Source organism: Thamnophis sirtalis, unplaced genomic scaffold, assembly GCF_051295495.1.
Source record: "Thamnophis sirtalis isolate CommonGarterSnake01/CBP01778 unplaced genomic scaffold, rThaSir2_p1.2 scaffold_4, whole genome shotgun sequence".
In the NCBI taxonomy this organism is placed as follows: domain Eukaryota; kingdom Metazoa; phylum Chordata; class Lepidosauria; order Squamata; family Natricidae; genus Thamnophis; species Thamnophis sirtalis.
Window position 1 is genome coordinate 81,778,026 of NW_028261384.1, and position 127,989 is coordinate 81,906,014.

The following is a 127,989-nucleotide window of genomic DNA, read 5'->3' on the forward strand; positions in this document are numbered from 1 at the left end:
TTACACCACAACATGTGCTAAAGGGGAGATTCAGTAACATCCTACATTCACAGTCCATCTGTTTATGCTCGGACAAAATCATCTGACACTGCTTGTGATGTTTCTTCTATCACATTTGACATTCTGAGTTAATATCCACACTACGTATTAAATATACAGGAACGCTTGAAATAGAGGTGTGTTTAAAAGTTGAGGAAAGCAATATATTAAAATGTCTACAAAAATTGTTCAGTTCTGCTTAACTCCGTGTGCTGTCAAAAGTTTGTAGGTTTGAAACATGCCTGGGTTTGGGTGGTTTCATTACCTATAGTAAACTAAAATGTTTGTAATTGCTACCATTCACAACTTAATTTCTCACTTTGCTTACTATTTTAAATTATACTGTGTTTTCTTTTAACAATAATTTGATAACCAAATAGAAGAAATAAAGCATGGCTGTGCAATTCCTGCGTAATTACAACCAGCAGAGGAAAATGTATCAATCTGATAAGTGATTCCATTATCAAATTGTTCCTATTAGGGAATATTTCCTGAACAAGAACCTGCCTTTCTACAACTTTAATTGACTTCTTGTCCTACATTCTGTGATATTAGGAACATGTCTTAAACTGCACTAACAGTGAAGGGCCTGATTCACTTAACAACCATATTATTAACTGCAGTGATTCATTTAACTGTGGCAAGAAAGATCATAAAATGGGGCAAAACTCACTTAACAAATGTTTCACTTAGCAACAAAAATTTTAGGCTCAATTATGGTTGTTAGTCAAAGACTACCTGTATTTAACAAAAATACTCTTATCATATTATGCACAAATCTATTTGTCTAGTAATTAAATCAACCCAATATTTGTTCACTATATAAATATTAAAAAACAGGTAGCCCAAAAAGTAAAACTAATCTTCAAATCACTCTGCTAATAGTCTGTGTCCAATACAATGGTAGCTGGATGTTTTGAGAACAGGACACTTAAAGAAGCAATTAACATTCCATTCCCAGGTCTTGGACACCCAAAAGTCTGGATAAAACTGGTCCACACCTTTGCTTCCTATCTGCACTGGTGTCTCCCACCTTTCCCCTTTAATAAGAGGCTCCCTTTCCAGGGGTAGGATTCAAAAACTTTTACTACCAGTTCTGTTGTCGTGGCTTGGTGGGCAGGGCAGGGAAAGGATACCATAAAATCTCCATTCCTTCCTGACTCCAGGGAAGAATACTATAAAACCTCCATTCCTTCCTGATCAGCTGGGTCTCGGGAGGCAGAATTATTTATTGGTTCTCCGAACTACTCAAAATTTTCACTACCAGTTCTCCAGAACTGATCAGAATCTGCTGAATACCACTTCTACCCCTTTCCCCCAGCCCCTTCTTTCAGGATTGTGGCAGACTGCAACAACAGCGATGGGGAAGGCAGCCTGACAGGGACGATGGAGAAAGCTCAGTTCTTCACTCCCACAACTGTAGACAGCAAAATCTGGAGAAGTTAAAGTTTTGTCTCCCTTGGGAGAAGTCTAAAACATGACAGCTCTTGAGATCCTGGTGAGCCAAAGCTTCCCTTTTGTTAGAATTGAGGTAGAGCCAGTTCCTCCCCATCCAGATCTTCACAGCCCCAAGTCTGGCAGGGGGAGGGGGAGGAAGGAGGAGAGCAATGGGGACGTGATTCTCACAGGCAGCGGATGAATCCCCACCATGCTCCAGGGTGGGCTCCAGGAGGCTTTCCAGATTTCTCTCCCTTTGAGGTAGCACTGGGATGGAACAAAACAGTGCCTGACTCTGCACTTGGCTACTGGCACTTCGGGGAGGCAAAGGGCTGGTGGGGCACTAAGTTGTTCCCATGTTGGTTGGGGGGAACGTGTTCCACAGTGACCTGTCTGCACTCACCTGGCCAACTGTTGTGCCCATCTGATCAAGTCATCTGCACTGAGTCATCTGTGCTGACCCAGCCATACCCATTTGGCCACACCCACTCAATGTGTAAACCCACCTACATGCATCCATCCACACTGACCTGGTCAAGGTGAGTCATCCCATTTCACTAGGCAGGTGGTGCAGGTGTTTGATGTTACTCTTGAAGCATTTGTTAAGTCAGATACTTGCTAAAGTATCTGGTGAACATTGGCCACTAAATTCCTCATCTCAATTTCCATGCCATCTTGGCATCAGCTGGAGTACATATGTCTGGCTTGCCTGTTATTGCTGCATCTCTGGAATTTAAAGTCATTGTTTAGGAATTTCATGCTCCAGCAGTCAGTTATACTGAACTTAACTCTTACTAATGGAGATAGCAGTAGTACTTAGATTTATATACCACTCCGCAATGCTTTTCAGCACTATCTGAGCAATTTACAATGTCAGCATATTGGCCCCAACAATCTAGGTTCTCATTTTACTGACTCTGGAAGGATAAAAGGCTGAATCAACCTGAATCAATCAAGCAAATTCCTGACAGTGAGCAGAGTTAACCTGCAATGCTGCATTCTAATCACTGCAAAGTGATAGAGGGGGATTGAAGTTATAGGAGCTTTGGGGAAGATTAACCATGCCATATAATTCATGGTAATCTAGGCAACAAGAGTTGGAAAGGACCATGGAGGCCTTCTAGTCCAACCCCATTATCAAGCAGGAGGCCCTATATCATTCCAGATAAGTGCCTGCCAGTCTCAAAATTGCCAGTGATGGGGCACCTACAACTTCTGAAGGCAAGCCTTTCCACTGATTAATTGTTATCACTGTTAAGAAAATTTCTTAGTCCTAGGTTGCTTCTCTCCTTGATTAGTTTCCATCTTCTCTCCACTATAACTTGGATGGCCCTGCATAGCTTAGCTCACAGTTCTTTGTGTTGTGCAAGTCCACAACATGACTAATCCATGAAGATGATCCACTGTATCCACTCTATCTATCTATCTATCTATCTATCTATCTATCTATCTATCTATCTATCTATCTATCTATCTATTTATTTATCTCCACTGTAGATGAGTTCAAATCATCTGGACCAGAGAGATTATATCCCAGAGTTGACAGAGGTGATCTCAAAACTACTGAACCATATCTTTCAAAGATCCTGGAGCACCTGGGAAAGACCAGAGTACTGGAAAAGAACTGATATGCATTCCATCCTCCAAAAAAATGAAAGGAAGAAAAAGAAGGAAGGAAGGAAGGAAAGAAGGAAGGAAGGTAGGTTGGTGTCCTAGCAATGAGAACAATTAATCAAAGGAATGGCTTGCCTCCAGAAGTTGTGGATGTTCCTTCACTGGAGTATTTAAAGAAGAGATTGGATAGCCATCTGCCCAGAAGGATTTAGGACTTCTACTTGTGCAGCGATTTGGATGAGAAGACTTCCAAGGTTCTTTCCAACTCTGTTATATTGTTCTTGTTACATCTTTTTGCAAAACAAGGATACTGATTGCACATTTTTTGTTTCTAATAAAAACAAGTTTTAAGATAAATCAAAGTAATCAGTTTACTCTATATGAGGCTTAATGAATTGTTGTTGTTGTTATTATTCAGATTTTTTTTCTGAGAAGGAATAACATTTTTTTTAAAAATACATCAAAATATTAAATTCCTGGCATCTCTATTAAGTAGAAGAACAAGGCTATGTTATATTCTTACATTTATTATCCTTGAGCTGATGAAAGGAAAGATGCTTTGGAAAATGATCTGATTAGTATCGACAGAAAGTATTAGTGCTTAAGTGCTGGCAAATGTCCAGTAACCATCACTGAATAATCATTACCTCATCTTTCAACCTCATCCAATGACCTGCAAAACATCCCAATATTCATTGCACATCTGTGCTAGACAGATTATGTATTAGCAATTCAAATCAACTGAAAGCATAGGCAGTTTTTGCAAAAGGTGTCTGTTTGGAAAGAACTGCCCTGTTGTCTGGTCTGGATAATAAGGTGACTCTTTGTAATCTTGGAGAACAATCAATCTATCTTGAGGAGGTGACTGACCACATCCAATCTTAGCCTGACAGCACTAGAACAAAGGCCCCATAATGCATTTGACTCATCTGGTAATAAAATCTACTTTTGATTAGCAGCCCTGGCTTGTGTCAATCACTGTATGATGCACCATTGTTCTTTCATCCTAAACATAGTTTATTTACATGGAAACAAAGCCCTTTTTGGATATGGCTGGAACTCAAAGATAGCAAAATAGATTGTGCTGTCAACCCTACACACTAGACAAAGATTAATGAGTTGTGCAGACAATAAATATGAAGCAATGACCATAAATATGCTAATAGGAATTATCCTTATACACTATAATTGGTACAAAAATTAAAATGTAGTGTAAAGAATATGGGTCATCAGGTGACAGATAATCTTGAATGTGGAAGAGTTGTGCCTCCATTACATTCTTTACAGGTTTATCTTCTCCAATTAAAATTTTCAAATAACTAATTGTTTAAAAGCAGTTTGAATAATCTATTTTTTTAAACAGAGCTTTGTTTGGGGGGGTGACTATTTATTAAAGATTGATTTCAGTAGAAATATTATTAGAGTTGCTTTTTCAAGTTCATAAAAATTAGGTCATAAGGCAACTAATATTTCAGCTGAGCTGTCAGATCTTATCAAGAAATGAAAATCTAGATCAACTAGAATTTTTAAAAGCCAAATACATGTATATGTACTAGATGATTTAAGGATATCCAAAAGTGACAAATTTATAATTGTATTATTAAATTTGAGATATAAAGAAATAGTGACATTTTAACTTATAAATACCGTGTGGGTTGTTGTTGTTGATGTTGTTTTTTGAAGGAATAGGCTAAAAATTAGATGAGTCAAGTGCATTATGGGAACATTGTTCTAGTGCTTTCAGACTAAGATCAGATATGGTCAGTCATCTCCTCAAAATAGAATGATTGTTCTCAAAGATCTTCCAATCTTTTTTGTAAGTTCTTGCCTGAAGAACTTACTTCTTGAACTAATAAACTGAAATCTGAAATGTCAACCTATCTTGCAACTGCTCTCTTATTTACTTATTCAAAAATTATTTCAAGCATTAAAAGTTAATGCTAGGTTTAAAAAGCTTGGTTCAAGTGCAATTGAACTTGTAGATCATGGTGGATGAATGGTGAATGGCGGATGGGTAATCAGTACTTATTTTTTTTTGTTCATAGTGTGTCAAGCTTTTGGACTGGATGAACTCAGATAACATAATGGCCAAGAAACAAACAGGATCTAGAGCAAGCTACTCCATCTTTGACCATGCTTTAATCCTACACCACCACATTTTCAAATCATAGGCTTTGATAATTTCAATTTTTGAACTAATTCCTTAGCCCAGCTTGTGTTGCAAATTGCAAAACTTTTTTTATGATAAAACATCATGAGTTAGACATAGCTTCCAAAGACATTATATTAACAAGGTCCCTGTTAATAGAGAAGTCAAAGAAGGCTATATTTTTGCTGTGTTGTTATTTGACTAGCTATAGCACTAGCACTTAGTCTTATATACTGCTAAACTTAACTACTACATTAAACATATTAGTTGCTGTGATGAATTATCTTTCCCATCACCCAATGACACCAGCAATGAAATATATCTCAATGCTATTATATATGGGCAAATATGTTGCCTCTGTAAACCACTTAGAGAGGGCTGTCAAGCACTATGAAGCAGTATATAAGTCTTATTGCTATTGCTATGGAAGACACATTGTTACTTTCTCAAACTCTGATTGACTTAAGGGCCAATCAAACTTTGCCAACCATTGAGTTTCTGAAGCTCTGGAAATAAACCATAATAAAACCAAGGTGATGAACTTTGTGAAACTGCCCAGCAGATAAATTTGAAATTATTATCCTATTGAGTAGGTTAAATTGTTTAAAGAAGTATGCATAATTTTTCATGCCATGATATCACACAAATGCCCAGACAAAATTCAGAGATTTACATTATTTCTTCAGTAAAGGAACCTTAGTTAGCCTAGCTGTATTCTCAGACCTCAGGAGGTCACTGTGCCTCAGATAGGCCGGTGTGAGTCCCTTTTTGTGAAATGGGGCTTTGGAGTTCAGGTGGGCCTTTTTATTACATACCTTTCTCCCTGCTACATTTTATTGGCCCTGCCGGAGCTATTGAATGTATTAGCCGGATTGGCGGTTGATTTCCCCAGGCTTATGATCCTGGGGGATTTCAATCTGCCTTCCATTGGCAAGACATCCGAGTCAGCTTGGGAGTTCATGGCTTCCATGACGGCTATGGACCTAACTCAGTTAATTCAAGATCCCACCCATAACAGGTGACACACGCTCGACCCAATTTTTGTCTCTGGGCACTGCATGAATGATCTAGATTTAGGGGATATTTCTATCCAACCCTTGTCATGGTCTGATCATTTCCTCATCAGGCTTGACTTCCATACTGCAACCCCTGGCCGCAGGGAGGTGGAACCGATTAGATGGATCCCACCCCAGGCACCTGATAGACCCTGATGGAGCTTGGGACTTTTCCTGAATCCCTTGCTCACAGCTTGACCAAAGCCCTAGTGGAAGCCTGGGATAAGGCAGCCACTGGGGCCTTGGATCGCATTGTGCCTTTGCAACCTCTGACCTGGTGTCAATCCCGGATAGCTCCCTGGTTTACCAAGGAGCTCCGGGAGATGAAACGCCAGAAAAGATGCCTAGAGAGTGGTTGGAGGGCTAGCCGGTCCAAATCTGATCGAACACTAGTAAGAATTCATATCAAATCCTACTTAGTGGCAATAAAAGCAGCAAAACGGCAACATTTTTCCACTCTTATCACATCCACAGATAACTGCCCAGCCACCCTGTTTAGGGTGACCCGCTCCTTACTTAACCAAGGAACTGAGAAAGACCCCTTGCAGGGTAGGGCTGAAGAATTTGTTCAGTATTTGCAGGATAAAATCGCTCAGATCCGGAGAGGCTTGGACTCTGAATGGGTAGATTCGGGCGAGTCGACTGGGATGAATCTTGTGGAGACTATCTGGGATGAGTTTGACCCTGTGACACCCGAGGGCATGGACAGGATTATGGGGTGACTCAGTGCTGCCACTTGTGTGGTGGACCTGTGTCCCTCTTGGTTAGTTTCAGCTTCCTGGGAGGTGATACGAGGCTGGCTCCAGGCGATTACCAACGCTTCATTGAGGGAGGGATTCTTTCCCACTGTCTTGAAGGAGGCAGTGGTGAGGCCCTTCCCTGTACCCAGCTTCTTTAGCCAACTATCGTCCGGTCTCCAACCTTCGCTTTGTAGCGAAGGTTGTCGAGAGTGTGGTAGCACGTCAGCTTCCCCAGTACCTGGATGAAGCTGCCTACCTGGATCCATTTCAGTCGGGTTTCAGGCCCAGTCGCATTGGTCGCATTGGTTGAAGATCTCTGGCAGGTCCGGGACAGGGGCTGCTCCTCTGTCCTGGTCCTATTAGATCTCTTGGCGGCTTTCAATGCCATCGACTGTGGTATCCTACTGCGAGACTTGGGAGGGGGGCACCGTTTTACGGTGGTTCTCCTCCTACCTGTCGGATCGGTCGCAGTTCATGTTGACTGGAGGACAGGGATCGACCCCGAGGCACGTCACTTGTGGGGTGCCCCAGGGGTCGGTTCTCTCACCCCTCCTGTTCAACATATATATGAAACCGCTGGCCAAGATCATCCATGGTTTTGGAGTATGGTATCATCAATATGCTGATGATACCCAACTTTTCATCTCTACCCTAAACCACCCAAACGATGCCCTAGATGTGATGTCCTGATGCCTGGAGGATGTGCAGATCTGGATGGGGAGGAACAGGCTCAAGCTCAATCCCTCCAGGACTGAGTGGCTGTGGTTTCGGTCTCCCCGATTTGTGCATCTTATTCCATCTTTGATGATAGGGGGAGAAATTTTACCCCCCTCAGAGAGGGCCTGCAATCTGGGAGTCCTCCTGGATATGCGGCTTAGTTTAGAAGAACACCTGACAGCCTTGACCGGGGGGGGGGGGCTTTTACCAGGTTCGCCTGGTACGTCAACTGCACCCCTTCCTGGATCAGGAAGCTCTGTGCAGAGTCACTCATGCTCTCGTCCTTTCTCGCCTGGACTACTGCAATGCTCTCTACATGGGGCTGCCTTGAAGAGCACCCGGAGGAATTACGAATAGACCCTAGCACACAGAGCTACTCCCTGCCCCTTTATAGCCAAAAAGGGGTGATATCTATGATCTTATTTAGATATACAGACCAGATCTCTGAGAGGAGCTCGGTTGAGCCCTCCTCGGCAACAGGCTCCGCCCCCCCGGAATTCACAGCCTTTCTCTTTTTTTTTGGCTGTGGACAGAGATTAGATCCAGCGTGAGCGGAGCTTTTATCTCCAGCCAGTTCCTCTTAGCTGCTTTTTTTTTTGCAGCCCTAGACAGGCGATCCCCCCCCCCCCAGGACAAAGCAAAGTTGTTTGAAGCTAGGATTAATACGGGCAGGTCCCACTCCTGTGAGATTTATGCTTTTATTACTATCTTAAATACCAGCACCATTTGTCTTAGAGGCTTCTTTGTTTAAACGGACTTCAAAATGGCGATTTCTCTCCGTTGGTGACTGATAGGGGATGTACGTAGCCGGTTTTACCTTCCTGCAGACCGCTCCTTAACAAAATAATTTTTTTTGTTTTTTTGGAAACAGAGGGGAGCGAAAGCGCTGTTTATTTGTTTACTTATAATGGCACCCAGGTCAAAATCGAAGCGTCTCTCTACAAATGTGCCTAAAGAATCTATGAATGAACTTAAAGAATTTACACTGGAATCGCAGCCCTTGTCTTCTACGCCCTCTACTGGAGAATTCTTAACACAGGAATTTTTTTTTCAAATGTTTAATGATTTTAAACAAGAAATTAAGGAATTTGTATTGGAGCTATATGGTGATTTAAAGTCTAAAATTGACCAAATGAAGGCGAATACGTTTGCAGCCGTGTCTGCCCTGTCAGATTATACCGCTGAAATAGACAATAAATTGGAAAGCTTGGAGGAGGCTAATTCTAATTTGACTACTAATATTCAAATATTACAACAAAAAATTAGAGACACTCAAGAACAGCTTGTTATGATAAACTTTAATAAGAAGGCATTCGCAATAAGAGTCAGAGGATTCCGCGAAAAGGAGCGAGAGAATCTGAAACAGACCTTTGTTGAAGCCCTCAGCCATGCGGTGGGAAGCCCGGGACTTAACTTTGATTGGCAGATTCGGAAAATCTATCGCCAGAATTCGTTGGTAGCGGAACAGCGACAGCTCCCGAGGGACATAATTATATATTTCTCCACAAAAGAATCCAGAAACGCGATCATGCAAAAATTTTACAATAATAGTTTGAGAGTTGATGGCCAGGACTTGATTGTCTTCAAAGAAATACCTTTCCAGATGTTAAAAGCAAGAAGAGGCTATACCTTATTACGGTCACATTTGAGAATCAAAGATTTCGTCTCAATTCTGTTTCGGAGGCTCGAGATTTCTATTACAAGACTTTGAAGGCGGGACTTCCTGATTCACTTGGAAAAGAGGAGAGACAAGCCGAAGGAGAAGGCAAGCAACAGACCACATGGCTGCAAGATGGAGGGGGTAGCTCCCCCTCCCTCAGAGAAGCAGAAAAGCGGAGTTTGAGGATTTAGATATTCTAAAATATTCGCCAAATTTGTGGATTGAATGGGGGTTTGCGACCTCTCTCCGGTAGAAAAAACGGAATTTATTGGTGGGGTGATACTGAATGTATATATGTAAAATGCATGCAGAATGATTTACGCTGTTTAAATCTTGTTAGAAGGGAAAGTTTGAAGAGATTATTTTAAAATAGAAGGTAAACTGATTCTTGTTGAAACTATTATTTGAATATGTGGAATGATCTATGCTATTTAATTTTTATTAGAAGGGAAAGCTTGGTGAAATTATTTTGAGCTAGATTTTAAACTAATGTCTGCATAAATTTGATAGTGGTAAATATCAGAGAAGCAAGGTATGAGGGTAAAATGCATGCGGAATGATTTACGTATATTGGTGGGGTGATACTGAATGTATATATGTAAAATGAATGCAGAATGATTTAGGTTGTTTAAATTCTGTTAGAAGGGAAAGCTGGATGAGATTATTTTAAAACAGAAGGTAAACTGATTCTTGTTGAAAGTATTATTTGAATATGTGGAATGATCTATGCTATTTAATTTTTATTAGAAGGGAAAGCTTGGTGAAATTATTTTGAGCTAAATTTTAAACTAATGTCTGCATAAATTTGATAGTGGTAAATATCAGAGAAGCAAGGGATGAGGGCAAAATGCATGCGAAATGATTTACGTTGTTTAAATCCTATTAGAAGGGAAAGCTGGTCGGGATCATCTTAAGATAGAATGCAAACTGATTTTTGTGTAAAGTAATACTTGATCCACGCTGCTTAAATTTTACTAAGAAGGGAAAGTTTGGTCAGATTATTTTGAATTACTGTTTGAAATTAAGGTTAAGAAAGATTATTTACGCTGTTTAAATCCTATTAGAAGGGAAAGTTTGATTATTCTTCTGTAAAGTAATATTTGAATATGTGGATATACGCTGCTTAAATTTTACTAGAAGGGATTATTTTTGAGCTAGATTGTATATTGATGTTTATACAAATTTGGATAAATGTTTATCTGAATACAAGGTTAAGGAAGAGGAATGGGAGAGTCTACAGGAGGTCGGGGTAAATAACAAAGAAGCAAGAGACGAGAATAAAATATAGATAGAATGATTTATACTATTTAAGCATAGATAAAGATGGGGGGCTGAGCTTAACATAAAGAGTTTCTTTTTTTCTTTTTTCTTTGTTCTTTTCTTTTCTTTTTGTTTTTTTTCCCCCTTAATATATTACTTTTATTTTTAATCCATACGAACATAAGATACTTTAGATAGAAGGCAGTGCCAGGTGTGGGCCCTGGGAAGTCGGGAGGAGTAGGGATGGGGATTTATGGGGGGTGGGTGGGTGTTAACATAGTCTCAATAAGAACAAGAATGCACTTATATACGGTTGTTCTTTTTTTCCCCTTTTTTTTCTCTTTTCTTTCTTTATATTTTTTTTTCCTTGGTTTATTTTACTTATTATCAGATTATAATAAACAACACTTGAATAAAGGAATACACCAAGGAGGGAGGTAGAGGGAAAGAGGAGGGAGGAGTAAGGAAGGAGTAAGGGGAATGTAAGGAGGGCGTGTTGGGAGTAGAAGGAAGGTTTGAGGGGAAAGGGAAGTAGGAGGGGAGCGTTAGAGGGAGGAAAGGAAAGTTGGAGGGGGTAGATGGGGTGTATGGAGGATGGAAGTGTCAGGTGGGGTTGTGAATGATGAGTTGTGTTTTGTTTTTTATTTTTTTTATTTTTTTTTTATTTTTTTTTCTTATAGCAAATACCCTGTATATAAGTGATTGTAAAATGGAATGTGAAAATGAATAAAATATATATATATATTTTTTTTTTAAAAAGAGCACCCGGAGGCTTCAACTGGTCCAGAATGTGGCCGTGCGGGTTATCATGGTGCTCCCATGTTACACTCCTTTTAGGTGACCTGCACTGGTTGCCAGTTGTTTTCTGGGTGCGATTCAAGGTACTAATTATGACCTTTAAAACACTCCATGGCTTAGGCCCAGAGTACCTGCGAGACCACCTACTGCCACCAGTAGCCTCCCACTGTCCAGTGCGATCCCACAGAGTTGGCTTCCTCAGGGTGCTGTCGGCCAGATTGTCGGCTAGCGATCCCCAGGGGGAGAGCCTTCTCTGTGGGAGCGCCTTACCTCTGGAATGAGCTGCCCCCAGAGCTTTGCATAATCCCCAACCTCCGGACCTTTCGATGCGCCCTAAAAAGCCAGCAAGCCAGCCTGGTCTGAACAGAATAAAATAAATGATTAATTTAATTGTTAATCCTAATCTAATTTTTAAAACTTTATTGTTAATATTAATTGGGTTTGTTTTTGGATACTTTATTTAATTTCCTTTTTAACTTTTGTAATATGTAGGGTTTTTTATGTTGTACGCCGCCCTGAGTCCTTTGGGAGAAGGACGGCATATAAATCCAATAAACAAACAAACAAACAGACAGACAAACAAGTTAGAGGACAGCTGTTGATGCCTAGTTATAACATTTTTGCTTCGCTAGAAAGAATTCAGACCAAATTTCACAGGAACATATTTCAGCTCTCTGCTGTGTCTCTTTCCCTCTATTCTTTGTCATAAGGCTGGGAACAGTATGATTAAGACCAATATCTGGTTTTACAATTTCACATTTACGAAACTATATTTGAGGTCCGATTCTCACTGACAATTTTGTTATCCTGACTTAAAGCAAAAGGTTAAAAAAAAATGAGTTCTTTCAATTACCATAACCCAACTCTCAGCACATTTCATTAGCCCAATACTGCACATTTGGGTACAAGCATACTGAGTTTTATCATGTACTGTTTTTGACTGAATATTTGACTTGAAAGCAGAGTCCAATACCAAAAGCAATTAATGGATTTAGAGAATGACAATGTAAACCATTCAGTTCCCTTGTTGCCTTTTTCAGTTAGAAACATCAGGTGGTTTCTGAATGAGGTGTTATGACCGGTTTGACATGGTATAGTGGTATAGAATATTTATGGAGGTTTGATTGAAAAATCCTCATCTTCTTAAACACTTCTAATTAATTTAAATTGTAAATTTAATTTACAACCTAACGGATATATTTAAAATAGAACTGAAGATCTTTTTTTTTTAATTATGAAGAGGAACCTCTCCCCCTCCCCCAGTATTTTAAAGGATTTGAATTTGAAACAAAAACTTTTAACAAAATTGTGATCTAAGTAAGTATTAAATGGACAAAAGGGGGCAGTGGTTTTTAAAAATAGAGGAAATGGTTTTTGTTTTTTTATATAAAATGCCTTTCAAAATAATAAAGCTATTATACTATCAGCCTGGACATTCATAGGCATGTTGATTGTAGTAATTAGTAGATTTTATGAAACAAAAAGGTGCAGATTGAACAAGACATATTACAAAAAATAACTTATGGAAAGGTAAAAATAACAAGGGATTTTTGTGAATAATCTTAATAAAGGCCCAGAAATACCACAATAAGAACTTAGGAGACTATAATTAGGGAGAGCTAATTGGTACTAAAATGCTGTGTTTGTGTGTGTGTGTGTGTGTGTGTGTGTGTGTGTGTGTGTGTGTACATAGAGTATGTAAAGGGGTTGCCTACATTTTATTTTTAACATAGCAATTGTTATACTTTCACTTTCTTATCACAGCAGTCACCAGAAAAGCTGCCAAATTGAGAGAAGGGTGTAGGGGTTCATTAGAACAACTCACCAGAAAAGCTGCCAAATTGAGAGAAGGATGTAGGGGTTCATTAGAACAACTTACAGGTCAAGGATATCCACTAAATCTACTTGAGCTACTGAATAGAGACAAAAGACAAAAGTTCAGAAAATTATAAGAATTAAAGTTAAAAAAACAAATTTATAAGTTAATTACATTTTACAGACTTATCAGCCTGACCTCAATACCAGGAAAGATTCTGAAAAAGATAATCAAGCAACGAATTAGCGAACACCTAGAAGTAAACAAAGTAATAGCCAAAAGCCAACGTGGGTTTTCAAAAGCAGATCATTTGACAAAGTGACAAAATTAGTGGACCAGAGGAATGCCGTTGATATAGTTTACTTGGACTTCAGTAAGGCATTTGATAAGGTAGACCATAACCTACGCATCACCATCTGAGGGCTGACCAACCGCACTCAACGTGTAATCCTCAATGGAACTACATCTGCATGGAGGGAAGTATGCACTGGAGTACCCCAAGGCTCTGTTTTAGGCCCAGTACTCTTCAACATCTTAATCAATGATTGGGATGAGGGAATAAATGGGCAACCCATCAAATTTGCAGATGACACCAAGCTGGCAGGAATAGCCAACACTCCAGAAGACAGGCTTAAGATACAGAAGGATCTTGACAAACTTGAACATTGGGCACTATCTAACAAAATGAAATTCAGTGGTGAAAAGAGTAAGGTTCTATATTTAGGCAAGAAAAATGAAATGTACAGGTACTGTATAGATGGTACCTTGCTCAATAGTAGTAACTGTGAGAGGGATCTTAGAGTCCTAGTGGACAACCATTTAAATATGAGCCAGCAGTGTGCAGCAGCTGCCAAAAAAGCCAACACAGTTCTAGGCTAAATAAACAAAGGGATAGAATCAAGATCATGTGAAGTCTTAATATCACTTAAAATCCCTTGGTAAGGCCACACTTGGAATATTGCATTCAGTTTTGGTCGCCAAGGTGTAGAAAAGATGTGGAGACTCTAGAAAGAGTGACTAGGGGACTAGAAACTAAAACATATGAAGAACGGTTGCAGGAACTGGATGTGTTTAGTTTAATGAAAAGAAGGACTAGGGGAGACATGATAGCAGTGTTCCAATATCTCAGGGGTTGCCACAAAGAAGAGGGAGTCAAACTATTCTCCAAGGCACCTGAGTGTAGAACAAGAAGCAATTGGTGGAAACTAATCAAAGAGAGAAGCAACTTAGAACTGAGGAGAAATTTCCTGACAGTTAGAACAATTAAACAGTGGAACAGCTTGCCTCCAGAAGTTGTGAATGCCCCAACACTGGAAGTCTTTAAGAAGATGTTGGATAGCCATTTGTCTAAAACAGTATAGGGTTTCCTGCCTAGGCAGGGGGTTGGACTAGAAGACCTCCAAGGTCTCTTCCAACTCTGCTATTGTATTATTGTATTTGTGGATGATTTGGTGATAATTTTTAAGATTCACTATGGGAAAATTAAAGGCCTTCATCTGTAAACAGATTTCAGGATTAATAATTGGAAGTCAAGAATATTAACAAAAATATGACATTAGAATATCAAATAGAACTCATGAAGAAAATTGGCTTTAAGATTAAGAAAAAAAGTAACATATTTTGGTATTGCTATGATAAATATGAACTATATATTATTTCAAAATAATTATGTTAATGTGAACTGGAATTAAAACAAATTAACATAAGATAAATTAAAATTGCCACTTTGGGGAGAAATTCTATGATAAAAATGAATATTTTGCCAATATTTTTTTGGTTAGATAATACCTGTTTTAACAGCAGATATTTTAAAGTAGCCATTTTAAAAATGGCAGAAATATATATTTAAATTAATTTTGCAGGACAAAAAGCCCCCACAGGTTAATTATAGTATTCCAAGATTTGAAACTGTACTTCACTGCTTCTAATTTGGTTAATGGTGACTTCAAAAATAATTTTATTAGCCATGCCATATTGAAATTTGGAATAAATATAGGAAATAGGAATCGGTCAAACTGTAAAGTAAAACATCAATAGCAAAATAGTTGTTTGAAGGAATCCATTCATCACTTTCAAATATTCCCTTTGAAAAAGAGGACATTCTGAGGACTGTTTTGCCATAATTTACCTTCTCCACCAACTCTGTTTATAGGGATTTCTGAACTCAGTAGAACATGACTTCAAGCACTAAGGCTAACTCCCGCATATGATCTAGTCAATCAATCAATCAGAATAGAGCTGGAAGGGAACTTGGAAGTCTTCTAGTCCAACCCCCTGCTCAAGCAGGAGATCCTGTACCGTTACACATGGCCAATCTCGTCTTAAAAGTCTACCCACAATTTCTAAGGGCAAGCTATTCCACTGGTTAATTGTCCTCACTGTTAGAAAGTTATTTCTTAATTCCAGCTTGCTTCTCTCCTTGATTAGTTTGTCCTGCCCTTTGGTGCTTTGGAAAATAAGTTGACCCCCTACTTTTTGTGATAGCCTCTCAAATATTGGAATACTGCTATTATGTCATCCCAGTCGTTCTTTTATCTAGACTAGTCAAAGCCAAATTCTGCAACCATTCTTCATGTACTATAAGTAATCCTGAACTTACAACCATAATGGGGCCTGCTCATAATGATAATAATTTGTGGCAGTTGTTAAATGAGGCACCCACATGATTGCCTCACTCAATTACCACTATCTTGGCTCTCCCAGATGTGGTCATTAAGTGACCATGCAGTTCATTAAATGTACAGAGGGGGAAAGTGCCTGCTGAAAGAGATTAGGCAGCTCCTCTCAGTGCATGGAATGGAATTCCTGTACTGAATCAGAGAAATCAAAACTTGGATCCAGAGCTTCTCTGGTTCAGTGCACCAGTTCCCCTCCCCTTTCTAGCCTTTAAAAGTACTACATTTTCTAGCTTTATGGCAAATGCAGCCTTACAGAATGGGGAGAAAGGCTTTTCCAGCCAGCATCTTTGAGAACAATAGCTGTGCTTTACAAAGGAACACCACCCCACATAAGGTGAAATCCCTCTGACAGGCAGCTCTGTCTCAAAAACACTGGCTGGAAAAGTCCAAGGTAAAAGCTGAGCAGAATTTTAGAGTCTTGCTGAAAAATTAATTTTAGTGGGTCTTTTTCAACCAGCACGCAGGTACCAGATAGTGTAGCAGTTTGGAACCTTCCTTGTCAGCTTCGCTGTTGACTTTCTGGCAAAGCTAACAGAGAAAATTGTAAATGGTGATTGCATGATCACAGAGGGCTTGGCAATCCATTGTAAGTGTGACCAGATTGCCAAGGGGCCAGATAGCAATCATGTCATAGCAGAGGTGCAGCAATGGCTATAACTTTGGACACCAGTTATAAGTCTCTTTGTTCAGTGCCATCACAATTTCAAACAGTTGCTAAATAAATGCTCATTAAGTGAGGACTACCTATACAAGCTTAAATAATACAGCTAATTAGTAAAAACACCCTGTCAGACCGGCCCGAATCTGATCTCCTAGGGAAATAAAACTCTTGACTCCCTTTGGTTGAAGTGAAAAGACACTTTTATTAAGAGATGCTGATTGCAGTAAAGTCAAGTGGAATCTAAAGTTCCCATGCACCAATAAAGAACTTAATATATGGTTTCCCCTAGCCCTCCCCACATGGTCTGTCCATGTGTAGTCAATCCAGCACTGCCAAGGTGTTTTGGGAACTGCTGAGGTGTTTGGGCTGGTGAAACTGCCTTGAAGATGCCCGCAGACCAGCATGAACTGGATTCCAAAATGCTCTGTTCTTCCTCAACTGTCAACCCCCACTCCCAATTTCCCATCATAAAAGTATGCAGCTTTATTGCCCATTTGTTCCTTCCCCCCACTTTCCTGATTGATGGCAGAATGCCAGCAAGATGCCAAGCCAAAGGATCTGACATACAATGAAATATTAGCTTTTCTTTAGTGTCATTCTGAATCAAAAAATATTTTTTTTAAATTATACTGGTCTGCCTTGCATTGCAGAGGAATATTCAATAATTAAACTAGGTTGAATGTCTGAATGTCTGTTTTCTTTTTCCAGTTCTCCATGTGCTGTGAAAATGTATAATGTTTTTATCTATCTATAATGTTTGTGAACAGGACAGACTTCAACATATTGACAATTGCTTGTATGTTCACACTAATTGTTTTTCTCTACCTGCAGACACATTCAAGGAATTCCCAGACACATCAAAATCAAATCATTGTCAATCCTGCAAGTAACTAATTGCCAAACTATTTCTAAATTCTTGGTGGGGAAAATTTAGCCAGAGAGCAAATCTGAGTAAGACAGACTTGATGAAAATAAGGAAAGTTTCAACTTCTGTTTTCTGATTACTTCAAAGTTTTCATATATTTTTTAAAAAGAAGCTCTTTTATGTGCTTCCTGGAAGCAATTCAAAGACTATATAATATAATACACAATTCAAAGACTATATAATAATGTATTTTATTCTCCTTATGTACACTGAGAGCATATGCACCAAAGATAAATATCTTGTATGTCCTAATAAAGAATTCTAGTCTAGTCCTACAACAATTATGTGTTTCAGGTTCTAGCCCCTGAATTATCTTTGTTGCACTTCTCTGCATTTTTTCCAGAGCTTCAATATTTTTAAAAAATGTCTCCTTCTGTAATGTTGCACAATTTAAAAATGTATAAAAACAGTAGGCACCTAGGAATCCTAGTGCACAATTGACTTAAGTATGAACCACAAGTCCAGCAAAAATGCCAATATAGTTCTAGGCTTCATCAACAGAGGAGTAGTTTGAACAATCACGTCAAATATTTGTATTTTGGTCATTACTTAAGTCAATTGTCCACTAGGACTCCTAGATGCCTACTGTTTTTATACATTTTTAAATTGTGCAACATTACAGAAGGAGGTATTTTTTAAAAAATATATAGATTAAATTATTACTTACAGTTGCATACCTGAAAATGATTTAAAAGAAAATATAAATATCCCTGTGAAATTTGAAATCACTTCTTTTTGCCTCAGGGGAAGTTTGCCAACAGATCCAGGATGAAGTGAAATTATTTCTGGGTAATGCCATGCGAGACAAAACATGCTATCAATTTTAGGTATTGGTTTTTTAAACTATCCAACTGTGCTTTGTATTTTATTCTTTTAACTGCAAGCCATTGTTGGCAGTCAGGTGAGTTACAAATTATATTAATTAATTGATGGTAGATGTTGCTGGACTGGCATTCACAAAAACTAGTAAAACAGTAGCTACAAAAGCAGTCACCATGAAAATAGGTGAGGGAAATAGCATATGGAAGACAAACAGCACAGAGTATATGTCAACTTTGTAAAGCACATATTTTGGTCTTTTTAAAAAAAAATTCCTTGACTCACATCTAGTAACAATCCATAATTTGACCCTGGATCCATGGCACTAGGGATCTATTGACATTGCATAGTACAAAGCTTTTCAAACTGTGTTGCACTGTACAATATAATGTAGAAGCATGCAGAGCATGCTCCTTACTGATAATAAATATCTCCAAAAGTCTAAAAAAATCCTTAACAAACACAGAATTCCATCCACAGAAAAATATGTGAAATGGGAAAAGCCTGAACTTGGAAAGAAGAGAAGACTTTGTGGGTAACAAAGTTATACTTGAATGCAAAGATTTACTTTGATGAGTTCAACCGAATAATGTGGCTGTTGGCACTCTTTGTTGGAAAGAGAGGAATTGTTCCATTTGTTATGATGAGAAAGAGGAGACAAATCACAGCAATTTACCTCTTTTTTTGTCTTATATCAATTGGAATTTTAGGTCTATAAATTTACTTTTTAATTTTTCAGCATTAACTCATAATTCTTTTTTATTATTAACTATGTATACTTTTTTAAGGAACTAGTGGGTCAGTGGCTAAGATGCTGAGTTTATCAATCCAAAGGTCGGCAATTCAGCAGTTCAAATGTCTAGCGCCATGTAACAGAGTGAGCTCCCATTACTTGTCCCAGCTTCTGCAAACCTAGCAGTTCAAAAGCATATAAAAATGCAAGTAGAAAAATAGAGACCATTTTAATGGAAAGGTAACAACACTCCGTTCGCCTTTAGCGTTTAGTCATGCTGGCCACATGACCATGGAGATGTTTTCGGACAGTGCTGGCACTTTGGCTTAGAAATAGAGAATGAACACTACCCCCTAGAACCAGAAACGACTAGCACACATATGTGAGGGAACCTTTACCTTTACCTTATGCATACTTTTAAGGATTATAATTTGTAAAATGAATTGAATCAATTTGTTTGCAAACATCTTTTTTATCCAACCATAAATGCTGCATACTTATAGGAATTATAATTTTTGAACTTAATTCATATGAACTGAATGATCATTTATTCAAGGCTTTGTTTACAGTATAAGGTTTTGTTTACACTATAGATTTTCTGGCTGTTACAAGGCAAGCCTTCGTTTACATTAACCACAAAGAAGACTTCAAATTGTGAGGATTGAAACAATGATTTATGAGGATTATAGAACTGTTTCTAAACTGTTAATAACACATTGCTAACTTTATTTATCTGCAATTATTACTCTACCTTCTTCTATGGATTACAAACTATAAAAAAATCAAAATGTTTAATACCAAGGAAAATGAAGTCTGTCCACGCTTGCTGATTAATGCTAGAATTTCCCAGAGATGATTCTACTGCAGTTCATAAGAGAAAAGTCAAAAAGTGCAATTTAAATATCAAATAAAGATGGAATTTAGTTGTTTAATCTGATGTTAGAGCTTATCATTTTTCATGCAAAAAGCATTAAAATGTTACATGAAAAACTAATAAATGAATGGAAAGTTATGTTATTGGTATCAATAAAAAGATAAGTGTATAATGATTGGTGTGGCATCATTCTCATTGCTATATCACATTTTGCAGAAAAGTTATGGAGCATAATCAGGCATTCACCTTTCAATTTTGATTTATTTTGATGCAATTTTGACCTGAAGCTGTATGTTGGAAACTGAAGCCAATTAATACTCAGGACCTTATTTTCTTTTATTAGTGACCCAATTCTGGTAAAATTAAGTTACTTCCATTTCCAAGACTTTCTCCTTATAAACCAATGCAATCTATCTAGGGACATATCTTCTCTCCCAGGAACAAAAACAAAAGACATCTTATTAAAATAATCAAGTCCACAATTTATTATCTCTCTTTTCTCTTTCATGTGGGGATGAACGATATGACAATGAATCTGAAAACAATATTAAAAACAATATCAAGAGACTATGAGCAACTTAGCATAAAAGTCAGAGTTAGGAGCACAGGTGTTGTTTTCATCTGTACTTCTTACAAATATCCAATGAGGGAACAATGGATTTTAAAAATAAATGTCTCGCTTAAGGAGAACAAGAGAACTTCAGATTCCTAGACCATGGTCTATATTACTACATGAAGAGCTTCGAGCAGCAGATGCCTGCACCTCACTGACCAGGAAGAATGCATTTGGAAAATGATTGGCTCAGCTTATCCAAAGGCCTTTAAACTAAAACTGAGGGGGAGGGTGACCAACTTTTAGGATCTTTAGGAGTGGCTCAGTTTATCTAATCCCAAGCATGAAACCCAAGGCAACCAAACAAGAAGACAGCAAATGGTGGAAAGAACACAAAATTCTAAAGACTCTAAAACAAAAACAGGAGATGTTAGAAGCAAACCCGGGATCAGTCTTAAAGGACTCAGATGCCTATATATGAATGTTCAAAGTTTGAGGAACAAACGGTGAATTTGAAGCATTAGTTCATGGGAGTAGGTATGATATAGTTGCCATTATTGAAACTTGATGGGATAAAACTCATGTCTGGAATGTACTGATGGAAGGATACAAACTATTTAAAAGAAATAGACGTAACAAAAGAGGAGGTGGAGTTGCATTATATGTTAAAAAAAATCACTATACCTGTTAGATCTGGTAATGGAAAGGCACACAAGGCTAAAGGCAACAACAACTCTTTATTAAAGTACAACAAGTAAGAACAATCCAGCGAGGGTTGAGTCTGACAGCAGCACTTTTATAGGGAGCTGTCAGACCCTTCGACCAATGAGATTAAACCTCTGTTCCCGCCAGAACAGAGGATCTTGGTGGAAACCACTGTAGTTGAAACCAGTATCTAACACCCCTCCCCTCTTGGATAGAATAATCCTACTCATTACATAGTCACGCAGGTAGGCGGGCTTTTGAGTAGCTCTGCCAGACCTCCACAGGTCAGTCGGAGGGTGTTCTTTGGACAGCTCGGATGGACCTGTTTGCTCCGCAGCTCCGCTTGGTGGAAGCTCCTGGAACCTTTAACAGGCCACAGCTGGAGCTTCTAGAGCCAGTTCGCTCGGAGCTCACTGCGGGCCTGCAACATAACCAGATAAGTTTCCTGGTATCCTCGGGCTTGAGCTGCCTGTGGAAGGAGCGAGTCTTTGCTCCGTTTGGGTAGGGCTTTGGCTAACTCGTTCAGGAGTTACCTCTGGTTGTCTAAGTGTGGAGTTGGAGAGGCGGCCAGGGAGTTGGTCAATGTGCCTCCTCCAATTTCGACCGTCCACGAGCTCTACAAGATAAGAGCGAGGCCCAGGGACGCCTATCACTGTGGCAGGAATCGACAAAGTTCTCCCAGTTTAGTTGTGGGCGTATACCGAGTCCTCTATGCTAAAATTCTGAATCCTGCTTGTGGAGTCAGGGGGCGATGTGGCAGAATAGTTTGGGTGTAGCCAGTCTAAGTGGGACTTTAGCCGGTAACCCATGAGAAGCTCGGAGGGCCTTCTCCCTGCAGTGGCACTTGGTGTGATATGTTAAATTAAGAGATAATGGTCAACCCATGTTTGCCAATCTCCCAGGCCCATCCTAGATATGGCCTCTTTTGCAGATCTCACCATTCTCTCCACCTGACCAGATGGAATGGTGTGACCAGGGCATGCCTGATTCCCTGAACTGCTAGGAAGGTCTCAAATTGCATGGCCATGAATTGGGGCCCGTTGTCAGAGACCAGGACGTCAGGCACGCCATGTGTGGAAAAAAGTCTCTGCAGTACCTTGATGACCACTTCTGCCATAGTGAAGGTCATTAGGACTACCTCTAGCCATTTCAAGTAGGCATCCACAACTACGAGGAATGTCTGGCCATGAACTGGGCCAGCAAAGTCAATGTGTACCCTAGAGCTGGTCTGGATTCCTGGTACGGTGTGCAGGTAGCCACCCATTCTTCGATCTCCCTGTCCATGTTAGGCCACCACACGTGACTCCTGCCCAAAGACTTCATCCTGACAATTCCAGGATGTCCTAAGTGTAAAACCTCTAATACTGCAATGCACAGTTTGGGTGGAACAACTACCCGGGGCCCCCACAGTAAACAGCCATTTACAACAGATAATTCATCACGTTTGCTAAAATACATTTTGAAATCAGCCCCTTGGGCCACCCCCTCCACACCCAGTTCAAAATCTGTTTGATGGTGGAATCCTTTGCAGAGTGACAGGCAACGTCACTGGACGAGACAGGACCAGTCTCAAGGCAGTCAATGAGGAGGACTGCCCTCTCAGAGGTTAAAGAAAGAGGCTAAAGGCAACAACCGCTCTTTATTAAAGTACAAGTAAGAACAATCCAGTGAAGGTTGAGTCTGACAGCAGCCCTTTTATACACAGCTGTCAGACCCTTTGACCAATAGGATCAAACCCTTGTTCCTGCCAGAACAGAGGATCTTGGTGGAAATCACTGTAGTTGAAACCAGTATCTAACAATACCCCTCCAGAAAGGCATAAACCAAGGTTGAACAGCATAAAATCAAGCCTCCTTGAATGCATATGGGTTAACATAACTTTACACTTCTGTGAGACATTGATGGAGTTCCATAAGGGAAAAAGAGTAGGTTCACTCAAAGACAGCCATTCTTCTATTTCTAGAACATTGTCTTGTGATTAGGGGCTTGGTGCTTGGGGAATATTTTTTATTAAACATATAGGTTACTGTTGTGACTCAGCAGCAGTCTTCTGTGAGTCTTTTCGGAATGCAAGATTAACGATGCAGCTGGGGCTCAGTGGGGTTTGGGGGATAAAAGGACGGATGGTGCCACGCCCTAGTTGCAGGAGTCAACGTTCCTTGGTTCATTCAACATTGATGGATCATCAATCGTGGTTTATGTAAGATACACTTGGAAAAGTGCTTTGTTTTCTGTAACCCTGATTCAAGAAGATACACTTGGAGAAGTACTTTGATTTCTGTAACCCTGATTCTTAGAGACTTTGGAAGAAGTGCTTTGCTTTCGTTTTGTTCAATTTGTGTTGCCGTAAGAAAGATTTGTTTTTCATTCTGTTATCTCGTTAGAGACTTTATTTATGTTATTTTTGGCTCGCAGCCAGTCTGAGCCGGGAACTGATAAAGAGAGTTCCTTTTAAGTTGTTTGCCTGTCGTCTCTTTAACAAGCGGAGAACAGGTTACATGGGCCAAAAATGTTTTAAAACCCCCCAAAGTAGCATATTGTTCCATTTTTCTATTTATGGTGGTATTGCTATGGGGTAATCTATTAAATTGAATCTATATCAGTATTTTTCAGACTTGGAAATTTTAAGATATATGGATTTCAACTCCCAAAATTCTCCACCAGCATTTTCCAGCAAGATCCATTTTCTCGATCTTCTTCCACATGAAAGTAGATATCACAATATTGGAATAAGATTGAGATAAGGTTTTTAAAAAGAGGTTAAGTAGTACCTGCAGATTTTCCTCTGCTACTTCTTCTTGACTACGGGGAGGGGGATTCATCTCCATTTCATGGCCATCACAGCCAGTGCTGTTTAAAGCAATTTCCATGGCAATGTGGCCAGCATGGTGTTACAGAGCATTATTACTTCCCCACCAAAATAATACCTATTTATGTACCCACATTTACCTGCTTTTGAATTGCTAAATTGGCAGGAACTAGGATGAAGACAAGAACTGATCCTGCCATGTGGCAATTGGGCTGCCTGCTTTCCAGCCTACAAGCCTAGCATTTTAACTGCTGAACTCCACCACCTTCAAGCCAAAATCCTATCATTTCCTTCCATAATTAATGGAATCGTTAGAAATTGATTTGTAGTTTTAAAGGTGGACTAGTATTAATTCTAGAAGCTCAATGTTTTGTAACAGGACTACTATTATTTGTTTAATAACTTGATTAAAAACTTTGGTGTAGTGGTTAGAAAACATGAAATGGTGAGTTCTAGTCCCTCTTTAGGCACAAAGGTAGCCGGGTGATCTTGGGCCAGTAACTCTCAGCCCTAGGAAGCAGGCAAAAGGCAAACTACCTTGAAAGTCTTGCCAAGACAATTGCTGTGACTTGTCCAGGCAATAGCCAGGAGACAAGATTGACACAGCAAACAAACAAATAAGCAGAATCCCCCAGACACAATTAAACATCTTTAAGAATTTTGATAATAACAACTACAGAGTTTTTTATTAATAATTAATAAGTTCTAAACATATCTTATTTGTTTACATTAATTTGAAGATAAATATATTTGGGTAAAACCAGAAAAAGAAAACAGAGGTTGTGATTATGCAGCTCGTAGTCTAAAGCAGCTTTGGCAAAAGGGATTCTCAAAGCCTAATGCTTTATTTTTAGAGAATGTAAACTGTGTTTTAGGTTTTGTTGTTCTGTAGGAAGTTATCTTTCATCAGTTCATATACTTCCTCAAGTTATGATACATATTTTTAAATACATTTAAAACAATTTTAACCTTTCTATCAATTTCTATCAAGAAATAGAGGATGGGAAACTATACAGTTCAAAGCTTTATAGAAAAACATTGAATAAGATCAAATGCATAACACAACTCCTTAGGTTGCCTGTTTCTTAATAAGAGCCATCTCCAGTTAGAATTTGAAACCATTAATTACCTTCTCCTCATTTATATGATAAGTGGTTCATTTTCTTTTATTGAGATTGAATCCTCTGCCAGTGATCAGGAAAAGGAGGAATTGCATAGAATGTTTGATTGAATTTCATTGCTATTGGCCATTTCTTAAACAGGTTACAAGCTGACAAACACAGAAAAAGAAGTCAATATCCATTCTTTGCTTTATTGACGAGCCAATCTTTTTTGTAAACATTTCATCAGCACCTTCCATTTGTACACAGACCTGCTATTCAGGGATTGGGGGGGAACTTTGCTTTATATACGTTGAAAAGACTAATAAATGAAAAGAAGATATTATAGATGGGATAACTCATCAATAAATGTGAAAAACAACTAATACTCAGTTACCTTTAAAATAATATTTAATTATAATTTAAAATGTGACGTCCCAATTTTGCTGCTAAGAATGTGGCACTTTATCTATGAAAAAAATATATGGAGCAGATAACTCAAAAAAGGATTATTTTTTTCAAACTTCATATGAATTATCCTTTTTACATCTCTCCTCCAGTTCCAATGCATATATAACCGTGGTTGCTAAAAAGGTTTATTTACTTCCAAATGGTAACATTTTTGGTGAAATAATTAATCTAAAATGCAATTATATTCCACATAAAGCACCCTATACATAAATTGTTAGATGCAAAAAGTTTGGAATCTAGCAATTAGTTGTAGAATAAATAACCAGAATATCATTCTGCCTCATCCCCTGTTATGTTTGTCATGGGTGGGCAATGATATGCGGATATTCAGAAAAATTAATGAATAAAAAATGGAAGTTCATAAGAGACTAAATTGATGAGGGTAGGGCATGGATGGGAATTAATTTCCCCAAGAGGCCACTTGCGAAACGGGAACAGTTGTGGTGGGCCACCCTTGCTCCCACACTCCCATCATGCATCTCTGCCTGGACAGGGACAGCCAAGGGGCCAGATGTGGCCTCTGGGCCATAAAATGACCAGGTCTAGGGAAGGGAATAAGTATTCTCGATTCAACCTGTAGTAAAGTATGCAGAAATAGATTGTGGGAAGCCACCCCCACTTCTAGAAGAATTAAACATTTTGAGGAACATTTAAAAAAGCAGATTATTTTTTTCCCAAAGGGACAAATGGAGAAACATATTTTTAGAAGCAGAAAACAAGCCCCACTTTCTTAATAACCCCAGGAGATATTTTGTGCCCATTAAGAAAGACTAGGCCAGCCTATCTACAAAACAAGAGACCTTCAGCTCCAGGATGATGGGATTAAGAAGAACAGTACATGATCCTTCAGGACATAATAGGATTAATCCAGTACCATTTAGAAGAAGACACACACAGTCACTACATTGCACAATCTCCTAAGGGTATTTTAGTCATTGCATCATCTCAGAGCAGTCCGAACTTCAACCAAAACTAGGAGCTCAGACAAACACCTAGGATTTCCATTTCCTCTTTGCCTATAGAGCCTATGGTCTTTACATAACCATAAGAATCTGACAACAGCCAATAGAAGACATGTTCTTGAACAGGAACAAGAAACTCAAATACGAAGTTGAGGGAAAGTATAAAAACCTCCCACTCTCAACTCCATGTGATCAGCTGCCCAGAATCACACGTGCTTGATGGTCCTGCTTCATCAATAAATGGACCCTCTTTCCAATCAGCCTCCAGCCTCCATTTTGTCTCCAGTGCCTTTTTCCTGGCTTGGAACTGAACCAGGTGGATATTTCTTTCCACTTTTCTTCTTACCAAGGATCAAAATTTTAGTTTTCATTCATACTTCTTTGAAAGATCTTTGGTTTGTTTTGGGGAGGTACTCTCTTAGGCTACCAATTATAGGCATGAATAAGAAAATCGCTTTTTATTATTCTTCCTCTGATATTTGTTCTCTACCACATTGTTAGATTCATTCATCTGGATTTCTGAATGATCCAGAAAAAGATGTGCAAAGTCTATTTCACAGGGGGGGAAGGCTGAAAAAGCACCAGACCCAGACAGGATAACTTCCTCTTGCTTGAAAGCCTCTGCTAATCAACTGGCCCCCATCTTCATCCGCATCTTTAATAAATCTCTGGAGATGTGCTATATCCCTTCTTGCTTCAAATGCTCTACTACCATCCTGGAGTTGAATGACTGCAGACTGGTTGCTCTGACATGCATAGCTATGAAAACCTTTGAAAGCTTAGTGGTGGCCCACTTGAAAACCATCACTGATGCAGTTAGATGCCTTGCAACTTGTCCATTGTACGAATAGATCAGCAGATAATACTGTCAATATCACACTGCACTATATCTTACATCATCTTGAATCCCAAAGACCTATGCAAGAGTCCTTTTTATAGACTTCAGCTCAGCAATCAACACCATCATTATAGAAATCCTCCTTTTTTAAAATGGCTCAGCTAGCTATGCCTGACCACACTTATAGATAAACTTTCTAACAAATAGGAAGCAGCAGGTGAAGCTATAGAAAAATCACATTGAATACCCATTCAATTAGCACAGGAGCCCCCCAGGGCTATGTGCTCTCTCCATTGCTCTTCTCTCTATATATCAATAACTGCATCTTAAAGGATCCCTCAGTTAAAGTTCTGAAGTTTGCAGATGATACAACAGTCATTGGTCTCATTCAAACAAAAACACAGTGATAAGTGTGCAGAATAGACAAGACATATCTCACCCTGTGGTGTAGCCAATCTGGAGTTGAACGTTCTTAAAACTTTAGAGAGGATAGCATATTGTAGAAGAGGCTCTCCTATTCTACCACCTCTTACAATATTAGACAACACAGTATTAACAGTAGATACCTTCAAGTTTCTGGATTCTTCTACCTCCCAGGACTTGAAATGGATACCTAACATTAGAACCATCATTAAAAAGGCACAACAAATAATGTTCTTCCTGCATCAACTCAGAAAACTCCAATTGCCAATGATGCTTCTGAAACAGTTCTACAGAGCAATTATTGAATCTATCATTTGTATCTCAATAACTGTCTGATTTGGCACAGCAACCAAACAGGATAGGTACAGACTTCAATAGATAGTTAGGAATGCAGGGGGGGGGAATGCAATCAGCCTGCCTTCCATTGAGTATATGTATAGTGCACAAACCAGAAAGAGGACTGAGAAAATATCTACAGACCTCTCATATCCTGACCATAAACTGTTTCAACGTCTCCCCTTAGGATGCTACTATAGGGCTTTTCATGCCAAAATAACTTGACGCAGTGAATGATGTACCATCATTCTGTTGAATACCTAATTCCCACAACACTGTCTTAGACCTAAAGATATTTACCCATACAGTAAACTGTATTTCTATTATGCTTCTCATCTTCTCATTTTTCTCATCTTCTCATTTCTTATCTTTTCTCATCTTATCATCTTTCCTACTATCTTCTCCTATTGGTATCTTGTGATTTATCACTTGCTATTTGTATTTTATGAATAATGATTGTAACTATGATCGATCATGCTATTTGTATGTATAATCAGAGCTTATGCAGAGACAGTTTCCCAGTGTATCTAATCACACTTGGCCAATAAAGAATTCTATTCTAGCTTACTAGCTGTTCTTTTCTTTTCTGTTCTGTTCTGTTTATTCTATTCTATTCTAATCTAATCTAATATTATTTAATGTAATCTAATCTAATCTGACTTGTTTTGATTGCTTCTAACCCTGTGGGTCGCTTTAGCGGCAGTGTGATTAGTCTTGTACTGTAGTAATTGCATAGTTTTCACAATATTATTTCCTAGTGTTACCAGCAGGCCAAATTTAAAGTTCTAAAGGTGTTTTCTATGGTTCACCGACAAAACCGCGAACCCCTTTTCCGCACCGACATAACCACAGAGGGCAAATCCGCGCCATCCGAAGCGCTAAGCAAAATGCTTTTACTAGCATTCAAAAGCTAACCCTAACCCTAAACCTAACCCTAAACATAACCCTAAACATAACGCTAACCCAAAACATAACCCTAAACCTAACCCTAACCCTAACCCTAAACCTAACCCTAAACCTAACCCTAAACTTAACCCTAACCCTAACCCTAAACCTAACCCTAACCCTTACCTTAACTTAAATCAGCTTTCTGTCGCCGCACTGTTGTAAAGCACCCTTCTGTCGCCGCGCTGTTGTCGCCACACTGTTGTTGGCGCGGTGATAATGTCATGGTTTTAGTGGCGCGGTGTTGTCGGCATGCTTTTGTCGGGTCACGGTTTTCTATAGGGGCATAATGGAAATTAATATAAAACTACATTCTAGTCTGAGGAATCATCCCACTACATATCTGATATGCCTGTGAAATTACATTTGTTTCTTTGTAGTTCAAGATCCTCTTCTCACTTTCCCATTCTCTAGCTATTAACATATAGACCATAAAAGCCATTACTTCATAAAAGAGTATTTTTTATTTTTCACTAAGTAATTCACTAGTTCCATTTTCAATGTTCACAAGTTGTTGTGAAAGGTTCCTGTTCAACCCCAACCTATACATAATTCCATTTAAAGGATGTTTTTCCACTCTGAGGTGTACCTCCCTTGGGGAAGTCAAGACAGAGTCTAGAAGAGTTTGGAAAACATTACAATGAATCCACTTTTCCCAAACATTCATTGTATTGTTTTCATTGTTCATTTGTGGGCCTGGTGTCATTCATCATGTTAGGGACTCGTTTATCAATAAGGGCAGGCTTCCAAATGGACGATACCTCCCGCCTGCCAGCCATTTGGAAGCCTGCCCTTATTGATAAATGAGTCCCTAACACCAGGCCCACACCAGGCCCACACTCACAAGAGCCACACAGGATGTCACCACCAAACATCCACAAAGAAAGCAGACAAAAACCCATACTGGTGAGGAGGCACGACCAAGGACCAGAAGCCAGACTGCAAATGTACCATTAGCCTCTTTAAACTGCTCCTATCCCCAACTAATCAAAACACACCTCCACCCAATCAGAACACTGCCAAGCTCCCACCCAATCAGCTCAAACCCCCACTGGCAGTTAAAAGGAAGAAACAGCCGAGATCTCACATTGCTCCTGGAAGCACGAAGCCTGAAGGTGACGAATGAGACTTCGTCGAAACGTCACCAAGACACTTCCAATTTTACGCGGGAGAAAACCCGAATAACCAAAGACCTACATATATATATATATATATATATATATATATATATATATATATATATATATATATATATATATATATATATATATATATATATATATATATATATATATATATATATATATATATATATATATATATATATATATATATATTTAAAGTCACAACCCCTGGTATGCCCAAATATGGGAGGAAGGTCACACTTCCAATATATACCTCTCACCCTGGCTGGCTGATAAGGAGTCGAGCCGTGTAACTCAATGGTTAACACATCTGCCTAAGAGGCAATAGAGCACAGGTTTGATTCCCAACAAGGGTGTGGCTAGCTGATGAGAGCTAAATAGCTTGAAATAGATATATACTAGTCTCCCTTTATTTATTTATCAGCATAAATATAACAAATGTAACAAAAAGGCAACAGTAAAAAATATTGGGTTTCTGTCTGGATGGTCTCTTGTGACGAGCCGAAGACAGAGAGTGGAAGTGTGACCTTCCTCCCATATTTGGGCATACCAGGGGTTGTGACTTTAAATATATACCTCTCACCCTGGCTGGATGATAAGGAGTCAAGCCGTGTAGCTCAATGGTTAACACATCTGCCTAAGAGGCAATAGAGCACAGGTTCGATTCCCAACAAGGGTGTGGCTAGCTGATGAGAGCTAAATAGCTTGAAATAGATCTATACTAGTCTCCCTTTATTATATATATAATTAAGGCTATATTAAGGCAAAAAAAATTAGAAACCCCCTGATTTCACATGCTTTGGCCAAACAGGATGTTTTTAGTACTTTGAATGAATTCCCTATCCTTTGCCAGCAGTTCATCACTCAGCCAACTCCAACTATGGCTTCATAAACCAAATTTCACCTGCAGAATTACAATTCCATTTATTTTATAGAGAAAGGAAATTGCATTCAGGGCATTCACATATTGCATTTAAGATTATTATATCTATACCTGCGTATCAAAGACATATCTTCATCCTGTGTCTTTTATGTACGAGGAGGCGCTGAGGTAAATAACTGAACCTTTTATTAATAGCAGTAACACGAACAGCAAGTTCAGAACACGCGCGCTGGACAGCGCCGCCTGACAGCTATTTATTTATTTATTTATTTATTTATTTATTTATTTATTTATTTATTTATTTATTTATTTATTTATTTATTTATTTATTTATTTATTTTCCTTTGTGCCCAGGAAAGAAACAACTGCTACTGAGGATTGAACTCTCAAACTTCTGGGTGGGGGGCGAGAGTCTTCACCACTGCTGCTCTGAATGTACAATACATTATGTTGAATGAAACAAATTATTCAAGATGTGTGACATTTTTCTTGGACACTTTAATATCATCAATCAAGAAGATTTGGGGAATAAAAATATCCATTGCTTTTGCAGATCTAGTTGCTTGTTCTTATCTGATAATTATGAATATTTTGAGCAAAAAATTCTCTGGATGCTCTGAGGAAATTTTGCATGTCTGCAAGATATAATATCTTTGTCCTTTTTTAAAAATCTCAGAAACACTCATTAATCTAAGTATGAAAGGAGTTCCTCTTACAAAACATAAATTTATTTGCACTCTGATTATCATATACAGTAGACATGAAGAAGAAAGGTTACTCTGGGATTTGAGATATCACACACATCCATCACTGTGCTTTTAAGCTTCAAGGTTTGAGGGGATACAATTTAAGCACTATAATCACTGTAATCATTGTGCTGATAAAGTATTGCAGAGAAAAATGCAGTCAGATATTTGGAACATATTGATTCAAGTACAAGAGCTAAATGGTCAGTTTTAGTTCAATAATTTTCAGAAAAATTCTCAATAAAGAGGAAAATATTAGAGACATCAAAGCTACTAGATCTACAACTAGAAATCGATCTAAACTCACTAGTTGTTGAAAGTGTTAATTTCATAACCCTTAGCCATTCAACATAGTAAGAACAAGATGAGTCACCCTCTGGGTTAAACAAATACCAGGAAAATTAAATTTAGGATCATTAGAACAACTATCATGATTGATGCAAGTCTCAGGTTTATAGATGAGAAGAAAACAAAGTACTGTAATCAGACACTGGTCTAGCATTGAAAGCCCATATTAAAATTAGATAAGCTGTAGGGTACTGAGATTCCAGTTTTAACAATATATTGTTCTTAATTTAGTGTGCAGAAACTCAAACTTGCTGGGTTGATCTGATTGCACAGAGTAAGCTACTAGAAGCAGGAAAGAAGGTAAAAGTTTTTGTCTCCTTTGTTCTTTTATTTTGATAGCATTCAAAATATTAACAATATAACCACCCAAATCAAATGTTGCAAAACAACAAGGAAAACAACCTTTCTTCAGAAAAAGTTACCACATGATTTTATATAATCCTCAAATCTACTGTCCCTTATCCAACAACATTACAAACACATTTAAGTCCAGTAATAGTTAATTGATTTGCCCTTTATGGATCTTACTATGATGTCAAGTAAATGCTAAAATTGTGGTTTTCTGATTATTTATTAATAATTTTACTTGCAATCAGTCTTTGTCATTGAAATGGTGGTTAGACCTAGCATTGTAGCTTTTCAGGGCTTCAAATTTAAAGGCAAAAATGTGCTTTGGAATACATAGCACAGTTATGTGACATCTGCTTGCAATTCCTTAAGGTTAACCCTTTATTTTACAGATATTAAAGCTTTGTCTGTATGTGCAGCTTTGTATCTAATCTCCTATACATTTTGTGTAGCGGCCAATTTCTCAGGCTAGTGGGAAATTATCTAAAGACTTCAACAGTCTCGGTTTTTTTCTTTCAACACTTTGGAAGAAGCAGACTATCAGGAGGTCCAACATGCTTTGCCAGTCAGCTTCTCCTCACTTATTCCTGCCAATCAGCTTAGCCCTTATTAGCTTCCTGTTCCCGCCTCAGAAGAACTACAGTATAAAAGTGTAAAAGTGTTTTCCTAGCACCAGAACAGAGTGTATACCTAGGTGAACAAAACAAATTATGGTAGACAGTTTTCCACTGATGCTTTCTGTCACAAGTCTGGTGCAATTTTCCTAACATTGTGTCCATAAAATTATTTATAAAATGATCTCCGCATTGTCCTGCAGAAAAAATAAACTGTTTATGAAATATTTTAAGATACTAAAAAGTGCAAGTGAAATAAGAATACTGTTGAAAATATTTTAATTAATGGTTTAAAATAAGATATCATAAATTGAGAAAGCAAAGGAACGGTAAGAATTTCTTTAATCTTCATAATACACATGCTTGCCATTTCTTTAAAATAATTTGAGCAATATTTTATTGCTTCTCACACAGTCCACCCATACATAACACCAATCCATATTAGTTATAACTAACTAATATTATAACTAACATATTAGTTATGTTATGTACATACATCATTTATGAGCAGTGAAAATCAGAATGATTTACTGTATGATTAAGTAGTGCATTGGGCTATCATTCTCATATATAACATTTAGTTTTGGCACCAACATCATCTCAATATACTTCTGATTCTCTTTGGGTTTTTATATGGAAAATAATGGTAAAATTGATAACATAATGAATTAGTTGGGGAGGAGGAATTTTGGTAATGTTCATAGTTTTTTGGTAGATAAAAGATGAGTAGATGGAGTAGATGGAATTGTTGCATAAGGAAAAGTCCCTTTGGAGAAAATATTTCTATCTGGATTTGTAAAAGATATAATATGTGAACTTCTGTTTATTTTTTTAATGAAAGAGCTGCAATAACTGTAGGAAGATTCCTTTTTGAGGAAGGGGGCAGACTGCAGAGTCCCCTTTCATGAATGGTTCCTGAGTTTCTTTTTTCTCCTATTGATGATCTCTGAGGTGGGTAAAATGAGGAGCCAGCATATTGTTGGGGGCAATATGCTGGCTTTGTGAACTCCTTAGAGAGGGCTGTAAAGCCTGTAAATTTAAGTCTAAGTGCTATTGCTATTGCTATCTAATTATTTCATTGCTAAAGCTAGTTCTAATTGGCAATGCTGCTCCCTTATTTTGAATGGGACCAGGTAGGAGTGATCCAAGATGACTTTTGGACTGAATCTTGAAGATTCCAGTTCCACTATCAAAAAGTCATTGGGCATAGCCATCTTCCTGTCAATCAGTTTCGCTCTCTAAGCATGCCAGAATTTTAACTTTCACTTTTGGATTTCATTATTTAATTTTGCTTATTATTTTAAAAGTTGATTGATTGAGCCAAGGTGGCGCAGTGGTTAAATGCAGCACTGCAGGCTACTGCTAGATCAGCAGGTCAGCGGTTCAAATCTCACCGGCTCAGGGTTGACTCAGCCTTCCATCCTTCCGAGGTGGGTAAAATGAGGACCCAGATTGTTGGGGGCAATATGCTGACTCTCTGTAAACCGCTTAGAGAGACCTGAAAGGCCTATGAAGCGGTATATAAGTCTACTGCTATTGCTATTGCTATATTAATGGTTGAATGTTGATTTATTTCAACTTCTTGCTGGACTCTAATTGTTTTTTCTCTCTCTTTTTTCTTTCAATATACGTTGTTCTGGATAATCTCTCTCTCTCTCTCTCTCTCTCTCTCTCTCTCTCCCTCCCTCCCTCCCTCCCTCCCTCCCTCCCTCCCTCCCTCCCTTCTTCTTCTTCTTCTTCTTCTTCTTCTTCTTCTTCTTCTTCTTCTTCTTCTTCTTCTTCTTCTTCTTCTGTATGAAAAGCACGGTTCATGTTCAGGGTGGTGGTGAAGAGTTCTCAGGTTCCCACCACTGGATTTTATATTTTTTAATTTGCAAAACCTGGAGTTTATTTCCATTGAACTTTTCTTATAATCTTGGATTAAAATATGGAATCAAACTTACTTTTTGGTTCTTTGTTCCATGGCTGAATTTCACAGATTAACATGGTTTAGCAGTCTCTGAAGCCTAAGGAAGGAGGGTGGGAAGATGTGCAACTCCTAGCTGGATTCCTCTCTCAAAAGCTTGATCAAACTTTAATGATTCTTAAAATAATGTTAAAATCTGAATCTTTGGATGTGGATGAAGATACACAAAAGGACTTGGATCCACTTCCAGATCGAACAGATAATCTCACAGCTGGCAAACTAGCAAAGTGGATTTCATCTGCTGTTACAATTTCACCTGCTGTTCTGAAGTTCAAGTCTGGACATTGTTTTCAATCATAATATGCTTTTGACTGTAAGGGAAAAAGACAGATTCCAGACCTCTACAAAGTCTGAGAGAGACTGGATGGATTTATTGCATTTAATTGACAATTACTTTTGTTTGCAATTTGATCAAAAGATAGATCTACTTTGGAGACTGAATTTACTATATTTAATTAAATGACAATTGACTAGAAATGATATTGAGAAACAGACATGGATATTTGACTCAGGATGATTTCTTTATAACTTTTGGGATGATTTTGGATAGGTAAGATGCCATGATAAATTTTCTACATGTGGATTACAACAATAGTCTGTTAATAGAGAGTTTTCAAATTTTAATTTTGTTTTATTTCAGTAATACTGTTTTTCCTGTTAACCACTTGTTCATTAATATAACATACAGAAAGCAGGTGAACAAGTGGCAAATAGATGTACTAATTTAAAAATATTTGGAAGGTTTGTTTCACAAAGGTTGGGAGCTAATATAATAATATATTAATCAGTATTCATCTAGAGGAGTAATATCTGTATAATGTCCTTTTATGATGCATCTTTTTAATGCTTTGGTTGTCCTGTATTTTGCCGTGTTTTTTTCTTTTTTCTTTTCCTTTTTGGTTTTTTTTAAGTTTTGGATTTTGTATTTTAACTTTGGAATAAAATAAAAACATGTAAAGAAAGAAAGAGAGAGAGAGAGAGAGAGAGAGAGAGAGAGAGAGAGAGAGAGAGAGAGAGAGAGAGAGAGAGAGAGATTACAGAACTGGAAAATAAAATTGTCTAGTATGATGCATTATAATATCATAGCTTCTTCAGTAACTACTGCATATTTTCCAACCACTTCTCTAATTATATTATGACATGAAAAATAATTTTCTCTATGAATTATATAGAAATACAATTGAGAATTTTGTGATCTGTTTTAACACTATTAAACTTTTTTCTGTAGCATTGATTCCTGACAAAATTTAAAATTCAATTATAATTTAAAATTACAGCTACAATCATCTTTATATAACACTCTGCAATGATAAAATTAAGAAGATAGAATGGATGCAACCATCCTACAACTAACCCTGAAACAAAGAATTAATTTCCTGACAGTGAAAGCAATTAACCAATGAAATAGCAGATTTGTGGGTGCTCCATTGCTGAAAGTTTTTTTTAAAAAAAAGATTGAAATAGCTCCATAAAATACCTCCTATGATTCTATATTTTTATAAGTAACTTGCAAGGGCACCATCCTATGTGTATTTATCTGGAAATGAGTCAACTGTATTAAATAATTATATGTTTTATTTTTGAAAAGCACAAATATGTTTTGCTCAAGCCCTTCTTGAATAAAAAGTAGCAGCAAGAAATTGAAGTTATAGTAATAATTCAGCAAACCCTATATTGCTTGGGTTTTATCTTCAGTTAGATGTGACCATGGAATAAATATATTAGAAACCTTGATACCAGCTAGTCCATAAGAAATGACAGATTTTTACATTATATCTGGAATGGGTTAAATATTTCTTCATAAAAATAGAATAGCAATAATAGATATATATACCAGTACTTCAGACATATATATAGTACTTCATAGTACTTTACAGCCATCTCTAAGCAATTTACAGAGTCAGGATATTGCCCCCCAACAATCTGGGCCCACATTTTACCCATCTTGGAAGGATGAATCAATCTTGAGCTGGCTAGGATTGAATTCATGGTCGTGGGATTGCAGAATTAGCCTGCAATATTTCACCACCATGGCTAGAAAGCATTGACATCTAAATATAATAAAGTATTTGTTTTGTAACTTTTTTTTTTAATTAGCAAAGAGGGCACCAAACTGTGTAACAGTTGTGGCTCATCTCTTTCTGGCTGAAGAGCAACACTGCCATCTATTGGAGAATTGTAAATTCTAGCTTTAATAAGGATAATTTTATTATATATTCTGCAGAATAGATTTCCCATACGTGTATGATTTGCATTACTAAGGTTTTTAGGAATATTAAAAACAACATTGAAGAAAGACAGGATACTTGAAGAAAAGAAAAAGCTACCCACTTTATGGCAGATTCCAGTCTTTTTTCTCTTTTACAATTGCAGTAGGCATTTCAACTGTCACCACCCACCTATCACTCCCTCCCCCTCTTCCTTTTTGGTCACCCTGCACTCAGCCACCATTTTCTACACCTGCTGCTTACTATCAACCATCATTTTCTTCCTCCTGATAATAATAAGGAAGCATCCTTCGGAGGCAGCTGCTAGCTTTTCACAACACTTTGCAATGCCCATGAGACCTTCACTAAGCTTCCCTAATGTCTTTTCGAGAACTTCTGATTAAGGCTTTAATGTATGTCGTGTACGAGATTCAGTTATGCCAAGAACCACTTTCAACATGACATTCTTAATATTTTTGATTTATAAACAAGGAGAATATTCAACTGTCCTAAAGCATGGAGACTCTCTCACTAAAGAACAAATATTTTACAAAAAAAGGGGGGGGGAATTAAATGCCTTTTTAACTAAAATGATACATTCTAAAGAGACAGGTATAAAACATAGAATAATAGAGTTGGAAGGGACCTCAAAAGTCATCTAGCCAATCCACTGCTCGAGCAGGAGATCCTATACCATTTCAGACAAATGGTTATCTAGTCCCTTTTTATTTTTTATTTTATTTAGTTTGTCAAACCTGTACAACATGGACATTAACAAGGGAAATGAGTACAAATAAATGGGGACAGTAGGACAGGCACGCTGGCACACCCCCTTTACGGACATCTTAGGAATCGGGTGAGGTTCACGGTAGACAGTTTAAGGTTGAAGCTGTGGGGGTTTGAGGATGTAACAAAGGAGTCAGGTAGAGTATTCCAGGCATTGACCACTCTGTTGCTGAAGTCATATTTTGTCCAATCAAGTTTGGAGTGGTTTACCTTGAGTTTGTATCTATTGTTTGCCTGAGTATTATTGAAGCATTATTGAGTATTATTTTGAAAGCCTCCAGTGATGGAGCAAACACAACTCCTGAAGGCAAGCTATTCCATTGATTAATTGCTCTTACATTAGGAAATGTCTTCTTACTTCTGGTTGTATCTCTCCTTGGTTAGTTTCTAACCATTGTTTCTTGTCTTGCCTTTTGGTGCTTTGGAAAATAGTTTGACGGCCTCGACTTTGTAGGAATCCTTCAGATATTGGATCACTGTTATCATGTCATCTCTAATCCTTATTTTCATTAGACTAGACATACCCAGTTCCTGTAACTGTTTTTTATATGCTTTATCCACCAGCTCCTAATCATTTTTGTTGCTCTTCTCTGCACTCTTTCCAGAATCTTGATATATATTTTTATATTGGGTGACCAGAACTGGATGCAGTATAGGTAAGGTGACCAGATGTCCCGGTTTCAGTGGGACAGTCACGCTTTATAACAATTTGTCTCGTGTCCCGGGCCATTTTTAAAAAGTCCGATTTTCTGGCTTCATGTTGAAAGCCCAGTGGATTTGCTTAAGAAATCCTAACCGGGGCAAGACAAAAGACACCCTGTCTAACCTCTCTCTCTCTCTGTCTCAGTACTTTCATTGAAGATATTAAAATGTTAAAGCAAGAAAACGAACCCCCCCTGTGTGCCCCTTTTACTTCATTTTATAAGAAAAAATGATCAAGTACCATAGAGCTCCAGGAAATGCTTGGCTAGAGAAGCCGCGAGTGTTACTTCCTGGATTTTCTGGAGGGGAGGGGCACAGAGGTTGGAGGTCAGAAAAAATGGTGGCAAAGTTTCTTTGAAAAATATTTCCCTGACTAATGTCACCATTTTAAGTTGCTCAGTTCTTTGTATTAACATCTACATCATTCTGGATTGACTTGGAGTACTCACTTGTGCCTGCTGGTAAGTGAACTGGGTTTTTTTCTTTTATTTTTTAATGTATTTTAAAATAATATTTTATTTATTGTGCATAGGATTTTTTTAAATATTTTTATTCTGTGTGAATTCTTTTTTTAAATTGTCTTAGACTATTTAAAAAAAGATTCTATCCAAAATAAATTCTATGCACAAAACTTTGAAATGTTTTACTTCAATTTATTCTGTGTGGATTCTTTTTTTAAATTGTCTTAGACTATTTAAAAAAAGATTCTATCCAAAATACAAAATACCAGCTGCAGTTATTCACTTAAGAACTGTGGCAAGAAAGGTGGTATAGTGACCAAAGTTACAATGGCATTGAAAAAAGTGACTGATGACCATTTTCACACTTAGCGACCATTTTCACACTTAGCGACCATTGCAGCATCCTCATGGTCACGCGATCAAAATTTTGATGTTTGGCAACAGATTCGTATTTATGATGGTTTCAGTGTCCTGGGGTCATATAATCACCTTTTGACAAAGTCAAATGGGGAAACCAGATTCACTTATGCTACTAACTTATCAGCTGCAGTTATTCACTTAAGAACTGTGGCTAAAAAGGTGGTATAATGGGCTTAGTGACCAAAGTTACAATGGCATTGAAAAAAGTGACTGATGACCATTTTTCACACTTAGTGACCGTTTTCACACTTAGCGACCGTTGCAGCATCCTCATGGTCACGTGATCAAAATTTTGATGTTTGGCAACAGTTACAATTTATATTTGTAAATTGTAGTTATGTTGAAATAAAAAAAATATTACAATACTATTTTTGCATTGTATGAAAATTTTTGTTGCTCCGTATAAAATTTTTAATCACCCCCCCCCCCCCGGTCAAAGGTGTCCCTCTTTACCAATCTGAAAATCTGGTCACCTTAAGTATAGGTAGTCCTTGACTTATCACCAAAATTGAGCCCAAAATTTTGGTTGTTAAGTAAGGTTAATTTGTTAAGGCATTTGTCTCATTTTACGGTCTTTCTTGCCTCCGTTGTTAAGTGAATCACTGCATTGATAAGTTAGTAACTTAGCTCTTAAGTGAAATAGGCTTTCCCATTGACTTTGCTTATCAGAAGGTCACAAAACGGGATCACATGACTCTGGGACACAGCAACTGTCATAAATATGAACCAACCAAGCATCTGAATTTTGATCACATGATCATGGGGATGTTGCAAACGTCATAAGAGTGAAAAATATCATGTCACATTTTCAGTACCATTGTAACTTTGAACAGTAATTAAACAAATTGTTGTAAATCGAAGATTACCTGTATTCCAAGTGTGGTCTTACTAAGGCTTTGTAAAGCAGTACTAGAACATCATGGGATATTGATTCTAACCCTATATTAATGCAGCCTAGGTTTGCATTGGCTTTTTTGGCTATTGTTTAACAGCACACTTTAAGTTATTGTCCATTAGGACTTCAAGAACCCCCTCACAGTTCCTTGAATTAAGACAAGTTTTATCTAATCTATACCCATAGAGTTGGTTTTTCTTGCCTGTGTAAAACCATATTTTTCTCTATATTGAATTCATTTTGTTAGATAGGGCCCAGTATCCAAGTTAGTCAAGATTTTTTTGCATCTTAAGTTTGTATTGGCTATTCCTGCGAGCTTAGTGTCATTTGCAAATTTGATTAGTTCCCTTTCAATTCCCTTGTCTATATATCATTTATAAAGATATTGGAAATTACTGGTCCTAAAGTGGAACCCTGGAGTACCCCACTGCTTACTTCCCTCCAGGTAGAGATAGTTCCATTGAGACCTATACGATGAATATGATTTGTCAGCCAGGTACAAACCCACCTAATGATGGTGCTGACAATCCTACATTTTACTAGCTTGCTAAGAAGTAGGTTGTTATTATTTTCGACATGTTTCGACATGTATTAGAAACATTCGTTTATACTGAGCATTAGCTTTCCTGATTTCATTTTACAGATTCAGGCTATATTTGCTGGTGTTCTGCCTTAGTTATGTGTCCCTCCTTCCATTTTTATACTTGTCATTTTGTTTTTCAGTTCACGATCCATAATAATACCAATAAAAGGGATTGCAAGGAAGACTATAAGAAGGATAAATAATAATACTAGTCATACTACATGGGTTAATAGACATTAGGCAACACTGAATTAGGTGTTCAGCAGTGGCAGTGAGGGCACCGGGGGTGGGGGTGGGGGACTGTCAATGTCTAGTTGTTTTGGCATAAAATGCTCTATAGCACTGCTTCAAGGAAAGGAGTTGAAACTATTTATGTCCAAGATGTGAGGAATCTGCAGATATCTCTCAGCTCTTCTTCTGACCTGTGCAATGAACATTGCATAATGTATCATGATTGTGTCTGAATTTATTTAATTCCAATATGACAGGGTCAATTCTCCACCAAAGTTCCCACAATTTCAACCCCCTATATCCATGATGGCGAATCTATGGCATACATGCCACAGGTGGCACGCGGAGCCATTTCTGAGGCACACAAAGTGTTCCCCTGTCATCTCCAGTGCACTGGCCAGCTGATTTTCGACCTTGATTTTCGGCCAATTTTTGCCCTCTGGAAGCTTTCCTGAGGCCTCCAGAGGGTGAAAAAACGCCAAATGGGCAATCCAGAAGTCCATTCCCAAACTTCCGGTTTTGCCTATTGGGCCATTTTTTGCCCTCCCCAGGTTCTTATAAAACTTCTGGAGCCTGGGGATGGCAAAGAATGGATCTACCGGGCCCACCAGAAGTCGGAAAACAGGCCATTTCTGGCCTCTAGAGGGCCTCCAGGGCAACGGGGTGGTGGTCATGTGCGCATGTGCAAGGGACACAGCGTGGGGAGGGCATTAAATTATGGGGTTGGGCACGCTAGCGATAGCGATAGCGCAAACATGCATGCTTTTGGCACCTGAGGCAAAAATAGTTTGCCATCGCTACCCTATATCATTTCATCTTTTGTTTTTAATTTTTTGGTTGACAAAGTTGTCAATTAGGCTTGCCAGGAACATGATTGATCTCCCACTTGATACAGAGTTTGTTTCCCTGTTGATGTCAGGGTAGTTGAGGTCCTCTATTACTATTGTGGTGTGTTTCCTGCAAAGGTTAAATAAGTGATTGGCAAAATGTTCACATATTTTTTCCTGCTTGTTTGGGTGGCCTGTAAAATACACTATGGCAATGTCATTCTTTTTTTCTTTTATATTAAATCATATATATTCAAGGAGTCTTTCATCCTTAGTTTTATTCATTTCTGTAAAAGTTTGGTAATTTCTTACATGTAATGGAATTCCACCACCTATTTGTTTGATCTGTTTCTTTTGAACAGTTTGTATTCTTTCAGCATTACATTCCAGCTGTGAGTTTCATCCCATCAAGTTTGGTAATTACCATTATATCATATCTATCCTCGTGTATTAATACTTCAAGTTCACCTTGTTTGGCAAGGAGATGCCAGTGTCTCAATGATACGCACCTGAACTTCGGGGCTCCGGAGGAGTGGCGATATCTTACCACTCTGGGGGGCTTGTTTGAGCCTGGAACTGTCTTGGAGGGACAGTGAGGAATGAGAGCATGGGCAGATGTGAAGGGGGATGCCACAAACCCCCTGGAATGTCTGCAATAGCCCTCGACCCTGGTGGCAAGGAAGACAGCCATTGCAAGCTGTCAAGAGTTGAGACGGCTTCACAAAAAGAGAGAAGGAAGTAGCTTGGAATGTCTGGGTGAAATTGTGATAATACCCTTTTGTATTCAAAAGTTTTTTCCCCCTGATTGACTGACTGAGAACAAAGAGAGAAGGCACAAGGGGAGGGGGGGGGTTTACCCCTCCAGGAAGCAGTGGTGGAGAAGCGAATGCCAATATAAATAAAAGATTTCATCAAATAGTTTTGGGAGGATGGTTTGGAGAAAAAGAGAGCAGTCTGGATAGAGTTGATTGCCCGTGAAATTTTTAAATTTTGATAATTGATATTGAAGAAATTGAACTCTGAGATTGCTCTTGGAATTTTTTTTCTTTCCTAACTACTCTTTTCACTAAAAAACAATGCCATCTAGTGACAACAAAGAGAATATATTTTAAAAAATGGCCTTGAACAAATGCATAGTGATTTGATAAACAGAGTGGTGATAAAAACTGCCACATAAGACAAAATACTAGCTGTAGATTCATCTTTGGTGCTTTTGTTTTCCACTTTCCTGATTATAGCTTTGGAACTCTGGAATTGTTTTGGAACTGTTTGGAACCGTGGAGCTTTTGCTTATATTAAGAATGGAAGTTATTTTCTTTAGGTGGATCTGTACCTGGTTCCTTTTTTAAAATAAACTTCTTTCTTGATTTTTCCTTGTAATTTTCCACTTAGAGGGTACTTATTGGATTTTTCCTTTATATTTATATTTTTTTCTCTCCTACTGTTGGAGTTGGAGGGAATAAGGGGGATTAAAGATATGTTTTTATTTTACAATTGTGGTCAATTTTTTTTACTATTTTTTCTCTTTTTGCTCTTTGTTGGAATTTGGGGTTTATTTTGTTGTTTTTGTTTCTGTTTTTGTCTTTCTACCTTCCACTGCAATTGGATTAAGGTAACAAGAATCTGAAGCTTGGAGGAAATAAGGGGGACCAAAGACATATTTTTATTTTACAATTGTGGTCAATTTTTTACTATTTTTTGTTGTTGTCCTTTTTGTTGGAATTTGGTCTTTTTTTCTGTTTACTTTACTACTACAATTGGATTAAGGTAACAAGAACCTGAAGCTTGGACCACCAGACTTGGAGAGGCGACCTTCAAAGTTTGGGGGTTTTCTTCTTCTTTTCTCTTTTCTCTTTTTTGATATTTGGATTATAAAAATAAATCAACAAGATGAAGAAGATAACAGCATATTCCTCATCAACAGCAACAACCTCCAGCCATACAGCACAAAAATAATCAAATACAACTACACAACAAGGTAAAGCTAGTATGGAGTTAAAGAGTATGTTACAGGCTGCGCATGAAGACCTCAAAGAAAGAATAGACCAAGTGGATGAAGACCTGAAAGAAGATAAAGAGATAATGGGAAAAAATGAGCAGAGACTGCAAAAAGAAGAAGAAAAGATGGAACTAACAGAGAAGAAAATGAAGAAGATGGATTATAGACTGACAACAGATAAAAAGCAAGGAAAATAAATATTTTGTGGGAAATGGACAAGGCTGATTTCTATTTAAGATTCCAAAATATCAAAGAGGAAAAGGAAGAGAATCTAGCAGAAAAAAATTGCTGACATATTGGTGGACGGACTGGAATAACCCAAGGGAAAGATGCTAAACGGGACTGATGAATATATTACAAGAATATTATTTTTATTCCAAACAATACCAATAAAACTGGGGAAAAAGTACTTTGAAAAATTAAATTAAATAATAGGAAAATATATTTGGCAAGGAAAGAAAGCGAGAATATAAGAACGTTACAAGATTCAAGGACAAGAGGTGGATTTAGTGAACCAAATTGGGAATTATACTATCAAGCAGCAACTCTAACATGGATAAAAAAATGGCTATTACTAAGAAATGCAAGGTTACTATCCTTGGAGGGACACAATATGCAACTGGGTTGGCACACATTTTTGTGGTATGGGGAAAATAGAATACATGGTTATTTTCAGAGTCACAATGTAATACGCAGTATGGGAAAAAGTAAAAGAAAAGCACTATATGGAAGTACCAATGTGGCTTTCAATGGTGGAAGCTTTGACACATCCAAATATTAGTAGTATGAAAAAGGTTATTAGGTACAAAGATATATTAACAGCGTAGGAAGAACTAAAACAGAAGAAAAAAATAGAAGAACAAGGGATTGATATAGGATGGTTTAAATAAATGCAAATACAAACAAGATATGAGAAAGATGTTAAAGAGTATGGTTTTAATATGGAAAACTCAGAATTAGATAGGATACTCATGGGAACGGATGAAACAATGATTTAAAAAATGTGCAGTTATCTACTAAGAATAAATTTAGAAGAGGTTAAAGAAACAATGAAGATGGGCAAAAAACTTTGGATGTACAATGGAACTAGAAAAATGGCAACAACTATGGGACAGGAATTATAAATTGAAAATGGCGACAACATATAAAGAGAATTTATATAAAATGTTTTATAGATGGCACATAACACCTGAAAGATTAGCAAAAATGTTTAAGGATAAATCAGCTAAATGTTGGAAATGTCACCAATTGCCAGGAACGTATTATCATATGTGGTGGATGTGTAGGGATGCAAAAAGCTATTGTGTTAAAATACAAACATGATTAGAGAAAATGATACATCAACCCATAGAGTTTAAGCCAGAGATATTTTTATTGAGTATTCGACCAGAGAAATATAGTAAAGAAGATTCATATTTGATTGTACAAGTAATAACAGCAGCTGGAATTGTATTTGCACAAAATTAGAAAGCAGACAAAATCCCATCAAAAGAGGAGGTAATAAAGAAGCTATTAGACTACAGAAATGAATATGTTGACATTAAGAATAAAGGACAAAGAGGAATCAATGTACTACAGGACATGGGGGTGATTTTATGAGTGGCTTGAAAAAAGATATATGAGGTGACTATTTAGAATACTTTGTTGAAAAATGAAGGAATAACATCTTTGTTTGAATGTATGATGTACAAGGACAATAATGAACATAAGCATACTCAATAGTTGACTTGTGGAATTATACATAATTGAAAACAGTGATATACAAATATAAATGGTTGGTAAATCTTTCATATTGGGATCCGTGATTATATAAAGGTATACTGTTATTAAATAGACAATCAAGAATGTAAGAGAATTAGGTTTATTGGGGGGAAAAATATTAATTGTAATTGAATAAACTTTGTACAATGAACGTTAGGTATTTAGTTATACTAGATGAAAAATCCGCAATTGTAAATGTATTTGAGAATATGGATGCAAAAACACTTGTAACCAAACAACATGCTCTATGTAATGGATGAGATCATTTTTTTAATATTGTTTTTTTATTTTTATGTTTAAAAATATAAAAATAGATTGAAAAAAAAGAAATTAAAACAGGATGGTTACATGTTGGAATGATACTCATGAGTAATCTTTCTGACTAGGGTCTAGGTTTTAGCTTTAACATTCAGCTGCAGTTAACCACCAAAATGTTTGTTCTTTTTCCTTTTATTCTGGACTTTTAGTTTTTTAAATAAATGAACAGCTGGAGGGGAAAAAAATAAAGGACAAAGAGGAATCAATGTACTACAGGACATGGGGGTGATTTTATGAGTGGCTTGAAAAAAGATATAAATAGAAAGAAAAAGGAACGAAAAATGAAATAGATATAGATAGGGTCACGCCACCCCCCTCAGTTTTGGATACGCTTACCCAGTTTTCTAAATACATTCTTCCTGGTTCTTGTGATTTATGGCCTATCACCTGCCAGAAGCACTTCATGTAGGTAATGTAGACCAGTGAATCTGAAGTTCTCTCAATGGCACCATCCCTTAAGCCAGTGTTTTATTTCTAAAATTCCCTGTTCCCTCACTGATATTGACCTTTTGTTGCAATTACTGATGAAAACACTATCTGTGCTCCTAACACTTTGGCAATCATATATAATCTCTTTATATTATTTTTAGCTTCATTATCATATCATATGTCCCCACTTGGAAGAGAAGAAAGGGATAGAAATCTGTGAGCTTGATTATTTTTATTTTATTTAGTTTGTCAAATATGTACAAGATAACAGGTATAAGTATAAACATGGATGTGAACAAAGGAAATGAGTACAAATAAATGGAGGCAGTAGGACTGGGTCAGAAGGCACGTTGGTGTGCTTATGCATGCCCCCTTTATGGACCTCTTAGGAATCAGGTGAGGTCTACACTAGACAGTTTAAGGTTGAAGCTGTAGGGAGGAAGCTTTACGAAGGCTCTCAGTCACATCTTGGATTTTTGCTCCTGCGAGACAAAATAGGGTACCACCCTAGATAAATTGTCCATTCTACTACAAACTGCTGATTCTGTTCCTCTTATAACTTTTTTTTGGGGGGGGGTTTCCAGGCTACTTTTTCTGTTGTCACTGGATTACTTGATGATGTCTCTTCTCATCTAAAATTAAATGTTTCATTTTCAAAAATTCCAAAAAAAAAAAAAAATTATTTTGCAAAAAAAATAAATTAAAAATTTATATTCTTAAATGTTAGTTGTTTAGTTCTGCTTGTAGCTAATGTTGAAGTAGAATTTAAATGCATTAAACTTAAATCCTCCAGATATAGTTTGTAATCCACAGATGTATAAAAAACTGTCAGATAAATAAAACAATGAAAAGGGGGAGAACTCAGCTAAAAAGGGGGGGAAAGGAAATATCAGCTTGTAGTAATGTAAACTGTTATTTAAAAATAGTAGTTTGTAATAATACTGAAGAGGTTCTTTCCTTTTAAAATGTTGCAGTCCTTATAGTTTTATCATCCACAGGGTAGAATCATAATTGTAGAGAAATAGAAACTGGGTGTCCTTATTGCTAGGTTAGAGTAATAATTGCAGAGAAATAGAAATTGTGGTAGCTTATGGCCAGCTTAAAGCAAATTCTACAATCTTCATAAATCACCATTTTACTATTCTAATACAGTTGCAAGCTTACTTCATGGTATTGGACCCGGGTACTTGAGAGACCGCCTGCTGCCAATTACCTCCCAAAGACCCATTAGATCACACAGATTAGGCCTCCTCCGGGTTCCGTCTACTAGCCAATGTCATCTGGCCACTACCCGGGGAAGGGCCTTCTCTGTGGCAACTCCAGCCCTTTGGAACGAGCTCCCCACAGAGATTCAGACCCTCACCTCTCTCCAGGCCTTCCAAAAAGCCGTTAAAACCTGGCTGTGTCGGCAGGCCTGGGGTCAATGAGTTCCCTTCCCCTCTTGAATCGTGTGGCTGTTGGTTGTTTTAAATGCCTTGTACTTTTTGTAGTTTTTGTGTTTTCCCTCCCCCCTCCTTGGGTTTGTGCGCCGCCCTGAGTCCCGCTGGGAATAGGGCGGCATATAAATAAAATGAACCTCGAACCTCGAACTTACATTTGTAGTTTTGCTTTGTGATTAGTAGAAACAATTCCTTGCCTTGCAACAATCAGAGGTTCTATAAGGTACACAAAGCTTTGCCTTTATGTGTCAGACCTTTTGCAGCCAAAGGGTTTATAAATGAACATTCAATTTGTTCAGACCATTCAGTACATAAAAATTCATATTCGGTTCATTCATATAAATTCAGTTCAGAGTAATTATAATCCTTATACATATGCAGAATTTATGGTTGGAGGAAAAAGCCTTTGTAGAGAGATTGCATTCAATTGATTTTATAAAGTATAATGTTAAAAGTATGCAGCTCTTAATATTTAAAAAACCTGCAGTTATACTGAAAAAAAAAACATTTATAAACAAAGATTTGCAGTTGATATAAAGCAAAAGAAGAAAGAGTAAATACTGAGTTGGTGTAATTTGTCTCCTCTCTCTTTGGCATAACAAAAGAAAGGGCTCCTCTCTATCCAACAAAGAGGGGTGACAATCATATCATTCACCTGAGCTCACCAGAATAAAATTTTGCATCCAAGTAAAATTCTTCTTTTCAAGTACAGGTTTTTTTTCTCCATTTATACATTTTCTTGTGGGTGCACTTCTGTACCTATTTCGGATTTTTTAGGATTTCTCTTTTCTTTTTTTGCTCATTGGTAAGGAGAGAGGATGTTACACCTCTCCCAAGAAACGTTTATGGCTTCCAGCACCTGCTTCTGTGTAAAGATCAACTTATTGGATATCAGCCATTCCTTGCTGACATGCTACTGCCATTGAAACTGCTCAATACTTCCTAAAGCAAGTGGTGTCAATCTCATGTTGGCAGTGTCAGGTGAAATATCAGGACTTTTTTTTCCTTCACTAAACCGGGCATGGGTGTGGCCAGCACATGACACATTCAGCCCACGGGCTGGGCGTTTGACGGCCGTGTCCTAAAGGATATCTAGCAAATTGGACATGGATTGAGGAAAGCATTTTGTTTTTCAGATCATTTAACATATTTGACAATCCTTGTATGACACCCAAAATTTACACATCCCGTATATCCTGCAGTCATCAGGGAGAGTACAGTGAGCTAACAGGATGCTTAAAACCCTATAAGATAAACTATGTCAAGAGAAGCATTTATCAAAGCCCCAAATCCAGCCCATAGCTCCAAACCCAGCCTGTAGCCTTGGTGTGCTGGCTGAGCTTCCAGTTTCTGACATGCACATGCGCGCTGGTCATCTGGTGTTCCGGTTTCTGGCATGCATGCCGGTTTATGTGGTCTTTCAGTTTCTGCACACCAGAACCCGGAACAGCAATGGGTGATGGCTGGCATGCCCAGAGAGATGGCTCTGCGTGCCACTTCCGGCATGTGTTCCATAGGTTCTCCATCACGGGGCTAGACCCTCCAATCTCTAGACTTAGAAATGGGGGGGGGGGGCAGTGTCAACTTGATTGGATTTTACTGTGTTGTCTTTGGGATTAGGCCTGAGAGAAACTGTTATTCTATTCTGTTCTATTATTTGGTCATTTTCTCAACTCTGGTTTCTGTGATGTAATATGCATACTATATTATACAGCCAGTTTGGTTAAGGCATCAGGCTAGAAACCAGGAAATGAGTTCTAGTCACAAAGTCAGCTGGATGACTGTTTGTTTGTTTGTTTGTTTGTTTGTTTGTTTGTTTGTTTGCTTGCTTGCTTGCTTGTTTGTTTGCTTGCTTGCTTATATTTATATATTTCCCCTATCAATGATAAGGTGACTCTGGGTGGCTTACAGAAAAAAATAAGAAGTATAGAAACAATTTTAAAAATTGAACATTAAAAAAAAAACTAGAATAAAGGAGACAAATGACATTGGGATGAGATTTCTTCTTACTCTATCCACCACTTCCAGCAGTGAACACTTCATAAGGCAATTGGAAAAATCAGGTTTTGATACCCTTTCAGAATGCTTGAAGAGTTGGAACAGTTCTCGCTTCTGATCATCGTAGAATGATTCACAGGGCTGGGGCCACAGTAGAAAAGGCTCTTCTTTGACATTGCTGGCTGGAATTTCTTGGCCGACAGGGTCTATCACAGGCTCCTTCCACTGGAGTAAGTGGGACAGGCAATTCTTATTGGAGTGAGATGGCTCCTCAAATAGCCTGGACCTAAGACATTTAGGGCTCTGGACCAGTCACTTTTTCTCAGCCCTAATAAGGAAGCAATGGTAAATTACTTCTGATAAACCTTGGCAAGAAAATTGCAGGGCTTGGTCAGGCAATCTCCAAGAACCAGACAGGATCGAATGGAAGAATATCATCATCATCATCATCATCATCATCATCATCATCATCATCATCATCATCATCATCATCATCATCATCAATTTTAGCCATTGTCTAGCCACTCCAGCATGAAGGCCTTTTCATATGTTTCCAACCAATATGGTCCCAAGCTTTCTTTTGCTAATTGGGTCCATCCTGTAAAATCTTAAATTTTATTTCAAGTTTTCTCCCACTCCATATAAATCTATTGAAAGTTTTTTGCTAGTCTTATGAAGTTTTATATGGGAATAAAATTGGCACCATTTCAAATTTTAAATTTTAATGTCTTGGGTAATATATTTATTTCAACAGTCTCTAACCAGGAGAGTTTAAACTTTTTTACCTTTTAAAGTTTTTTTAAAAATTCCTTTCAAAAGTTTGGCTTCTAAGCAAAAGCTTTGACTATTGTGGCAATGGAGCACTTCCTCAACAGCTGCATCATTTACTACTAACTGATTTCCCAGTCTTGCCAGCTGTCCCTAATAGGAGCTCCTCACTCTCCATATACTGCACTGACACAAAGTCTTTGCAATATAAAAAGAGAGTGAGATGCTTATTAAATAGTAATTCTGTAAGCTTCAGCTAACTTCCAGACTGAGAAATGAAACTATTAATTTAATCTGTCCTTGCATTTTATATAAAAGAAAAAGAAGTCAGATGAGAGGCTAATGGATAAATAAGTTTTGTGCTCTGTGGAAATAGTTATATTTTCAGAATGCCTACAACCCTACTATACCAGTCCATGCTTATCTACAAACACTGGATGCGCCAGATAAATAGCTTCATGCAATTTACGTTAGGAATTTGCTATTTTTCATGTGCATTCAGGCAACACAATCAATCCGTATGGGCATTTAATTATAAGCAATTAAAACCAGTCTTTCCTCTTTTTAGAAATCCTTTTATTGTATGAAATAATAGTATTAAAACTATTTTGATATTAAAGTTTGCAAATATATTTTAGAGAAGGAATTCTGTACAGATATGAAATTATATAAACCCTCTAAATATACTTGCAAACTTTAATATCAAAATATTATGATCTTAATACTGTTATTTCGATATATTTTGCTGTTACATTTCTTGAAATGTATGTTCCATATGTTTGTTTTTGTCATTACCTTTCAGTGTTTTCATTGTGTTTCAGGAATGGTTCGGTACAAGAATCAATTTTGTAGGCAGAACTGCTTGTCCATTAAACATTTCTTGAAATAATCATTTAAAGACTAAAGTACCATTCAACAGTGGTTTATCCAATGTAATCAGGTTAACTCTCAGTTTTCTTTTTATAACCTGTTATAAAAAGAATGTTACTTTTTTGGTGGAAAAACATTTTGTTCATATTGCCCAGAGTTTACAATGTTGCCAGCAGGTTCATATCTAGCCACTACAAATGTGGAGCCATCACTCGCAGCTGCTTTTCCAACTCCCATCTTTTTTGTGTTCTTCCAAACCATTGCTGTGAAATGACCTGAAAAATCAAGTGTATTGTAAAAATAATGCATTCGCTCTTTTTTTTTTTTAAAGGGACTTTGGTCATACGTATCAGAGCATACTAAACAAAGAGAAAGGAATACCAAATTAGTAGTTTATGAAAAATTGCTTCAAGTAATTATACATGTGAACAAAAGAGGGTTGCTTTTGTAATTTTCTAAAAATAAAAATCTTATGGACTAATTTATGCAAAGAATGCTTGGTTATTTTTCTGTTTTAGCATAAGTCAAAGTTAAATAGGAAAGAATTGCCCCAAATTATAGTAAATTATAATAATGAATACAAACCAACTATTCTTGGCTAACTGCAATATACATTTCCACATGCATATATATTTTCCTATAGTAAATGCAAAATAGATAATTGATTATATTATATAGAATATATAGAACTCTTCATTTCAAGCCACTGTCAATAGAATATATATATATATATATATATATATATATATATATATATATATATATATATATATATATATATATATATATATATATATATATATTCTATTGACAGTGGCTTGAAATGAAGAGTTCTTTATCTTAATCTCACTCCAGAATCATTATTGATAAGCTGAATTACTTTTCTTTTTAGATACAGAGGAAAGATTTATTTAACTATATTGTTTGTTTTATGTATCACTATATTTTGAAATGTTCTTGTTACTATTATTTATTTGGATTCCTGTGTGTGTGTGTGTGTGTGTGTGTGTGTGTGTGTGTGTGTGTAATATTGAAATACTGAACTGAAATTCTACTGTTTATGCTCTTGTACATAGCCTTGCAGAGGAACAATTTTCCCTGCAAACTGGTTTCAAGAAGTTATTGACTATAACTTCAATTAGAAGCAGTTTGCAGTAGATTTAGCATTAATGAGTTTGTGTAATCCCCTTCTGAATCTCTCCATATGATGCCATGATGACTATCTTGCAATTTTAAGGGATTTGTTACGGACTCTGTGAAAAAAGTTCCCACTTTCCCCCAGCATTTAGTTTCATTCATTGTCTGAATATTTTCATACATAATTCCCAATTGGAGAGATTCATTGGAACACGTCAACATTCTCTATTGGATCTGTAACTGGCTAACAAAACATACTCAATGAGTAATCTTTAATGGTACTACATTTACAATTGAGGAAAGTAAGCAGTGGGGTACCACAATGTTCTGACTTAAGATCAGTACTCTTCAATATCTTCATAAATGATTTAGATGAGAGAATAAAAGGGGAACTCATAAATCTGCATATGACACTAAGCTGGCAGGAATAGCCAACACCCTGGAAGACAACCTCAGAATCCAAAAAGATCTTGACATACTTGAATAATGGACTCTATCCAGGGGTGGGTTCCGGCAATCTCTACTGCTGGTTCACTCGTGGATGCACCGCGTGCTTGCATGCGCTTGATGCACGCTAATTTACACTTTATTTAACCACTAGGACATAATATGTTACCAGTTTCATTCTTTGTGAGATCCATAAAGTACATACAGCAACTGCAATTAACATAATAATTCCTCTATTAGGAACTGACTCACAGACACTCTCCTTTTTTCAATGTACCAAGTTTTATGAACTATAATTGCCTTGGGAATTTAGGTTACTTGACCTTAGAGAATCAAGTAATACATAAACCCACAGCAATCTCCCAATCACTCTGAAGTGCAGAATCATGAAATCTCTAATATGAGGACATAACAGAATAGCAATTTGCAGAGGCAGGGCTGACATCGTGGTGACATGGTGTGTTTTCATGGAAACTCGGCGAATCCTACCAGCCAATAGGTCCTTTTGGACCCAGGTCACCCTGCAGGGGTGATGAAGACAGAGAAGACACTCTGTCGATAACAAGGAGATCACAAACTCATTGTTTGATCCAGAGGAAGCTCTCAAGAAGAAAAAGACGGCTATTATGTGCCTGACCAAGGCAGTGAAGCAAGACTGAGGAACAGTGTAGCTGATCTGGGTGAGACTTTTCCAACTTCTGTTGAGGAACTTGCCACCTTAATGATTAGCCTGGGTAAAAGTGGAACTCAAAGAGGAGGAGGTAGATTTGTTTGTTTTCCACCCCCACCCCCCACCCCAAGAATAGCTGCGAGCAAGCTTGAGAGCTGTTTGCAGATCCAGAAAAGGGAAAGAGAATTGTATGAGAGAGAGAAATAAGTTTGAAGCTGGAAAAACTGGGCTGGTCATTTCAACAACAATATTAACTGAATTGAAAACTTTTTGGAATATGAAATTCTGGCTCTGGAATCCTTAAAAAGTTTGCATTGGATAATATAAGTTAAAAAGAGAGAAAAATTAAAGTAATAGAGCAACAGCGACATCTAAAGGCTGAGAAAGACTTTTAGAAGTGAAAGTGAAATGAACTGGCTGGAAGATCAGGTGGTTGATTAGCTTGTCTGCTACAAGCAATAAGCAAGTTATCTGTACCAGTAAACTGTTCATACTGGATAGCAGAAACAGAGAGTGAAACATTGTAACTTTTTAAAACATTGTAGCTCTCTGAACTCACATGGAAGCTAAAAAGATAGAATGAACTGAAGCTGGGAACTAGCAGGGATTTACTTTTACAATCAAGTGGAATACATTTTGAGTTCTCCTTTTGGTGATTTATGAGGCTTTTGGGGTTGAACACTGGGGTTTGGTGGGCCTTTGTGGATTACAAATTTATCAAGAGAAGAAGAGAAGAAGAAAAGAGTTTTTGAAGAAAACCTGGGAGTAACATAAAATAGCAACTTGCTCTCTCCAGCCTGAGAGGACATATTAAAAAGGTATAAACTATCTATCTAGTAAATGTGCAGATTGTAAATCTTTATCCAAATTCACTGGAGGCAACTAGCACATTGTGTGTCAGCACATTTCAAGAAGAAACCATTTCTTCTGTCACATAGAGATAACTTTAGCCTTTAGGCATATCTTAGATCAGTGTTTCTCAACCTTGGCAACTTGAAGATGTCTGGACTTCAACTCCCAGAATTCCCCAGCCAGCGAATGCTGGCTGGGGAATTCTGGGAGTTGAAGTCCAGTCATCTTCAAGTTGCCAAGGTTGAGAAACACTGTCTTAGATGTTATCATTTCTTTTTTTCTTAAATAGAAATATATTAACTAGAGGCAGAATTCTGAGAAACTGGACTGATGCAATAAACATGTTCAATTTAATATCCTTGCACAGCTTCAGAACTGACTCACTAGAATTTAGAATTGACTCACTAGAATTCCAGGAAAGAAGGAAATCTTAGTATTAAGCAAGAATAAATCTTGCTTAATTCTGTAGATATGTAAGAAACATTTTAGCCTCAAATCAGTGTTAGAGTTTAGGGTTAACTCTAAATATAGATGTATTTATTTTATATAGATATATTTATTTTAAAAATCTAACCCTAAAAATAGATTTATTTTGCTTTGTTTTATTATTTATTTACTGTATAATAATAGCAACAGCACTTAGACATATATACCACTCCACAGTACTTTATAGCACTCTCTATGTGGTTTACAGAGTCAGCACATTGCCCCCAACAATCTGGTTCTCATTTTGGAAGGATGGAAGGCGGAGTCAACCTTGAGCCTGGTGAGATTTGAACTGCCAAATTGCAGGCAGCTAGCAGTCAGCAGAAGTAGCCTCCAGTCCTGCACTCTAACCACTGGATCATGGCTCACAAATAAATATTTTATTTATTATTTATTTTTATTTATTTTATGAGTAACAGACCGAATACAGAACTGCTTAACTTATTTTCTGAATCTGTCTTTACCGGGGGGGGGGGGGGGGGTGTCGAACTTATCAAAAACAGTACCGTAAAAAACAGATTAGGAATTCAGGTTAAAATAGGCCAGGAAATGGTAAGAGAGCACCTATACACCCTAGAAATGTTTGAATCCCCAGAACCAGATGGATTACACCCCAAGGTTCTGAAGGAATGGCCTACTTGATCCCAGAACCACTGAACCATATCTTTCAAAGATCCTAGATCATTGGGGAACTATCAGAGAACTGGAAAGGGGCTGATATGAGGCCTCATCTTTAAAAGGAGGGAATGGGGGGGGGGAATCCAGACCTATCAGTTTAATTTAGTTTAGTTTCCTTTATTGCATCTCATACAACAAAATTAAATGCCAAGTTCAGTATCAGCCCAACATCAATACTTGGGAAGATTCAGGAAAAGATCATCAATCAATGAATCTGCATATATCTAGAGGCAAACAAAGTCATCACCAAAAGCCAACATGGGTTTGTCAAAAACATATCATGACAAATTTTATTACATTTTTGATGAAGTGACAAAATTAGTGGACCAGAGAAAAGCTATGGGTATCATTTACTTTTACTTTAGTAAGGCATTTGATGGACCACAACCTATTATTTGATAAGATAGAAAATGTGGGTTAGACAGCATCACCACCAGATGGACTGGCTGACCAACCACACTCAATGTGGAGTCCTAATAGAACTGCATCTACTTGGATGGACATATGCAGTGGGGTACCCCAAGGCTCACTCTCTTCAATATCTTCATCAATGACTTGGATGGGGAGATAGATGGGGAATTCATCAAATTTACAGATAACTCTAAGCTGGAATAGCCAACACTCCAGAAGATAAGCTTAAGATATAGAAGGATCTTTATAGATTTGAACATTGGACCCTGTTGACAAAATGAAATTCAGTGGTTGAAAAAAATAAAGTTCTATATTTAGGTAAGAAAAACAAAATGCACAGGAACACTATATGTGGTACCTTGCTCAATAGTAGTAATTGTGAGAGGGATCTTGGAGTCCTAATAGACAATCACTTAAATATGAGCCAGCAGTGTACTCCAGCTGCCACATTAATAAAGAGATTTTATCAAGATCACATGAAGTGTTAATACTACTTTATAATGCCTTGGTAAGACCACACTTGGAATACTGCATCCAGTTTTGGTTGCCACAAAGTAAGAAAGATGTTGACACTCTAAAAAGAGTGCATAGAAAAGCAACAAAGATGATTGGAGTCTAAAACATATAAAGAATAATTGCTGGAATTGAGTGTGTCTAGTTTAATTTTTTTTTAAAGACTAGGGGTGATGTGATAGCAATATCTAAGGAGCTGCCATACAGAAAAAGGAATCAAACTATTCTCCAAAGCACCTGAAGGCAGAACAAGAAGCAATGATGGAAACTAGTCAAGGAGAGACGCGCCCTAGAACCAAATAAAAATTTCCTGACAGTTGGAACAATTGATCAGTGCAAAGGCTTGTCTCCAGGAATTATGAATGCTCCAATACTGGAAGTTTTTAAGAAGAGATTGGACAACCATTTGCCTGAAATAATATAAGGTTTCCTGCTTGAGCAGGAGTTAGATTAGAAGATTTCCAAGATCCCTTTCAACTCTTCTTTTCTATTATTCTGTTATTCTGCTATAATACTTTATACCTATGTCTCTAAACAAACTGAGATTAAATAGCATATAATACTGACAGTTGCTGAATATTTTGCATTGTCTTCATTAAGCTACCTTTAAGCCATTTTTGCAGTAAAAGAGCCTGACTCCAGCAATCAATGAATAAATTGTAGTGATTTATCACCATCTTGTGGTATGATTGGGATACTACATCTTATTTTAATTTATTTCTCTTTTTAATTAATATGGATACAAATTGTTTTACAGAAGCAGTTCTATATTTCTCTCAACAGGGAATGTTTGCATATTAATATCTGAAATTTAAAGAATTATTTTTAATTTGTAATACAAAGTAATCCAAAATTGTTATTGTTAAAGAAAAAGGGCACAGTAGAGTTGTATGGAGCCTGTTTCCCTGAAAATAAAATCTCCCCAGATAATAAGCCCAATTGGGCTTTTTAGTGCATGCACTAAAATAAACCCTCCCAAAAAATAAGCCCTCCCCAAAAATATTGAAAACAACAGCAGCCATAAGGTGACCATGCTCACCATCTCTTGCACCTCACAAATAATTTCAGTGTGTGTAGGTAGGTAGGTAGGTAGGTAGGTAGGTAGGTAGGTAGGTAGGTGGATAGAGAGAGAGAAATAGGGAGAGAAATACAGTAGATAGGTAGGGAGAGAGTAGTTAGGTAGATACAGGGATAGAGAGAGATAGAGAGAGATAGAGAAATACAGTAGGTAGGTAGGGAGATGGAGTGTGTGTGTAGGTAGGTAGGTAGAGGGATAGAGAGAGAGAAAGAGAGTGAGAGAGAGAGAGAGAGAGAGAGAGAGAGAGAGAGAGAGAGAGAGAGAGAGAGAGAGAGAGAGAGAGAGAGAGAGAGAGAGAGAGAGAGAGAAATACAGTAGATAGGTAGGTATTTCTGCTGGCACAGCACTTGGTCAATGTAATTCTCATCAATCAGTTAAAGAGCTTTCCAAAAGGAAAACAAAAGTGATTTTGCACCCTGCAAACCTCCCCAGAATGGCCCGTTTTTCACGAAAACGAGCATGTTTTTTTTTAAGTCATGAATAATCGGGGGGGGGGGGCTCGCAGGGTGCTCCTGGGAGAATGGGGGGCAAAAACAAGCATAAAACAGCCCATTTTTTGTGAAAACTGGCCCATTTTTTGTCAAAAAAAATTGCATGCATAGTCTTATGGAGGCTTATAGAGTGCTGCTAGGTGCTGGGGGGGGGCAAAAACAGCCCATTCTTTGCTCATTTCTGCCCTCCCCAGCCCCCAGAGCTCTCTGAATGCCTCCATTAGGGTATGCATGGCCATTTTGGTGAAGGGGGTGAGGCTTCAGGAGGCCAAAAAATGCTGGATTCGATGTATAAGATGCACCCAGATTTTCAGCCTCTTTTTTGAGGAAAAAAGTTGCATCTTATACTCCGAAAAATACGGTATATAAATGTGTGTGTGTGTGTGTGTGTGTCTATGTCTTTGTCTCTGTGTATGTATTATATTTTGCATATTGTAAATATAATATTTGCATATTTTATTAAGAGCCATGTGACAATAGTGGTTAATATTGAGGGCTAATTCTGCTGACTGCCGACTGCCAGCAGTTTGCCAATTTGATTCTCACCAGTTTAAGATTGACTCAACTTTCCATCTTTCCAAGGTTGGTAAAATGAGAACCCAGATTGTTGAAGGCAATATGCTGACTCTGTATATCGCTGTCCAGAGCTGTAAAGCACTATGAAGTGCTATATAAGTCTAAGCGCTATTGCTATATATTTTGTAAATAAGGCAAATTCATTAAAATGTAAAGTGCAGTACACAAATAAACTTATATTATTAAATTTCTAAGTACTGTAATCCATTTCTTTTCTGAGAACTTAAACTATACCTATTTTGAAATCAATGATGCTTTGAATTAAAACATTAGAGAAATATTTTAAAATGTTTTCACCCTCCATACATTCCTATGACTCCAAAATGTTTCTGTCAATATTTGAACATTACATTCTTATATCTGTCAGCATGAGGTTTTACAATCTGGGAGAGAACCAAATGTTTCTTTCTGTGCCATGTTACAAAACAGTGCCCAGTATACCTACCTGTCCCAGAGGAAAAACCAGGGCTTTGGAAATTATAATTCTTTATTTCATTATACCATCTGTCAGCTACTTCGCTTCCTGCAAGACAAAGAAAACTGTGCAATGGAACTGGAATGAAGTGAACTCTTCCCTTCCCTTCTCTTTCTTCTTGACAGTTACAGATTATCAAATTCTTTTATTAATTCCAGTTTGATTAAGATATTGACCATTACCCATGATAATTTGATTTATTAAGAAATTATTAAAATAAGTTAAAGGAGATAGTAAGCACCAGTAGTGGTTGCCAATTTTTTTACTACCGGTTCGGGGAGGGCACTGGTGCATGACACTTCTGTGCATGTGCAGAAGCATCCAGGTGGGTGGGTGGAGCCTCCTGCCGCCATTTCTACCAGTTTGCCCGATCCGGGCCGAACCAGGAGTAACCCACATCTGGTAATCACATAATACTATTGAAAGAATTTTTAAATGCCTGGGTAGCTATGAAATAGCTTTTGTTTATGTATGAATGATCTGTAATTATTAAAATATTTGCTTGTGATTTTCTAAAATCATTTATTTAACATCAACATGCATATAAGTGCAAGATAAAAGAAGAATGTTGATATTGAAGTACTAACCTATATTGAGACTATTTAAAGACATACATATAAGAACCACATCATATTATGAAGTGAATGACACTGAGTACAGTTTTGTGCATATTGCCATATCAGAATGGGACAGCTGACTGTGGCCAGCTCACTACTGCCAACCTGCCATTACCAAGTTTCTGCAGGACAGTTCCACATGGCCAATTCACCATGGGGACAACTTGTTGCGGTTGGTTGAAGGAAAAGCCAGTTGGGTAGGCAGGGCAATAAGTGGGTAGGCAGAATGCATGGGGTGCAGTGGTCAAGCAAGTGGGTGGGCAGAGTGGGCGGGATGCAGCAAGATGATGGATTGCCTGGGCAGCTGGGGGAAAAGCAGAATGGGAAGCCGAGTGGTGAGCGGTGCAGTGGGAGAGTGAGATGGTGGCCAGAATGCATGGGTAGCAGCTGGTGAATGAGTGAGTGGGCAAAGTGTCTGGGGTGTGGCAAGACGATGGATTGCCCGAGCAGCCAGAGTGAAAGCCAGGCAGGTGAGCAAGTGGTAGAATTTAGAATTTAGAATTTAGAATTTATTAAAATTTATAGGCCGCCCTTTTCCCTGAGGGGACTCAGGGCGGCTCACAATCACAAGGGAGGGAAGTGCAACATCAAAAACAAAACAAAATGTGAACAAAGAAAAAATAGTAAAACACAACTTTCGTTCAACAATCAAACACTCGGGCGGGTGAATTAGGAACCTATCCCCAGGCCTGCTGGGAGAGCCAGATCTTGAGGGCTGCGCGGAAGGTCTGGACGGTGGTGAGGGTACGGATCTCAGCGGGGAGATCGTTCCACAGGGTCGGAGCTGCAACAGAAAAGGCTCTCCTCCGTGTGGTCGCCAGTCGGCATTGACTGGCAGATGGGATTCGGAGGAGGCCCAGTCTGTGCGATCGAATTGGTCGAAGGGAGGTAATCGGCAGGAGGCGGTCTCTCAAGTACCCAGATCCACTACCATGGAGTGCTTTAAAGGTGGTCATCAGTACCCTGAAGCGCACCCGGAGACCAACAGGTAGCCAGTGCAGCTCGCGGAGGACAGGTGTAACGTGGGCGAACCGCGGTGCGCCCACTATCACTCGCGCGGCTGCATTCTGGACTAACTGTAGTCGCCGGATGCACTTCAAGGGCAACCCCATGTAGAGCCCATTGCAGTATTCCAGCCTAGAGATCACAAGGGCTCGAGTGACTGTTGTGAGAGCCTCCCGGTCTAGGTAGGGCCGCAACTGGCGGACCAGGCGAACCTGGGCAAATGCCCCCCTGGTCACAGCTGACAGCTGGTGGTCAAAAGTCAGCTGTGGGTCCAGGAGGACTCCTAAGTTGCGGACCCTATCTGAGGGGTGTAAAATTTGACCCCCCAGCCTAAGTGTTGGTACATTCGCCAAATTATTGGGAGGGAAGCACAACAGCCACTCGGTCTTGTCCGGGTTGAGTACCAGTTTGTTAGCGCTCATCCAGTTCCTAACGGCCTCTAGACCCTGGTTCATCACGTCCACCGCTTCATTGAGTTGGCACGGGGCGGACAGATACAGTTGCGTATCGTCCGCATATTGATGGTATTTTATCCCGTGCCTCCGAATGATCTCGCCCAGCGGTTTCATGTAAATGTTAAATAGTAGGGGGGATAAGACCGAACCCTGTGGCACCCCACATGTTAGGGGCCTCAGGGACGATCTCTGCCCCCCGACCAACACCGACTGCGACCTGTCCGAGAGGTAGGAGGAGAACCACTGTAAAACAGTGCCTCCCACTCCCACCTCCCGCAGTCGTCGCAGAAGGATACCATGGTCGATGGTATCGAAAGCCGCTGAGAGGTCAAGGAGAACCAGGATGGATGCATAGCCTCCATCTCTGGCCCTCCAGAGATCATCGGTCAATGCGACCAAAGCGGTTTCTGTGCTGTAACCAGGTCTGAAGCCGGACTGGAAGGGGTCAAGATAACTAGCTTCCTCCAAGGCCCGTTGAAGCTGGAAGGCCACCACCTTCTCAACAACCTTCCCGATAAAGGGGAGGTTGGAGACAGGACGAAAGTTGTTTAAAATGGCTGGATCCAAGGATGGTTTCTTCAGGAGGGGTCTCACCACCGCCGTTTTAAGTACGGCGGGGAAGTGCCCCTCCCGAAGGGAGGCGGTCACGACCGCCTGGATCCAGCCATGTGTCACCTCCCTGCTGTTGGCAACCAGCCAGGAGGGACACGGGTCCAGAATACAGGTGGAGGCACTTACAGCTCGAATGGCCTTGTCCACATCCCCAGAGGCAACATCCTGGAACTCAACCCAGAGATGATTTGCCAAGCGGTCCTCCTGTGTCTCGGCTGGATCTACTGCGGTGGAGTCCAAGTCCGACCGAAACCGAGCTATTTTGTCCGCCAAGAATTGAGCATAGTCCTCAGCCCTACCCTGCAAGGGGTCTCCCGCATCCCTCCTGTTAAGGAGGGAGCGGGTTATCCTAAACAGGGCGGCTGGGCGTGACTCGGCGGACGCAACCAAGGCAGAAATGTATGATCTTTTGGCAGTTCTTAATGCTCGAACGTAGTCCTTGGTGCAGGTGGTTAGAAGTGCTCGGTTTGCCTCGGACTTATCGGACCTCCACTGGTGCTCTAGGCATCTCCTCCGGCGTTTCTTCTCCCGGAGCTCCTCGGTAAACCAAGGGGGCCTCCGGGATCCACTGACCCGGAGGGGCCGTAGTGGCGCAATCCGATCAAGAGACTCCGACGCCGCCGAGTGCCAGGCGGCAACCAGAGTCTCCGCCGAACTGTGGGCGAGAGTATCAGGAATGACCCCAAGCTCTGTCTGGAACCTCAATGGGTCCATAAGTCGCCTGGGGCGGAACCACCTGGTCGGTTCCTCCTCCCTACGGTGGGGGTTTGGCCTCCGGAAGTCAAGCCTCAGTAGGCAATGGTCTGACCACGACAGGGGTATGTTCTCATTACCCCTCAGACCAAGATCACACATCCACTGCTCCGAGAGGAATACGAGGTCGAGCATGTGACCCGCTGCATGGGTTGGGCCCCGAATTACCTGGGTCAAGCCCATGGCTGTCATGGAAGCCATGAACTCCTGCGCCCCATCAGAGCGTTCACCGAGCGATGGCAAATTGAAGTCCCCCAGAACTATAAGCCTGGGGAACTCAACTGCCAGCTCGGCTACTGACTCGAGGAGCGAGGGGAGGGATGCTGCAACGCAGTTGGGAGGCAGGTACGTTAGCAGCAAACCCACTTGACCCTTGAGGTCCAACTTTATCAGCAGGGACTCACACCCGACAAGCTCCGGAGCAGGGACCCTACGAGGTAACAGAGACTCCCGGATTACAATAGCCACACCGCCACCCCTTCCCTGGGCTCTCGGCTGATGAAGCACCTGAAATCCCTCTGGGCACATCTCTACAAGGGGGACTCCTCCTTCTGTGCCCAGCCAGGTTTCAGTAATACATGCCAGGTCTGCCCTCTCGTCAACAATTAAGTCCCGGACGAGGGGAGCCTTGTGAATAACAGACCTGGCATTTAGCAACAGCAGCCTGAGACCAGGGTCCTGGGTACTCGCGCCATCTGGTCTTGGAGTGGGACTCAAAGGGCCGGAAGGAGGGATCTCTGTAATGTAGCGAACCCTCCTTCCCCGGTAATGGCTAGCCCTAAGGTCCCCGCCGTATCTGCCTCTCCCTGTCACGACCGCAATGCTCCGACCCACTCCCGTGGCCGTAGTCCCCCCAATCACCCCGGTACCCCCCGCCTTCCCTAGCAGGTCCTCCGAGCCAAGCATACTCAAACACTCACACAACCAGTCCCCACGTAATTATTAAAATACACAAATGCAACAGTAATAACAATAAAAGTGGGTCACTCACACACTTACATACAATCCCATATACTCAACATACTAAAGATAGAAGAAAAAGGGAGAGAAAAAAGAAAGAAATAAGAAGAAATAAGAAGAAGGTGGTGAGCAGAACATATAAGAAGAAGGTGGTGAGCAGAACATATAAGCCAACAACATTGCTTGTTGCTTGATATCAAGAGAGTGGGTGGATAGAGCATGCAGGGTGCAGCAAGAGGTTGGATCACACCACCAGCTGCAGTAGCAGCCAGAGCTGAAAGTGCAGAGTGTGTCCCTGCAGAAGCAGCTGCCCGCCGCCCAATTGGTGCTCAGTGCAAGCTGCCATGGGATTAATGAAAATGAATCTGAGGCATAGGAAGCTCAGTGTTTTGTTCTGTTTTTTTGCCTTGGGCATACAGTATATGCATATTATCTTTTTTTAAAAGTTCCAATGGCTGGCTGAATTGCCTCCCAGGAATCTTAATTGCCACACTGGGCTCCAGAAAGAAGTGGCCGAGGATGGTGAGGCCAGCCAGAGCAGGCAGTATAGGACAACTAGCTGTATGGGGGTGGGGAGGGGGGTTTGATAAGGTGTACTGACTCACCATGGTCACATAAGATGCATTGGACAGGGAGAGCAGTGTTCTGTGTGCTTCCTTAAAGTGGCCCAGACCAACTTGAATCGAACATTGGTTCACTAGCAATTGGGCTGCTGCGGCTGCTGCTACATGATGGGACATGCTCCATGTTGCTTCTTCTGCTGGTGGCATGGTCCATCCTCCTGCCACACTCACAAGCTTTGCCCACCAGCTTTCTTACCTGCCATACCCCGCATACTCTGCCCACCTTCTCGCTTATCTATCCACCTGGCTTTTCTTACAACCGTCCATGGTGAGTTGTTCCCCAGTGAGTTGACAGTGTGAAATTATGCTGTGTCAACTTGGCAAAGGCGAGTTGGCAGAAGTAATAAGTTGGCTAGAGCATGCTGGCCAGAGGAAGCCAGCTATGGTAAGTTGTTCAAGATCTCTATAGCTCAGCCAACAACATTGCTGTTACAAATGGAAAAATCCTTACGTACATTACTTTGAATTCCATGGCTAAAGTTGGAAAATCAATGTGAGATGGCATATGTCTATGCCCTGCATATTCCTTTTCTAGTTTCACTTATTTTCAACAACTTTTTCCAATCATTGGTGCACTGTTGTTACCATCTTTCAAATCTTTGTTACCTTATTCCCATTCTCTGCATTTTATCACTACAGTCCTGTGAGGTAGACTGAGTGGAAATATTTTCTAGCCTCAAGTTAACCTATGAGCTTCATGATCAAATGAGGACTTGATCTGGATCTCACTACCTTAGCCTAACAATTTAACTACTTTCCTAGTATCTACCAAAATTATCCAGCAATAATAGATTTATACACAGCAGATTTAGATATTGTAGAGACAAGATAACTATTCAAGAATAGTTCATTCCCTTTACTTGTGGCCACAGAAAATGTATGAAAAAACCAAGAATAGAAGTGCTTGATGTATTGCAAATTTTGGTAGCAAATAACTTCATCTGTTTTCTCCAAGGCAATTTAATATATTCTGTGATTTACCATGTTTCCCTTTACCAAATATTCTAATATTTAATTGCACATCTTACTTTTTAAAGCACACATTTGGAAATACCAAATACTGCGCCACTACGGCCCCTCCGGGTCGGCAGATCCCGGAGGCCTCCTTGGTTCACCGAGGAGCTCCGGGAGATGAAGCGCCGGAGGAGACGCCTAGAGCACGTGTGGAGGTCCGATAGGTCCGAGTCGAACCAAACACTTTTGACAGCATGCACCAAGGATTACATCCGGGCATTAAGAACAGCTAAAAGAACACACATTGCCACCTTGGTAGCGTCCGCCGAGTCCCGCCCAGCCGCCCTGTTTAGGATAACCCGCTCCCTCCTAAATAGGAGGGAGACGGGGGACCCCTTACAGGGCAGGGCTGAGGAGTATGTTCAGTTCTTGGCGGACAAAGTTGCTCGGTTTCGGTCGGACCTGGACTCCACTCCCGCAGATCCAGCCGAGACACAAGGGAATGACTTGGCAGACCATCTCTGGGTTGAGTTTCAGGATGTTGCCTCCAGGGATGTGGACAAGGCTATGCGAGCTGTGAGTGCCTCCACCTGTATACTGGACCCGTGTCCCTCCTGGCTGGTTGCCAACAGCAGGGAGGTGACACGAGGCTGGATCCAGGCGGTTGTTACCGCCTCTCTTCAGGAGGGGTACTTCCCCACCGCGCTCAAGGCGGCGGTGGTGAGACCCCTCCTGAAGAAACCGTCCTTGGATCCAGCCGTTCTTAATAACTATCGTCCAGTCTCCAACCTCCCCTTCGTGGGGAAGGTTGTTGAGAAGGTGGTGGCCTTCCAGCTTCAGCGTACCTTGGAGGAAGCTAACTATCTTGACCCCTTCCAGTCCGGCTTCAGGCCCGGTTACAGCACAGAAACCGCTTTGGTCGCATTGACCGATGATCTCTGGAGAGCCAGAGATGGAGGCCATGCGTCCACTGTTCCCTCTAAGGTGCGTGCCTGCGCGGCCGCGCATATAAAAAGAAATCCCCGCGCAGAGGTTTCTAACTGCCGCGCAGAGATTTCTACCAAAGCAAATGTGGGGAAGTCCTTTGCAGGTGGCTAGAACTGGCCGCCCGCAAAGGACCTCCCCAGACTTGTTTTGATGAGCCGCCAGTCCTCTTGCTTCTTCTCCTTCACCAGCAAAGCTCCCGCTGGCTTCCCGGCCCATGGCTTTGGCGTCTCTCCCTCCACGCGGAGCCCCTGAGCTGGCTCCCGCGTTATCCCTCCCCCTTCCTCCTCTGCCGTGCTTTTGAGGCCGCGGGAGCTAGTAGGAAAACGGCCGAGCCCTCCGCCGCTTTCCTACTAGCTCCCGCGGCCTCAAAAGCACGGCAGAGGAGGAAGGGGGAGGGATAACGCGGGAGCCAGCTCAGGGGCTCCGCGTGGAGGGAGAGACGCCAAAGCCATGGGCCGGGAAGCCAGCGGGAGCTTTACTGGTGAAGGAGAAGAAGCAAGAGGACTGGTGGCTTTGAAATGCAACCCCTGCCTTGGTCCCGCCGGCCGCGGATTTGATTCGGCGTAAGTGGGGGCCGAACACATGCTGAGCCGACTTTGCGCAGTGAGGCGGAGTAATTCAACCCCCCCCCACAAAGAACGTGTGTGTGTGTGTGTGTGTGTGTGTGTGTGTGTGTGTGTGTGTGTGAGAGAGAGAGAGAGAGAGAGAGAGAGAGAGAGAGAATTGGATCAAAATTGGTGGCCAAAGGAGTGGAGGGAGGGAGGGAAGGAAGGAAGGAAGCCCTCCCCCTGTGAAAAAAACTGAAGATGGAGCAGTGAATGAATAAACCATAAAAGCAAGAAACAGTTAAAGCGTAAGTAAGCTGAGGAGCAAGTTCTCAACTAAGGAAGCAATATAAGAAAGAAATATAAAAAGCTCAATATGCCAAAACACTTATTTTAGTCTTCATTTAATTACTTGTATTGTAGTCTGATGTAACATCTTTTTAAAGTTAACGTTAGAAAAGATAGGGTACAAAACTTAAATAATAAAAAAATGTACATTCATTTTGAAAAATAAATGCAATACTTGATTAATTTCATATCTTTATTTAAAATAGTTTTGGCATGGCATATGATTTTATTGACTCAGTTGGAAATGATGTGGATGTTGTATCTGACTCTGAGGTATATATATTCTTAAGTAACATAACATATAGCATATTGTCCAAACTTGCTAGACTATTTAATTGATCTTACTACTTTAAAGGGGGAGAGTTTCATGATAAATTATTTTATTACATTTATGTTGCATTTATATATTATATTTATTACATTTATATTTCACATTATATATTTGTATTGTTATTTTAGTGTTTATTGTCAATTTTGATAGATATTATATTGATATATCAATACTGATTTTACTCATACTAAATAACAATTACTGCTATTATTTATCAGCATCAAATATTTACAGTTTTTAATATTGAGTTAGTCGTATTTTAGAATAATAGGATTATCTTTTAATAGGATAATTGGCAAAATCTAATTCACATGTGATGGGTTGCATTCCAAAGAATGTGAGAGGACAGGTTGCCTGCAAAATGCCAGGACCCAGGACCCTGTTGGTGCCATGTCTCTCTCTAGCCAGTCTAACAATGTAAAAGCTGAGCAGAAGTCTTTTTTTTTTTCAGGGTGAGCGGAAAAGTATAGTGTTTGAGTGGCACTTTTCATGTCTGGCATTCATCGGGCTGAAACCTCGCTCGCAATTGGCGCTTGACGCTTGGAATGTTGCGCAAATGTCCAGCAGACGCGACAGCAGTTCAAACTGTGGCTCTCTTAGGTGCTCAGGCATGAAACTGTGCCACTCACACACTGTACTTTTCCGCTCACACTGAAAAAAAATTAGAGGGAACATTGCATGCGTCCATCCTGGTTCTCCTTGACCTCTCAGCGGCTTTCGATACCATCGACCATGGTATCCTTCTGCGACGACTGCGGGAGGTGGGGGTGGGCGGCACTGTTCTGCAGTGGTTCTCCTCCTACCTCTCGGACAGGTCGCAGTCGGTGTCGGTGGGGGGGCAGAGATCGTCCCCGAGGCCCCTAACTTATGGGGTGCCGCAGGGTTCGGTCTTATCCCCCCTGCTATTTAACATATACATGAAACCGCTGGGCGAGATCATTCGGAGGCACGGGATAAAATACCATCAATACGCGGACGATACACAGTTGTATCTGTCCGCCCCGTGCCAACTCAATGAAGCGGTGGACGTGATGAACCGGGGTCTGGAGGCTGTTAAAGACTGGATGAGAGCTAACAAACTGGTACTCAACCCGGACAAGACCGAGTGGCTGGTGTGTTTCCCTCCCAACAATTCGGCCGACGTTCCAACACTCAGGCTGGGGGGTCAAAATTTATACCCCTCAGACAGGGTACGCAACTTGGGAGTCCTCCTGGACCCACAGCTGAGTTTCGACCATCACTTGTCAGCTGTGACCAGGGGGGCATTTGCCCAGGTTCGCCTGGTGCGCCAGTTGCGGCCCTACCTGAACCGGGAGGCCCTCACAACAGTCACTCGAGCCCTTGTGATCTCTAGGCTGGAATACTGCAATGTGCTCTACATGGGGCTGCCCTTGAAGAGCATCCGGCGACTGCAGCTAGTCCAGAATGCAGCCGCGCGAGTGATTGTGGGCGCACCACGGTTCGCCCACATAACACCGATCCTCCGTGAGCTGCGCTGGCTACCTGTGGATCTCCGGGTGCACTTCAAGGTCCTACTTACCACTCATAAAGCGCTCCATGGTAGTGGATCTGGCTATTTGAGAGACCGCCTTCTGCCGATTACCTCCCTCCGTCCCATCAGATCGCACAGAGTAGGCCTCCTCCGAATTCCATCCGCCAGTCAGTGCCGACTGGCGACTACGCGAAGGAGAGCCTTCTCAGTTGCAGCCCCGACGCTATGGAACAATCTCCCCGTGGAGATCCGCACCCTCACCACCGTCCAGGCCATCCGCACAGCCCTCAAGATCTGGCTATCCCGTCAGGCCTGGGGATAAGACTTTACTCTCGCCCCTCCCGAATGTTGAATGAATGTTGCGTTTTTACTGCTAATTATTTGTTACTCACAGTTTCTTTTGTGTTTTGTCCTGCACTCCCCTCCCCTATTATTGTAAGCCACCCTGAGTCCCCTCAGGGAAAAGGGCGGCCTATAAATGTTTAATAAAACTAAAAACTAAAAAAAATACATATTTAATTTTTAGAGATATATATTTAATCATATTTTTTAAAAGTCTGCAGATTGATATATAAATAAGTCAAGTTTATGGATGTGTACAAGCAAATCAAAAAGATTTACTTGCTCAATAAAGGAGTGGGATGAAATATCAGAATAAAGAAAGAAATGGAGAGATGTCAATAGATCAGGTTAAAGGGAAATCCATGTTACTGTACTTTGAGTTCTCATGGTAGGAAAGAAATGAAAATTAAGGGAACCTTTTCATAATTTAAAAAATGCTACAAGCAAAATTCAAGAGAAATTAATGTTGAAGCTCCCTTTAAAATAAACTTCCCAGATCATTCTCCTTAATGCAGAGTTCCCCTTTTGCAAAAATTTTAAAAAAGGATTTTTTTTTTACATGACACACTTCACTTTATTCCATTAGTCCATAAAATTCAAAAATTTTCTTGATTATAGTTCAGCTTAAGTTTATAGGTCTGCTTATAGTTCAGCTATCAAGTTACATCAGAGTAAATGGAATGTGCATAAATGGAATCTTGGCACAGAGCTGCTCCTTCTGGAGCATGTGGGATAATTTGCATAGAAACTTACACTGCATGATATTTAGAACTCTAGAGAGCGTACAATATCTATGAAAGATTTAACAGGCTGTTGAGTAGATACTTTAAATGCATTTATTAATTGGGGTTCTGTTTCTATGTGCTATAGATTATGCTATATAGCAAGATATATATATATTTACACTAAAAGGTTTGATACATGCTTTTCGTATATAGGAACAAAGATTTTACCTGATTGATCGTATGAAGCCCATGCTAGATTTTCTCCACATTTTCCACTGCTAGATTCAGGACTGTGTTTGAGGATTCTTGTGCTAGCAAGTGCTTCTGAATACCTTGTTTAATACAATAAACAAGTATTTGCTAAATATAGGGAGCACATAGCCTAAATGATTTAGTCAGACGTATACATGATATAATTTGAGAAGAAATTTTACACTGGTGGGAAAAAGTCATCTACCCCCACTTTTCCTGCTAACCTTTCCTATTTTATTGTGCTGCCTCTGCTACCTTGAGGACCATGATTTTTTCCTGTTTTATGGACAAGTGGATTGCTTTTTAATATGACTGTCTGACTGGGCCTCCAGTCCCAGCCCTAGCATGGTGCTTCTTATATTTAATAAAATTGAGTTTCTTGCATTTAAGCTTTCTCCTCTTCAGTATTGAATTTCTGTGACAGCCTCCATCTTGAACGTCTTCTACTTTTCAACTATGTTCTAGATTGTACTTCTTGTTGTATCTAATTCTTGTCACAATTTGATTTGACAATGAATACTGTCTCCTGTTGGTACAAACATTATTCCCTTTGAAGTAGATAGATCTCTATTTATTTCAATGCTCCCGCTCCTAGATTTGCAATAGTTGTAACTGCTATTTAATTCTCCAGTCTGAAGAAGCCAATAGCTGTTCATGTAAGCTAGATTTAGTGTTATTTGAGCCAACACGTATATTTGTTTTTCTAGTGGCAGAAATTGCATGGAACAGGTTCACACAAGTATATTTTGGCAATTGCACTTAGCCTCTGGGCAGTTTAGAATGTCAGCAAATTGCCCCCAACAATCAGAAGGACGGAAGGCTGAGTCAACCTTGAGCCCCATCAGGAACAAATTCCAAGCTGTGGACAGAGTCTGTCTGCATTCTAACCACTGTGCCACCAGGGCTCCTCTTGTATGACCATCCCTCAATTTGAAAGCTCTACCAACAGAGGGACACGGTGGCTCTGGGGCTAAGGCGCTGAGCTTGTCGATCAGAAAGGTTTGCAATTCAGCAGTTAGAATCCCTAGCGCCACATAACAAAGTGAGCTCCAGTTACATATCCCAGCTTCTGTCAACCTAGCAATTCGAAAGCATGTAAAAAGTGCAAGTAGAAAAAATAGGGACCACCTTTGGTGGGAAGGTAACAGCGTTCCGTGCACCTTCATGCCAGCTACATGACCATGGAGATGTCTTCGGAGAGCGCTGGCTCTTTGGCTTAGAAATGGGGATAAGTACCACCCCCTAGAGTCTGGAATGACTAGCACATACATGTGCGAGGGGAACCTTTACCTTTAGCTTACCAACAGTTATTCATGCTTTAATTACCCTATTTAGCATTGTATTTCATATAAAGCTATCCTTGAATGTATCAAAACTTTCCGAGAAATGCACTGAAGATAATCTGAAATTAGATTTTTTTTAAAAATCAGAACTCAACTATGCCATCTATGAATAGTGTAAAGCAGCACATAAATGAATCAGAAGAGTAAGTCTCTTCAATCTGCCACAGTATTTGAAGAAGAAACATGAACCTGAATTACAGGTACTTGCAGAAGGCTGTAGAAAAGCAGAAATAGCATGTGTGGTATCTCGCTCTTCCTTCAAAAGCAGGTAGTATAGAGGCAGATGTAGAAGCAGATGTATAGTCTCTTGCTTGGGCAGGAGGTTGAACTAGATGACCTGCAAGGTCCCTTCCAACTCTGTTAATCTGTTAAATCTGTTAGTAGTATTCATCCTCATTGCTGAGTTGCAATTCAGATGCAATCAGAGGTGGGTTCCTACCAGTTCGCACCTATTCGGTAGAACCAATTCATCAAATCTATCGAACCAGTTAGAAGAGGTTCCACCAGTGGACCCGGAAAACAGGCCACACCTACAGAAGAGGTTCCAAAAAATTTTGAAACCCACCACTGGTCCTTGGATATGATTATTCTACACTATCATGCTCATATTTATAAAACTCAGTGCCTCTGTGAAAGGTAAGGATGACTACTGCGTTTGTGGTGCAATCAGAACATTGCGTGTGTTGAATTAACGCAAACCAAAGATGCCATTTAAAAAACAAGTTTACATCATATTCTTATGCATGCCAGTGCTGTGTGTGAGGTGATTTAAGGTGGTTCTGACAAGTGTCGTCGGCATCTTCATATCCGGTCACATGGGCGGCAAGCCACTCCCACAAAGGAGGCCACACCCACAGAGTAGGTTTGAACAATTTTTGAAACCCACCACTGGATGTAGTCCATTAGACTTTAATGTGGTTGGCAATTTCCCCACCCCAACTAACAAACGAGATATTGCTGCCTTAATATAACCAGCAGAGCTTCTTTTTCAGTACGTGGAGCAGTCACTTATTCCTCAAGGGGCAATGTTGGGATTATGCAGTCAGATTACAGATGAATTCTGCTTCTTGCCATTTTCAAGCTCTTTTGCAAGAAAAGGTGGAGATTGATGTGCAACACAAACAAATCACTTGGTCCTGTTCTAAGTAAGGAGTAGTGGTGGTGATGAGTGAGATAGCCTCTTTTGAAATTATTTGCCCTCTTTTCAGCATTCAGATGTAGGCTAGATGGACACTTCAACTGGCTTCTATACAATGTGGTGCTTGAAAAGGGTCAGATCAGGAAAATATTCAACACTTGGGGGAAGGGGATTATACCAGATTTTTTCTTTTCTTTTTTTTAAGAGCACAGCTGCTGAACTTTGACAAAAAGGAAGTCAGGAAGGAAAAAAAGGGGGAGTTGGGAATCATTTTAAAGTAAGCCAGCAGCAAACTGAAATCTACCTTTCCAACGAGAGACACAGACACATTCTTCCATGGGCAGAAAACACAAAGTTCATCAGAGCTGAACCAAAGAATGAAACACAGTCAAACATTAACATTTACTTTAAACCAATGGAAGGTGTGTGTGTGTTGATGCTTGTTTCTCACTGGAAAAGTAGGTAACAGATGCAGGAAATAAGAATAGCACATTTCAGCCACTCTCTTCATCTTCCACCCTGCGCTATCTGAAGGCTGCTGCCAAAGCCCGCTGTATTTCTTGCCATCGGGCACGCACCAAAAGTGCACCAGAAGGGAGAAGTGCCAGAGGTGCATTTAATTCTCCAGGGGTGGAGGGGACTGGTTGTCAAGATTTGGGTTGTGATGCATTGGCTATGATTAGGCATCCTTGGAGAAGCAGTTGAGAAGTTGTGGTGGTAGTATATCAGTGGATGAGGACCAGCCATGCACAAAGTGCCTTGAAAGGTCCTCTGCTGGAAAATCTGGGCTGAAATGGGCAAGACCCTGTGGTCCTGATGAATTGTCCCATTCTGCCAATAGGCAGCTGATAAGTATAGAGGCCCATCCCACAAGTGTGGCTTCATCCACCAAGCATGGAGGCTTGTTTAGGAGTCTTTCTAGCATTAGAATGTGATGCTGGGCCTTAATCTAGCTGAACTCTTCCACTCTTTTGGGCTTCTTTTGGTTTTGCAAAGCTTTTTGGTGCTTGTCTGTCCTCAGCTGGATGGTGGGCCTCCCAGTGCCTCCACCACCACTCATCTGGTACCCCATGCTTGCTTAACAATCTGCACATTCATTTAACAGTGGCATTAGGCAGAGCAGGGAGTGGGGGGTCATTAAGTGATATTATCGCACTTAACATTTTTCACCACTTTCAGCCATAATGGGTCACAGGCTCCATTACAGTCAAGGACTACTTGCATCAAAAAAGTAATCTGCATCATTTACTTATCATTTAATTAAGAAGATCTAATTGTACTTACTGCTGTGCTTCTCTGTTTAATTTTTTACAGAGTTTTAGTGAAGGAACACCGTGCTTCTTCCTGTAGTCATTGTGGGCTCTTAAGACTTCTTCTGAAAATTGCTTGGAGGCTAATAGAGTATAAAATAATATAAATATTACTAAATAACAGCACATCAAAACACAAAATCCTACAGTAACTTACACTTTAAGCCTAAAGAAAAAAAATCAGTTTTATCAATGTATAGAAAACTTACTCTACAATATTTGCATCTTGGATATAGGAACTCTACAGAGATACATTTTGGAATTAAAATTTCAAACCCACCAGATCCATCCATCCATTCTTCTGTTCAACAATTAAATAGTTAATAAATGTAGGCACAAATTAAGCTGGTTAACCCTAAACTAATATATCCTAATATTCTTATGGGAATTCTGCTGATAATTTGAGGGTGATTGTGCTGTCCTTTATTCATCCCCAATTTGTCTCAAAATATGTACAGTTAGTCCTTGATTTATTACCATTTGTTCAACAACCATTCAAAGATACAAAATCACTGAACAAAAGGACATGTGATCCATGCCCACTGCACTGCATCTGTGGTCACATGACCAAAATTTGGGGTTGCTCCTGGACCTAAAGCAGGAAAGGCAGCCATTGTGAGCTCCCATGCTGAGCAGCTTGGAAAATCAGCGAAGTGCTTCGTCCGGGTGAGACAACAAGATTGCTTGAAAGTACAACATTCCTGTAATTAACCTCCGGTTGAAAAAACTCTTTTAAAGAAAAAGTGACAGGAGATAGTGGGGGACAGGCATTAGAAAGCTCTCCCACCCTCAGACCAGCAGCGAACAGACAGACGGAGCCATTTACAGAATAAAATAAACTATAGATCTTGAGAACTGTTTAACTGTTGAAGGGCTAGAAAGAAAATTGGAACTTTGACTTTTACTTTACTCTTTATCTTTTACAGACTTTTATAGGCTTTTACCTTGCACATTTGTTTCTCTCTGTTTTCAAGCAGTGAACTTAAAAGATAGAGATGATGAATTATTTGTTTGCACTGCTATCTAGTGGTAAATAAAAGCTGGTTAAAAAGAAGAAGAGCTGCCTAAGAAAATGACCTTGAAGTAGGGCTGATAACATTGAACTGATGATAAAGTAGCTCTAGAAGGAAGAAATTAAGACCAGCTGTGTAAACATGGTGTTGCACTCTCTTGCTACATTATAATGGGCTGCTGAGAAGCAGAGAAGTGGGAGTGGGAGGCACCATTTTAAGGTGGTTCTCCTCCTATCTCTCGGACAGGTTGCAGTCGGTGTTGGTTGGAGGACAGAGGTCGACCCCTAGGCCCCTCAAATATGGGGTGCTGCAGAGTTCAGTCCTGTCCCCCCCTCCTATTTAACATCTACATGAAGCCGCTGGGTGAGATCATACGCCGGCACGGGATCAAATATCATCAATATGCGGACGATATTCAATTGTATCTGTCCGGCCCGTGCCAACTCAGCGAAGCAGTGGAAGTGATGTGCCAGTGCCTGGAGGCTGTCAGGGTCTGGATGGGAGCAAACAAGCTTGCACTCAATCCAGACAAGACCGAGTGGCTATTGATGTTGCCTCCCAAGGTTAGTCCATACATTCCACCTCTTAGCCTGGGAGGTGAAATTATACACCCCTCAGAGAGGGCCCGCAATTTGGGTGTCCTCCTGGACTCACAGCTGACATTAGAGCACCATCTGTCAGCTGTGACCAGGGGGGCTTTCCCCCAGGTTCACCTGGTGCACCAGTTGCGGCCCTACCTGGACCGGGAGGCACTTCGAATAGTCACTCATGCCCTCATCACCTCAAGACTGGATTACTGTAACACGCTCTACATGGGACTGCCCCTGAAGAGTGTTCGAAGACTACAATTGGTCCATAATGCAGCCGCGCAAGCGATATGGGGTGTATCTAGATATACTCATGTTACACCTATCCTTCGCGAACTGCACTGGTTCCCCATTGGTCTCCGGACGCGCTTCAAGGTGCTAGTCGTTACTTTTAAAACCCTACATGGTTTAGGCTACCTGAGAGACCGCCTCCTGCCACTTACCTCCCATCGACCAACAAGATTGCACAGGTTGGGCCTCCTCCGGGTGCTGTCAACTGGACAATGCCGGCTGGCGGGCCCCCCGGGGGAGGGCCTTCTCTGTTGCTGCGCCGGCCCTGTGGAACGATCTACCCATAGAGATCCGGACCCTTACCACTTTCCCAGCCTTCCGTAAAGCCGTCAAGACCTGGCTGTTCCGGCAGGCCTGGGGCTGTTGATTGATATCCAGCCCCGCTTAGATGGAATGGATGATGTGGACTTTTAAATGTATTTTTTATTCTTAAATTTTAAATGTTTCTTTTGTCTTGTTGTGAGCCGCCCAGAGTCCCAATGGGGAGTGGGCGGCATACAAATTTTATTAAACTCGAACTCAAAACTCAAAGAGAATACCTTTTGATAGTGTGCTTTTTTTAATTGGAAGAAGAAATTTGGTTAAACCAGACAACTCAGACTAAAGGGTTTCTTTTTTCTTTATTTTTACTTGTCTACTTTGGTCCTTTTCAAACGCAATTTTTATCTTTCTCCTTCCCCACCCCCCCAACTTGCCTTTTTTATTTTTCTTCTTTCCTTTGTTGTTTTGCAAGGAAATAAGGTTTACCATTGTGGAATTAATTTGGGGGCCTTTTTCTCTTTCTTTCTTTCTTTCTTTCTTTCTTTCTTTCTTACTTTTTTTTTTTTGAGCTGAGAGCCTTTCCACCAATCCCATTTTTCTTCTTTTTCTTTTTTCTTTTAACCCCATGTTGGCACTACAAAGCGAATGAATTAAGGTAGCAAGAACCTGAAGATTGGGTCCAAGAACAGGGGTTGGGTTATTTTTTTTTATTTTTTTTTGAAAGTTGGTGTTTGAGCTGCTGTGGGCAATTCCAGGATTACAATTAATTTACCAATTTACCTTTTGGATTATAAAATTGGATTATAACTCAAACACAACAATGTCAGAATCAAACACCAAGATGAAGAAAATAACATCATATGCATCTGCAACAGCAACACTGCTTCAAATTTTTGGTAGCCTCTCAGGATAGGCTGTCAAGAAATATAGATAAAAGCAATTGCAGTAATTTTCTTTATTGTTGATTGCTAGAATGACAGAATCCTAGCAACTCAGGAGTTTTTCTCTGCCCCAGCTTATACCAAACAAAATGAATTAAGTTTGCTTTGAATTCTTTTTTTCCTGACACTTTCCTCTAGATGAACAATGGATGATAGATGAACGGATGGACAGACAGACGATAGATAGACAGACAGACAGACAGACAGACAGACAGACAGATATTGTGGCCCGTCAGCTGCCAGCAGAACGAGCAGCAGAGGGAGATGAGGTTGAGGGAGAGCCTGGGCCAACTTCAGAGTCTTTGGTCTTCACGGCCTGAGTGGAGTGAGAGCAAGGAACAGATGGGGCTCATCCCAAATGCATGTATGCCTAGAGAGGAAAGGAGAGGAGAGCAAAGCAAAGAATAAGCCAGCTCTCACAGAAAAGAAGACATAGATGCTCACCAGCCCCTCACTGACTGGGAAATAAATAGTAGGGATTTGGCAATGGCCAGTTGTCAAGACAACCATTTGTTTTCCAGTGTACAGCAATCACGTCAGATTTCTTTGCCAGAACCAGGTTTGTTGGGACTAATTTCTCTGTATTTGAGGTGCCAATGGAATCTTCCTGCTGGGAAATAATAGGGGAGTGAATTTTCCTGAGCTGATGTGAACAGAGACTGTTCTTGTCCTGTTTTTAGAAGGGGAAAAGACTCATTTGTGACTCATTACTTTTCATTTTGTTTATCCAATGTGAACAAAGACTGTTCCTGCCTTGAGTTAAATAAAAAAGGATTTGTGTTACTCATGAGTAAGCGATTTCAGTTGCTTGTGAAGGCTGGGTCAGAACAGTTAATAGATAGGTAGAGGAGTGGGCTGCTGGGGGGGTTCACACGGGTTCTGGCAATCATCTAGCTAGGATTCTGCCCAGTTCAGCAAACCCCCAAATGCCACCCCTGGCTGGTCATGTCTGCCCACCCCTCCCACCCCTCCCTACCCTCCCAGGAGTCTCCACGTGGGCCATTCATCATGCCAGGTATGTGCAGGGCCCATGCAGAGGCTCGGGAAGGGGGGAAATGGGCCTACCAGAGGTTCCCGAAGTCCAGAAATGGGTCTGTTTCCAGCCTCCGGAGGGCCTCTGGAGCCCAGGGGAAACAATTTTTGCCCTTCTGGAGACTTGAAGAAAAACCCCAGGGCCTGGGGAGGGCAAGCACACACACATACCATCGTGGTGCAGGAGGCTGACCAGGTCATGCGAACCTTGGCCACACCCACCTGGCAATAGGGCAGTGAACTCATTGCTGCAATTTTTGAAGCCCAGCCCTGGATGCATGGATGGATGGATGGATGAATAAATAATAATTGGTTAAACTTATGATCATATCAAACAAAAATAAAATACAGGAACTGATTTCCAAAGTATAACAAATAAAAGAAAATACAGTAATAATATATATGATAAATACAAGGAATCAACATCAGATAAATACAGTACATCACTTTTACATGACACCCAATCAGTTTAATTTAACAGGTTCTTAATTCAACTGTCTTATCTATAAACTTAGCAGCTCTGCTCCTAATGTATACATTAGAGCCCATGAGGAAATAGGACCCTCTTCGATTCCAAATATAGTGGGCAGTTCTTTCAAATAGGGTTGTTAAGTATCTAAGGTTAATATTCTAAATGTGGCCTTCTTAATGACTTGTTTCTTCCACTCCCATTCCCAAAGCCTTGATTACATTCCTCCATACTTTAATTATGCTTTCTGACTACTACACCTTGATATTTTGCTCAAAAGAACAAGAAGTAATATGTTCTGGCTCTGCCACAAGGCAAATGTATAGTATTATTTCATATCTATTGCTATCACATTGTTCAAGTAAACACGGGAAAAAAAGGAACATTCGTTTAATAGAGAAAGGAATGGTTTTGGACAGCATGCTTGTAATTTTCAGATCTTAAGATAATGGAGTGGTAAAATCTGATTTGGGCCTTTGTGATCATTTTATTAAATTCATTTATAGTTGAATGCCAGTAACTAAAATACCAGTATTTGTTAATTTAGGTGAATGAAATGAACAAGGACACACATTCAATTTTACAGCTACTAAAATTGTCGGATGAGCAGGCACAAAAACAGCCAGGGATGTGATTGAAGCCTAGGAAAACGGCTCGTCAGTTAAAAGGAGTGCTGATTTACCATCAGCCTATCAAGTACTTAGAAGGAGGGGGCTAGGCAGCACAAGCAAACCACAGCTAATGACTTAAAAGCCAGCCATCAACCCAATCAACACTTTAAAAGCCAGATACCGCAGGCCCTATAAATGCCACACATGTACAGCACACACTCTGCTAGAGAGAAGCTCCCTGAAGATGGACTCCAACACAAGTCCAAAAGCTTGGAAGACAAAACCTCTGGTCCTGGGTGACCAACCCAGATTGGATCTTGCAACAAATATTCACCTTATTCATGAGAAATTACAGTATTAGCTTGGATTTGAAAAGTGAATTTTAATAAACTTGGAGCAATAAGATGGGCAAGAGGATTTTTTTAAAGCAGATAGTAAAAACATAGTTACCAGCAAGGGAAGGAAAAGGATGCTATAGTAATTTCATTAAAATGTTAGTTTAAAAGCTGAACATTATAAAAAATAAACTACGAGAAAAACATTTCAGAATAAGCTGAAATTAGGAATGATACCAATAATAATATTATCTCATATGCGCTAATGATAAGAGAAAAAAAAATAAACATTTTGCAAGCTTCTCGGTAAAAGTCATATCAAAAAGAAAAAAACTACTCATCTCCAAGTTTGGGTTGGTCTTCTTTGAGAAAAAAATTTTTCACCAAAATTCTATCTGAGCTTACAAGAAATAACCAGTGGTTTTGAATTACTTCTAATCTCCAGACTGGAAATTTTGGATGAATTTGTTAATTTTTCCATACTTCAGTGTATTGTTTCTAAATGGTGGGAATGCTGTTAATATAACAGAAATTAATTTCATAAAGCAATTGAAAATTATTTGTTATATACTGATTAGCATGCTAGTTAGGTATGAGCTAGACCCATGATGGCGAACCTATAGTACATGTGCCACAGGGTGGCATGCAGAGCCTTCTGTGTAGGGACATGCGCTGTCGCCCCAGCACAGATGAAATGCTGCCCGCCACACCCCAAAACAAGTGATGGGCAGAACAGAGCTCTGATTGGTGGATGTGGTTTCGTTTCGCGCCTCCCATTTAAGTTGATAGACAGGCAGGATTTGTGAATGGTCCCTGCTACTTTCCTTCTATTTCGAAATATCCTCCCTAACCTTTTGCTTTTTTCACCCCCAATTCCTTCCAGTAGTTATCATTTTCTATTCTTCTTTCAAAAATTACAGATACACAAGCAAATAACCTGTGCATTGATGAAACCTAATTGCAAAGAATGGTGTGTGTAAGACTAGACTAGTGGGATCTTGCACACTGCTCTCATATCTCTGCAACAATAATGGATCCCTCGCTGCCCACCTCCTTGCCCTGTGTTTGGTCCCCTTGGTGTGTTCTTTTCCTGCGTCATGTGCAGAGTGCCTTTCAAATCAACCCCTGCAAATTTTCAGCCCTCACCAGAACACTAGAAAGGAGAGAAGGACTCTCTAGCTTCGCCCTTCTTCAGTCCGACACCCTCCCGCCCTCCTGTACCAAGGCAATCCTTCACATTCACCCCATTTCCCTGCCATATTCCCATGAGGATTGCTCCCCGGCTCCTTTCAGGAACCCACCTGATCTCCCTTCTAAGGCTAGCTGGGCTCTGCTGCCTCCTCTTATCCTCCCCCCTGCTCCCCACACCTGCGGCAACACCAGGTAAAGAGAGGTGGCTGCCCTGGGACTTTGGCAGGGTGTCCAGAAAAGGTCTGCCCTGGGGAGGGGAGGGTGGCGGTGGGAACCCTGCAGATGCTGAAGCCAGAGGGACTTGGCTGACCTGGTGCAGAGATGAGAACGGCGGAGCCGTTGCAAGGATGGTGTGTGCAATCACTCTCAAAAGTTCAATTTGTCCTCCAAGATCTGAGTAGATCCTTCTAAGAAGAGTTCACTGGCTTTGTTGGGGTTTGAGAGAGAGGGGGAGGTGGGGAGAGAGGGAGGGGAAAGAGAAAGCGAGGGAGAAAGAGAGGAACAGAGAAACAGAGGCAGAGAGAGGGAAGGAGAAAGAGAAAGAGAGAGAGGGAGGGAAATAGAAAGAGGGAGGGTGGGAAAGAGAGAAAGAGAGAGGAAGGGGAAAAGAGGGGAAGAGGGGGGAAAGAGAGAGGGGAAGAGGGGGGAAAGAGAGAGGGGAAGAGGGGAAAAGAGAGGAAGGGAAAGAGAGAAAGCGGGGGGAAAGGGAGAGAAGGAGAGGGGGAAAGGGGGGAAGACAGAGAAAAAGAGAGGAAGGAAAAGAAAGGGGGAAGAGAGAAAAAAGGGGGAGGGAAAGAGAAACAGAGGCAGAGAGAGAGAAAGAGGGATAGAAAGAGAGAGAGGGGGAAAGCGGGAGGGAAAGAGAGAGGAAGGAAAAGAGAGAAATTATGTTACAAAAGTTTTTTTATTGTTGCTAAACAATATTTCAAAAGGAGAAAAAAATGAAGGGGCATAAAATTGCATTTATCACGTTCTTCTCAGAACTAGCTGAACTTGTTTATCATTATTTTAGGTAGTAAAACCTTATTATTCATGTTAAATTGCCGTGTTAACACTTTGCGATAAATAAGTGGGTTTGGGGTTGCAGTTTGGGCACTCGGTCTCTAAAGGGTTCGCCATCAGTCGCCAGGTCTACAGGTGACTTGAAAAGTGTACTTAAAAATTGTTCATTAGGCACTCCTCCTCAAACTGGAATTAATTAGATCAGTTAAAGCCCTGGGACTGTTACTGTTAATTGTAAATGTTTTCATTAATGGAGAAAGAGATGGAAGAAATACTGAATTGAACAGATTTTTTTAAAATAGGAAACATGGCTAATATTCTGGAAAAGGGACCTAATTTAAGATGAAATTAACTGAAACAAGTTAGAAATAATGCAGGAAATATAATAGAAAACAAAACTTTTCTTTTGAGAAAAATATATCAAATATATAAATGTAGAGTACAAGACATTTTGGACAGGATTGTGGTCTTCTTGGATAAATACTTTTTCTATACTTCATGCTGACTTAAGTCTTAGTCTGCTCTATCATAAAAAAGTCTACTCTGCAGAAGATTCACAGACTTATTAGTACAGTACAATGAATTCAATAAAAAGCAATATAGAAAGAAATAAACCAAATAAAAGAAGCACAGATAGTTAATGGGTTCTTAGAGGAAATTCATTAAAAAACAAGGAAAACAAGCGGAAAAAACCCCAGCATGGTTGCACGAAGGGCTCTCAGACAAATTGGAAGAGAAAAGGGATAAGTAGAAAAAATGGAAAGAAGGATACATACGTAGCTAAGGCAGAATACCAACAAATAGCACAAATCTGCAAAGATAAAGTTAGGAAAGGTAAAGTTCAGGACAAAGTAAAACTTGATACAAATATAAAAAGTTTTTTATATTTTAATTTTTAAAAAAGTTTCTTTTAATACATAAAAAACAAGAAAAAAAATCAAAGAACCACTAATAGGAGATGGTGGCAAGGAGAGGGAGCAATGACCAGAGGACAGAAAGCAGAACTGTTTAACTCATTCTTTGCATTTATCTTCATGCAAAAAATAATGCAATCCAACTTACCAAAAACAGAACTGTAAAAAACAGGCTAGGAATAAAAATTAAAATAAGCAAAAACAAGGTAAGAGAACACTTGTCAACTCTAGAAAAATTCAAATCACCAGGTCTTGATAGATGACATCCCAGAGTTGTGAGAGAACTGGCAGACATGGTCCTTGAGCCATTGAACCACATCTTTCATAGTTCTTGAAGCACTGAGGAACTACCTCAAGATTGGAAAAAGCCTATATTGGATTAGAAAGTTTTAGGAAAACTACCAACTGATTTTAAGTTGAACAGGAATGTTACAAGAAAGGGAAATTACTAGATTAAATATGACTAAGACATTTACATCATTTCCATTGAAATTTGTACTGTAGTGTTTCCTGCAGTGACACCCATAGAGTTATCTTATTTTGTATTTGTTCCAGAGCCTTAGGATGGAACTCATAGCAAAATCATTCTTAAAAATCACATTTATCTTAGCACTGTCATACTATAAATCGACATGCCATCCAAATCTTAGTTCATTACCTGTAATTCAAGTAATCTCTTATTTTGGATCAAATTCTTTTATCCAGATCAAACAGTAGACATCAAAATACATTTTCAAATCCAGTAGAGACTCTTTCTGTACTAGTTTGTATCTGATTCTCATTTTTTTCTGTTTTTAAATGTCAGCCCAAGATACATAACTTTTTTCTCTAGGACAATTTTCTTGTCATTTTTTCATAATCCTGAAAAATCATATTTTTCATAAGCATTGTTACTTTCTGTTTATTTATTCTGAAGCCCACTAAAGCTCTAAAATGATTTAACGTCTTCATCAAGTATTGTATACTCATTTGGGATTTTTGCAGAAATATAATTAAATCATCAGCAAAGGCTCTCAATTCATAAACTTCCTGCTTATTCAGGAGACCTATACTATTTCTGACAATGACTGTCCAGTCTCTTCTTAAAAGCCTCTAGTGATAGGGTACCCAGAACTTCTGAAGGCAATTTGTTCCACTACTTGATTGTACTTACTGTATCAATTTTCTCCTTAGTTCTAGATTGCTTCTCTTCCTGATTAGTCTACATCCATTGTTTCTTGTCCTGCTTTCCATGTGCTTCAGTAAATAAGTTGGCCCTCTCTTCGGGGATGGAACTGATGTTGCGGCAAAAATGGCATGCAAGATCTGGGTGAGCTACTCTTAATTTCCAACTTCTGTTGAGGAATTTGCCCCAGGAATTTACACTTTCCTGAAAATGACACTCTAAAAGAGCGGAGGTGGTTTTTAATCACTCCTCAAAAATGGTGGCAACCAAATACACAAGTTGCTGACAGACCTGAGTGACAGATCTGTGTGTCCCATTTTTGGCCCATTCCAGGCAGTGAGAATAGGCAGCAGTGGTGAGGATCCCCGCCGCCTGGAATAGGCCAAAATTGGAGCACAAGGATGCTGAAATTGGGGCACATGGAGGCTTAAAACGGGATGCGCCATGGCCAAAAATGGGGCATGCGGAGGCGGCAATAGGCAGCAACAGTGATGGGCAGTGACAGCAGCGATGGAAGTGGTGATTCCCAAAGCTTGAAAAAACTGATAGGTGGTATTCCAGGAGGCAGATCCTATCGCCAATCAGCTGCTCATGCTAAATCAGGTTGTGCTGAAGCTGACCAGGCTGTTTGCTGTTTGCTGTTTGCTGCAACGAGGGTGCAGGGCTGGCAGGTGAGCGGGACTTTGGCAAAATTCGCACAGACACACAGACATTTCCGCCCACTTTTTGGGTGGGAAGTGCATCTCACACAGCGAAAAATACAGTAATCTGCCTACAAGAAGTACATATCAAAAGACAATATAGCAAACTCTTAGAGTGCCCCAAAATTGGGAAACTATAGTTTTAATTGGCACAAGAAAAGAGTGGTGGTCTTATATAGCAAAGAAACAATAAAAGCCAAACCAATATACACAGATGAAGATAGAAGAATTTTGATGGTGCTCTTGACAGTAATATATCCACCAAACAATAAGCAAGAAGATTTTTATGGGAAACTTCAGGAGAAAATTGCAGAACTGGACTATGAAAACAGTTGCCTAATAGACTTTAATGCAATTATGGACATAAAGCTAGATTACAAAAGCAGTAAAACAAACTAAAAGGCAAGAAAAAGCTTACCAAAGACTTTCTTTAAACTGGTGGAGGAAATTAGTATTCAAGACAAATGGAGAGAAAGAAATCCCGAGAAAAATCAATATACATACTACTCAAATAGAATAGGGATAGAATCAAGATCACGTGAAGTGTTAATACCACTTTATAATGCCTTGGCAAGGCCACACTTGGAATACTGCATTCAGTTTTGGTCGCCACAATGTAGAAGAGAGGTGGAGACTCTAGAAAGAGTGCAGAGAAGAGCAACAAAGATGATTAGGGGACGAAAACTTATGAAGAACGGTTGCAGGAACTGGATAGGTCTAGTTTAATAGAAAGAAGGACTAGGGGAGACATGATAGCAGTGTTCCAATATTTCAGGGGTTGCCACAAAGAGGGAATCAAACTATTCTTCAAAGCACCTGAGGGCAGAACAAGAAGCAATGGGTGGAAACTAATCAAGGAGAGAAGCAACTTAGAACTGAGGAGAATTTTCCTGACATTTAGAACAATTAATCAGTGGAACAGCTTGCCTCCAGAAGTTGTGAATGCCCCAACACTGGAAGTCTTTAAGAAGATGTTGGATAGCCATTTGTCTGAAATGGTATAGGGTTTCCTGCCTAGGCATGGTGTTGGACTAGAAGACCTCCAAGGTCCCTTCCAACTCTGCTATTGTATTGTATTATAAATTCTGGTCAAGAATATATATGGCATGAATGTCATCAGAACCAGTGGTGGGTTGCTCCCAGTTCATCCTGGATCAGGCAAACCTGTAGTAACGGCAGCGGGAGGTTCCACCTACCTGCCTGGATGCTTCTATGCATGCACACCTGAACCAGTAGTAAAAAACTGGCAACCCACCACTGATCAGAACTAAGTACTAATGTACAGGAAATAGAAATAGAACTAAATATATGGTCAGACCACAACTCAGTTAGGATGAAATGAAAAGTATATAAGAAAAATCAATCTATATAAAAAGATAAATAATTCATACAAATAACAGGAAAAAAATGTCATTCTTCTTTAAAGAAAATAGAAAGGAAGAGACCTCATTACAAGATGTATGGGACACAGTGAAGGCATACTTTTGAGGATTAGCTATATCTTATATAGGACAAAAAATAAGGAAAAAAAGCACCATCAAAAAACCCTAGAGGGAGAGTATAACAGACTAGAACTGGAACTACAGAAAAAGCCACAAGAAAAGAAGCTCAAAAATCAAATGGAAATAATAAAATAAAAACTGAGCTTACTCAAAAAGGAAAATCTGGCACGAAAAATTAAGAGTATAAAACAAAATTTCTTTGAAAACGCCAATAAACCAGGAAGATGGTTGAAGTGGTGGGTTTCAAATAATTTAACAACCGGTTCTCTGTCCTAATGACCAGGTGGGTAAGTGGGGCTTAGTGGTCATGTGACTGTGTGGGCGTGGCCAATTCAACATTACTCAGGTCGATGGGCACTTTGCCTTAGCTATTAAAATGTAATAAGGGTTAACCGGAGAGGCAATTTCTGTAAGCAGGGCAATAAAAATTAAGCTAGAAACAACACCAGAATGTTTCCTTCCTGCCTTCCTTACAGGATTAGCCCCATAAAGTGGAAAAAAACCAAAAGAAGATTTCTTCCAACAACCAGTTCTCCGAAGCTCTTAGAAAGTTAAGAACCGGTTCTCCCGAATAGGTGCGAACTGGCTGAATCCCACCACTGGATGGTTGGCATACAAATTAAAAGGGGGGGGGAGATAAAAATTTCATAGATGAGGAAGGTACACTACAGCATCAAAATAACAGCAAAAATATAATAATTCAGAACTACTATGAAAATCTGTACAACCAAGGGGAACTATCAGATGAGAAAATAAAATGATGCCTAAAACAAGCCAGGTAACCTAAAGTCCCTGAAGAAATAAGATCTACATTAAATGAAAGGATAACAATGTTTGAATAAAGCTTCAGGATCAGATGGCCTACCAGAAGAATTTTATATACAACTACCCTGGGATTATTAATGCTGGAAGTTTACAATGAAGTCTTGTTAGAAACTAAAATAGCAAAATTCTGGATGGAAGCAAATACGATACTGAAGACGCAGACGTATTGCAGATTAAAAACTATAGATCTACAGTATCTCACTTTTAAATGTGGACTACAAGATTTACACATCAATAATAACTGAAAGATTGAAGAGATTCCTAAATTAATTTATGCATTTAGACCAGAATGTTTTTTTGCTACATAGACAAATTAAAAATATGAGAATAATTTTGAATACATTGAAATATTATGAAGGACATCTGGAAAAATAAATGGCACCAATATTTCTGGACAAGCAGAAAGCATTTGCTAATGTAAACTGGTGATTCATGATATTAGAACTAAAATATATGGAATTTGGGGGGAAATTTATTAATATGATCAAGGCAATATACACTAAGCAGATTGCAAAAGTGTTTGTATAGGTGGACACAACAGAGAATAATATTAAAAGAGGCACAAGACAAGGATGTCATTGTCCCCTTTACTATTTATTCTGACACTGGAAGTGTTAAATAAAAATATGTCAAGATATAAAAATAAAAGGCATGGAGATTTTAAAAAAAGGAAAAATATAAATTACAATCCAATATGTTAAAAAGTACTGACATTAAGATATAATTAAAAAGTATTGATGTTAAAAGTGGAAAATAACATACATGTTCTCAGATTGTCCAGGTCACTCCCTGGTTTACCTGGGTGCAACGCTGTTAAGTATAGGAGTAAATACAATGGTCCAAAGATTGTTAGAGCTATATGTCCAGATAATTGGTACCAGATGACAACTATACTTCTGTAACCAATTTTTTTCTTATGGACATTGCAGACGCACAGAACTTTGCCACTGCATATGTGGTAACCGGGTTAATATCCTGAAGGAGAAAGCCTAGATAAAAATTGTCTGCTCTCCCTGGCAATCTCTCTAATAAGGGGAGAATATGTGCAGACTTACAAGCTCTGTATAGCTCGCAGTGTAATAGAACATGTGAATTATCTTCCACTTCTCATTTACCACATATACAAACGCGTTCGGCTATAGGTGTTCTCTTATACCTGCCCTGGAAGAGTGCTGAAGGAAGAATGTTAAATCTGGCTCTGAAAAAAGCTATTCTTTGTTTTGGGAAGATCAGGTCATTTAAATATCTTGCCAATTCCCACACCCTGTTTGATTCTGTCCCTACTGTGGAGAGGCAACCTATTTAGTTCTTCTTGGAACTCCATGTCCTTCATTTTATCAATTACTACTTGCTTTGCTTGATCAAAGCCTAGGGACATTAAGAATAACGGTGAGAGCCCATAAGAGCCCAGCTTATGATCAATTGCCTGTTTCCAGGGGGAGGGGAAATTGTCAGTCAACACTACTGGGGACAGTCCCTCTGGGAAGAAATGCATTTTAAGCCAATGAATGATCATCATCTTCCAGGCTCTTACCTGAATTTGAGGCATGCCTGTCTTAATTCTTAACTGGGCATTTGGATTTCCATTGGGTGCAGCTAAGATGGCTCGCAGGAATTTGGTTTGTATGGTTTCTAGCAAGTCTCTCTTTGCAAGGATTCCTGTTTGGCCCACATTTGTGCCAATGTTTTGGCCTCAAAAAGTTTTAAGGCAGCAGGTACTAATTGACCTCCACTTGTATAAACGAAATGTTTAATTGCATTTGAGGACTATTGGCTACTTGCAATGTGTGATCCAGGTGTGCCTTCCATGTCCCTTGTGAGTGGAAAACCACCCAAGGTATCTAAATGTTCTAACCTGTTCCGAACTATATTCTTCTATTTTCCAGGAGTATTGGCTTGGTCTTATAGCAAAAACTAAAATTTTTGATTTATCAAAGTTAAGGACCAGCTTGTTTTGCCTGCAATAACCGAGTGTTGCCCTAATTGTTCTCTTCAGCCCTACAGAGGTTTGTGAAATGATAGTGGCATCATCAGCATATAAGAGAATTGGCACTTTGCGTTGTGCTAGGTTAGGAGGATGGAGATCAGGGTTCTGTAGGAGATCAATCAAGGGATTAATATAGAAGTTAAAGAGGGAGGGGGACAGGATGCAACCCTGCCATACCCCTTTTTGTACCCTTACTGAGCCGGTTAAACTCCCTTGGGGATTGCACCTCACTTTCAAGGTTGAATTGGCATACATTTTTTGTATGAGGAAGAGGAGGCATTTATTAATTGTGGTGCATTTTAATTTCTCCCAGAGGGTGATCCTGGATATTGAATCAAAGGCCTGCTTAAAATCAAGGAAGGCCACAAAAAGAGAGGATTTTTTTTATATGTGTATTTTTGTACTAAACGGTGGATCTTCCTTCTCTAAAACTGGCTTGTTCGTCTTTGATGTTAGCCAATCTTGAAGTTTACAATTTAGGTGTTTTTCTGAGAGGACTGCCACCTTTTATCTGACTCTTTAGCTGTTTCTCTGGCTCTTTGCTCTTTTTCCTTTTCCTTATCCTGCAAATGGGAGTTAATCAAGTCTTCTGCAAGAACTTTAGTGGGGGTACCTGGGACCCGATATTGTACTTGAAGAAAAACAGCTAAATCTTTTTTCAATGTCTCTACATCATGTTGGATGGCAATTAATTGTTCAAATATTGAAACCACGTTTGCGCTGTGAGAAGGCATTGCTTTGCCATAAACTCAGTTGAATTTTCCCACGATAAACTTTCCATACTCTGAATTATCTGGTTGTTGGTCGCCTTTTTTGCCTTTAGCTCAGCCTCCATATAGGACGTTATTGGGCTAGTTGTTTGCAAGAAGAGCTGGCTTTCAGTTTGTTTCCCCCCACCCTCCAGATCGGGAAAGTTTAGTAAATGCTGTTTTGTCACATCTTTTTGCGGTCTTGTTCTAATCTCTCCAGATTGTTGGAGATGGGGGGGGTTAGTTTTACTTACAGATCTCTTGCCAACAAAGAGCTCCTCGATTCTTGGTTGTTTTGCTGTCTTCACTGGAGGGAGAGATCCTGGGCTGATGCCATGGCGATTCTTTCTTTTTCCCATGCTTTTTTAATTCTTGGCAGCAACAAAAGTTTTTGTTTGTATTATGTTCTATGCTGTTATCTCCACCAAAAAATGTTAATTAAATAAAAAATGATCCAATGGGAGTACTAAAAATTGATAAAATAAAATAAAACCGGGAGGCACTACTGAAAACACTCTCCAGCTGCACCTGCTGCAGCTCTGCCTCCAATACAAATTACAAGCTTTTGCAAATGATTTGGTATTCATCATAGAGGAACCACAAGAAATGGGACTCAAATTAATAAAGAAAATAGAAGACTATGGTGATGTTGCAGGATTAAAAATAAATAGAAAGAAAACTAAAATCTTAGTTAAAACCTTACAGATAAACAGAAAAAAGGACTAATGGAAAAGATAGACATTCAGATAGTAACAAAAGTAAAATTTTGGAAATCTACCTATCCACAAGATCTGTAGCTATAAAAAAGACAGCTATTTAAAATTAATACGGTGAATTAAACTGGATTTGGAAAAACATGCAACCATCAATTTCAGGAAGAATAGCCACCATCAAAATGAATATCTTATTGAGACTGTTATAACTGTTCCAAACAACCCCAATAAAGCTGGAAAGGAAATTTTTCAAAGAACTAAATAGAATAGTATCCAAATTTATCTGGCAAGGTAGAAAGGCAAGAATTACTACAAGTCTCTACTAATAGAGGAGGCTTTGGGTTGCCAAACTGGGAATTATTCTACCAAGCAGCTGTCCTTACTTGGCTAAAAGAATGAATAATTCTGAGACGATTACTTGTACTGGACGGACATGATTTGCAACTAGGGTGACATGCCTTCCTATGGTACAAAGCACACAAATATTTTCAAGGACACTATATTAGAAATTCTCTGTTCTTAATATGGGCAAAAATCAAGGAAAACAGTATTTGAAAATACCAGTCTGGTACTCCACGATGGAGGCACTAATACACCCAAATGTGATGGATATGGGACAAATTGTAAGATACAAAGATATTTTGAATAAAAAGGGGGAATTGAAAAATAAACAGGAATTGAATGGCCAAGGGAAAGACTTAGCATATTGGCTGCATATACAGATATAATATAGATATTATAAAGATGCTAAAACATATGAAGAACCAGAAGAATTGGATCAAATCTTAATGGAACCGGAGAAGAAACTACGGTATTTTGGGAGTATAAGATGCACCCTTCCGCGCCCAAAAAGAGAGTGAAAATCTGGGTGTGTCTTATACACAGAATACAGCATTTCTGACCTCCCAAAACCCCACACCTTCACAAAAATGAACATGCAGAGGGTTTGGGAGTCCTGCAAAGTGCTCTTGGGGGCTGGGAAGGGCAAAAACAAGAGGAAAGGGGGGCATTTTTTGCTCATTTTTGCCCCCCCCCGCCCCCAGGAACACTCTACAAGCCTCCCAAAGCCTATGCATACCCTGTTTTTTTGCAAAAAAATGGGCCCATTTTTTGCTCGGTTTCTCCCCCCCCCCCAGCTTCCAGGAGCACTTTGCAGGCCCTCAAACTCTCTGTATGCCCCATTTTTCACAAAAAATGAGGTGTGTAGAGGGTTTGGGAGCCTCCAAAATGCAAAAACTTTTTTGTTTAATTTACCTCTTCAAAATCTTGGTGCATCTTATACTCTGATGCATCTTATAGTCCAAAAAATACGGTAATTAAAAAATTCTATAATTATCTATTGACTATTAGAATGGAAGAGAAGCAAGTAAAAAAAACCATGATAGCATAGGCTAAAACATTGGTTATTCTATAGAATTGGACAAATGCCAAACGTTTTGGGAAACTATAAATTGACAATGTCCACTGCACACAAAGAAAACCTATACAAAATGTTTTAGAGAAGACATTTTGCTCTAACAAGATCAGCTAGAATGTTTAAGAATATGTCTGCCAAGTGTGGGAAGTGCAACCTAACACCGGGCTTGGACTATCAGAAGTAGTGGGCATGCTCGAAAGCAAAAAAAATCAGACTAAAATACACACCTGGATAGAAAATATGATAAAGGAACATATAGATTTAAAACTGGAAATATTTCTTTTGGGCATTATACCAGAAAAATACAGTAAAAAGTATGTATATTTAATGTATTAATAGCAGCCAGAATTATATTTGCACAACACTGGAAGGACAAGGAGATTCCTACAGAAGAAAAGATAATAACAAAAATCTTGAAATGTGCAGAAATAAATAAACTAATACCTGAAATTAAAGAAATGGAAGACACTGAATGTTTTGAGATATGAGATCTGTTTTATCGATAATAATAAGAGAAACAGAAGTTAGAACTTTTAAAATTACAAGAGAAAGATTAATTTCACTATTAGGGTTCATTATTGTAACTTATTAATTTTGATTAGAATTAATAATTGATATGTATTAATATGATGAGGGAAAAGCACTGTCATTACAAGTTTACTATTAGAGGTTATTATTATTATTACTATCATGAGTATTACTCAAAAGAATTATAACCAGACAACAAACTGTTTATATGAATATTGAATATGTTGCTCTTTCTATTTATTTGTTTTTTTTTTAAAGTTGGCCCTCTCTTTCTTGTGGCAGTCCTTCAAGTATTAGAAGATTACTATCATGTCACCCCTGGACCGTCTCTTCACTAGACTGACCATATCCAATTCCTGCAATTATTCTTCATACATTATTGGTTCTAGGCCCCTAAACATCTTTCTGGTCTTCTTTGAACTCTTTCCAAATTCTCAACATCTTTTTCGTATTGGGGTGACCAAAATTGGATGCAGTATTCTAAGTGTGGTTTTACTTCTATCCCTTTGTTAATTCAACCAGTGACATGCAGGCAGGGGAGGCAGGGCCTCACCACTGTCATCATGAAAAGAAAAAATAAATAAAAAGAAAAGGGCTGAGGTAGTTGCTGCCAGAGTCACAGTGGATGACTCTGCTTAGTGCTTAACTGTTTAAAAAAGCCTCTAAAAAAGTGCCCTCTACAGGAGGAGGCGCGAGAACCACGTGCCTCATTTAGTCTATCTTTATGATCACTCGAGCAGAGTTAAGCAAGGGTTAAAAGCCAAAAAATTCCTTATGTAAATGAAGCACTTGGTTCTCTCGCCTCCTCCTGTTGAGGGCACTTTTTTTAGAGGCTTTTTTAAGCAGTTAAGCAGAGTCATCCATTGGGGACTCTGGCAGCAGCTAATCCAGCCTGACCTCAGCAGCTCTTGCCTTTTTCCTTTTACGTTTTTACATTTTCATTATGGCAGACAAGAGCAGAGTTGAAATCCTCTGTGAAACAGCTGGAAAAGGTATGTGGGTCGGAGGAAGGGGGAGAAATTCAAAATTAATGTAATTTGTAAGTAATTGTATTAATTTGTGTGTGTGTGTGTGTGTGTGTGTGTGTGTGTTTTACCCGTCTCTGCTGGCGCGCTGGCTGGCACTTTTTTTATGTCGGACATAGCGGCAGGGCTATTGGACATAGCAGCAGGGCTTTTGGACATAGCGGCAGGGTGGCTTTCGCCTCTAGGGCCGGGGTGGCGGGGTGGCTTTGGTTCCATCCAGCATTGATTCTTTGAAGCTTTCCATAGGTCCTCCATTGGTTCTATCGAGCATTGATTCTTTGAAGCTTTCCATAGGTCCTCTCTGCTTTTAAAGTCTTTCGTTGGTCTAAGGAAGTTTTTCCTCTATGGTGGACACAGCGCTGGGGCACCCAAAAGCCTCTATGGTGGACACAGTGGCAGGGCGTCCAAAAGCCTCTATGGCAGACACAGCGCCGGGGTATACAAAAGCCTCCATGGCGATCACAGCGCTGGGGCATCCAAAAGCCTCTATGGCGGACACAGAGCTGGGGCTTTGGGACGTTCAAAAGCCCCGGCGCTGTGTCTGCCATAGAGATTTTTGGACACCCCGCAGAGCAAAAGCCGAAAGAAAGTGCCCCGCCGCTTCTGTCTGACATAGAGACATCCCACGCCCCGCAGCTGGGTCGAACATAGCTGCAGGACATGGGATGCCTCTATGTCAGACAGAAGCGGCGGGACACTTGCTTTCGGCTTTTTCCTCCCCCACAGGCCAGAAGCGGTGGGGTGAAAGCCAAAAGAAAGCACCCCGCCGCTTCTATCTCACATAGAGGCGTCCCGCACCCTGCAGCTGGGTCAGACATAGCTGCGGGGCGCCTCTATGTCAGACAGAAGTGGCGGGATGCTTTCTTTCAGCTTTTGCCTGCCCCGCAGGACAGAAGCGGTAGGGCGCTTTCTTTCGGCTTTTGCCCACCCCGCAGGACAGAAGTGGTAGGGCACTTTCTTTCGGCTTTTGCCCGCCCTGCAGGGCAAAAACTGAAAGAAAGTGCCCCGTTGCTTCTGTCCGACATAGATGTCAGACATAGTTCTATGTCAGACATAGTTGCAGGGTGGGCAAAAGCCGCTTTCTTTCTTTTTGCCTCACCAGCCATAAACGTCACCGCACGTCACTGAATTCAACCTAGTATTATATTAGCTGCTGCCACATACTGTTGGCTCATGTTTAGATGGTTAGGACTCCAAGATCACTCTTGCAGTTATGATTGAATAATGTTTCACCTAGCCTGTACTTGTACTTTTGGTTTTTCTTGCCTAAGTATAACACCTTGCTTTTCTCCAGTTAAATTTCATTTTGTTGGATAGGGGCAAGTAAACAGGCTTATCGATATCCATCTGGATCTTGAGTCTATCTTTTGGGGTGTTGGCTATTCCTGCCAGCTCCGTGTCATCTGCAAGTTTGATGAGTTCCCCTTTTATTTCATCATCTAAGTCACTTATGAAGATATTGAAGAGTATTGGGCCTAACACAAGACCATTGTAGTTCCATTAAGGACTACATATTGAATGTGTTTGTCAGCCAGTTACAAATCCATCTGCTGCTGATGCTGTCTATCTTACATTTTTCTAGCTTAGCAAGAAATAAGTTGTGATCAACTTTGTCAAATCCAAGAATATTACTATCCCCAAGTGTACTATGTCCAAGTATACTATGTCCACTGCATTTTGTTGGTCCAATTCAGTCACTTTGTCAAAGAATGAAATAAGATTTGTTTGATGTGATCTGTTTTTGACAAACCCATGTTGGCTACTGGTTATAACTTTGCTTGTTTGTAATTGTTTGCAGATTTGGTGCTTGGCTATTTTTTCCAGGATCTTCCCAAGTATTGATGTCAGGCTGATTAACCTCTAGTTTCCTGTCCCCTTTCTTGGAGATGGAAACCATATCAGCTCTTTTCCAGTCTTCTAATAATTCTCCAGTTCTCCAAGATCTTTGAAAAATACAGTTCCAATATCTCTTCTGCTATCTCCTTCAGTACTTTAGGATGTAATCCATCCTAGTGATTTGAATATCTGCCCATGAAAAAAGCCAGCTTCCAATAAAACATGAGCTCTGTAGACCAGATGCTAAGCTAAACAGGCATTATTGATGCAGGATTTTAATGAGGCCTCAAAACCATGGCCATGTACATAGACCTAACTGTGGCATATTATCCTCTGCAAAAATCTGTCTATTAATTAATAACATGCTGCATCCTTTCAAATAATAATGTTGTAATAATACTTACAACATAAGTAAGATTAAATAATAGCTTCTCACAATGGCTTGCCAAAAATTTCCCAATGGAATTTTTTTCCCATTCCAATTTCGCTACAGACCCACTTTTTAAATTTCTTTTTTTCAATTTTATGCTCTAGCTGGAGACATTTTGCTCCTAAAGAGATCCCTTTATTCTCTCTCTAAACACGTTTCTTCAGTTATAGAAAGCAGAATTCAGTTTACATCTCTAATATTTCAATTGTGCTTGAAATAACAAGCTCGATAACAAAATACAAAATTTGTTTCTTTTCATGCAGCCAAACATGATATTGCTAAACAACAAAGTGTATTCGTTGGAAACGGAGGCACAATTTGCCCCACCCTGCACTGCAGTCATAAGATACATTTTCCTCTCTGCTGACTCAGAGGCCGCTCTCTCCACTCAGCCAGAATCAATTTAGAAAGGCAGATGTGTTTATTTCTTGGTAGTCCTGGTGCTATTTTCATTTTGTTAGCTTATTTATTAGCTACCCACTGCAAATTAAATTAACTTACTTTTCAAAGCTTTCTGTGGGTTCTGAAAAAACAACCCAGTGCAGCTGGGGAAAGTGGGAAAGGAAAAGAGTCATTTTTTCATCTGCAGAACTGAAGAAAGAATGGTTTAAGATTACAACATCAAAACCAACAGCCAAAAACATGAGAATGAGGTTCCTGTTCCCATTTCTAGTTTAAAACATTTTTCTAAATTTAGCTATTTAGTTTTCATGAGCTTAGTTATATGTTCTATCCTGTTTTTATTTGTTAAGCAAAAAAATGACATGAAATTATTGTGTACATTTTCTCCTAAACTTTGCACTTCTGCAAAGTGGGTTTGAAGTTTCAAGAAAGTATATATAATATTCTTAAAGGATACTCTAAATTTGTACAATAAATTTATATTTTATTTAAGAAAGTAGCACACTTAAAATATAAATGTAATAGTTTATTTCATTTTTTTATGGATTTTAATTTTAAAAAGGAATTGTACTTCCGTTCTTTTGAAGGTAAATAGTGGCATTTTGCTTGTGCTAAATTAAGAACACTACTAGAATACAAAACAGTAAGAGGGGACATTATCCAAACTAAAAGAATAAAGGTATTCAGAGGTTCAACATGTTCATCAATTCAGGAAGACCCAGACGCACATTAAACATTGTCTAGACTAGGCAAAGGATGCAGTGGCTCAGTGGCTAAGATGCTGAGCTTGTTGATCAGAAAGGTTGGCAGTTTGATGGTTCGAATCCCTAGCAACGCCTAACAGAGTGAGCTCCAGTTACTTATCCCAGGTTCTGGCAATCTAGCAGTTTGAAAGCATGAAAAAATGCAAGTAGAAAAAAACTTTGACTGGAAGGTAACAGCGTTTCCTGCGCCTTTGGCCTTTAGGGATGCCGGCCATATAACTGTGGAGACTTGTCTTTGGACAGCACTGGCTCTTCAGCTTTGAAACGGAGATAAGCACTGCCCCCTAGAGTCAGGAACGACTAACACATACCGCATTTTCCAGCGTATAAGATGACTTTTTAACCCCAAAAAATTATTTCAAAAATCGGGGGTTGTCTTATATGCCGGGTATACCAAAAAACCAAAAGAAAAGAAAAAGCGACACCACCAAACAAAAAGCCGCACTGCCACCAGTGCAGATGCCGGCCTTTCAATTGATAACCTCGGCGCTCCTCACCTGGGCATGTGGATGGATGAGCACTGGGATGGCTTAGTAAGGTCTGGCTGGCAGGCTGGAGAAGGAAGGCACTGAGCTCAAACTACGAAAGCTCAGCAGCATGGAGGCTCTTAGCTGGCTTGCAGGTGCCTGAAAGTACGGGGTCATCTTATATGCCCAGCCGCCTTATACGGCATAATATATGGTATGTGCAAGGAGACCTTTTACCTTTACCTTTAGACTAGGCAAATACAGGTAGTCTTCAAATTTGAGCCCAAAATTTCTATTGTTAAGTAAGACATTTGTTAAGTGAGTTTTGCTCCGTTTCACAACCTTTCTTGCTGCAGTTAAGTGAATTATTGCAGTGTTAAAATAGTAACATGATTATTAAGTGAATCTGGATTCCCTATTGACTTTGCTTGTCAGAGGTTTGCAAAAAGTGATCACATTACCCAAGGACACTTCCACCGTCATAAATATGAGTTAGTTGCCAAGCATCTGAATTTTGATCACATTATCATGGGTATGTTGTAATGGTTGTGTGAAAATGGTCATGTCGATTTTTCAGTGATACTATAAAGTTGAATGGTCACTAAATGAACTGTTGTAAGTCAAGGACTACTTGTAAACCATTTTGATTCCTGAGTTACTATACTCAGTTGAAAAGTACTACAACTGAAAAGGTGAACATGAAAACCAGCAGGCCAGCAGGAGATGCATATGCATGTGTGGTGGAGCTGACCTTGGGTGATGGCTCATGTGCCTGCAGAAGAGAGGTCTCTGCATTCCACCTGTGGCACACATGCCATAGGTTCTCCATCACGGGGTTATGGGAATGTGTAATGAAAGAAACTGAAGGAAAATTATCAGGCAATATGGACTGGATTTCTCTGCTGAACTCATACATATTTCCCTTCACCAAAAAATGAATTACATGTACCGCCCATTTAGTACTTTATCAGAAAAAAACTATATTTTCCACTAATGTAGGCTTTAAGATGGCATTGATACATACAGCCCCCTCTTATGCCTATCAAATTTCAGTAACTATAATTCTTACAAAAATCTTCTGTATGGCCAAATAATATTAGATGTTGTTGAACTGAAATCACATTGTTTGGCCATGAATCATTAAGGACCATAATCTTTATTTCTGAGAGATTGTGAAAGCATCATAATTAATGGGGTCAATGCATTTGTTTAGTTTTTATGGAGGCATTGTTGTATTGTTTATTGTTCTAGAAGTTTTGGTCTCTATAGGTAACCAGGTTTTGGTCTTTGGTCAAGAAGGCTGTCTGTTTATGTCAGTTTTAACTGTTTTAATTGTTGGAGAGAATGTGTTAATGTCTTCTGGAATGGCAAGCATATCAAATCAAATTTATTAAATGTGTTATTACAAAATTTCTTATGAAAAAGCCAGCTGCAATGTATTGCCATTTTAACAATATTTAAAAGCCCTGTCAGAAATTAAATGTGATAATCAGACAAAGCCCAAAATTAGCAGTCAGGACTAGTAATCATTTTCAGGGAATTAAATGTCTTTTGCGTTGTATGTTTAATCCAAGATAACATTAATTAACAAAATATGTTAAATTTAGAGCAGCTTCTATAAACATTACATTGTTTCCAGAATCTGAGAGTTCTGTAAAGTTTCTTCTTTCATGATTTTAGAGGGTCCTTAAAATACAATTTTATTTCATTGGACCTTCAACCCTAATTAAAATTTTTGTAATTCATCTTGATGGAGGTAGGGGTTAATTTATTATTACTATTGAGTTTCATAATTTTGTTTTTTTTCTATTATTACTTTTATAGATTAATGTGTTCATTTTATTCACAGTGTAACTTGCTCAGAATTTTTAAAGTTTTCTGAGTAAGATGGGCTATAAAACTGCAAATAAATACATAGGTCATAAAATATAAAAAAATAAAATAGGCTACCATTTGTTGAAACAACATAATCAGAGATAAGAATGTTTTGCTTCATCATCCAGAACAGCTGCTTCTTCTACAAACAATACAAAAGCAAGCTTCTGAACTGAAAGATATTCTTACTACTCACTATTTCTCTTTCAGCATTAATCAAATATTTCCACAACAATAATTAATACAAAACTAATCATGTGTCTCTGAGAAAAATGGGGATTGGTTGGTTGGTAGGGTTCTGCAAATGAGCTTTTAACTACTACTCATTCTTGAATTTCAAATGCTACCATGTTTTTAAATGTAACTACGGTATGGTCTATGTTCTTTGCTAGAAATTCCTTCCATAAATTTGAATGCATAATCTTTAACAATGTAAAGTACATATGAAGATATGGGGCAAAACAAACAAATTTATGAACAATGTAAAATATAATCATTTACCTACCTGATTTTCCCATAGTTATGCTCTTGATTTTAAAAGCTGCTTCTCCTTTAAATGCTCCGTTGTGCTAGAAACTGGCTGCAATTTCCTGGTAGTGGATTCAAAGAATCTGCTTCTCCTTTAAATGCTCCCTTTTGCTAGAAACTGGCTGTAATTTCCTGGTAATGTTCCAAGCTCCTTGACTGCATGAAACAACCATGCATAATAAAATGCAACCGCCCATTCACAGTGCTCAATAGTCTAATGACGCCATATAAGGAGTAAAGTTTTTTTTTCTTCTTCTAAACTTGAAGCTCCCTTGTAATCAAAGATTCTTCATCCTGCAAGTAACATAGCAACACAAGAAAATACAGAATGATTTCCTGTATTAGTGAAAGCAAGAGGAAATCAAGAGAAAAAATATTTAAGCAAAATATGCTAAGGGAATTCAGTAATGCACATTTTAGCAAGAACAGGATTCTGCAAATTAGTTCAGTCTCTTCCATGCTATAATCCTGAAATGTTAGTGTGTGCCTGACTACTGATCTAGGAAGTTGTTGCATGTTGAATTTTTAACAATATAAACTTTTACTATATGCATTTATGTAATTCCAAGATGTAATAGAGCAAAACATAAGCAAAGTACTCAAAGGGTTTTGTCATGCTTATATAGGTAATCATTGTTGCTGCCTGATAATGTAACCAAGTAAATAGATTTAAGGCTACTCCTCACATTTTACCAAACAGAGCACCTTATTTGCTGTGTCTCTTGCAATTCTATCCAAAATAAATGTAGAGAGCTTGCTTAGCCATGACAGCAGCTCAAATTATCTGAACACAATTTTCTGCTAATTCAAGGAAAGTATTAAAAACAGTAAAATAGCTATGAGGAAGTGACCATAGGCAGGTCTAAGAACACAAATAGCTTGTTTAAAACTCAACCTAACTGCAACTATGCCCAATTTGTTCTGTGGCCGCTCGTGGCCGCTCACAGACAAGATGCTGCATGGCTCGTGCTGATGATGCCCCTTATGGCAGGATGCTGTGAGGCTCGGTACACTGGTGGTGCTGCTCATAGCTGGACACTGCGAGGCTCAGTGCGCCAGTGCCACTGCTTGCGACAGGAGATTGCATGGTGCATTGTGCCATTGTGTTCATGAGTCATGACAACGGCGTGATAAGCTTCGTGGTATTCTCTCACAAGTGGCAGCACCTGCATGATGAACCTTGCAGCATTCTGCCACAAATGGCCACCAGTGGCTGCAGAAGTTGAGCAGCAGTTTGATACATGTCCGGGTGTGGGAGGCCTGGATGCAGTGGGCCTAAGCTGGGGTGGGTCACTTGGGGCAGCTCGTTGATTTTTATGCCTGCACCTCACCCCACCTCATATAACCAGATGGCAGGTGGGGCTTAACTAAGGTTTATTTTGAGGGCAGGACTTATATTAAGTGGTGTGAAAATCTGGGTAGGGCTTGTTTTTGGGGTAGATAGTAATTTTCAGAGAAACACGGGTAGGTGCAAATGACCAGAGGGGAAAAGAGAACGGAAAAGTGCAGAAGTAAAAAGAAGATGGATACAATAAAGTTAAGTAAACTTTAAAAATCAAAGGAAAGAAAAAAAAAATAGAGAGTAATTGCCAAATATGTCTTCCTAGACTTGTGCCTAAACCTTTGCAATGAAACGCACTGAGACAGCAACATCATTTAATTATGATTTATTTAGAATATTCTGATTAAAAATAATTCCTCTCATTCAAAGTGGGAACCCAGATCATCGGCTTTCAGTCCTTCTTACAGTTGACACATCAATAAAAATGCAAGGGAAAACTTCTCCTCTTCATAGTAAATCAGCTACATGGAGTTAAATAGGAGTTAAACATACTAAATCTGACAGCACATATATCCATTTAAACAAGTCTTATTAAAGCAGATCTTGACATTACATTTAAAATGTTAATAAAGAAAAAAAAAGTCATAAGGTTGTTTGAAGTTTATGGAGAGACAAACTAAATACTAATTCATGCTAACAACTTTTCTCTTATCAGAAGACAAACATCAGACAGCCCATCCTATCCTGACCTGGGGAACAAAGATAGAAGATTACCTTGAAGTTTAGGAATGCTAGAAGTTATCAAACAGATTATTAACATCATTGACAAAGAGAGAACAATAAGTCAAATTAAAATACACCTAAGTTAATCAACAAGTACAATATTACAAAGTCTATGTTGTTGGTACTACAAAGTCCATTCTGTGTGGTCTTCATTTCCTCCCTTTAAGGTTAAAGGGTGAAACAAAATTAACTCTTTCAGCATCATCAAAAAAGAAAATATTGGCAAACAAAAACTTAAGGAATTTGGATCAACAGTAGCAGAGACTGAATGCACATTAGTTTTACTTTAGAAAAGAAGTATTAGATTTCTTGTGGAAAGCAGCTTTCGAAAGTTGCCATATACATGCAGGCACTAGGAGTAATAACAAATAAATCAAAACCACTAATATATCAAAATAAAACACCAAAATTATTTCAAACATGTCAGGTTGGTAACCACAAAGGAATACAATTTTTAAAATGAAGGGAAAAAATATCAACATATACAATATAAAAAACAGCATGTGTTAAAATCCACCCAAAACAAAAAACAAAACAACCCCCCCCCCCCCCAAAAAAAAACTTTGACTCTGGTAATAGGCGGATCTAGACTTCATTTTGTAGTCTCCTAATGGCACTGGCTATAATATCGGCATAGATTTCAAATGATGCAGAAATATTGAGAAGGACAAGTGCTAATTCAGCAACCCTAAACTAGGCAAATACTAACACAACACAGAATGGAAGGGGTATTTCCATTTAATCAGAGGATTTGAATATGTTGATTAATGCAATAACAGAAGTTGTGATGCCATCTTAAAAGCTGAGAATATGCCTATGTATATATGCATATTACTGGAAATAAAACTCCCAGAGTACACATACCATACCATGTATAAAGTAACACTTTATAAACAGCAGGCCCACACCATCTAAAAGTAACTATCCTTCAGAGTTTGTCTGCCTTGTAGCATAGCAGAGACTTTAAAAATCAACACAATTGTTTGTGACATGGGGAAACTTGTGATACAAACAATAAGTGTCAACCATATCAAGGAAAAAAAGAGTAAACATCCAGACATTTAGATCTTCACGAGTCATTCTAGTGGCTGAACAAAAGATGCATCAATAAAGACAGGGTCATGAAATATTAAGGAACTTCCAACAAAGGGATGCATTCCATAAGTTCCTCAATAGATGCATCAATAAAGGCAGGGTATGAAATATTAAGGAACTTCCAACAAAGGGATGCATTATATAAGTTCCTCAATAGGCTGAACAAAAGATGCATCAATAAAGACAGGGTCATGAAATATTAAGGAACTTCCAACAAAGGGATGCATTCCATAAGTTCCTCAATAGATGCATCAATAAAGGCAGGGTATGAAATATTAAGGAATTTCCAACAAAGGGATGCATTATATAAGTTCCTCAATAGGCTGAACAAAAGCTGCATCAATAAAGACAGGGTCATGAAATATTAAGGAACTTCCAACAAAGGGATGCATTCCATAAGTTCCTCAATAGATGCATCAATAAAGGCAGGGTATGAAATATTAAGGAACTTCCAACAAAGGGATGCATTATATAAGTTCCTCAATAGGCTGAACAAAAGATGCATCAATAAAGACAGGGTCATGAAATATTAAGGAACTTCCAACAAAGGGATGCATTCCATAAGTTCCTCAATAGATGCATCAATAAAGGCAGGGTATGAAATATTAAGGAATTTCCAACAAAGGGATGCATTATATAAGTTCCTCAATAGGCTGAACAAAAGCTGCATCAATAAAGACAGGGTCATGAAATATTAAGGAACTTCCAACAAAGGGATGCATTCCATAAGTTCCTCAATAGATGCATCAATAAAGGCAGGGTATGAAATATTAAGGAACTTCCAACAAAGGGATGCATTATATAAGTTCTTCAATAGGCTGAACAAAAGATGCATCAATAAAGGCAGCGTCATGAAATATTAAGGAACTTCCAACAAAGGGATGCATTCCATAAGTTCCTCAATAGATGCATCAATAAAGGCAGGGTATGAAATATTAAGGAATTTCCAACAAAGGGATGCATTATATAAGTTCCTCAATAGGCTGAACAAAAGATGCATCAATAAAGGCAGCGTCATGAAATATTAAGGAACTTCCAACAAAGGGATGCATTATATAAGTTCCTCAATAGGTGATCATGATGTAACATCGACTATTTTATTTATCATGTTCTATGTGATGTACTCCCTCTGTTCTATGGAGCAGGGAATTATTTTAGAAAGAAAATGTAAATGTAAATAAGGCCAATTATCCCCATAGGTTACAACCCTCAAAACCTGTTCTGCCCAGTCTTCTGCAAGTATTCACTGGAGGTTGAATACAGTATATGGCAGTGCAGTGATGGTAAACTTGTAGTTGAAATGTTGATTGGTCTTTTCAGCATCTATAGTGATCCGCAAGAAAGGCATAACAATAAAAACAGGCATTGCAGTTGGTGAAGGCTACCCAAGTCCATTTCCATGTAGTTTTCAGTATTATGGATGAATATTCCCAAAGTGGCTGTAGTTTCTCCTGACAGGTTCCTATTCAAGTCTACTGAATCAAAAGAATGCCAATATCCATCATTGTGGGGCTAACCATATATCTATTGTTATTGATCACCCATTCAAGCATCTTTGGGCATTTTCCAGGTTTGTTGCTATAATACTTAGTTGTGTCTGTCACCAGGAAAGCAGGTATTTTTTTCCACACATGGGGTATGAATGGAGCCTTCTCTCCTAGGCATTTCCATTGCATAGATTAGATGATAGGTCCCTAAAAAAAAATTACAGAAAGTGAAGAAAGTATGTGCCACAGTTCCACCAGAACCCAAACTGCCCACTTTCTTTTTGCCATAATTCCACATATTTTTCATTGTTAGTAAAATATCTGTAAATGATTCAATTCCAAAGTACAAACACATTCTATAAAAAACAAGTGAATTTACAAAGCAAGGTATGGAAGAGATTCAAAATCTAGTTGAACTCAATTAGCTATTGTTGGCTCTCAAATCTTGTTAGGCTTAATTATATAATCGCGCAATGTAAGATAAAGCTGTTAGACAGCTTCTAACTGACCAGCATGATGCCAACAATTCCGGAATGCTTCTGTGTCAGGCAGATGATGTTCAAATCCCTCTTGGGGCAGCACTGCAAGGAAGCAATAGGATAGTTGAGAAGACAAAAGAATGCTTCCCCCTCCCCCAGCTCCACCAAGTGTTGCAGGATAAAACAAAATTAATACAAAGCTCTTGCTCTCAGGGAACTAAAGCAGCCCTCAAAGCATAAAACAGTAGGAAAATGTTATGGACATTTTCCTACTATTCGTATAGACACTAACTTTTTTGGTGTTCTGCCCAGTCTTCTGCAAGTATTCACTGGAGGTTGAATACAGTATATGGCAGTGCAGTGATGGTAAACTTGTAGTTGAAATGTTGATTGGTCTTTTCAGCATCTATAGTGATCCGCAAGAAAGGCATAACAATAAAAACAGGCATTGCAGTTGGTGAAGGCTACCCAAGTCCATTTCCATGTAGTTTTCAGTATTATGGATGAATATTCCCAAAGTGGCTGTAGTTTCTCCTGACAGGTTCCTATTCAAGTCTACTGAATCAAAAGAATGCCAATATCCATCATTGTGGGGCTAACCATATATCTATTGTTATTGATCACCCATTCAAGCATCTTTGGGCATTTTCCAGGTTTGTTGCTATAATACTTAGTTGTGTCTGTCACCAGGAAAGCAGGTATTTTTTTCCACACATGGGGTATGAATGGAGCCTTCTCTCCTAGGCATTTCCATTGCATAGATTAGATGATAGGTCCCTAAAAAAAAATTACAGAAAGTGAAGAAAGTATGTGCCACAGTTCCACCAGAACCCAAACTGCCCACTTTCTTTTTGCCATAATTCCACATATTTTTCATTGTTAGTAAAATATCTGTAAATGATTCAATTCCAAAGTACAAACACATTCTATAAAAAACAAGTGAATTTACAAAGCAAGGTATGGAAGAGATTCAAAATCTAGTTGAACTCAATTAGCTATTGTTGGCTCTCAAATCTTGTTAGGCTTAATTATATAATCGCGCAATGTAAGATAAAGCTGTTAGACAGCTTCTAACTGACCAGCATGATGCCAACAATTCCGGAATGCTTCTGTGTCAGGCAGATGATGTTCAAATCCCTCTTGGGGCAGCACTGCAAGGAAGCAATAGGATAGTTGAGAAGACAAAAGAATGCTTCCCCCTCCCCCAGCTCCACCAAGTGTTGCAGGATAAAACAAAATTAATACAAAGCTCTTGCTCTCAGGGAACTAAAGCAGCCCTCAAAGCATAAAACAGTAGGAAAATGTTATGGACATTTTCCTACTATTCGTATAGACACTAACTTTTTTGGTGTTCTGCCCAGTCTTCTGCAAGTATTCACTGGAGGTTGAATACAGTATATGGCAGTGCAGTGATGGTAAACTTGTAGTTGAAATGTTGATTGGTCTTTTCAGCATCTACAGTGATCTGCAAGAAAGGCATAATAATAAAAACAGGCATTGCAGTTGGTGAAGGCTACCCAAGTCCATTTCCATGTAGTCTTCAGTATTATGGATGACTATTCCCCAAGTGGCTGTAGTTTCTCCTGACAGGTTCCTATTCAAGTCTACTGAATCAAAAGAATGCCAATATCCATCATTGTGGGGCTAACCATATATCTATTGTTATTGATCACCCATTCAAGCATCTTTGGGCATTTTCCAGGTCTGTTGCTATAATACTTAGTTGTGTCTGTCACCAGGAAAGCAGGTATTTTTTTCCACACATGGGGTATGAATGGAGCCTTCTCTCCTAGGCATTTCCATTGCATAGATTAGATGAGCGGCTTCCCATAGCCAGAAATGAGGTAAACCAGCTGTTAAAACGAGACTTTAAAAATGCATATTGATTTGTGTTTCTCCCAGTTTCTGAATTTGGTAAGTTATCTGGATATCAACTTCTTGCGATAGGTCCCTAAAAAAATTACAGAAAGTGAAGAAAGTATGTGCCACAGTTCCACCAGAACCCAAACTGCCCACTTTCTTTTTGCCATAATTCCACATATTTTTCATTGTTAGTAAAATATCTGTAAATGATTCAATTCCAAAGTACAAACACATTCTATAAAAAACAAGTGAATTTACAAAGCAAGGTATGAAAGAGATTCAAAATCTAGTTGAACTCAATTAGCCATTGTTGGCTCTCAAATCTTGTTAGCCTTAATTATATAATCAAGCAATGTAAGATAAAGCTGTTAGACAGATTTTTCCCCCCTTTTCTTCTCTAGATAAGATAAATCAAGGGAGATTAGTATAACAATATAAAGCAGGCCCTCACATTGTGATAGGACTATTTGCACCCACCTATAACCTAAGGCAAGACTTGGACACTACTGTAAAAAGTATTTAATAATTTCCATTCTTCTAATAATTCACAGAAAAAGATCTTGCAAAGCTGGAAAACTAGATTGTTTCCAAAGGAGAAGTTGGATTTTTCCCCCTGTGTCAAATAGACTATACTTGTCCATGGATGCTCTATCAAATATTGCAAATTTTACTTTTCCTCCCCTCTTCCATCCTATTTATTAGATGCCATTTTAAGGGACAAAGATGGCACCCAGTAAACTTGTTATCACAACCCATTTAAGATTTTAATGGTAAAAAATATAGATTTCACTGACCAGCATGATGCCAACAATTCCGGAATGCTTCTGTGTCAGGCAGATGATGTTCAAATCCCTCTTGGGGCAGCACTGCAAGGAAGCAATAGGATAGTTGAGAAGACAAAAGAATGCTTCCCCCTCCCCCAGCTCCACCAAGTGTTGCAGGATAAAACAAAATTAATACAAAGCTCTTGTTCTCAGGGAACTAAAGCAGCCCTCAAAGCATAAAACAGTAGGAAAATGTTATGGACATTTTCCTACTATTCCTATAGACACTAACTTTTTTGGTGTTCTGCCCAGTCTTCTGCAAGTATTCACTGGAGGTTGAATACAGTATATGGCAGTGCAGTGATGGTAAACTTGTAGTTGAAATGTTGATTGGTCTTTTCAGCATCTACAGTGATCTGCAAGAAAGGCATAATAATAAAAACAGGCATTGTAGTTGGTGAAGGCTACCCAAGTCCATTTCCATGTAGTTTTCAGTATTATGGATGGCTATTCCCCAAGTGGCTGCAATTCACAGAAAAAGATCTTGCAAAGCTGGAAAACTAGATTGTTTCCAAAGGAGAAGTTGGATTTTTTCCCCTGTGTCAAATAGACTATACTTGTGCATGGATGCTCTATCAAATATTGCAAATTTTACTTTTCCTCCCCTCTTCCATCCTATTTATTAGAGGCCATTTTAAGGGACAAAGATGGCACCCAGTAAATCTGTTATCACAACCCATTTAAGATTTTAATGGTAAAAAATATAGATTTCACTGACCAGCATGATGCCAACAATTCCGGAATGCTTCTGTGTCAGGCAGATGATGTTCAAATCCCTCTTGGGGCAGCACTGCAAGGAAGCAATAGGATAGTTGAGAAGACAAAAGAATGCTTCCCCCTCCCCCAGCTCCACCAAGTGTTGCAGGATAAAACAAAATTAATACAAAGCTCTTGCTCTCAGGGAACTAAAGCAGCCCTCAAAGCATAAAACAGTAGGAAAATGTTATGGACATTTTCCTACTATTCGTATAGACACTAACTTTTTTGGTGCTATGCCCAGTCTTCTGCAAGTATTCACTGGAGGTTGAATACAGTATATGGCAGTGCAGTGATGGTAAACTTGTAGTTGAAATGTTGATTGGTCTTTTCAGCATCTACAGTGATCTGCAAGAAAGGCATAATAAAAACACAGGCATTGTAGTTGGTGAAGGCTACCCAAGTCCATTTCCATGTAGTCTTCAGTATTATGGATGACTATTCCCCAAGTGGCTGCAGTTTCTCCTGACAGGTTCCTATTCAAGTCTACTGAATCAAAAGAATGCCAATATCCATCATTGTGGGGCTAACCATATATCTATTGTTATTGATCACCCATTCAAGCATCTTTGGGCATTTTCCAGGTCTGTTGCTATAATATTTAGTTGTGTCTGTCACCAGGAAAGCAGGTATTTTTTTCCACACATGGGGTATGAATGGAGCCTTCTCTCCTAGGCATTTCCATTGCATAGATTAGATGAGCGGCTTCCCATAGCCAGAAAGGAGGTAAACCAGCTGTTAAAACGAGACTTTAAAAATGCGTGTTGATTTGTGTTTCTCCCAGTTTCTGAATTTGGTAAGTTATCTGGATATCAACTTCTTGCGATAGGTCCCTAAAAAAAAATACAGAAAGTGAAGAAAGTATGTGCCACAGTTCCACCAGAACCCAAACTGCCCACTTTCTTTTTGCCATAATTCCACATATTTTTCATTGTTAGTAAAATATCTGTAAATGATTCAATTCCAAAGTACAAACACATTCTATAAAAAACAAGTGAATTTACAAAGCAAGGTATGAAAGAGATTCAAAATCTAGTTGAACTCAATTAGCCATTGTTGGCTCTCAAATCTTGTTAGCCTTAATTATATAATCAAGCAATGTAAGATAAAGCTGTTAGACAGATTTTTCCCCCCTTTTCTTCTCTAGATAAGATAAATCAAGGGAGATTAGTATAACAATATAAAGCAGGCCCCCACATTGTGATAGGACTATTTGCACCCACCTATAACCTAAGGCAAGACTTGGACACTACTGTAAAAAGTATTTAATAATTTCCATTCTTCTAATAATTCACAGAAAAAGATCTTGCAAAGCTGGAAAACTAGATTGTTTCCAAAGGAGAAGTTGGATTTTTCCCCCTGTGTCAAATAGACTATACTTGTCCATGGATGCTCTATCAAATATTGCAAATTTTACTTTTCCTCCCCTCTTCCATCCTATTTATTAGATGCCATTTTAAGGGACAAAGATGGCACCCAGTAAACTTGTTATCACAACCCATTTAAGATTTTAATGGTAAAAAATATAGATTTCACTGACCAGCATGATGCCAACAATTCCGGAATGCTTCTGTGTCAGGCAGATGATGTTCAAATCCCTCTTGGGGCAGCACTGCAAGGAAGCAATAGGATAGTTGAGAAGACAAAAGAATGCTTCCCCCTCCCCCAGCTCCACCAAGTGTTGCAGGATAAAACAAAATTAATACAAAGCTCTTGTTCTCAGGGAACTAAAGCAGCCCTCAAAGCATAAAACAGTAGGAAAATGTTATGGACATTTTCCTACTATTCCTATAGACACTAACTTTTTTGGTGTTCTGCCCAGTCTTCTGCAAGTATTCACTGGAGGTTGAATACAGTATATGGCAGTGCAGTGATGGTAAACTTGTAGTTGAAATGTTGATTGGTCTTTTCAGCATCTACAGTGATCTGCAAGAAAGGCATAATAATAAAAACAGGCATTGTAGTTGGTGAAGGCTACCCAAGTCCATTTCCATGTAGTTTTCAGTATTATGGATGGCTATTCCCCAAGTGGCTGCAATTCACAGAAAAAGATCTTGCAAAGCTGGAAAACTGGATTGTTTCCAAAGGAGAAGTTGGATTTTTTCCCCTGTGTCAAATAGACTATACTTGTGCATGGATGCTCTATCAAATATTGCAAATTTTACTTTTCCTCCCCTCTTCCATCCTATTTATTAGAGGCCATTTTAAGGGACAAAGATGGCACCCAGTAAATCTGTTATCACAACCCATTTAAGATTTTAATGGTAAAAAATATAGATTTCACTGACCAGCATGATGCCAACAATTCCGGAATGCTTCTGTGTCAGGCAGATGATGTTCAAATCCCTCTTGGGGCAGCACTGCAAGGAAGCAATAGGATAGTTGAGAAGACAAAAGAATGCTTCCCCCTCCCCCAGCTCCACCAAGTGTTGCAGGATAAAACAAAATTAATACAAAGCTCTTGCTCTCAGGGAACTAAAGCAGCCCTCAAAGCATAAAACAGTAGGAAAATGTTATGGACATTTTCCTACTATTCGTATAGACACTAACTTTTTTGGTGCTCTGCCCAGTCTTCTGCAAGTATTCACTGGAGGTTGAATACAGTATATGGCAGTGCAGTGATGGTAAACTTGTAGTTGAAATGTTGATTGGTCTTTTCAGCATCTACAGTGATCTGCAAGAAAGGCATAATAAAAACACAGGCATTGCAGTTGGTGAAGGCTACCCAAGTCCATTTCCATGTAGTCTTCAGTATTATGGATGACTATTCCCCAAGTGGCTGTAGTTTCTCCTGACAGGTTCCTATTCAAGTCTACTGAATCAAAAGAATGCCAATATCCATCATTGTGGGGCTAACCATATATCTATTGTTATTGATCACCCATTCAAGCATCTTTGGGCATTTTCCAGGTCTGTTGCTATTATACTTAGTTGTGTCTGTCACCAGGAAAGCAGGTATTTTTTTCCACACATGGGGTATGAATGGAGCCTTCTCTCCTAGGCATTTCCATTGCATAGATTAGATGAGCGGCTTCCCATAGCCAGAAAGGAGGTAAACCAGCTGTTAAAACGAGACTTTAAAAATGCGTGTTGATTTGTGTTTCTCCCAGTTTCTGAATTTGGTAAGTTATCTGGATATCAACTTCTTGCGATAGGTCCCTAAAAAAAAATACAGAAAGTGAAGAAAGTATGTGCCACAGTTCCACCAGAACCCAAACTGCCCACTTTCTTTTTGCCATAATTCCACATATTTTTCATTGTTAGTAAAATATCTCAATTCCAAAGTGCAAACACATTCTATAAAAAACAAGTGAATTTACAAAGCAAGGTATGGAAGAGATTCAAAATCTAGTTGAACTCAATTAGCCATTGTTGGCTCTCAAATCTTGTTAGGCTTAATTATATAATCAAGCAATGTAAGATAAAGCTGTTAGACAGATTTTTCCCCCCTTTTCTTCTTTAGATAAAATAAATCAAGGGAGATTAGTATAACAATATAAAGCAGGCCCCCACATTGTCATAGGACTATTTGCACCCACCTATAACCTAAGGCAAGACTTGGACACTACTGTAAAAGTATTTAATAATTTCCATTCTTCTAATAATTCACAGAAAAAGATCTTGCAAAGCTGGAAAACTGGATTGTTTCCAAAGGAGAAGTTGGATTTTTTCCCCTGTGTCAAATAGACTATACTTGTGCATGGATGCTCTATCAAATATTGCAAATTTTACTTTTCCTCCCCTCTTCCATCCTATTTATTAGAGGCCATTTTAAGGGACAAAGATGGCACCCAGTAAATCTGTTATCACAACCCATTTAAGATTTTAATGGTAAAAAATGTAGATTTCACTGACCAGCATGATGCCAACAATTCCGGAATGCTTCTGTGTCAGTCAGATGATGTTCAAATCCCTCTTGGGGCAGCACTGCAAGGAAGCAATAGGATAGTTGAGAAGACAAAAGAATGCTTCCCCCTCCCCCAGCTCCACCAAGTGTTGCAGGATAAAACAAAATTAATACAAAGCTCTTGCTCTCAGGGAACTAAAGCAGCCCTCAAAGCATAAAACAGTAGGAAAATGTTATGGACATTTTCCTACTATTCGTATAGACACTAACTTTTTTGGTGTTCTGCCCAGTCTTCTGCAAGTATTCACTGGAGGTTGAATACAGTATATGGCAGTGCAGTGATGGTAAACTTGTAGTTGAAATGTTGATTGGTCTTTTCAGCATCTATAGTGATCTGCAAGAAAGGCATAATAAAAACACAGGCATTGTAGTTGGTGAAGGCTACCCAAGTCCATTTCCATGTAGTCTTCAGTATTATGGATGACTATTCCCCAAGTGGCTGCAGTTTCTCCTGACAGGTTCCTATTCAAGTCTACTGAATCAAAAGAATGCCAATATCCATCATTGTGGGGCTAACCATATATCTATTGTTATTGATCACCCATTCAAGCATCTTTGGGCATTTTCCAGGTCTGTTGCTATAATATTTAGTTGTGTCTGTCACCAGGAAAGCAGGTATTTTTTTCCACACATGGGGTATGAATGGAGCCTTCTCTCCTAGGCATTTCCATTGCATAGATTAGATGAGCGGCTTCCCATAGCCAGAAAAGAGGTAAACCAGCTGTTAAAACGAGACTTTAAAAATGCGTGTTGATTTGTGTTTCTCCCAGTTTCTGAATTTGGTAAGTTATCTGGATATCAACTTCTTGCGATAGGTCCCTAAAAAAAAATACAGAAAGTGAAGAAAGTATGTGCCACAGTTCCACCAGAACCCAAACTGCCCACTTTCTTTTTGCCATAATTCCACATATTTTTCATTGTTAGTAAAATATCTGTAAATGATTCAGTTCCAAAGTACAAACACATTCTATAAAAAAACAAGTGAATTTACAAAGCAAGGTATGGAAGAAATTCAAAATCTAGTTGAACTCAATTAGCCATTGTTGGCTCTCAAATCTTGTTAGGCTTAATTATATAATCAAGCAATGTAAGATAAATCTGTTAGACAGATTTTTCCCCCCTTTTCTTCTTTAGATAAGATAAAATCAAGGGAGATTAGTATAACAATATAACTGCAAAGCAGGCCCCCACATTGTGATAGGACTATTTGCACCCACCTATAACCTAAGGCAAGACTTGGACACTACTGTAAAAGTATTTAATAATTTCCATTTTTCTAATAATTCACAGAAAGAGATCTTGCAAAGCTGGAAAACTAGATTGTTTCCAAAGGAGAAGTTGGATTTTTTCCCCTGTATCAAATAGACTATACTTGTCCATGGATGCTCTATCAAATATTGCAAATTTTACTTTTCCTCCCCTCTTCCATCCTATTTATTAGATGCCATTTTAAGGGACAAAGATAGCACCCAGTAAACTTGTTATCACAACCCATTTAAGATTTTAATGGTAAAAAATGTAGATTTCACTGACCAGCATGATGCCAACAATTCCGGAATGCTTCTGTGTCAGGCAGATGATGTTCAAATCCCTCTTGGGGCAGCACTGCAAGGAAGCAATAGGATAGTTGAGAAGACAAAAGAATGCTTCCCCCTCCCCCAGCTCCACCAAGTGTTGCAGGATAAAACAAAATTAATACAAAGCTCTTGCTCTCAGGGAACTAAAGCAGCCCTCAAAGCATAAAACAGTAGGAAAATGTTATGGACATTTTCCTACTATTCGTATAGACACTAACTTTTTTGGTGTTCTGCCCAGTCTTCTGCAAGTATTCACTGGAGGTTGAATACAGTATATGGCAGTGCAGTGATGGTAAACTTGTAGTTGAAATGTTGATTGGTCTTTTCAGCATCTATAGTGATCTGCAAGAAAGGCATAATAAAAACACAGGCATTGTAGTTGGTGAAGGCTACCCAAGTCCATTTCCATGTAGTCTTCAGTATTATGGATGACTATTCCCCAAGTGGCTGCAGTTTCTCCTGACAGGTTCCTATTCAAGTCTACTGAATCAAAAGAATGCCAATATCCATCATTGTGGGGCTAACCATATATCTATTGTTATTGATCACCCATTCAAGCATCTTTGGGCATTTTCCAGGTCTGTTGCTATAATATTTAGTTGTGTCTGTCACCAGGAAAGCAGGTATTTTTTTCCACACATGGGGTATGAATGGAGCCTTCTCTCCTAGGCATTTCCATTGCATAGATTAGATGAGCGGCTTCCCATAGCCAGAAAAGAGGTAAACCAGCTGTTAAAACGAGACTTTAAAAATGCGTGTTGATTTGTGTTTCTCCCAGTTTCTGAATTTGGTAAGTTATCTGGATATCAACTTCTTGCGATAGGTCCCTAAAAAAAAATACAGAAAGTGAAGAAAGTATGTGCCACAGTTCCACCAGAACCCAAACTGCCCACTTTCTTTTTGCCATAATTCCACATATTTTTCATTGTTAGTAAAATATCTGTAAATGATTCAGTTCCAAAGTACAAACACATTCTATAAAAAAACAAGTGAATTTACAAAGCAAGGTATGGAAGAAATTCAAAATCTAGTTGAACTCAATTAGCCATTGTTGGCTCTCAAATCTTGTTAGGCTTAATTATATAATCAAGCAATGTAAGATAAATCTGTTAGACAGATTTTTCCCCCCTTTTCTTCTTTAGATAAGATAAAATCAAGGGAGATTAGTATAACAATATAACTGCAAAGCAGGCCCCCACATTGTGATAGGACTATTTGCACCCACCTATAACCTAAGGCAAGACTTGGACACTACTGTAAAAGTATTTAATAATTTCCATTTTTCTAATAATTCACAGAAAGAGATCTTGCAAAGCTGGAAAACTAGATTGTTTCCAAAGGAGAAGTTGGATTTTTTCCCCTGTATCAAATAGACTATACTTGTCCATGGATGCTCTATCAAATATTGCAAATTTTACTTTTCCTCCCCTCTTCCATCCTATTTATTAGATGCCATTTTAAGGGACAAAGATAGCACCCAGTAAACTTGTTATCACAACCCATTTAAGATTTTAATGGTAAAAAATGTAGATTTCACTGACCAGCATGATGCCAACAATTCCGGAATGCTTCTGTGTCAGGCAGATGATGTTCAAATCCCTCTTGGGGCAGCACTGCAAGGAAGCAATAGGATAGTTGAGAAGACAAAAGAATGCTTCCCCCTCCCCCAGCTCCACCAAGTGTTGCAGGATAAAACAAAATTAATACAAAGCTCTTGCTCTCAGGGAGCTAAAGCAGCCCTCAAAGCATAAAACAGTAGGAAAATGTTATGGACATTTTCCTACTGTTTGTATAGACTAGTGATGGCTAACTTTTTTGGTGCCGCTTGCCCAAACCATGTGCATGCAAACCCCAAAATGCAATGCGAGCGCCCCCCCGTTTATGCACGCTCATCCCTGTGCATGTGCCCGCTTTTGGCTTTCAGGTTGGTGCAGGCAGCCTTTCAGCCTCAAAATGGTATGTGGGAAGCGCCCATACACAAACCCCTAAAATACAATGCAAGCAGTCCCCCGCCCCCACACATACGCAGCATAGACCCGAAGAACAGCTAGCCAGTGGGAGGCGCACACACATGCACAGTGGAGCTGGGCTGGGGGGATAGCTGATGCGCCCGCAGGAAGGGCTCTGCGTGCTACCTCTGGCATGGGTGCCATAGATTTGCCATCATGGATATAGACAGTGCCACCACCAGATACTTTGCAATTAGCTGATCAATACTTAGCATATAATCTTCAATGGAACTACATTTACATAGAGGGAAGTATGTGTACTAGTAGCATACCACAGAGTTATGTTTTAAATCCAGTACTCTTCAACATCTTCATAAACATTTTAGATGAAGTGATAGAAGAGAAACATATCAAATTTTCTATTGACATCAAGTTTCCAACATTTCACAGGATAGAATCAAGTGACCAGTTCCAGTCACTAAGATATTGAGACTTTAGAAAGAGTGCAGAAAATAACGACAAAGATGGTTAGGGAATTGGAGGCTAAAACATAAAGTTTTGCAGGACCTGGAAATGTCTAATCTAAGAGAAGGACTAGAAGTGACATAATAGCAGTCTTCCAATATTTGAGGGGCAGCTACAAAGAGAGGAGAAGTCAATCTATTTGCTAAAGCACCCGAGGGCAGCACAAGAAGCAATGTATGGAAACTTATCAAGGAGTACTCCAATCTTGAATTAAAGAAAAATTTCCTGTCACTGAGAATAAATAATCAGTGGAATTGTTTGTCTCAAATTGTTGAGAGTGCCCCATCACTGCAGGGGTTTTGTGTTTTTTTCAGAAAAGATTGGACAGCAATTCATTCAAAGTGGTATGGGGTCTCCTGCTTGAGCAGGGGGTTTGATCCGAAAACCTCAAAGTCCCTTCCAACTCTGCTATTCTGTGGATATGCATTTAATATTCTGGATATAAATATGCTGGATATTTCATTAAAAAGGTTATTTTCTTCTGAAATTTCTGCTATTTCCATTTCCACCCATGATTTGCTAAAAGATTCAATATGTAAACTGGCTGCAATACAACTTGTACACAAAAATAAAAATCTATTTCAGCCTTGCTAGTAATGAAATGCAACTAGGAACGTTCACTGCATTTTTCATTGTTCCTCAAAGCTCGATTTGATCTTGCCTGCTGTTGCTTTTTATATAACCAACTTCATGTTTAAACATATAATTAAACAGAGCATTCCTGGCTCATCTAAGTTCAATTTGTGTTTGTGATAAAATTACAGCAACATCTGCATACAACAAGGATGTATATATGTCCAATAGCTATTTGGGGAGGGGGGAATATCAGACTTCGATTCTGTAGTTCCTATAAAGGTTGTGCATAAGTAATAAAAAGCATCTATCAAATAGAAACTAGACCAAAACTTTTCTCTGGGAACTATATCAAATGCAGACCTAAAATCAATGAATGTAGTGTCTAGTGATGAATCTGGTTTAGATGTATATTTTTTGAATAGTTGTTGAAGAATAATGGGGTGTCCATAAATAGAATGTCCAAATTTAAAGCCTAACTACTCATCTGCCAATATATGCTCTAAGTAAATCCAATTAACTAGCTGGTTGCATAAATATCTAACATAGAGCTTACTTATATTCAAGAAGCTGACAGATCCATAATTAGTAAGCAGGCCTTGTGTGGCCTTTTTGTGAATGGGCACAATAACAGCTAAGCCCCAGTACTCTTTGAGCTTGTGCAGTGCGATCAATGTAAATAAACCAGGAAGCAAGAATAGGGGTCCACCATTCCAGATTATTTCATAGCATTTCAAGTATAATAAAATCATTACTTTGAGTTTACCAGGTTTTAACTGATTATCAGTATCGTATTTCATAGACTGCTCCCCAATGTCTGCTGTAGAGTGAACACCTTTCTTTCTCTTACCCACAAAAACGGCTGTGTTTGCTACCAGAGCTGGTTCTTTGGCAGCCAGGATTTGATGGGGGCCCTTAGGAATGATCCAAAGGCTTAGGCTTTTGGATGGCTGTGGGCCCACCTGGGAGGGGGAATCTTGAACATTGCAACTCCCTGTGAGAACATTGCAACTCCCTGTGCAGCTGAAAAGTGAAGGACCTTTTACATCTCTTCTGACCAGCAGACATTTTCATAAGCAAGCCAAAACCTTTAACTTTCATTTTCCATACTTTTGCTTTTGCTTTTTATTTTTAAATGTCAATTGACTGACTGAATGCTGTTTAATTTCAACGGTCCTGCTAGACTTTATCTGTTATTTCTGTTTTCTTTTTAATTTATTGAGTTGCTTTGACAAATTTATTTATGGAAACATAGCACACGTTTCTGGATGGAGAAACTGTCTATATTGGAATATATTTTACTGAGTATTCATCACAGGGAATCTGATATTTTACTAACTCGGATCAAAACAATCAGAAATTATTCTTTCTCTGTCTCTTTATTTTCCCCAGTTCTATGGATTGGCTGTGGATTTTATTCACTGAATAAAAGATCAGATTACAGAAAGAAGGAAGAGGTTGACATGGGATGGGGGAGAAAAAAGGGTAAACATGTAATCTCCACTTGAATTTGTTTGATGAATTTATAAAATCAGTGGAACATATCTTGGAAAAACCCACTTTAAATATTTTAATCTCACAAGAAGACCCTGTTTTAAAGTTTGAAAGCAATATGGACTCAGAAACGACTCAGGGAGTTGAAAATCAAAGCCAAGAGGAGTTTTGCTTTCTAGCAGCAAAGTGGCTGGGAAAAAACATGGATTTAGAAAAGTCAGGGCTCACTTCACACACCTTTCTGAAGCCCTATTTTGTGTTTTTATATAATAGTAGAAAATTCTCTGAATGGATAAGTGATATATGGATTTTTCAAAGGAGTTTGAAAGTGAGTGGGGAAACCTACTACATTTAATTGGGAAACGATCTTTGGATTTTTGGGGGGTAAGGCATCCATTGGAGAATGGATTTATTGTACTAACTAATCAGCAATTGATAAAAAGATGGCAATGAGAAACAAACATGCATATTTGAGCCGGAATCAATTAGGTTTATTTTGGGGGGGATGATTTTGGATTGAAGCTATGGTAAATTTTCTACAAGTTGATTACACTAACAGTTTGTTAACAGAGGGTTTTGGAATTTTAATCTTGTCTTTTTTCATTATTATTGATAATCTTTATTATTTTTATATCTTGATATATTATTCTTATTACTATTGTCTTTCCTCTTAACTATTTTGCTACTGATATGAAATTCCTTTGGCCTGTTTTGCAAGGAGTGGAAGATTAACATTGTTATATTAAGTCTAGACTTCTTACTTTGTCTTCTGATAATTCTGATAATTCATATAATTTAATTTGATTTATACATAGTTTGAGTCTGTGTTGGCATGAGATCAAAGATATGACATATTTGCAAGCCACCCTAATATCAATCTGTATTTCCATTACTTTTTTTTGTTAAAAATTAAAACAAATTTAAAACTTCAAATATTTCCCTGTTTTGAAGTGTTAGTTTACAATAATTTACAAAAGTTATAAATATGCAGAGGGAAAAAGAGAAAAATGCTGAGGTGCCATGCCATGCCTATCTGTCATAACAAAATATAACAAAGAAAACTGCAGAGAGCCCATACTGCAAAGAAGAATTCACCAGAATAAACTTTGCATCCAAATAAATATTTGATTTCAAAACATTTTCTCATCTCTCCAAATCCTGTCTTTCCTTCCTTTCATTTCCTCCCCCACACCCTTGTGGGTGCAATTCTGTGCATTGTCTGTGCTTTATTGGGTGCAATTTTGTCCTTTATCAGCAATGTTTGTTTCTCTAAAGCGTTATCTGCATCACATGCATTTGGCAGCAATTCAGCAAGTAATAATGTCTATCAGAGCATTTGCAGTGAAGCAGCTGGCTCAAAGTCAGAATAATCGCCTTTTTAAAGGCCCCATCCCCCCCCCATTCATTCTGGAGATTTGCAAAGTGATCTGGTTGGTCTATAAGTAAAAGTTTCACTTCTCTGATTCTTCTGTATGTTTCTTTAAAAGTAGTACTATGCTAGGCTATGTTAGAGTTAAGCCTACCACAGTTGTTGCTTTTTCTCCTAATTGATTCAGAAATGTGGTTAGTTCTAAATTCCTGGTTAATCTCATGCTGTTTATTGGTGTGAGCAACAGATGTCTTTGTAGTTTCTGCTGTTAGTTGTTTTTAGCATACTTTATAAGGCCCCTTTTAATGAGTCAATTTTATTTTAAATTGAAATTAAAAGTTCAAAGATTTCTTTTTCTTTTAGGTTTAATTGATTTAAAAAATTACAAAATGTATGTTATATATGTTGATGGCACCACAAATACTTTATGTACAAAAATGGAAGCGTACTTTGATTCCCACCGTGGACAAATGGCTGCAAAAAGGCTAGCAGAGATGGTTTAATTGACTGCTTTTGATTAAAGAGCAAAAGCATTTTGTTTCTGCTTGGAAACTGCTTTTGAATTTTGTAATGGAGATAGATTTGCGGTTTTGCTGATTAGATAAGTGTGTTGTTATGGAAACAGCTAGCAAATATTATATAAAAGTAAAAAAGTTGAAGTTTTATGTTGCTACCTTATTCTACTGCATTAAAAGGAGTCGGAAGTCAATGCTTTTTCTTTTCCCTTTTCCCTTACACTTTCCTAGCTTCCACCCCTTTCCCCCATTTCATTATTCTCATTTTTTGTACTTCTGTATTTCATATTTTGATAAACTAATAAAACATTAAAAGGTTTTTTAAAAGATTCAAAGTTTGAAGTCACTATTTTTGCTATAAGCAGACATTGCCTAAAAGTCTGTTACCATCTCTCCCTTTTTAAATTGGTATCGTTTCCATCCTGCATAAGCAAGGCAGCTGCTGAACAGACATCCGGAGGCAGGCATCCTCTATCAGGGAAGTAGAAAATTCTGTAAACTGTTGGCTTCTTACTCCCACCTGTATATGCCACTCCAATGAATTACATCTACCTAATGAGAGAGTAGATTCTAAATGACTTAGTCCACTTAATTATTGTGAATTCATCCATTTTCTATGGCTTCAGAGACTTGATTGAAATCTGTGTTGCAGAGTGGATATGCTGTCTCTTTTTCCTTTCTCCTATTCTTAAATCCCAGAGTAAAGATTATTAAATTATGTCTGGTAGCATAACTACTTTTTTAAAAATGTCACCTATTGTATGGCACCTTCCTCAAATTTGGGGAGGGCTCTATAATTCTAGATTATTCTTATTCTTATTATTATTATTATTATTATTATTATTCTTAACTAATAAGAATGATGTGTTTTAGCATTTCTTTTTTATATATCATTTCTCTCTTTATTAATTATTGAATGTTCTGGATATTCAAACGCTATTTTCTTCTCTTTCTTTCTTTCTGCTAGTTAATGAGTATAATAAAGTTGATTGATTTGAAATGATGGCTGGAGAAGATAGATGGCCTGTTAGATGATACAATGTAAATAATTTAAAAATGAGAAAAAGAGAATAAAAATACCAAAGTAAAAGTTAAACATGGAGAGCATAAACTCAGAGCTACTCACCCATGGCCATCTTGAGCTCCATCCCCCAATTACTGGTAGGTGCTGCAACTAAACTCTTTTAACCTCTGACCTCCAATCTCAATTACTTTTAACCCCTTCATTTGCTAAATTTACTGCATGCCTGGAAAAGAGGGACAAAATCTGTAAATTACTTATTTTGTTAAGTGCCTGCCAAGCTGAGTAATAGAGAAAACCAAATAAAAGCTTTCTGCAACTTATTTGCACTGAAGAACTGAAGAAAAGGTTCCCTTAAAAGAAAAAGTGGCTAGAGCAGAACATATGTAGCAAATGGCTGCAGCTGAAACTGGATGCAGCTGAAACTGGATGCTCCAGAGATTAAGACTTTCCAAAGGTTTCCAAATAGCAAACATTGCCTCTTAAAACAAACATTTGTCTTTTCATAATTACTTCATTACATTATGTTAAACCATCTTCTGGAGCAGCAGTACAGTTCCAGAAGGGATAGATAGATATTTCTGGGGCTCACCAGTTAAGAAACAGTCATGAGCCAATTTTGATACAGTAGTTAAGGTGTTGATGTAGAAACCAAGAGACTGAGAGTTTTAGGATTCCCTTAGGCATGAAAACCAACTGGATAACTTCGTGCCAGTTATTCTCTCTTTCCCAATCAACCTCACAGAATAATTATGGGGAATATAACTCAAGATTCACTATCTTGAGTTATATATTTAAAAATGTGGGATTAAAATAATATATGAATACAAAACTCCCCTATTTTGTTTTCTTTAATGATTTGGTCCTGCCTCAGTCCTTCTACTACTTAGAACTCATGCTGTAGTATTTCTATGCAGGGGGAGGATGGATAATTTTTTTTTTTGCAATAAAGTATATTTACAAAAGTGTATTTTAGATTTTCATTTAAAGTTATAACTAAAAAAAACCAAAACACAATTTTGTGTGTGTGTGAGAGAGGGGGGGGGGGAGAGAAGTGATACTTCTCTAACAGTCATCCATTAATATTACGTTGTTTGCTAACATTCAATTGTAACTTTAAAATTTTTCCCACATTGGGTTATTCTAATTTCTTGATTCTTATTTTTGTGCCTCTTCCTTCTTTCCTGCCACATTTCATCAGCAACAGTTTTATTTTAAAAACTAACAATCCTTTTTTCCCCCTCCCTCTATTCCAAGCCCCGCCTACTTTTCTCAGTTTACATTCCAAGTCAGGTAGTTCTTGCCTATGTTTCTCTGATTTCTTTTACCTTTTCTGAATTGCTTTCAAGTGGGAGGCTGTCAAAGGGAGAAGAATGAAGATCATGGTGCCAGGAATAATTCCTTTACAACATGATGTTTCTCTAATACAGCTTCTTTGCATACTCTCATCATTACCGCTTCTCCCTTTCTCTCCAACCATTGGTAAGTAATGCAAATAGAGAAGAGACAAATAAGTCAAATCCTGAAGCAAACCAGTATTTCTTTTCTCCTTAGTCACAAAACGTCTCCATAATAATATTCAAAGGGAGCATCTATCTATCTTGAAATGACATATATTATCACAGGACAGACAACACAGTTATTTGATCATATCTTTTTTTTAACTTTGTATACATTTTGATTTACTTGAGGAAAGGAATGTAGGAACAGTTATCTAGAAATGAATACTTCATGGTATTACAGAATTGAGTGATGAGTTGAAGCCACAAACCAAGAATTAGGCAAATTAAAAATTAAATTTCATTTAATATAACTTAATTGAAATATTAAAATTGGCTTAAGTATATTTAGAATGATTGCTCCCTATATTCTGCTACATTAAAAGTACAAATTAGTAGCAGCCCTTAGCCTGGGGATTGGGGGATTCTGTGTACCCAAGGCTTTAGGGAAGATGAACTCAGGTTGTACTTTCAGTATTGTTCAGTACTGTAACTTTTAAACAACGTAGGAATGCATGCATTTTGAATTTCTTCCAAAATCCTAACAGTTTTATTTTCAGTCTTGTGATCAGAAAGGAATCAGAAAGATAATTAATTATACCCTTTATTGAATATACTAGAAAGTCTTTTTCTTCTTCTTATACTTCATTAGTCTCTGTTCATTCCGAACGTTTACTTTCATGGCATTATCTTTTAAAATAAACACGACAGTGCATTCTTTCTGGATGACTTGATGTCTTTACTATCTGTCTAATTTCTATATGTGCTTTAATATTCAATGATCAGCAAGGCATTCAGTCACATTTCCTTCTGCTAACTTCCATTTTTCCATCATTGGAATTGTTTGCAATTGCTCCCTTCTTTTAGGGGGTGGAACACCTTCTATCATTTTCCTATTAGCTTCCTTGTCAAAAAAAAAAAAACCTACTTCTCTAAATTTATTAAGAACTGATGTCCACAGTATATGTTTTGTATTGATTTTAATTTATTAATTTCAAGACTGCTATTTCAAACTATTTTCATTTACCTATTTAACGTTTCCTATTGATTAAAATAATCAAAGATAGCCAAATCCCATATATCATTTTTCACCCTTTGATAAAAAGGGTTGTCAAGCAAGTTGTCAGCAAACTAAAAGTTTCTGAAAAAAGTATGCTTGACAGAATTTGTAATTAAATTAAATTCCCTAATACTACTTCATGGTTCCAACATTTCTGCAATTTGTTTTGGGATAGTTGATAACAGACCCTGGCAACATTACTGGTTTTATTTCTTATTTATTCTTCCACTTATTTTAATTCAATGCTCTACTGCACCATCAAGTTCATTTTTATTGATTTCTGAACAAATGAGAATACTTTTAACATACTGCAATTTTAATTACACTCTATTATACTCTGTGTATTGACATATCAATACACAGATTGATATGTCACTCTCAGCTCCGACGGTCCTTGGATGAAACCGATTATCTAGACTCCTTTCAGTCTGGATTCAGGCCAGGCTACAGCACGGAAACTGCTTTGGTCGCACTGACCGATGATCTCTGGAGAGCCAGAGACAGGGGCCACGCCTCCGTCCTAGTGCTCCTTGACCTCTCAGCGGCCTTCGATACCATCTACCATGGTATCCTTCTGCGACGGTTGCGAGAGGTAGGGGTGAGAAACACCGTTCTTCGGTGGTTCTCCTCCTACCTCTCGGACAGGTCGCAGTCGGTGTTGTTTGGAGGGCAGAGGTCGATCCCTAGGCCCCTTAAGTATGGGGTGTGTTTTTCCCTCCCAATAATTGGCCATGTATTCCAACTCTCAGGCTGGGGGGTGAAATTATACGCCCCTCAGACAGGGTTTGCAATTTGGGAGTCCTCCTGGACCCACAGCTGACTTTAGATCACCATTTGTCGGCTGTTTGCCCGGGTTCGCCTGGTACACCAATTATGTCCCTACCTGAACCGGGAGGCTCTCACAACAGTTACCTTGTGACCTCAAGACTGGACTACTGCAATGCGCTCTACATGGGGCAGTCCTTGAAGAATGTTTGGAGACTTCAGCTTGTCCAGAATGCAGCCGCGAGAGCGATGGTGGGTGTGCCTCGGTACACCCAGGTTACACCTATCCTCCGCGAGCTGCACTGGTTGCCTATTGGTCTCCAGATACGCTTCAAGGTGCTAGTTGTCACTTATAAAGCCCTACATGGTATTGGACCTGGGTACTTGAGAGACCGCCTCCTGCCGATTACCTCCCAAAGACCCATTAGATCCCACAAACTAGACCTCCTCCGAATTCCATCTGCCGGCCAATGCCGGCTGTCGACTACCCGGAGGAGGGCCTTCTCTGTGGCTGCTTCAGCCCTCTGGAACGATCTCCCCGTGGAGATTCGGACCCTCGCCACCCTTCAGGCTTTCCGTAAAGCCGTTAAGACCTGGCTGTTCCAGCAGGCCTGGGGCTGCTGAGTTCCATCCCCACTTGAACTTGTGTGCTTGTTGAGACCTTTTAAATTGGTTTTGTATTGTTGTTTGTTTTTGTTGCCTTCCCTTTTGTATTGTCCCCCCCTCCCCTTCTGTTTTGTTAGCCGCCCTGAGTCCCTCGGGAATAGGGCGGCATACAAGTTGAATAAAACCTCAAACCTTAAACCTCAAATTCAACAGTGAATTTTTTAAGCCAATGTTTTTTTCTGATTTTCAATTTAATACTGTGGTTGTGTACTATAGTTTCCTCTCTGGTCCGTTGGCTAGTGGGAGGTGTCCTTCGTTACTGATTGGTTACATGTTTGACAGCTGGCATATATAAAGAACTATCAAACAGGGCTCAGCTGTTGTCGGTTAGCTGATGAACGCGGAATATGAAGTGCCGTGTTGGCAACCTGTTAGAAAAAAACTGTTAGCTGACTTGAAGTCCTGGCTCGCGTTTGTCCGCCCGCGTTCTTCCAGCTAGAACATTGGCGACGAGGATGGGATTCCTCTGAGGCGAAGCCCAGGCAGAGCTGAAGAAAGTCACTAATCGAAGAGCTGAGTCACTAAAGCTGAATTCCCTCAGGGAATCACTCGATGAGACATTGAGCAAGTCATATTAACTACAAAGACCGGTTACGGATTACTCAACGGAAGAGAAGTTACCTCAGAATGGCTTCAATGAATACATTAGCCAGTTTTAACCCAGCCACACAGACTTGGGACTCTTACATTTCCCGATTTGAGTGTTTTTTAGAAGCCAACGGCTTTACTAATCTTACTGAACAGCGGAAAAAGTTGTGTTTTCTAAATTTGTGTAGTACGGAGATATTTAATCTTGCAGAATCTTTAGTAGCTCCACACTCCGTCCACGATGTTACCTGGGATATTTTAATGACAAAGTTAAAAAATCATTACACCCCATCCCTTTCTCGTACATCTTGCCGGTTTGCCTTTTACAGAAGGTTGCAGCATGAGGGGGAGACTATTAACGAATATGTGGCTGCCTTACGAGCCACAGCACTCCACTGTCGCTTCAAAGACTTGGATGAGTCCATTACTGAACAGCTTGTGTGTGGGGTGTTAGAGACCTCCGTATACAGCGCCACCTACTGCCAAACCTGAGTTAGACTTAAAAACGGCTGTGGATGAAGCCAGAGCAATAGAGCTGTCAACCAAGAAATCAAGAGGTTCTACAAACCGCAAGCCAGAGATAAAGCTACCGAGGTGCATCATGAAGACATTATTCATGATGATGGGGCTATTGGAAATGATGAAGTACATTGCCTGAAGGCGGAGCAGGCCACAGGTCAGCAGGGTAAGGTCATGCCCCAAACTACCTGCCTAGGGTTTGGAAGGAGGCACGATAGAGCGGAGTGCCGTTTTAAGAATACTATCTGCTTCCATTGCGGAAAAAGAGGTCATTTAGCAAGGGTTTGCAGGGTGGCTGCACCTTGCGCAAGTGTGCAGGAAGGCAGCTCGCCCGGCAACAGTCAAGGTTACAGAAGACCCCCCAAATTTGGCAGGGGCCAGAGATTCAGGAATAGGGATTCCTGTTTTGCTGTAAATGAGGACAGGGAAGAGGCTGAAGTGGACCAGATTGTCCATGGTCCGAGAGGTAAAATATTCCTCACTGTTACCTTGGAGGGCAGACCCTGTCAGATGGAGGTAGACATGGGATCAGCTGTCTTAATAATTTCTTGGGCAACTGTAAAAAGAATTGTGCCAGCTCTCTCCCAGACAAATTTGGAACCCTGTCTATTAAAATTGAGGGATTTCCAGGGAAATCCCATTCCAGTGCTGGGTAAATATTTTTGTAGCATAGCATTTAAGCAATACAACAAGAAGTTACCGCTTATTGTGGTAAAAGGTCCCCGGCCAAGTTTGTTAGGATTGGAATGGTTTGAAGCTTTGGGACTGGGCATAACAGGAATTATCAAATTCAGAGCACTCCATATTTGGACATGCTAATTAAGGAATTCCCCGAGGTTTTGGGGAAAATACACTGGTACTCCTATTTCATTCGCTCTAGACCTACAGGTTCTGCCACGGCAGCTTAAGCCACGTCGGGTACCTTTTGCATTAAAACCCAAAGTAGATGCAGAAATTGACAAGTTACTGGCCCAAGGGGTGCTAGAGCCTATTCACTACACCCGATGGGAAACACCTATCGTGACCCCGTAAAGAGGGATGGGTCTGTGCATATCTGGGCTGATTTTAAATAGAGCACTGCAACAGAGCGCATACCCGGTGCCTGTAGTGCAGTATCTGTTGCACTCTCTGGGACAGGGAACTATATTTGCAAAGCTAGACCTAGCGCAGGCATATCAGCAGTTGCCTGTGGACGAAGCACAGGAACACAAGACTATTGTCACACATAGGGGTGCGTTCAAGTGTAACCGGCTCCAATTTGGAGTCAGCGTGGCACCAGGACTTTTTCAAAATTTAATGGAGAGGCTGCTACAGGGTATACCGGGCATCGTTCCTTATTTTGACCCACTCTCTAACCTCTCTCCT

General features: G+C 39.1%; 1 protein-coding gene, 2 long non-coding RNA genes and 1 pseudogene across 3 annotated transcripts; 1 reads left to right on the top strand and 3 right to left on the bottom strand.

Moving 5' to 3' along the window:
• Nucleotides 1-5,093: 5,093 nt before the first annotated feature.
• On the top strand, nt 5,094-25,360 carry LOC148045936 (uncharacterized; annotated as a pseudogene).
• A 25,626-nt stretch (nt 25,361-50,986) lies between these two features.
• GLIPR2 (GLI pathogenesis related 2) lies at nt 50,987-100,203 on the bottom strand. The gene is made up of 5 exons (XM_087713187.1): nt 100,006-100,203; nt 74,442-74,550; nt 70,653-70,756; nt 59,646-59,723; nt 50,987-52,136 (listed from the first exon to the last, which is right to left on the bottom strand). The coding sequence occupies exons 1-5, from the start codon at nt 100,016-100,018 to the stop codon at nt 51,976-51,978; spliced, it is 465 nt and encodes a 154-aa protein (XP_087569313.1). The 5' UTR covers nt 100,019-100,203; the 3' UTR covers nt 50,987-51,975.
• Nucleotides 100,204-105,190: 4,987 nt separating this feature from the next.
• LOC148045937 (uncharacterized) lies at nt 105,191-106,968 on the bottom strand. The gene is made up of 4 exons (XR_015696257.1): nt 106,496-106,968; nt 106,234-106,305; nt 105,447-105,931; nt 105,191-105,256 (listed from the first exon to the last, which is right to left on the bottom strand). It is a non-coding gene; the product is annotated as an uncharacterized LOC148045937 (long non-coding RNA).
• Nucleotides 106,969-114,702: 7,734 nt separating this feature from the next.
• Nucleotides 114,703-121,658, bottom strand: LOC148045938 (uncharacterized). The gene is made up of 3 exons (XR_015696258.1): nt 121,633-121,658; nt 115,623-115,694; nt 114,703-114,908 (listed from the first exon to the last, which is right to left on the bottom strand). It is a non-coding gene; the product is annotated as an uncharacterized LOC148045938 (long non-coding RNA).
• Between the last annotated feature and the right edge of the window lie 6,331 nt (nt 121,659-127,989).

Coding starts and splice junctions, on each gene's coding strand:
- GLIPR2 (XM_087713187.1), bottom strand. Junction 59,724..70,652: donor GGCTTCATACGATCAATCAG/GTAAAATCTTTG, acceptor TTTGTCTTGCAG/GAAGCGAAGTAGCTGACAGA. Junction 52,137..59,645: donor TGGTTTTTCCTCTGGGACAG/GTAGGTATACTG, acceptor TTGATTTTTCAG/GTCATTTCACAGCAATGGTT.